At 38.1% G+C, this 144,179-nt stretch overlaps 7 protein-coding genes and 1 long non-coding RNA gene across 24 annotated transcripts in view; 4 read left to right on the top strand and 4 right to left on the bottom strand.

The window, feature by feature from the left end:
• Window positions 1-18,821, bottom strand: part of LOC121861044 (5-hydroxytryptamine receptor 6-like) — a 78,086-nt gene extending 59,265 nt beyond the window's left edge. The window contains exon 1 of the mRNA XM_042358532.1: window positions 18,633-18,821. The gene's annotated coding sequence lies outside the window, so the exon portion shown is untranslated. The remainder of the gene's footprint in view (window positions 1-18,632) is intronic.
• A 6,609-nt stretch (window positions 18,822-25,430) lies between these two features.
• LOC121861045 lies at window positions 25,431-33,526 on the bottom strand. Of its 3 annotated transcripts, none has more exons than XM_042358534.1 (5): window positions 33,346-33,526; window positions 30,841-30,906; window positions 30,101-30,169; window positions 28,967-29,205; window positions 25,431-28,203 (listed from the first exon to the last, which is right to left on the bottom strand). In XM_042358534.1, exons 1-5 carry the CDS (start codon window positions 33,434-33,436, stop codon window positions 27,319-27,321), a joined length of 1,350 nt encoding a protein of 449 aa, XP_042214468.1. In that variant the 5' UTR covers window positions 33,437-33,526; the 3' UTR covers window positions 25,431-27,318. The 3 variants fall into 3 exon arrangements, with proteins under 3 accessions (XP_042214468.1, XP_042214467.1, XP_042214469.1); XM_042358533.1 differs by having other exon boundaries at window positions 30,841-30,912; XM_042358535.1 differs by lacking the exon at window positions 30,101-30,169 and having other exon boundaries at window positions 30,841-30,912.
• A 4,274-nt stretch (window positions 33,527-37,800) lies between these two features.
• On the top strand, window positions 37,801-53,300 carry LOC121861046 (probable methylthioribulose-1-phosphate dehydratase). Of its 5 annotated transcripts, none has more exons than XM_042358538.1 (8): window positions 37,801-37,920; window positions 40,087-40,398; window positions 45,233-45,398; window positions 45,875-46,035; window positions 47,185-47,291; window positions 47,586-47,696; window positions 47,966-48,057; window positions 48,659-53,300. In XM_042358538.1, the coding sequence occupies exons 2-8, from the start codon at window positions 40,098-40,100 to the stop codon at window positions 48,768-48,770; spliced, it is 1,050 nt and encodes a 349-aa protein (XP_042214472.1). In that variant the 5' UTR covers window positions 37,801-37,920; window positions 40,087-40,097; the 3' UTR covers window positions 48,771-53,300. The 5 variants fall into 5 exon arrangements, with proteins under 5 accessions (XP_042214472.1, XP_042214471.1, XP_042214475.1 ...); XM_042358537.1 differs by lacking the exon at window positions 37,801-37,920 and adding an exon at window positions 38,185-38,286; XM_042358541.1 differs by lacking the exon at window positions 37,801-37,920 and adding an exon at window positions 38,185-38,286 and having other exon boundaries at window positions 40,087-40,266.
• Window positions 53,301-57,199: 3,899 nt separating this feature from the next.
• On the bottom strand, window positions 57,200-69,212 carry LOC121861048 (fukutin-like). Of its 6 annotated transcripts, none has more exons than XM_042358545.1 (8): window positions 69,180-69,212; window positions 65,742-66,074; window positions 62,976-63,114; window positions 61,671-61,782; window positions 61,293-61,460; window positions 60,976-61,070; window positions 60,474-60,732; window positions 57,200-59,975 (listed from the first exon to the last, which is right to left on the bottom strand). In XM_042358545.1, exons 1-8 carry the CDS (start codon window positions 69,195-69,197, stop codon window positions 59,756-59,758), a joined length of 1,344 nt encoding a protein of 447 aa, XP_042214479.1. In that variant the 5' UTR covers window positions 69,198-69,212; the 3' UTR covers window positions 57,200-59,755. The 6 variants fall into 6 exon arrangements, with proteins under 6 accessions (XP_042214479.1, XP_042214481.1, XP_042214484.1 ...); XM_042358547.1 differs by lacking the exon at window positions 69,180-69,212 and adding an exon at window positions 68,687-68,798; XM_042358550.1 differs by lacking the exon at window positions 69,180-69,212 and adding an exon at window positions 68,698-68,797.
• A 419-nt stretch (window positions 69,213-69,631) lies between these two features.
• On the top strand, window positions 69,632-99,148 carry LOC121861047 (nuclear factor related to kappa-B-binding protein-like). Of its 3 annotated transcripts, none has more exons than XM_042358543.1 (26): window positions 69,632-69,818; window positions 72,048-72,197; window positions 72,846-73,039; window positions 73,318-73,444; window positions 74,073-74,202; window positions 74,662-74,885; window positions 75,400-75,722; window positions 76,304-76,510; window positions 78,371-78,603; window positions 79,379-79,508; window positions 79,945-80,139; window positions 81,510-81,640; window positions 83,008-83,247; window positions 83,437-83,582; window positions 84,101-84,229; window positions 84,692-84,847; window positions 86,679-86,850; window positions 86,999-87,153; window positions 87,349-87,490; window positions 88,493-88,587; window positions 89,022-89,148; window positions 89,591-89,757; window positions 91,781-92,035; window positions 94,044-94,238; window positions 95,031-95,253; window positions 97,443-99,148. In XM_042358543.1, exons 2-26 carry the CDS (start codon window positions 72,060-72,062, stop codon window positions 97,550-97,552), a joined length of 4,344 nt encoding a protein of 1,447 aa, XP_042214477.1. In that variant the 5' UTR covers window positions 69,632-69,818; window positions 72,048-72,059; the 3' UTR covers window positions 97,553-99,148. The 3 variants fall into 3 exon arrangements, with proteins under 3 accessions (XP_042214477.1, XP_042214476.1, XP_042214478.1); XM_042358542.1 differs by having other exon boundaries at window positions 69,633-69,818; window positions 86,990-87,153; window positions 97,443-99,146; XM_042358544.1 differs by lacking the exon at window positions 91,781-92,035 and having other exon boundaries at window positions 69,633-69,818; window positions 86,990-87,153; window positions 97,443-99,147.
• Window positions 99,149-101,305: 2,157 nt separating this feature from the next.
• Window positions 101,306-133,685, bottom strand: LOC121861049 (tubulin-specific chaperone cofactor E-like protein). Of its 4 annotated transcripts, none has more exons than XM_042358554.1 (9): window positions 133,454-133,685; window positions 114,854-114,987; window positions 113,873-114,119; window positions 112,934-113,115; window positions 112,163-112,280; window positions 110,257-110,478; window positions 108,746-108,900; window positions 106,675-106,843; window positions 101,306-105,967 (listed from the first exon to the last, which is right to left on the bottom strand). In XM_042358554.1, the coding sequence occupies exons 3-9, from the start codon at window positions 114,113-114,115 to the stop codon at window positions 105,791-105,793; spliced, it is 1,266 nt and encodes a 421-aa protein (XP_042214488.1). In that variant the 5' UTR covers window positions 114,116-114,119; window positions 114,854-114,987; window positions 133,454-133,685; the 3' UTR covers window positions 101,306-105,790. The 4 variants fall into 4 exon arrangements, with proteins under 4 accessions (XP_042214488.1, XP_042214486.1, XP_042214487.1 ...); XM_042358552.1 differs by lacking the exon at window positions 133,454-133,685 and adding an exon at window positions 117,031-117,157; XM_042358553.1 differs by lacking the exon at window positions 133,454-133,685 and adding an exon at window positions 116,989-117,085.
• LOC121861051 lies at window positions 107,795-112,983 on the top strand. Its single transcript, XR_006087972.1, has 3 exons — window positions 107,795-108,105; window positions 109,059-109,213; window positions 112,891-112,983. It is a non-coding gene; the product is annotated as an uncharacterized LOC121861051 (long non-coding RNA).
• LOC121861050 (persulfide dioxygenase ETHE1, mitochondrial-like) lies at window positions 117,227-143,346 on the top strand. The gene is made up of 8 exons (XM_042358557.1): window positions 117,227-117,345; window positions 117,721-118,016; window positions 139,129-139,273; window positions 139,627-139,712; window positions 141,138-141,237; window positions 141,370-141,552; window positions 142,305-142,421; window positions 142,669-143,346. The coding sequence occupies exons 2-8, from the start codon at window positions 117,846-117,848 to the stop codon at window positions 142,746-142,748; spliced, it is 882 nt and encodes a 293-aa protein (XP_042214491.1). The 5' UTR covers window positions 117,227-117,345; window positions 117,721-117,845; the 3' UTR covers window positions 142,749-143,346.
• The last annotated feature ends 833 nt before the right edge of the window (window positions 143,347-144,179 follow it).

Below are 144,179 nucleotides of genomic sequence, written 5' to 3' on the forward strand. Positions count from 1 at the left end.
GCTAACGAGGGGAGATGGTCTGTACGAGGGGAAGAGAGGGGAGTACCTGGGGGAGGGGAGGGGAGGGAGGGAAGGAAGGAAGGTTAGCAAGGGAGGGAGGGTCAGGAAAGAAAGGAAGGAGGGTCAAGAAGGGACGGAAGCAAGGATCAGGAGGAAAGGACTGTACATTAAAACAAGAAAAAGGAACAAAAAAGAAAGACAGAAGAAAGACACAGACAGACACCACCAACAGCAAGATGATATATATATATATATAACTAAAAACAATGCGAGGGCTAAAGTTGTTATGATACTCTGGGATAAAGTCATCACTCCAATGGTCGTAAAGCCTCGCCTGGTCTGGTCTGGTCTGGTCTGGTCCCTCCTCCTCCTCCTCCTCCTCCTCCTCCTCTTCTTCTTCTTCCTCCTCTTCTTCCCTAGTCCTGTGTCATAATATATTTGGCTTGTGTATAGAGGGGGAGCTTGGCCAGGGGATTGGATGATAGTAGTTGTGTGTGTGTGTGTGTGTGTGTGTGTGTGTTAGTAAATAAAGGAGACGCCTGTGTTTGGAGCGGGGGTATAGGCGATATTGTTTTGTTTATACCTGCACCAGCTGTTGGGGGTGTGTGTGTGTGTGTGTGTGTGTGTGTGTGTGTGTGTGTGTGTGCTGTGAGTGTCAGTTTATCTTGAGGTTAATGGCAAACCCACCCTAATATCCATACATCCATCCAAACACCTCCACAAACCTTCATAAACACACACACACACAGACACACCTATCCGGTCTGGCTGCCATGCAATATTCACTAATAGTAGATAAATTACACTGTAGTAATCCCTCGTGACCCACATACGCGTACACACACACACACACACACACACACACACACACACTGCCCGAGGTTCACTCTGTCTCACAATACAGCCCGGCCTACCCACACTCTCGGTATGTGTGGGTGGTGTGGTAGTGTGGATGCGGTGTGGTGTGGTGCGGTGTGGGTAGTGTGGTGGTGGTATGGTGTGGGTAGTGTGTCGGTGGCGTGTTAGTGTGGGTAGTGTGGTATGGTGTGGGTAGTGTGGGAGTGGTGTGGTGCGGGTGGTGTGGTACTGTGTGGGTAGTGTTGTGTGGCGCGTAAAAAAATAAATATCCGATTAAACAAGAGTCACAAATCTGTAAAAAAAAATCCAATTTAACGAATTATTTTGGCAACAGATAACCAATTTATTTTAACTAAATTATCCGGAATAAAGTTGTATATATTTTTTTATTATGCCTTTCATTAAACTCTTGACTTATTTACTGAGTTTTATAAGATGTACAAATACCAAGGGTTAACGTGACTATCTGGCAACACTGTACAAATACCAAGGGTTAACGTGACTATCTGGCAACACTGTACCTAAGATGACCTGATTGGGAAAGTTAATTGACTGATGGATTAACTGATAAGAGGTAAATAATAGGTGGCGATAGGGAGCAATCAAGTCTGGAGGATGTGTGTTGATAGATAGAGATAGTGGAGGGGAGGGATGGAGGGGCGTGATAGGGAGAGAAGGGATAGGGAGGGATGGGTGTGTGTGTGTGTGTGTGTGTGTGTGTGTGTGTGTGTGTGTGTGTGTGTGTGTGTGTGTGTGTGTGTGTGTGTGTCTAACAAATCTGCTAACGTTTTTTAGGAAAGTCTTCGAGGTAGTAGATAATGACGAAAATTACGATGTTATTTACTTTGACTTTAGCAAAGCATTTGACAGAGTACCGCATCAGAGGCTTCTGAGAAAAATTAAGGCTCATGGTATCGAGGGGAAAGTTTTAAATTGGATAAAATCATGGCTCACCGATAGAACGCAGAGGGTCAGCGTAGATGGTGTTTAAATCTGAGTGGGGCTGTGTAACTAGTGGGGTTCCCCAGGGGTCAGTACTAGGCCCACTCTTGTTCATAATTTACATAAACGATCTAGATACTGGGATCAGCAGTGACATAAGCAAGTTTGCGGATGACACCAAAATAGGGCGGCAAATTAATTCAGGGCAGGATGCAAATGCATTACAGGAGGATCTAAATAAACTGCAGGGGTGGTCTGAAAAATGGCAAATTAAATTCAACACCAGCAAGTGCAGCGTACTTAATATTGGAAGAACAAATACTGACAATGTATTCAGCCTTAACAACATCAACCTAGAGAAGTCGACTTGTGAAAGAGACCTAGGGGTACTTGTAAGCCCGGACCTACGGCCGAGAAAACATTGCGTTAATGTTCGAAATAAGGCAAACAGAGTATTGGGTTTTATATCTATAAGTGTAAGTAATAAGAGTGCAGAGGTCTTATTACAACTATATCTTGCGCTAGTCACGCCGCACCTCGATTATGCGGTTCAGTTCTGGTGCCCTTATTATAGAATGGATATAAATTCACTGGAGTCGGTGCAGCGAAGAATGACGAAAATGATTCCGGGACTTAGAAACCTTCCATATCAGGATAAGTTAAAGAAACTAAACTTGCATTCCCCAGAAAGACGAAGAGTGCGGGGAGATATAATAGAAGTATTTAAGTGGGTGAAAGGAATCAATAAAGGGGATATAGGTAAAGTTCTTATAATATCCGAGCAGGATAGGACTCGAAGCAACGGATTTAAGTTGGATAAGTTTAGGTTTAGGAGGGAGATAGGAAGGAACTGGTTCACAAATAGGGTGGTGGGCGAGTGAAACAAGCTCAGCAACTTTGTAGTAAGTGCTGGAACGCTGGAAAGTTTCAAAAGGAGGCTGGATAGATTCATGGATGATAGAGAGTGGTAGTAACTCTCGACAGGAGCTGCCATGCACAGGCCAACCGGCCTATTGGAGACTTCTTATTTTCTTATGTTCTTATTTTTTTTTTTTTTTACGGGAATTAGCCCACCCGGGCACAGGTCAAACGACCCACAACGGAGCCTGGGGGGCAAAAAAAAGACCGGAAAGAAATTGAAAATATAGAAAAAAAGGTTATACTGTATTAATCTACACCAAGTAGTGTAATATCTCTCTCTCTCTCTCTCTCTCTCTCTCTCTCTCTCTCTCTCTCTCACATCCTAATTAATATCTCAAGTGTCCACACACCTTATCAAGTTATGTACACACACAAAATGCGTACACACATGATTTATACACACACACACAAGATACACACACTCACTAGATATGTACACACAAGTTACTTACACAAGATTCATACACACACAAGATACACACACTCACTAGATGCATACACACAAGATACGTAAACACACAAAATACATACACACGCACACACCCTGTAGTTTCCTCCGTGAAAGCTCCTGAGGTAATGAAAGAAGTTGTGTACACTTCCTGTTTCACATTGGACCAAAGTTTGACCCTTTGAGGATTACAGTCTGAGATTGTCGGCCTTAAAGAGATAATATAGAATTAGGATGCCGACGTACACACACAGATGTGTACACAGACGTACACACACACACACACACGCGTAAACACACACATAGATGTATACACAGACATATACACAGAGATGTACACACACACACTAACGTACACACACAAACTCACAAACACACACACTGACGTAAATACCACAAGAAAAAAAATAATCCTAACTGATAACCTTAGTGATATATAAACAAAACAGTATTACCAACTCAATCCCTCAAAAGTGTGTAAACGACCATAGTAACATAGAAGTGCTACTGTGGGGTGGGCGGGGCCAGTGCTACACGTAATAAATATGGCTACTGTCCAAATACCTGGGACGGTCCTTGACAATAGTGAGTGTTTGAGAATTGGTGGCTGGCTCTCTTGCACCTGTGAGGCCGTGTGGGTGTGTGTGTGGGTAGGTGGGTGGGTGGGTGAGGTGTTGGTGGGTGGGTGTGGAGGTGTTGGTGGTGAGTGTGGAGGTGTTGGTGGGTGGGTGGGTGAGGTGTTGGTGGGTGGGTGTGGGAGGTGTTGGTGGGTGAGTGTTTTTGTGGGTGAGTGGGGGCCTAGAAACACCCTGGAAGATTCATACTAATTAAGGTGTAGGCGTTATTAATTAGGGTGTAAATGGTACTAATTAAGGTGTAGATGATACTATTTATGGTCTTGATATACATTACCTGAGAAATTCTCTCGTTTTAGCCTAACATTATCTACCTGAGTTACCATGGCAACATCTCCCCTGCCCCCCCCCCCCTTTCATAACTCAATTTACTGTATATATTTATCACTAAATCACAAAATGGCGGTGAAATCTCCCTAAGACTCGAATGTACAGTAAATAGATGCAATTTCTTATTTAAAGGTAAAATTTCACATCGGCTTGTATAAATTCTCGTGAGTGTTTAGTTCGTCTTGGGATAAAAACTTGGTTCCTATCCTATAAAGTATAACATTTCTTTGTACGTCCTAGGTATAAAAAACTAACCTAATCTATGATGTTTGAGATATCTTAGGACGTCCTGGGGGAAAAATAGATACATCGTCCTGGGAAACAAAAATAATTCAATTAACACCACCTCTATGATGTTTCAGATTTCCTAGTTCGTCCTGAGGGGAAAAATGGGATACAATTAACGCCGCCTGTGTGAAGTTTGAGAAAGTTACAAAGACGCGTTAAACTAGTTGAGAAAGTTAGTGGAGGTCTTCTATACTGTGAACAAGGGGAGAAGTTTGCATATAGATGTGAATACAGTAGTAGAAATATATGGGGGGGTGTTGGGGAGGGGGTGTCGGGGAGGGGGTGTCGGGGAAGGAGGGAGATTGTGTCTGTTGGGGTGAAAACGTCTGTCTGTCTCTCATTTACCTAAGCACTTAAAAGGTTCATGGATATACCAAAAGAAACACTAATATTCTTGTTTATATATTTACACTATACATACCCACAGGTGTATACAATCCCATTGATATTATTAAGCGATTATTCATGAACTCCCATCGTATACATACCAGGTGTATTTTTAAACGTATAATCGTGAGTATGCGTGGTATATATGCTTGGATATACTCTTACATGACCAGAAGGGTCTTACCTACTCCTGCGTGACAGAATGGTTTAGTGAGAGAGAAGGCGACTCGTTCATAGGATTAGTTACGGTAATGGTGATAGCTTCTCGTGTGGGGGCCATACCTGGAAGATGGCCAGTGTGTGTGTGTGTGGTAGAGAGACACACACACAGATCTATTGTGTGCATTGAAAGTATAATAATGAGGCTTAGGTTTGTATCCATTCATTTTTCCGTCTATCCTTCCAGGGTGCCTTGTGCCTTTCCGTCCTACCGTCCGTCTTTCCGTCCTACCGTCCGTCTTTCCTTCCTTCCCTCCTTCCCTCACCCTCCTTGGCAATCCACACGACGTTGCCTTCTCTTGCTCCCCACCTCTTAACACACACACACACACTAGACCTCCGGCAGCTTTAAGTCTCCGTCACCGCCTTCGTCGTGTTGTTAGTGACAGGTCTTGTCAAGATGTCCATCACCGCCCACCTATACCTCTTCTCCCTCTCCTCCATCACTCCCTCATTATCCTCCACCACTCCCTCCTCCTCCTCCTTCACCGCTACTCCATTCTCCCCCTCCAGGTCACAGGTCACGTCGTCACTCTCTACAGGTCGTCGGGCCACCCCATTCTCTCCGATATTCAGGTCACACAATTGAATCACCTCGTGCTGAGTACAAGAGTGTGTTGGTGATTACGACAGATGGCGCTGCAGGGAAGGGGGGTGGGTGTAGGATAAAAGCCGGTGTTTGTGAGAGACAGAGAGACATGAACAGAGAGAGAGAGAAAGAGACGCTGCCCTAGAATAACACAGAGAGAGAGAGTCCCATACTACAGTGAGATAATAACAATTAACAGGGGTCATATTTCAGGATTACAGGATTAACCAGGTAATCGCATTTGCTGTTGTGGATTGCTGAAGCACTCACCTACCTAACCCCTATCATAGATTAAAGGGGGGATGGGTAGGTCGATCGAGTAAGAGGGAGGAATGGGAGGGAGGGAGAAGGAATATAAAAAGGAGAGAGGGAAGGAATGAGAGAAGCAGGCAGGGAGGGAAGGAGGGTGATAAGAAGTGAAAAAAAGGAGGGAGAGAGAAGAGAGGGTGAGAAGAAGGGAGGGAAGGTGAGAGGGAGAGTCAACAGGTAACAGATTAACATGATAATTAAAGTCCTATAATTCTCCCCATTTTTTTTATGGTTATTCAACAAGATTTTAACACCTCGTGAAAGACTTGACTAATTGCCTCTAGTAATCATCAACCATCTCACTTTTAACATAATTAGAAAGTGGATCTCAGACAACACACTTAAGTCCATCGGTACATTAACTCAAGTGTATTCGGGAACTGCGCTCCACCACTTTTACTTCCCCATTTGTAAGGTTGGGTTAGGTTAGGTGGAATTTATATCTAGGGGGGGGAGGTAGATATCTGGAAGTGCCCCCTCCCCTGGGATCGAACCAGTGACCCGCGGGATAGGGGGTGAGCGGTGTATCCACTCTGCCACCCGTGTCTCACTATAATAAGGGGTGTTAAGGGGTGTGTTAGTGGGTGTGTGTGTTCGTTTAGTTGAAAGGTGTTTGTAATGAGTGTTGATAGGAGTACTCAGGGTGGTCTTCTTCCTCCCCGTCCTCCTTCCACCCTCTTCCTCCTCCTCCTCCTCCTCCTCCTCCTCCTTCTCCTTCCACCCTCCTCCCCTTCCTCCTCCCTCCCTCTCCCTCCCTCCCTCCCTCCTCCTCCCTCCTTCTCCTCCCTCTTCCTTCTCCTCCCTCTTCCTCCTCCTCCGTTGACCCTGAGTGTACAGTAATTCGCCAGGAGGAGGAAAAGGTTGACGGTCATCGTTCACACTCCATCACGTTTTGGCTCCTTTCACCACACACACACACACACACCTGACCAATTCCCGTTACATATTTTTTAGCTACGCCCTACCACACTACACCTCCTATGAGAGAGAGAGAGAGAGAGAGAGAGAGAATAGGACCTCGCAAACAATGTAGGACTCCATATTGACAGGACGGGAGAGAGAGATCGAGTAAGGAGTCTCGGGTCTTCTCAGGCGTCCCCCACAATGAATACGAGATGGGATAGAGACGCATGATGGCAGGAAGTGGTGAGGGCAAGGGAGGGGTGGGTGAAGAGTAAGGAAGGGGTGGTGAGGGAGAGGTGGTGAGGGTAAACGAGGGGTGGTGGCTGGAGGTAATGGTGGTGGTAGTAGTATTGGTGGCCGGGGAGACACACCAACATAGTTAAGGTGGATTGTGTAGTGTTGCCCCGGGGACCACGACACTTTAAAAACATGACAACATTAAGCCCTCTCAGCTGACACAGGGAGGGGCTCCTTCACTCTCGCACCTGATCTATCTTCATTTCTTTCCTTTAGTCTGAGACCCTACCGTAACTAGATGCGTTTTCTGAGTCCCGGATTAAAGTCGAAAATATATATATATATATGTGTGTGTGTGTGTGTGTGTGTGTGCGTGTGTGTGCGTGTGAGTGTGAATTCTGAAACAAACGAAAAAAAATGAACAATAATCATCGACTTTACATATTCTTAATACCAATTCATTTCTCGTAATACAATCAAAAGTCTCCCCCAACCCTCCTCCCTCTATCCCCCACCCCTCCCTCTATCCCCCATCCCCCACCGTTGCAACTGACCAATCTGCAATAATCCACCCACTTTTCGGCATCACCTTTGCAACAATTACATTTCGCTGCAATAGATAGATTTGCTGAGTGAATCGTATCCATTTTTTTTTCACTATTCAATATATATAATTACTTAAAAAATATATAGCTTTGGTTCTGTCTGGTTCTGTTTGGTACTGTCTAGGCCTCGCGTGGTTCTGTCTAGCGTCGCGTGGTTCTGTCTAGCGTCGCGTGGTTCTGTCTAGGCCTCGCGTGGTTCTGTCTAGGCCTCTCGCGTGGTTCTGTCTAGCGTCGCGCGTGGTTCTGTCTAGGCCTCGCGTGGTTCTGTCTAGCGTCGCGTGGTTCTGTCTAGCGTCGCGTGGTTCTGTCTAGGCCTCGCGTGGTTCTGTCTAGCGTCGCGTGGTTCTGTCTAGCGTCGCGTGGTTCTGTCTAGGCCTCGCGTGGTTCTGTCTAGCGTCGCGTAGTTCTGTCTATTTGTTGCTTGGTTCTGTATTTAGCAACGCGGTTCACTTAACGACTAATTAATTGCCACGGTATATAATTGCTTCAATGGGCTGACCTTGAAAGGCTGCCGGAACTAAGTCATTGATTTAATTTTGATAATAATGTTTTTTTTCCCTCCTGGCATTAAGGCGTATTAAAAAAGGTAAAGGAGATTATTATTAACAAAAACTCTATTTAATTTTCTATCCGTATTGAGCGAGGATTAACTGGTTTTGGGGGGGGGAGAGTAGTCGGTTAGGTAGATTGAATTTTGTGAGTAGTTTACATGTAGGGCTTTTGAGTTTATACGTTCAATCAGTTTACCGAAGATCTGAGTCAGTTTACCGAAGATCTGAGTCAGTTTACCGAAGATCTGAGTCAGTTTACCGATCATCTGAGTCAGCTTACAGTGTACAAATTTACATTTCAGGAATTTTAACCCTCGGTATTGGGAGGTTGAACCCCCCCCCCCTCCCTCCCTATCATACATCTACATATAAAGTGGTGATCTGTCGAGATGTCCAGGGCAACGCGGCAACGCGGCTTCCTAGTACACGGGTTCGATGATCCAGCCCTTGAGGGGGGGGGGTGTAGGATGATGAGGGGAGGTGGTGTGGTAGGAAGGAAGGAGGAGGAGGAGGAAAAGTGACAAATAATACTGCTGGCAGCACAGGTGGTGGCAGAACAGGTAGTGGAACACACGTAGAGGAAATCATCAGCCTTATTATTGAACGTCGTTGGTGGCCCTGTGTGTGTGGAATTAAATAAACACACATTATATGACCACAACACATACACACAAACACCTTCTTGATACTACAATTGCCAGGTAACACAAGAATAACCACTACCAATACCATACATCCCCGCAATCATGTATTAACTCTTAATTACAATAACACAGGTGTCAAAGCCGCGCCTCACCCACCTGTGTAGTGAGGATCGTCTGTGCTGACTGGTTGTCGTTAGTACTGAATGATATAACGACCTTGGTGATTACTGTTACGTTACCTGGTCTAGTTATTTGTGTGTGTGTGTGTGTGTGTGTGTGTGTGTGTTTTAACTGGGGTTTTTTTAATACTGATTTTTTAATGTTATAGTACTCAAGGTGTTAAATCATCGTACTCAAAGGACTAGCGTACTCAAGGGGTCACAGAGAAGGCGAAAAAAGAGGAGAGAGAGATAGAGAAGGAAAGAAAGAAAGAAAGAGGAGAACAAAGAGGAAAAAGAGAAAAACCACAAGAAAAAAAAATATTGACGACAAAAAACGTAAACAGCAACAGCAACAAAAAATTAAAAACAAAAATACTTTAATTGACGTCACCAGTTTCACGTCACCAGTTTCACGTCACCAGTTTTACGTCACCAGTTTTACGTCACAATTTACGTCCTCACTAATAAAATAAAACCATACAAAACCCAAGATTATCCTTCTATTAGCTCCTATTGGTCGGGCAAATGAGATCCAACAGCGTGTATGGGTGAAAATACGACTCTCCTTATCCCCGTATAGACCCGTAAAACCTCAGAACCTTATAACAAGAGAGCATCACTATATAGGATTCAATACGACACGAGAAGGATTCAATCACATATCTAGACTACGGGATCCAACTCGACCTCTTTTCATCATATGAGAATTAATTTATTCTGGACGTTATACCTGTGACGTCACTGATATAATACTGTAGCGTTGCGGATTATATAGATTATAGTTAATACGATTAGAGGGAATTAGATGACTGGAGATAATACGGAGCCGAGTTATAACTAAGTGGGTCGCGTTCCGAGTTATAGAGATCATACCAGCACCATATAGGAACACATAAACACGTCTAAAATGGCGTCAGAATTACATAGAGACTTTACTGCATTTACATGGATTTGCAACTGGGTTTAAGGTATCACTTTTAATATTCCTGTAACTGTAATATTATGCTGTATTTTGACCCCTGTAGGGATGTAAATGAGTTGTTTGTTTGTTTATGTTTAACTACCGAGTTTTAGGGCTGTTTGTTTGTTTGTTTGTTTGGTTAAGCGAGCTGACAGTGTTGTTTGAGGTTGACTGTGATAGTGAGGCGTTTGCTTGTTTAGCTTACTTGTTTTTACTTGTTTTAGCTTGTTTTTTTTAAGGTGGCAGGGTTGGTTTATTCCGGTGATGGCTGAGTGGCTGTGGTCGAGTGCTGGCTCTCGGGTATAGTCCTGTTGACACGGGTTCGATAGTTTGAGTGGGATGTTGTGTGTTGTTTACCGACCGACGAGGAGGACGATGTTGAAGGGATTACCACGGCGTTGCCATCTCTCTCTCTCTCTCTCTCTCTCTCTCTCTCTCTCTCTGACCATTTTCTGTACGTTATTATTGTCAAAACTATTCTTGACTTCCGGTACATGGTGGAACTGGTCCGGTACATGGTGGAACTGGTCCGGTACATGGTGGAACTGGTGACCGTAATCAATAAACAGTTTGGTTTACTTCCACACTCCTGTTTAGTGGGGTGAGGTGGATGGGATGGGTGTGGGTGAGGTGGATGGGTGTGGGGTGGGTGAGGTGGGGTGTGGTGGGATGGGGTAGGGTAGGGTAAGGATCCCACCTTACCCTACCCCACAACTAAAGAGATGGAAAGTGTCAGTAAAATGTTAGAAAGTATCCCTAAAGTGTCTGGAAGTATCAGGAGAGTGTCTGGGTGAGGCAGGATAGTGTCTGGGTGAGGCAGGAGAGGTCTGGGTGAGGCAGGATAGTGTTCCGGTGAGGCAGGATAGTGTCTGTGAGGCAGGAGAGTGTCTGGGTGAGGCAGGATACATCTGGGCAGTAAATGGACTTCCGGAAGCGTTTAGAAGCAACTGTAACTCTCACGAAAGTACTAACAAGGTGGTGAAAGCAACTGTATGGGAAGTGAAAGCGCGAGATGGAGCCGTGTTAGACCTCGAAAAAGACAGACACAGGTAGGGGAATTATTGATTGTAGCCTTCCCTCTCTCTCCTCCATATATTATTCATGTTATCTACGGTGTTTTGTGTCCATTGTGGCGGAGGGAGGAAGAGGGGGGGGGGAGTTAGGAGAGGAAGGGGGTGGGATAGGGAAGGGGAAGACTGGGAGGAGGAGAAAGCTGGGAAAGGAGAAGAAATGGGGGAGAGGTGAGAAGGCGGAGATAGGGAAATTGAGGAAATATTGTGATAGTAGGGTAAATAGGGAAAGGAAAGGGGGGGGGGGAGGAGGTGAGTGAGAGATGGAGGGAGGGAAATGGGGAGGGTAGAGGAGAAAGAGAGATAAAGGAGGTAGACGAATGGGGGAGAGAGAGAGAGAGAGAGGGGGGGGGGGAAGGGAGGAAAGCGACAGAAGAGGAGAGTACTACATAAAACAGACCAATCTTTATATACAGTATTTGATCATTACGAAATATTAAAATAAAAACAACAAACTCCTGTACTACTTGTCTTATTCCCTTTGAATTCCCCCCACCCAGACCGTAGACTTCCGTGGGGGAGGGGGGCGAATGGATTACCTTTCAAACTATACAATAATAAGTAAGACGATATTTATAGTTGACAAATCGAGCGCAGGTTCTGGGCGGTGGGGGGGTGTGGGGGTGGAGGGTGGGGCAAAGATGGGGTACGGTTCTCTCCTCATAATTAAACCGTGTGGGGATAGGAAACCAAACGAGTTCATTAGCTTTCACAGACTAATTAGTACGAGTTGTTATTGCAGTTCGTATTTGTCGTCAACTTCCATGGTGATGTTATCGTATATAGCTGTCAGGGGAAGTCAACGCGTATACGAGAGATAATATGTCGTTCGTGTTCATTTAAGTATCGTTCGGTTAGGTTTAAGTTAGGTTTAGGTAAGGTTAGGTTAGATTAGGCTTAGGTTAGGTTTAGGTTAGGTTAGGTTAGGTTTAGGTTAGGTTAGGTTTAGGTTAGGTTAGGTTAGGTTTAGGCTTAGGTTAGGTTTAGGTTAGGTTAGGTTTAGGTTAGGTTTAGGTTAGGTTAGGTTAAGGTCATTTACTCATTAGCCCAGAGCATCTATATTTCTCTTTGATCTTAATGTCTATTGGGTGTGTGTGTGTGTGTGTGTGTGTGTGTGTGTGTGTGTCACGGGGCATCAAACAATGAAAACTATTGATTAAACTATTGGTCTGTGGTGCAAGGTTGTGTGGTGATGAGCAGAGGTGATTAGTCTTATGTGTGGAAGTCTGTGTTCGGTACACACATACAAGCACCTCCTCCCATACACATTCTCAAGTACTCCTTCCACTCAATTCACATTCAAGACTCTCTCTCTCTCTCTCTCTCTCTCTCTCTCTCTCTCTCTCTCTCACGACACTCAGGAACAATGGCAGTCATACGCCCTCTTGTAAGACAATCAGGTGTGAGTAAGTGGAGGTGTGTGTGTGTGATGAAGCCTTTCTCTCACACCTAACCGATGCTTCCACCCTCCAGCTGTTACTCCCTCTCATCCATATATCATTTAACCTAACCTAACCTAACCTAACCCAACCCAACCCAACCTAACCCAACCCAACCCAACCTAACCCAACCCAACCCAACCCAACCCAACCCAACCTAACTCTAACCCTAACTTAACTCCAACCCCCCCTCCCCAGAGATAGGTTTAGGGTGTTCAATCATCAGGTGATATAAGCTGCGGGGGTTAATATTCAGGTAATCTATTTATTATTTCCTTCTATCTGTAAACTTATAAAAGTAACTAAGTTAATCTAGTAGCGGAAATGATATTGAAAGTTATTTGAGGTGGTAATCAACAGAGACACCCCCACATGGTACAGAGACACACCCCACATGGTACAGACACACCCCCCCCACATGTACAGACACACCCCCACATGGTACAGACACACCCCCCACATGGTAGAGACACACACCCCCCACATGGTACAGTAATTGCTGCAAACAAATTAACCTGGGAATCTTCATTGCTTTTACGAGCCTTGGTGTGTCTCCTGAAACTGACACTAGCCTACTAGGTAACGTTTCCTCCTCCTCCAACCTTATTGCATTCTTGCATGATCTTGTGCAACACGACTAGCTGAACCCACCCCCTCCCCTCGCTCCTCCTGCGCTGGTCACTTCCTTGTTGTGTATGAATGTATGATAGTAGCCCCCCCATCCTCGTCCTCACCCCCTTTGCGTATACCGTCAAATAAAACATTGTTATGGATTCACCGTCCCTCTGGTTCACACGAGAGGGGGGAGGAGGGGGGGTCTATTCTTCCCTTCTTCCTTAGTCTTATTCTGTGTGTGGGGGGGGGGGTGCATTAGTGGGTGACGGAGGCTCGAAGGAAAGGAGGAAGTAAGAGAGAGAGTGATGATAGGAACTGGAGAGAGACGAAGATTAACTTGATTCGAATTTTATCCCAACTTTATTTTGTTTTACTTCGTCTCTCTCTCTCTCTCTCTCTTCTGGGTAAACTACGGGATGAAGAAACGTAAGAGAGAGAGATAGAGAGAGAGGCGATAATACCCTAACACCAAGCATCAACCACTGTGTTAATTTCTTCTTCAACTTGTGTGTGAAGACCATCAACCAGACGCTAAGTTTATTTCTCGCTTATTTTACGATCGCCGATAAACTTTTAACATTGTGTCGTAGTGTATGTTACGTGATGTAGTGTGTTAAGTCACTTTAGGTGTGTTATGTGTGAGGTAGTGGTGTGTTATGTTACGTGAAGTGGTGTGTTATGTTACGTGAAGTGGTGTGTTATGTGAAAGGTGTGTTATGTTACGTGAAGTGGTGTGTTATGTTACGTGAAGTGGTGTGTTATGTTACGCGAAGTGGTGTGTTATGTTACGTGAGGTAATGTGCTATGTTACTTGGGGTGTTACGTGAAAGGTGTGTTATATTACGTAAGATACTTTGTTACATTAAATCATCCGTTACGTTACATCATCATCCTCATCACATTACGTCAGTTACATCACGTTACATAATTCACTGTTGGCCTGACACAAGTCTTCAGGTCACGGGCAGTCAGTTAAAACAAGGGCGAGATAACTTAAAGGTGACAAGCCCTTATAAACACATACACTTAGTACATTATCGACTATAAACCTCAATTAATATATTTTCCATCTATTTTTTATATAATTATAATAAGTAATAATTAAAAAAAAGGTTTATAATTACGTTTGTGAAGAGAATCTCAAGTGTAACCCAGAATTATTGAGTCGTTAGATTAGTTTAGTTTACGTTAGGTTGATGCTCCGTTTTCTATGATAAAATTATAGACTACAATTTTGTGGTTGTTATTAAGAATTCTGGTGGTTGATATTCGGTATATGGACAGTTAGGTTGACAGGAGAGTTAGATTGACAGGAGAGTTAGATTGACAGGAGAGTTAGATTGACAGGAGAGTTAGGTTGACAGGAGAAAGTTAGGTTGACAGGAGAAAGTTAGGTTGACAGGAGAAAGTTAGGTTGACAGGAGAAAGTTAGGTTGACAGGAGAGAGTTAGATTGACAGAGACATTTCCAAGCATCAGACAGAGTGAAGTTTCTACCAACTGTTTAATTTCCGTCACCTCAGGCCTACACCCCCCCCCCCTCTACCTCCTGTCTCTCCTTTGCCCCCGACTATCCATTATCCTCTTGTCCCTCCCTTACATCCCTGTCTCTCCCTTACCCCCCTGCCTTTCCCTTATCTATCCCCTTGTCTCTCCCTTACCCTCTGTTTCTCCCTCACCCCCATTGTTTCTCCCTTACCCCCCCTGTCTCCCTTCCTACCTCCTGCCATCATCATCAGGTACAGTAATTGTGTTACCTCGTACTGATAGATAGATAGATAGATAGATAGATAGATAGATAGATAGGAAAACGTATGACCTTACAATCATTATACTCAAGAGGTAAATGCCATCGTACTCAAAGATTTAATTGATATATTCACAATAATCCGTTCGCCATATTGTTAATCGAAACTAAACACTTCCCGTCTGAATCATTATTATTTTTTTCAACGCCAATTATACATTCTCTCAAACCTCGATGACGAAAACATAAGGAAAAAAAATATTCGTATTTTGTTTTTAATTCTAACCTTAAGTTCATTATTCTAAGTGAAAAAATAGAACGTTTCCATTATATTAAGTGAAAAAACGTTCCTCCGGCCGCAAAAAAAAAATCCTTCCCCCTGCCACAAAAGCTCTCCCTCTCTCAGTGTTTACTTGTTATTACGAGCTCTTAATTGTGTTTGCAGACTCTCATTTGGGCTTCAGAAAATATAAGTTTATGATTAATACATTTTGTGTCAACTGTGTGTGTGTGTGAAAGAGAGTAAGTAAGTGTTTGTGTATATCAGTGTGTATGAAAGTGTGGGAGTGTCAATAAGTACGTAAGTGCAAGTGTGTGTGTAAGTGCAAGTGTGTGAGTGTGTAAGTTACTGAGTGAGTGGGAGAGAGGGAGGTAATTTCACCCGTCTGTCTCACTAACTCTCACAACAACAGCCAAACTTTGCACACTTGTATTCTCAAACCTCTGAGGTGACATTAACTTTCGGGAGAGATATGACCCAGAAATATAATGGCTAGGAGGTCAAGGTCAGGTCAAGGAGGTAAAGGTTACAATAGGAGGTCAAGGCCACAACAGAGGGTCAGGGTCACGAAGGAGGAGGGTCAAGGTCACGAAGGAGGAGGGTCAAGGTCACGAAGGAGGAAGGTCATATCACGTCAGAAGGTCAAAACTGCATAGATAAGATCATCTTAACTTGACTATTTTATCAAGTGACAAAAAATTATTTAATAAGAGTGAAAAAGTGACCATCCTATGAGACGCACCCATGTTATATATTTGTTTTACGAGTTTTATTATTAAAAAGAAGGGGGGGAGATGGAGGGTGGTGGGGGGACACGGTGGCCTAAAGCTGCGTTAGTGAGGCGTGAGTCAGAAAGGAAAAAAAAATTTCTCATTGGATACATCAGTTAGTTAAATACCTTATAGAACTGGTATTCATAAAAGCTGACTGACGCAAGTTATGAATGTGTTCTTGGGGGGGGACACAAGACTTCATCCAGGATCTTGATTAATACTGATGTCAGATTATTAAGGTAAATAAGGGTGGATTTACTTCACTGGTAAACTTGTAGTTGTTGATACGGGATTTCATTGTATTATGAGATGTGAATGGTTTGTTTACTCAGCATTAAGCGGGGTATGGGGGTAGGGTGGTGGGGGGTAGTGGGGTGGGGGAGGGGGATGGTAAAAGGGGGAGGAAAGGGTTCTACATAACCCCTGGTTCTTTCATCGTCTTGTTAGCCTTCAGTACACAAGGAGACAGCGAGGCCTACACTGCACTCGACCGCCTTTCACTTCCTCAACTGTAAAATCAGGCAACTATTCTCCAGCAACATCGATTTAGATCACCAATCGTAGGGATTCGAACGGTGATTTTTTATGGGGGGGGTCTGAAGATGAGTACTACAACCACACAGCCACCACACCACCTAACGAGTAACGTATTGTAATTATGTGGGAGAGGAGGATTTACCTGTGGCTAGTATAAAAAAAAAAGGTAGGTTGAGAATGGTGGTTATGGCGTGACGACGGGGTAAAAACACTTCAGTAATTCAGTACCTCGCTCACTGGGTCACTCATCACTCGCTGGGTCACTCATTACTCGCTGGGTCACTCATCACTCGCTGGGTCACTCATTAGAGGGGTATCACGGGGAGCTTCCTACCTCGTCCTCACACCTCGCCTCAAGCACCCAGTTTAGATACCTCCCTCCCTCACTAGTCTGTAAATGCTAATACTGGATGGCTGAATCTCTCTCTCTTGCCCACTATCTCACTTGTCCACACTCCCCCACCCCCCCCCTCCCAGTGTCTTTCATCAGCGTGTCAATACTTCAGAAATGCTTGAAAGTATTAAAAAACAAAAAACTCTTTTAAAGTAGTTTTTTGTTGATCATATTTTTCCCGGGAGAATGAGACGTTACTTTAATCTCCATTTGTAACTCCCTGGTGATGAAGCTGAGAGAGACAGTTACCCCTGATGTTGTATTTAACCTGAGTATTTAAAAAAAAATTAGCATATGACGAAGGGTGAAATACGACCATTATGGCAAGGAAAATTTACTCGGAACACTCTGTGTGTGTATTATTATTGTGTGTCCTCTTTTATTATGGTTTTCCCTATGAAATATTTCCACCGCGACTAATGTAAAAACGGAAAAAAAAACATTTTTTATGATTTTTTGTAGATTTGTCTAATAATAATGATAATAATAAAAATAATAATAATAATATTAACAATAATGATAATAATAATAATAATGATAATAATAGAACACAAATTACGTAGTTTCTCATAGGCTTACAAACAATCAGGTGAACGAATGACGCACCAAAAATAACAGGTGGACGAGTGACGTAACAAAGGTAACGTTAAAAATATAAAGATGTGAGAGAAGAAATTGACAAGTGAGAGTGAAAGAAAAAAGAATGTAGGTTAGTCTCTCTCTCTCTCTCTCTCAGGTCAACCATGTCCAAGTAACCTCCTCCCCCATCCTCCCTCAATGGTGTCGGGAGATAATAGGAATTTTACAGACAAAAGAGGAGGGGGAGGGGAAGGGGGAAGGGGGGAGGGGGGAGGGGGGAGGGGCAAGTAGCTGTCGGCACTATTCCAAGCCTCACCTGGACGTGGCACTATTAGTAATCTTTCTTTCCTCTTCTTCCTCTACTCTTCTTTTCTCCTCCTCTTTCTCTTATATAACCCCCCCCTCCTTGTGAATGGGTACCTGCCTTTACCGTTGCCAAAGTGAAAGCAGTCGAGTACAGTGCCACCCATATGCCTCTCCTTTGTACTGATAAAAGACTTGAGACTAAAGTGTGCTGGACTGTGGGATATCTCTCTCTCTCTCTCTCTCTCTCTCTCTCTCTCTCTCTCTTCTTACACACTATTCCTTACCCTCTTCCTTCATGGTACCATCTCCTCTTCTTTCTTTCTTCCTTCCTCGCTTTCATTTCTACTACTCTTCCTTATCCTCTTCCCTCTTCCTTTCTTCCACTTCCTCTGTTTAACCCCGTTTCCCCTTCTATAACTCCTCTCCTCTTTCCCTCCTACTCCACCTTCCCCTCAACTAGTGTTTCACTTTGACACAGGTGCTCTACACAGGTACACTACACAGGTACACTACACAGGTACTCTACACAGGTACACTTGATGCATACTCGCCACGCTATACACAGGTACACCTTGTTATGCCACACACAGCCCACGGTACTGCTGTAGTGTGTGTGTCTGTCAACTAGTGTCGTGAGGCCGGGTTTACACATCTCGATAATCTCTATGATCAGTGACATATTTCTGTCCTCGTTTTTCAAGTTAATTTCCGCCTCATCTGACTTGACTAATGATGAGTTTGTCGCGTGAGAAAGACTTTGAGTTTTTCTTAATGCAACCAGTGGCCAGTTGTTTAATCTGGTGTCTGTAGTAAAAGTTTTCATTATATAATATGGTAAAAAATTTCCTGTGAGGTCTTAACATGTTTGGGACAACTAACCTAGAGTAACAGGGTATTTAACTTACATTATACACGTTTAAATGACTCCCCGTAGTGTGAGGGCCCTCGGGTCTGGTGCCCGGGGCATGATGAACACGACGCCCCCGGGAACACCCCCCCGCTGTAGGAGGTGCAGGATGTAGGTAACAAGATAAAATCCTAGGATTGTGTTGGGGGCGGCGCGCGTCCGGTGCGGCCGTCACCCGACTCTCACCACGACCAAACCCCAACTGAGGCGAAGACAACACCTCCACCCGCGCCCCGCCGCCCTCTGCTGCCAGTTAGTCATATAGTACTCTCCCACACCGTCGCCTTTCGTCGTTCTGGTTCTGTTAGCGACAATTTTTTACCTCTGTTTGCTATCACGTCGCTAAAAGTACTCGTAAGGTGTTAGGCAAGATGGAGGAGTGTGACTGTTGCTCCCCGGCCAGTGTTTGTGTTGTTCTTATCTTGTGTGTTTGTTTTGAGAAGTTTCGCGCCATTTAGCATATTAGGTAAACACAACAGGTGTATAGCTCTGATTCTATTCCTGTGCGCGTGGCTGTGTAAAGGTGTGTTTGTCGTGTGTGTGTGTGTGTGTGTGTGTGTGTGTGTTTTTTTTTATCGTAGTTGTTTTCGTGTTTTGTTTGTTTTTCATTTGCGTTTTTCGTGTGTATGTGTTCCCTCCCTCCCTCAGTCAGTCAGTCAGTCCAGAAGTTTATTTCCGGAACAGAATTCACTAAATAATAAATAAATAATTTCAGAAATATCACAATATAAGTTCTTGTCTGGCTGTTCGTGTGACTATATCCTGTTGTTTATTTCTCTGTCTGTGGATGTATCAGTGTTTTTTTTTCATGTGTTTGTATTTGTGATCACTCAAGACGTGGCATTGAGGATGATGACTTAACAAGCATGACGGTATGACAGCATGACCGTTTCAGTGAATATAGATAAGATAAACACAGTAACTCAAGATAATTACGGTGTTATTACCTGTCTGGGCCTGACGTCACTCATTACGTGGAGTAAACTGATCTGACCTGACCCGACCTGACCTGACCCACTTCCGGCGAACTTGTTGTCGTCTGTAGACATAGTTCTCCCCCTCATCCTCCCGAGTCTTATCCCTCCATCCCTCCCCTATTTACTTTTCTATCCCCTTTCCCTCCCCAAATCCCCCTCCTTCCCTCCTCTCCTTCTTCATCCCCTCCACACCCCTCCTTATCCCCTTCCCTTTCCGTCCTCCCCCCCTTCAATCCCCTCCCCTTTCTCTCCCCCCTTCAATCCCTCCCTTCTCTCCTCCTCCCCATCCCATCCCCTTTCCCTCCCTCCCTCCCTTCACTATTTCCATTTCCCTTCACCCTACATACTGTCACTCAGCCCAACATGTAGCCAGCCGAACGTCTGCTAATTATTCATGACTCATCTATCCGGTGTCCTGATTATCGAGGTTCGTGCAGTAGTGTTTTAGTGTTTGGCTGACGGGAATGTGATTGTCTGTATTTCAGATTGATGTACCCCCCCCCGAATCCATTGTCCGGATGAGTGAGATACCCATTCCGAATTAGTTTGGTGATTCCCCCAGATGTCCGGATTAGCGAGATGATCCCCACACATCCGAATTTGAGAGATGTCTTCCCTCCATTGCCATTGTCCGAATTAGCAAGATGTCCATTATTCGGATTAGCGAGATGCCAACTCCCCCCCCCCCCTCCTTATCCGGATTAGCGAGGTGTCCCCATTATCAGGTCACCATCGTAACACATAAGAGTCAGGAAACTCGGCCTTGTTTATCCGGTGTCCTGGTTATTTGTGTGTGTGTGTGTGTGTGTGTGTGTGTGTGTGTATCACCACCCACAAACACTTGGTGCAAGTCAACAGGTTACACGCACAGTTAAGTAGGTTAGTTAATAATGAGAACGTGGTAATCTTAACCGAACCTAATCTAACCAAACGCAGGTGGCAGTGTTGGGTGGCTGGGCGGTGTAGCTTGAGCTGGTGAGTGTTAGCTGCTTTAATGTTCCAGCTATTTTTGGACCTCGTGTTTGGGATTTAGCTGCAGTCAACCAGTTAGCAGTTTATTCTTATATTTTCACCTACTAGGGTTATTATTGTTGTTGTTGTAATAATCGTCTCTAAAGAAATAGATTTTTTCTGATTATTTTCCACAGCCTACGATCGATAAACCTTACAATTATAGGAATATAAATAAAATAGTAATATAATGATGTATAATAATGGTGTATAAACTTTAATTTAGTAAGCCAACGTAAACAGTGTTGGATGTATTTATTTTTCACCCTACTCTGTGTAATAACCCACCGCACGGGGGAAACAGTTGGCCTCTGCATGCACAAGAAACGACGCTATTAAAATGTGCAAGTAACGAGTATGCCCCGAGCAGGCGAGGTCACCCGAGTGGAAAAGGGGAAGAGTAAAGAGGAGTAAGAGGGAGAAGAAGAGGAAATAAAAGTAGGAAGGGAAATAAAGAATAGGAATTGTTTCGAGTTAAAGGAAAGGGAGGTGAAAACTAGCAACGGTGAGGGGAGGTGTGATCAAAGCCGCTAGATATTGGATACTGTATCAGATTAACCCCGGAAGGAGGCTATTGGGCACCCGTCTCTTGTATCCTATGCAAGGCGAAGCGCATAAGTGTTTACAGCGCCCAACAGGGAAGTTTGTGGTGTTCATGCTTGCGTTCTTGATTCATGCGTTTAAGGGCGTAAGTACCTGAGAGACGTGATAAATCCCTAGTAAGTAAGTATTTGGCCAGGAGGAAGGGGTGTTGGTGACGGCTGGAGACTGTGCTGTGGTAGGAGGGAGGCACATATGCATTGACACATTATTAAGGGACAAGCTATTTAGTGTGAGTGTGATGACGTGTGTGTGTGTGTGCAGCGACGAGGAGAAGGTCGAGAGGGTGACAGGGTGACGTCCTTCCTGATGGAGATATGAAGTCAACGTTACGTTCTCGTCACTCGCATTTTATTTAACTCCAGCTGATCCAAATATTATTTTTTTCGTGGATCCCTTCAACTTGTGCAGTCTCAACACATAAAACAGAACAGTACAAGAGAAGTTAATGACAATTGCCGCCTCGACCCTACACAGCAGAGGGCGGTCTCACTGTGTAGGGTGGTGCAGCATTAAGGCTCGGGTGGGCTGTTTAATTTTTTTTTACTAAGGATGTTGATGGGGGGGACTCTGAGACGACCTACTCAAGGGGTTAAGGAGTTCCAAGTTTGTGTCTGTACCCTCACCCGTACCAGCCACTCCTCCTCACCCGTACCAGCCACACCTCACCCCGATAACACCTTACCCTTGGCATGTATATTTCAAAAGCATACCCAGCCTGAATACCAGTAAATATTAAGTTTATGTCGGGGTTTATTTAGCCATTTGTAGAAAGAATACTTGTATGATTCACTATATACCGTAGGAGGTATGGTCTTATCGGGCGTTTTTTGTTGTTGTAGTACTGTACCCAGGTGTTGCCGTTTTCTGTATTCTGGAGGGGATGGGGTACTGTACCAAAAGAAGGGCTGTTGCTAACCGGCCCGTTCACCCCTCATGGACGTGTGTGTGTGTGTGTTTCGCCACCACCAGCGATTTGAGACTTCTTATAGTTCTTGTTCTGTCATTTATAGTCTCACACACACACACACACAGTAAGAAAATGTTTGCAAAATGAAATTCAAGATGGAAATCCCAGCAGTGTAAGAATATGTTTTTCCTGAAGTGGTTGGGAGGAGGATTAAGGAGATCTATGGGATGGCAGCGAAGGCCAGAGGTAAAACAGGCGGACGACACAACACTTCCCAGATCATAACAACGACTGTGTTTGTGATGGTTGGAGATGCATTCAGCTGTCGTTTGTCGGAGGTTCTGTGTTCTCTTAGGGAAATTTATCATGTTTATAAAGACCAGAAATCACATAGTATCGGGTTATTGTTATTATTCACAAATCACATAAATAACATGGGATTCAACCATTGTTAATTATCATAACTGTGAAGGTGGTTCTCAGGGTTGGGTCAGAGGAGGAGGAGGTGTTGTCATATTATCGGTGTGTCATGTTATCGGTGTGTGTCATGTTATCGGTGTGTGTCATGTTATCGGTGTGTCATGTTATCGGTGTGTAATATTTGGTGTCATATTATCAGTGTGTCAGATGTGTCATATTATCGGTGTGTCATGTTCAAGGCCTCCTCCATACTACACCCATTCATGACCCATTCATCTGAATACCACCTAACCCACTGGTACACCTGCTGCAGCACCTGTACAGCTCTGAGTGGAGGGGGGATGAACGAGAGGGAAAGAGAGCAAAAGAAGGAACGATTCAAAACGAGGGAAAGGAAGGAAGGGAGGGAGAGACAATGGTAAGCGGGAGAGAGAGAGAGGGAAAGGAGGGAAAAAGAATGGAAGTGTAGGGTAGGAAGGGTACAAGGCAAGAAGGGACTGAGAGAAAAGAAGAGAAGGAAGGAAAAATGATAAGAGTGGAGGGAATGAAGAAGAGAGGGGGGGGAGCCCATAGAGACATAAACCATATCAGACATGTATAAGGGATGGATTATGCATGCTGGTACCTGAGGTGTTGCTGCCCTAGTGTTGAAGTTTAGATTGTAGCTATGATGGTGTGTGTGTGTGTGTGGGAGGTGGGGGGGGTGACTCATGTTATATGTGTGAGAGAGAGAGAGACGTTTTGTGTTTTTTCATCTACCTCCTGATATATGACTGGTAGACTTTGAATATAACAAAACTGTATCAGTAAAATAAGGAATAAAAAAAAAAATTCAAAAGTCAATTTCGCCCTACACAAATTATCTTAATATATCTAGTTATTTTTTCCCCCAAAATTAGACCAAACTTTTCTTAACCTAAGCTAACAACATGTAATGAAACTTACTTGAAGCTAATTCAACGTATCTGAACATAATGTGACTAAACTTAACCTTGGACTACAGAATGGTTATAGAATCCCTAGAAATCATTCAGAGGAGGATGACAAGGCTATTAATCCCAGGCATTAGGAACCTTTAAATAAGAAAACAGATTAAAGATCCTTTGAGAGACGAAAAGTGAGGGGCGATATGATGGAGGTGTATAAGTGGAAGTCAGGGTTAAGTAAAGGTGATATAACAAAGGTACTGTACTTAAACTGTCCAACCAGGAGTGAACTCATAGCAATGCGTTTAAAATTAGACAAATATAAATTTAGGCGCGAGAGAGGTAAACGCTGGTTACAAAATGAGTTGTGGATGAGTGGAACAAATTACCAACCACCATCATTAACTCGAACTTGCTGGGAAACTTACAATATAGGTTGGACTGATAAATAAATGATGAAGGTTGGCGATAATGTCATTACTGCGCTTCAACAACGAAGGTCTTTAAGCGCGTAGCAAGGTTAGTAATGCATTAGTCCAACAATGATGAAAAATTATGAGATAGAACTCTCTATGTAGGATGTAAATGGGGCTGCCTAGTATGGACCAATAGGATTATAGGCCGACTGTAGTTTCCTCCATTCTGTTGTTCTTATTTAAACTTGTGAGTGAGGGTGTGGCTGTATGTATGTATTTTTCCTGTGTGTGTATCTATTCATTCAAAGTCAGTGTTTCTCTAGTCGTCTCTTGTAGTCCAGGTAAATTATGGAAAAAGAACTAAAAAACTACAAGATATATTAGTGCTCTTGTTTTGACCTCACCCACTTTTACCTATAAATGTCCTTTTTTCAGTAGATATAGTCAATACAAGTTCATAACAATCTCTCTACTCATCCCTCCTCCACCAGTCCCTCAGTACACTGCCTAAATATTGCTTCAGTTCTCAACTATGATCTCTACCATTTCATACTTACATACTACAACTACAACTTCAATTAACATTTGATATTTTTACAACTTCATCATAATGCAGCTCCTCTCAGGGACATTTTCAGCCACTCTTCCTCCTCAACAGTAGTTCAAGTCACATTTTCCTACATCAACATTTGATAAGCAACTCATGCTCCTCTCAGTCTTTCTGCCCTGCCCCTATTCTCCCTAGATTGGGTCTCAACTACTGCCTGTATACTGTACATCATTCATTTACTCATCTTGTATTCCTTACACTTCCAACATTGAAATTCTTTTATTTACATACACTGGTAACTGTCAATTTAAAACATCTATCATCATAATAATAAGAGTTGCTAGGTCAGCTGGGCAGGAATGCATGCAAAGTAAATTGCCAACTGCACCACTGTGTCACTGCTGTACTGTCATGAGCATTCCACTTTGTTAGTGTCTAGGCCGAAGAAGCATCAGTGGTGAAAGATGATTGTTAGCATGCAAGTTCCTGTAACAAGCTGACTTACATTAAACATATATCAAAGGTCACATAACCTTTTAATTTAATGACTAAATCACTATTGACAGCTGACTGAACTTTCTCCAAGAAGATTAACTTTACCTAATTTAGTCTACACTTTCTGTCTTCATTAACTGGTATAGTGTTCAGAGTTGGGTCACTGGGATTCTAATTTTAATTGTACAGGTAGAAGCTGTAGCTTTTCTTCTCAGATTCTATAACCACTGTGGTTTAAATAATTGTCTCTTCTGGTTTATCTGAGTCACCCTCACTCTTTCTGATTTAACCACATGATCAAAGTTACCCTTTGTTGACTCAATAACAGGATGATGGCGATGATGATGGTGGTGGCAATGATTATGATGGTGGTGGTGGTGACAGTGATTATGATGGTGGTGGCAAAAATAGTGGCAGTGGTGATGGTGGTGGTGGGGGTGAAGATGAGTTAGACATACTGAGGCTCTTTCAAACACACACACACACATATCTCTTGATCTACATTTTTATTATTTTTTCAAACATTTAGTCATTTGCATTTCTTTACACTTCCTAATAGATGAGCTGGTCTGTTGGAGGAAGAACCACAATATTTAATTATTGCCTCAACAAACTGAAGGGATGAAACAGCCAACACACATTTATAAAAGTGATATCTGCGGTATGGATTCAAACACTAAAAATATGCTTGTTACAAACTTTTGAAACAGGGGTGTGGGATGATAACAATGAGATCTATGGGTAAAAGGAACATTGTTTATATATCTTAAAAAAAAATTAGTTGGTTTATACGAAAATAATGACATATTCAGAGCTTAGGATTTTCTTCATTGTCTTGTAAACCAACAGTAACTTACATACACTACAGTACTTCACTCATGTATACCTTGCTTGAGTGAAGGTACAGTTACAGAGAAAAGTCCCATCACTTCTCCGTCCCATCTGTGAACCCCGAGTCATGAACCTGTGAATCCAAGACATCACACATTGTTGGGCCCATAGATGAGGCACTATTTGATGTCTCAGATTCACGGGTTTACGAGTCTCGGATTCACAGGTTTACGACTCTCAGGATTCGTGGATGATGGGACGGAAGACTGACTACCGGGTGTACAGTATGGACTTAGGGAAAAATGCAGCTGCTGGTCTCACTGTTAACAAATACATTCCCTTGAACATTTTTAACTTAATCTTTGGTTAACTTGGTGTTGGTCTTGCAGCCAAAATGTCAACATGAATGAGGCAAGAACTAACACAGGTTAGCTGCTCCCTTCACATTAATAAAGGTGTGTGTGTGTGTGCCTATATGTGTATGTGTGTGTGTATATACTATATGTGTGTCTGTGTGTAGTATATACAAACATACACACACCCAACAATGTACATTTCTCAGTTAGTAAACATAAATTATTAAAATCAAGACAGTTCATGCCAGTTGGTTTATGACAATTAAATACTTAATGGATGGATAATGGCAAACAAACATCACTGTCCAGTTACACTACTATATACAGTCATGGGATTCTGGGGACAATATGAGATTTGTTTGCCTCAAAGTCATAAATACATTAAATTTACATTTATAAAAAAATGGTAAACTATGTCTAAAATATCCACAAATAAAAAAAATTACATTGTCTCACAAGCCAATTTAATGTTTATTGTAACATTTTGTACCATAATCAGAGGTTTAAAGCTTCTCACGCACTCCTTGGCATACAACAGTCCTGATATTAAAAAAACAAAACAAGCCTCATATAATTTCCTCTCGAGTCAAAATAAAACTAAATGCACTCAACTGTAAAGCAGAGTTTAGTCACTACCAAGTACTGGTAAGGTATATCATGCAAATTGTGGGAAAACATAATATTTCACCAGTGATTCACCTGAAAGTAAGCTATTTATTCGTGATACTTGTTTCATAATTTAGTACGGTAATTATTTTTTGTTCCATAATAATGATAAACTTTCATTAACAAATATTAATAACTGAAAACAATATACGTACAGTATTCTTGAGTGTCCTTACAGTGAAATAAGTACAGCACAGTGCTTATATAGAAATTTAGAAGTACAATTTGATTTTTGCTCATCATTTGCATGATTACCTGTTTAAAGAGGCTACACTGCAGATAGTCTACACATGCAGCAACCAAAAATACTGTACATGTTACAGCTTTAATGTATCTCTCACACAACTTTTAGCTTCTCACATACATGATCATATCCATTTCCTAAATTGGAAAAAAAAAGCAGCACCAGATATGACCTATGCAAGAGCTTGTTGAAAATCAACATCATTTCTGTTTTAGGTGAGGAGCCAGGCTCAGGTTTAGCATACCTAGATAAGCTAAAAACTTGTAATATTTTGTTGATTTTTTAAGCACTGGCTTTATTTTGAAGCATAATTGTTACCATACTTTCTACAGCTCGCTTAAGCCCAAGAATATTCTCATTTAAAGTGTGTCCCATCGACAAAATGTTTGAGTTCAAAGTTTTAAGATGAACATTCATTTCTCTTTGAACTGACAATATATCATCTGGGTCCTCAGTGTGACACGAGTAAACATCAGATTTATCTTCCTTCCACTTTCTCTTCTTAGCATCATGTAGTGAATTCCTGTTATTTATATCATTCTTTACTATGCCTACACTTAGTGCATCAGGCTGGTGGGATGGATCTATTGGTTTAGAGTATGCAGTATTCTGAATGTGTGATCCATAGCCATTAGACAGAGAGGGGGAAGTCATATTGGGAGGTTGCATGAAGGAGGATGAATGTGTTGTAATGGCTGGCAGGTTTGTGATGTTGGAAGATTGGTTCTGAGGGGAATGTAAAGGCCAGGATGCTGTAGATACAATTTGGTTCTTAATGGCAAACGAGGGGTGAGTCTGGGATGAAGTGTCTGACACAAAGTGAGCAGGGGAGGAATTTTGAGCCTCTGTAGATGATAAGGAGGAAGTGGAATTATTCATCATGTGATTAGATCTTGGTACATTTGAAGATAACAGTGTTGACACATTAAAGGCTGGAGAAGATGTGTTGCCCCCTTCAACTGAGGGCGGTGAGGAGGAGGAGTGAGAGGTTGTGATGATTAACTCTGGGGATGGAGGGCAAGGCAAGAAATCTGGAGACACTGATATGGTCTCTGGTGTAGGTGAGACAATTTGATCAGGGTATGCTCTCCTAGACTTGGCTAGTGCTTGAAGGTTGCCCGGAGCTGGTAGTGCTGGAGTGCTGTTCTTGATTATCTCATCCATGTCCTGTAATTTAAGAAAAGATTACAAAATTGCTTACTGTAATGTTCATGATTTATATTAGAAAATATATAGTATTCTGAAAATATTATTCTAACTTAATATGTTGTATGCTGAGTATAGTGCCTTGAAAGGGGGACAGATCTCTTTACAGTACAGTAAAGAAAAGCTTAACTAAGAAAATTAAAATAAGAAAATATGAAATTGTGGTACAGATGGTTTGTGTACATTTTGTCACCAGCCTGTTCAACACTGTGTTATATTTACTAAATTTAGATAATAATATTTGTATTTTGGAGACAAAGCCAGAGTTAGGTTATATCAGGTTAGGTGTATACTGAACCATTGACAAATCGTCTAGAACTGGTATGGGTATAGGCTTACGGCTAGTGCTTTTATGGAAATGGATACAGTTTGAGTAGTAAATAAATAACTAGATTTAACTGTTTAACACACAAATTATCTGTTATTTAAAAGGAAATGAACAACAATATGCTATGGTTCGACATATATATACAAATTGGTTTAGTATCTTTGTGCCTGCTGTGGATGGGTGATGCTAGGTAGTGAGATGTGACATTGGGGTATTGTTGTGGAAGACGAACAAAACAATAAAACATATAGAATGAATGGTAGAGTATGAAGGAAGAGAAAATATATAACATCACCACCATTTTACAGCCATTTGCCACACTAGATTCCTACCATCATGAACCTTAGTAGGAGGACCTTGTAAGAATGCGAAATTCTTAAAAATCAAACACTGTACCTCGAAGAATTCCCAGCATATCTTTTCCTCTCCCTTGTGGATGGCTCGATCTAAAACATTTTTGTACGTTTTAATTAGGTTATGCCACTTCTTCTCGACAGTGTATGGCGTGACGTCATATCCCTTTTGGTTCATTTTCTCTGAGATGTGTAAGAAAGCCTCTCTCTTCTTGGTCATGACGCTTCTCACACTGCGGTACTCGGTGATGAAGAAACGTGTCATGTCCGCATCCCAAGGAGCTGGAAAAAATGAAGTTAGAACGAATTAACTTATATGGGAGATTATACAAAAGAAATGGCTACAGTAATTACATATACAGTATTCATGGATAACATTGAACCTTCAAAGCTGATTAGTGCTACCTGCTCCATTCCACACCTTGTTCTGCTCAAAATTTACTACACATATTCCTGCAAATTATTTTATATCTGTCTCCATTTCAGCCAAATCCAGTGAAGCAGTGATTTATATAGGGCTAGTATCTCTCAGTAAATAACACTGCTAACACGAACAGATGACAATGCATTCAGCAGCACGACATCTCAAAATATCCCCAAACATTCATTCCATCACATACTGAACTTAATTCTGGATACATTAAGGCATTGGGAAATTTCTGTTGGATACCTGAAGATAATTGAGTAAGCTGAAACTTCAACTCAAATTCTCTCTCACTACTTTATTCCTATCTTTTGATTTGTCCTTCGCTCATGTTTACTTTAGATCCTCCTCTGTACTCTAACATTTATTTTCTGTACAGTACATATGTTTTTCACATAGCTTACAAAACTATCCTTTTAATATTCTACAACCACACCCCAGGTCACAGACTCATAGAAACTTAACATGAATTTCTCCTCATAAAAATGTTGTGGCCTCCTTGGTAAGCTTCCTTTATTCCTGACACTCAGTATTAGTACTTCAAACTGGTTCAGAAACATTATAAATCCTGGTACAGACCAGTATTGCTATTAACACTCTTTTGGTCTTCATCTGCACATACAGTATGGGTGAACTTTATACACATATGTACAATGGAAACCCTAAGAGTGTTCATACAGTACAGTATATTTCTTCACTGGATATTGATATAAAAAAAAATGGTTGACTATTTGACGATATAAAACTGCTCACCTTTAGATGGCTTACGGGGTCGATCAAACGCCCCTTCTGTACACTGTCTGGCATCTTCCCCTGGTGGCTCTGTAAAAGCATTTTTGTTATTTTTAATTACAAATTACATTACTGTATTATAACTAGAGAAAAACTAAAATACAGGGTTCCACATAAATTGCTTTACTGAAAATTAACATTAAGATGAGAATTATTGGTATAACAGCTTATGCACCACCTTGAGTATAAATCTCTTATGCATAAACCAGCAACATATAAGTCACTTGGCTTACAACTGATGAGCTTCACTATACAGTATTGTACCTCAAATTTTATGTTTTCTATACTGTATCAGAAGAATCATCTTGCCCTCCACAATCAAATGGCTATGCTCTTAGTTTTGGCGGGGTCATCAGTCATACTCCGAGTGCCTCATATATAAAGGAAACGTTTTAGGTGAAGTTTATGGTCCTCGTTGTGAGTCCACAAGCTATCTGAATAATAAGCTGTATACTGTACTGTATGCACCAAGAGTAGCAACATTTCTATTTTATTCAGGTCAAATGGTCTCCTTACAAAAAATTAAACACTGAAAACATCACAATGGTCATTTTCTAAGTACAGGAATGGATGTGTGAGAGCTGTAAGTGAATGCTCTGTTACCGGTAAATATACATTAAATATTTTAATGTACTGTACTGTACATAAACATTAATGTGTGAAAAAGTTTAAATATTCAAAACAGTACTGTATTAACTTACGTAAATTATCTTCTTCTGTCGAGCCATCATTATGTGCATGCTTATCAAAAACATGTTGGCAGTATGCTGCATCTGAAAACCATAAAATATCAATAAACATTTAAGAAGACTGTAACTATTACGTGCTACAGAGGGGTGTTAGAAAAAATAACGCGCTTCCATCTGCAACAGTAAGTTCAGTTAAAACTATAAGCCATAAAGAGCTTTAAAACCAGAAGATCTTTATATATATACTATACAGTGTTCCTCTAAACATTGGAGTAAGATTGCCCAGACAGGTACAGGTGAATCTGAATTAATGATAAACTGCTTTCCTGAAAACCTTATCATAAACTTAATACTGTACTGTAATTGTAAATCAAAATATTATTGATCCATCAATTACCATTATAAACTGGGAGATTTCTTCTAAAGAATATTTCTCCTAATCGTAATAAAATGTCACTTTGCAACGAGTTAAATATTTCCAAATATACAGTTTTCTTTAATGCATGTAGTTCCCAGAGTCAAATGAGTGTCCTAAAACTTTGCCAGTGGATGTTATATTTTTATGTCTCAATACACCTATCACCTCCAACTAAACACCTAAAGTGATGGCTCTGTAGGGTCTCTTACCACTTGGGGTTTGCTGCTGCTCAGTTTGCTTGTTAGTGACTTTACTGACATCTGTAAATACAGTAAATAACTTGAAATATACAAGAAATTGCTGGAAGTTCTGTGGAAGCGTGGAGCTGGATTCGAAAGATTCCATTGGCTTGTAAACGATTTTGTTATAAAATGCTGTAGGCTGTCACACTGTTTTCAACATATGTAATGTTCATTTTCTATAGATAAACTATAATGGATAATTATATTAAAGGTGTAAATTATTTACTATTGAAAATTGTCAATTAAGGTGTACAGTATTTGAAGAAGAAGGTTTGATACAAAGCTAACCTTTAAAAGTAGGAGCTACCTGGCTAGTACAGTACCTCATGCTACTGCTATGGGCAACCATATTCAAAATTAAGACCAGTCCAATATTTTGCTTCATTCCCCATCTGACATTCAGAAAATGGTCACAACTGGTTCACTCTCCCTTGCTCTACTTGACTGTGCAGCTGAGTGTCTGCCACATCTTTACATGTCTGGAATAAAGTTATAGTTTTGGGTGAAACAGTAAAATCCAGTTTCTTTCAGTGCAATTCACTTCAAAACAACAAAAGACCACAGTACATTAAACCCTTTCTAACTCATTATCATCAGGACTCGGGGTTGATCTAGCTTGTCTGAAATATAAAATTATTCAAACGTATCAAAATTACCTCGCTAAAAGATTGCCCACCTGAGCATCTAGGAGGCAGCTACCATTAAGAAGTACTATATTTAATTTTTGGTCATTACTGTATATGTGCCTTATAATACAGTTCAGTAAAGTAAATAATGATGTAGTGCTAAACATTTTTGCTCCACTTGTACTGGCTACTTGTCAGAAAAACAGAAGAATGAACTGTTATAAGTAAAGCTTGCTAAATGACTAGGAATGTAGGCAGAAACCATTATAATTGACTGAATTGGATTTTGTTCTTATTCTAAAAATGTAACACTGGAAAATCATGGTAATAAATAAAGTCTGTTGGCAGGGTATCCCAGAGTAACTATGACAGATAATGACCTATACTGAGTGATATTACGGTATTTTGGTTGGAGCAAAAACTAAATCAGGTTGCCAATATCCCAGAGCTAAAGAGGTCTCATCCGCCTCAAAATGTATGAATAAATGTATAAAAATAAAAATCATTATTATTCACTTCAAGATAAACTAGCTTAACTTAGTTTAGGATCTGTGGAACTATTATGTATCACACACTAGTACAATACTTTGTCTGGCTGAACTAACATCATTATAAGTCACAAGGACCACATTGTTGGTACTTTATTACGAATACTTTGTGTTATCTTCTGTAAATGTTTTTATCTGTATGCATAAACTATATGAATCTTTGCTAAATATATTGAAATCAAATGTTTCGTTACAGTATAACATATCAATATGCATGAGGTACTGTACTGTATAATACATGTAGATATTGAGAGCCCATAGAATTGTAGCCTGTCCAGTCAGGGTTTCAGGAAAACACACTGCTTTGGTCACTAGAGCATCAAGAAATATGAAACATGGATACTAAATGACTGTGGAATCGTAATAAGTGATAAAGTTCACCCCAAAATGGTATATTTATCTGGTCTCCGTAATAGAGCTATGGGTGGGATCCGTCTACGTGTATGGGGGCAGTTATGGCCAGCTATAATGGTGCGTCATTATGTGTCTTGGCTTATAAGCATCATGGAGTTTCACTGTTCTTAGTAAGATATACGTTATAAAATGATACTCATTTCATTAAGTCAGTAACTTGGCCATAGATGTCAAAAGGACGGAACCAAAATGCTACGTTTCATTGTGCTAATACTGGCATTTCAAATAAAAATATTTGAATATTTATCACATCTTCGGCTACAACATACCTGTCTGAATCCGTTCAATTTCCTTTTCCGGGAGATCCACTACAACATCAGTTAGTCCATCCGAGAGAACAGTTCGTCGTGTATAGTTCATCTTGGCAGTTTGTTTATCTCCCGCCTCTGGTGTGTTGTGAGGGACGTTCCTCACCCTCTCTCACCAAGCGAGACAACTCCTCAGTGCGCCGTAGCTGCCACCGCTCGCCACCGCACATATCATCACGCAAATACAGTAAAAAAACCATCGCAAATGATATTGGGACTCAAATTAGTAACGAGTTTAGAGGTATATATTCGTTTTGATAAAATTATAAGTTGCTGAAAAATAAATAGTGTCATTTATGATCTTGGTGCTTTTCTCATCTTTCACTCCCCCCTCTGTCTCCCCCCCTCCAACATCCGTTTCTCCCCAATCATTGCAGCTGCTCCATTAATCTGTGCAGTTGCCACTAGACAGGCTATCAGTTATCAGAAAGGAATTTAAAAAATTACATAATGCAGTACATACTAATTTTACATGGATGCGTCTATATATGTATGTAAACTGACGTCAGACCGATGTGGAGAAATAGAATTAAAATAACTGTGTGGGCACTGTGAGGTCTCTCTTCCCCTGCTCCCTCTCCACTCCCCTCTTCATATTCCTCTGCTTTTGGGGACAAAGAGGTACGAGGGGTGTCCCTTCACTCCGAGAAAAAATAAAGAGGGAGAACAGCGAGGGTAAATGTCGCGCCGTTTTAAGGTTTATTGTTTGATTCGTATATATAATAATTCATCTTTCTTATTCTCTCTCTCTCTCCCTCACACACACTCTCTCTCCACTTCCTCCTCCCTCTTCCTGCCCCTCCCTCTTCCTCCTCCCTTTCCTTCCCCCTCCTCATCCCTCATCCCACCCCTCCTCCTTCCTCCTATTACTCTTCCAAGCCCTTTCTTCTCTTCCCTTTCCCTCTCGTTTTCCTTCCCTCTGCCTCTCCTCTCCGTTCCCTTTCCTGCTTCACCCTCAGCTCCTTTCTCCCTCTCCCTCTATTGGTGATTTTTTCTCCCCTAAAGTTGCAATGCGAGATGCAGTGAATATCAATGGTAGGAGGAGTGACGCAATTGACGCTACTCTAAGCTAGAATAGAATTTGCTATGACATTTGTGTGAAAGTGAATATTATATAATTTTAGATGCTAATTAAGTTTCTATGTAAAAAAAAAGGACAGTTTCAAATTAATGAGTGGAAGGAAGAAATAGATCGAGCCTGTATGCACGACCGCCAAGTGTTCTGAAGCGTAGTCGAATCGATGTGGGATGGTGGAATTCATTTTTGGATGCTGTTATTACGTATACTGTATTGAGTGTATGTTTATATTTTGAGGATATATGAACAGATGCAGTTTTATATACATGTGAATACTAATAATATACATTGGTTCATCTTTAGTTCTAATTTCTTGTTCCTGACCATACTAGGCTTGCATCACTTGCTATCATCATCAACCACCTCCTTCCCTATCTTTTGAGGTTCTTGTGCCCCCATGAAGTTGGCCATGGCCCCACCCAACACAAGTGAGGAATACTGATACCAAATAAATGATGAGATTGGAGATGACACGAGTTAGTTGTATTGTGAGGTCAAAAGAATGAAATGTGAGGAGGAAGGAGGAGGATGAGAAAGGGAAGGAGAGAGGAAGAAGGGGGGGAGGGGGAAGGGTAGATATTGTGAGGTCCAAAGAATGAAATGTGTGGAGGAAGGAGGAGAAAGAGATGTGTGAGGAGGAAGGGAGGGGAGTGAGGAGGAAAGGGGAAGAAAGAAGAAAGAGGAGAGAGAAGCTAGGCTATGTCTTTGTTCTGTGTGTCAGGAGGGAGGTATAAGGACGGAAGAGTGGAGAAGCAGTGACCTGTATTCTGAGATTTAATTCACTAAAAACTCACTTGAATTTCATTAGAAGCCTTGATGATATGTTAATGATTTGTCGTCATAGTCTCTTGTCCTCAATGGCTATCCTCACTGATTTTCCTCATTGTCCTCTTTGATTTTCCTCACTGGTTGTCCTCATTTGGGTACCCTTATTCATTGTCATCATTGGGTACTCTTATTCATTGTCCTCACTGATTGACCGCATTGATTTTCCTCATTGTCCTCAGTGATTTGTCAGACTCTTTAAGTAGGAAGGACTGTTTGCCCTAATAGATAGATAGATAGATAGATAGATAGATAGATAGATAGATAGATCTAACGTCCCCTTGCAGTTCAATCAAAACCAACACCAGAAAACAGTTATTACGAAACCTCCATATAATCCGTTAGCTGTTTTTTTTTAAATCGAATAATCCCTCGATATAACGGACTGAAAAAAGAGCATTAGCGATGACGAACACAACACTGGGTTCATGGGATCACCTGAAGAATACATCTGATTCAACACCCTAATGCTACCAGTGGGAAGGGGTAGGTTAGTGTTGTGGTATTGAATCGTCAGTTAAAATAAGCCACCCGGGACCTGGGTGTTAAGTTAAATTAGGTTAATATAGGTTAGGTTAGGTTATTGAATGCTTAATTATCAGGTTATCCCTATATTGGACTTAGCCTACTGTAATATAAGACAGTCACAAAATTGTATGGTAATATTGTCAATAAAAGTGTTAAATTAAACCAACGAGAGGTCTGGTGGCCCTTTAAAGTAGTGGTAGGGTAAGGTATGGGAGGACATTGAGGGCTATAAAAGCTGGATTATTGATATGGTGTGTGTGTGTGCGTGCGTGTGACTGCGTGTGGTGTGTGTGGGTGGGGGAGGTGGTGTTCTGGCTTTACCCAACATTTTGTCCACGAGTGATTAGGATTGGTGTTAAGCGTATTTCATTTTGTAGTAGGTTAATGAAGGATTTCAAGGTTAAGATTAAATTTATGAAGAATAATAAGAAAAAAATAGAGGAAATAAGAAGCCGAAAGTCAATTTTTATTTAGGGTCCTCATTCGTTTTCGTAAGTATCACTAGATAAATATCCCCAGTGATTGTGTGATGCCTCATTGGGACATTAATATGATTCTGGCCAGGATGTCATTACTCTTTGACTGATCCACAGTATACTACCGCCAGAGTGACAGGAGTTGGGCTTTAACTGGAGACATTTCAGAGTGGGTGTCGGGGCTCTTTAATTCTCCCAAAGAAAAAGAGTAAATTTAACGGGACCGGTTGCGAGTAAACAGGTTTGGCCTAATCATCCTATTCCAATGTTACTTCTGAAAATCATGGTTTAACTTTTCATTAAGATGCAGCAGCACGGTACCAAATTGCAGGTGAATCCTTATTTTTAAATGGCTGAAGCAACGAACATAATTATTAAATAATCCATTTTTCTTCGTCAAACGAACAAACTTCTCATATCCTAATCAAAACTAATCTTAAATAATCTTAAATCAGCTTTTAATTATATATTTGGTATTGTTAGTTTGTTATCTACCTCCAAGAAAAAAAATGATTTAGCAGTCCAGTTTGTGGTTTTCCAACATTTTCCATTTCTGCCAGATTTCCGCGAGGTTGAAAAGAAAGAGAAAAAGTTTACTCCATGATTTCCATCGTTTTTCTTTGCTCATTAATATCCGTCTGAGACTTCGTGTAAAAACTCTCTAATAACAGACATTAACAAATGTTTCAAACTTGTTTGTAAAGTTATTGTTTATCTGTGTCAGTACCTTTGTGGTGAATTGTTTTGTGGACGAGGGCTAACACTCAAGACTGAGAAACGATATACTGTACAGTATGTATGTTGCGTTGTCAGTATTAAGAGAAACAATTGAGACCCTGCAATTGTGTATAAATGTGGCAGAAAGTCAGATCAGTAACCTGAGACTTAATTGGTCACAATTTTTGTGATGCCATACGGCAGCAGGGTCTACCATTAGACAATACATTATGCTTCAATATCTTCCCAGGCGGTAGTACCTCCCTGGTGATGAAGCCTAGGTGTTTCCGATGGTTTTTGATGTGTTTTATTCGATTTTTATATTGATTTACGTCGGAAATTACTCATTTTTATATACCCCCAACCAAAACGGGTGATTTCCGACGAAAATCAATATAAAAATCGAATAAAACACAAAAAAACCCACTGGAAACAGCTAGGCTTCATCTCCAGAATGGTTTTGAGACCTAACCTAACCTAACCTACCTTAAGCCGTGACGTCACGGTCGACACGCTAACGTAGACGACAAGGGACCCGCGTACACCGGTAACATGAAAAATAACTTAAATTTTAAAGATAAACACACGCCCTTATTCGGTTATTATTTATTTGCGACGGAATTGCCTTATATGAAATATCGTTTAATTTGACGAATTAGATCTAAAAACACCTCAAAATAATAGTAGCTAATTTTGTTCCGAAACTAAACTAATAATATATAAAAGTAGAGAAACCAAAAGCGGGAAAGAGCGAGGGTTGAGTTGCTTAATTAAGCGGGTATAGAAGGTTGGGTTGGCAAGCCTGTTAGAAGTCAACAGTGAAGGCATCTAGGTCTTGATTCTTCTGAAATACGAAAATAAATTTAACGAAAGCAAACAACAGGAACAGAGCTTCAGTCAACCTCAGTACAGGTATTCATGTTTTGAGGAGACTTTTTTATTTATTAAGTTGGAAGCATTGTATTAAAAATTTATATTTCGATTGTGGATATGTGAAAATTAAAGAATTCACTGCAGTTATGAACCACAACTTTATGTGTTCTTATTTTTAGTTTTAAGACTTTACACTAGAAATATGTAATTTTAATGAGATACTTCAAATAGCGTACAAGAGTGAAATATATATCTTGAAATATGAATGTTGTTAACAATTTAAAACCATACCCTGATACTTTAGTGCTCTTAGTCTGTTTTCGTAGATTAGTTTGATCACTAGATTGAAGAGTTCATGTAGCCGGAGTTAGGTGTCGTCTACTGCCCTCTTATCTCTCAATAAAGGTATGACATCTCCTCAAACAGATTTCAGGAGTAATGTGTAGAACTTATGGACGGTTTAGCTTTAAAATCGATAGTTAAAGGAGAGACTTGTAGCGTGTTAGTTATATTTTCGCTCCAGGACATAACACAGTGCTTGTCTAGGGTATGTTTAGGTCTGGTCTAAAATATCTGCTCTATATATGTTGAAGGAGAGAGTATTCATATACTGGCGTATGTATCCCAGAAAATGTTTAATGTTTATCGTATATGTTCCTTGTGCTACATTATTATTTATCATTAACAAATAGCTAAGACTAAATCCATAGAAAGTATCATCACTTGAGATTGGTTCACGGGATACACCCCATTTCGTCACCAATCCGGTTCGTCACCAAAATCCCATTTCGTCACCAATGTCAAACCGTTTCTATCCCAAGCAGCAGTTATTTTCCTGTATATATTGATGGGAATGAACTCGGTGACAAAATGGGTACCGGGTAAAGCAGTGGTGACGAAATGGGCATACCCCGGTTCACGCAGTTTTCTAAGATAATTGTTACATTTATACTTTCATTGGCCCATTTTATCTCTCAGAATTTCACAATATCTTGGGTAATTTATGAGGACACTGCTACCACCAGAAAACGTTTATGGATTTCCTTTGTTTTTTACTTTTTGTTTTCGCCTTTATTTTTTTTTTCGTTTTCCTATATATCACTTGTGATTGGATAGGTCTTGAAAGAAGAGGAAAATTACAGTACTTGGTAAAAACACATAAAAAAACTGATAAATTTTCATTATTTTCAAGCCTTTACTACTTATATACACAAAGAAAAATTTGTGGTATTTTTCTATAGTTTACTCCCCACAGTAGTTATAAATTTATTTTATATGTAATCGACAGCTTAGATAATTCCAAGAAACTTTTCTTGTATATCTTTTTCCTTGCAAACTAAATATCACAAAGTTATTTAAGTTCTACGAAAATAAACAAATATTTGTATCTACAAGCACCTGTCTCCTCAACGATTACCTGGTACTTAAATTGTGTGTTTTCGTTTGTTTGCGGTTGTCAGGCTCTGGGGTATGAGGGTGCAGCCCCCATCTGGGCACCACGAGGGGGTCCGGAGGTGGAGTCCCCAGCTGTGGGTTAGGTAATGTTTGATAGGTTAGGATGTAGACCTTAAAATTTCGTTTTTCCGATTTTTTCTTCAAAAAGTAGGTAAAGATTTGTTGTAGGTCAAGCATGGAATTTCAAATTTCTATTTATATAGGTAGAAAGAGCAAAAAAAAAAAAGAAAGAAAAACTACTTTATTATTTTCCCCAATTACCAGCAATATTTGTTCCTCAAAGTGGCCAGGGTTTTAAAGTAAAGGGAAAATGGGGGTAAAATACTTAATCAACCTTATCTAACCTTTCCTACCCTTTAAAAAGGTTAAAAATCACTTTCGAGTTCAGGATCTCTTCCTCATTTGAACACCGAAAACTACACCAACACATAAACATAAATAAGGTAAGCGTTTTATAGTTTTAGGATTTTTATAGGTTAGGTCAGGTTTTCAAAGGTTTGGTTGACGTTCTTTTTAGTATTTTACCCAACATTTTCTCTCTACGTACTTGAAAGCTCTGTCTACTTCGAACAATTAAAATGGCATGCAATACTGTCCAAACCAACTAAACAAACAATTTATATCCTAAGATATAATGCGAAGTGAATAAGTTGCTTGAAAGAGTTTTTACTTGATTGCAGTCCTACTTTATGTAAAGGAAATATTTAATAACTTAAGATAAATTTATATTGAAGTGATTTCTATTTTCAGGTGTTGGAAGGATGTCTGAGGAAGATAACTCGGAGGTGTCCCGGTACAAAGAAGATGAGGAAGAGGAGGAGGAGGAAGTGATTACTCCCAAAAGAAGAAGAGGACGACCCAGGAAGCGCTCGGCCAATACTGAAGAGACGGGTTCTGAAGCACCAGACACTGATTCAACACCGCTTAGAAGTAAGAGGGAACGAAAGAAAAAAACAATTTCCTTTGGCAATGATTCTGGTAGTGATGATGAAGTAATTTATCACCTTCCAGAAAAAAGACGGAAGAAACCTGGTCGACAGAAGGGACACACGCTAACTAGTGGTAGGTTTTAATAAGAGGAATACGAGATGTGAGGTATAATAGTAAGTGATGATAGTTTGTTATTTTCCATGGTAATGAAAATTGGTAAAGAGGATACCCAAAATTATTTTGTAATTTTCTAACACTCTCAGTATAAATTTCTGGAAAAGAGTGGCTAGTATACTGTCTTAAAAATGTCAGTACTGTACTATATTTGTAAGTTCTACTCAGTAATGTGAAACTCTTCAGCCTCTCGGTATATAGTACAGCAGTACCTTCTCCAGCATGATTTGGGAAAAAAATGCTGTACCCTGTACAGGTATTTCTAATACTGTACATTAAAGGTACACTCGCTACAAAAAGCATCTGGAAGGTGGGGTCCAATGGATGTCAAAATTAAAACACTGTGACTCCTGTTGTCTCTTTATTGTTGTCAAAATCCTTCATCCATTGTGTCATATTGTCTAGCTAAAAATTTTGCAGATACTTTTTGTAGCGAATGTAGACCACATAAAACACTTGAAAATATGGAAGTTTAAGTCAGTCGCTGAAAATGGTGCACATAATGAAGTAACTCTGAGATTGATGAAAACAAAATATACTGCTGATGGATCACTAGGTAACTCAAGATCCCAGCCCATAAGACAGGTTCATCCCTGTGGTCAGGTTGGGTTGATGGGAATTCATTCTGCTGTAGTGTGCTGCCCATCATTCCCATCACTGCCCTGAGTTAAACTAAGTTTCGTCACCCTATGAAGTAGTGTAAAGGAGGTTAGCTCTGCTATTTTCATTAGAAATTTGCATGCTAGTTTGTCATAGAACTCCACGCTAGTGTGTAAATCATCTATAGTGCAGCAAAGACTTGTATTCAGTTGCCATTTCGTGTTTTTGGAGTGTTTAGTATGGACACCTTAGCACAATGAGTAATGATCAAAACAATAACAGCTGAGAGAGTACGGGTACTAACACATTGAATTTGATTTTACCCTCATTTTAAGAAAACTATGACTAAAGGAAAAAAATACACTCAAAAGTTTTTCCTAAATGTTCCTTTCTGAAATACGAGTCTTATTAGCTTACTAGCCATTCGGGTGGTTGATGTATCCAGTTTTAGTACAGAAGGAAACCGGACGCCAGGAAACCTGTGTCCAGGCTCGAACCCTTGACATATTGGTGAGAATTACATAAGTTACTGCTGTACTATCAATGCTTGTACATCTTTTATACTGTAAAATAGGGTATATTTAATTGCACTTTATGTTTAGTGACACTTATATTTAATATGCACTTAAATCTAACTGATGTCATAAAAAGTACTCCACTTCAACCCTAACCCCTCACAGATAACATTCATGGAGACCTCAGCATCAATTCTGTCTCATATCTTCAGTTTCTCTTCAACTGGTAGAGTTCTGGGCACCATTCCTTTTCTCCCAGTCATCCTCAATGGTGTTGTTTTACTATTTTTACTTGCTTTAAAAGCACTAGATAAGAGAAATGATAGTGTGTGGTGGAGCAATGGTCACCTCAACAGACATGAAGTAACTGACTCCTCTCCTAACTGCTACCCCATGCAACCCCTTAAGCCAAAGCTCTTCCGACTTATAGGGATTTCCGACTTACAGAAGTTCAACTTAGCAGGGTCTTACTACAGTACTGTACGGGGTATATACTCTTTATATCTCATTAGTCCAGTGAGGTATTGTTTGCAAAATGAAGTCTGCGTGCTATGTGGACTAATGAGATATATATGTAGCCTCGTGTTTCCTAGCTGGATTCGGAAAAGTGCTACTCCGATCACATAGTTGACACGGGCAATCCCCAAAGGAGGTTCACGGCACTTAACAAGCACGTTGACCAGGCTTTGTGTGGAATAAAACAATGCCTAGGACTGCTTTTGCTGTCCTTGTGGAGCGGTAGTAGCGATCCCTGTTCACATGCAGAGGTCCAGGGTTCGATTTGCGACTAATGAGGTTTTGTTAGTACAGTATACTCTTTATTCATTGGAGGTAATTTTATCTTCTGGACCAAAATTACATGAGTGCTGTTTGAGCCCATAATACAGTAAATAACTTTGGGGATGTTTGGACGGGTGCTCTGTTTGTGTGTTTAATGTCACAGTTACAGTATAAGATTTTTTGCTCATGTAGTTTTTGACATTCAGTGTAATAGGAATTTCGATTACATGTTTCTTATGTATGGTAGGTGTTTGAAGTGATGTGTATAGACATTATCTGATAAATTGTGGGTTCCATTTTTTAGAGTATACAGAGTGAAATCATTAGTAACTCCTTGAACTGGGGGAATGGTCATACTGCACCAGCATATAATTATTATTGGAGACACATTTTTACACCAACTTCCTGGAGTAGTTCTATATTATAAACCCTATCCCTCACATTGATTACATTTTCAAACTTTGTGCTATAGCCAATAGGTTGCAAGGTGGGTGGAATTAAAAGCAAATGCAAACACAGTTCATTTGTTGTCATTTGCTTTATCTAACGGCTCTAAGAGATGTGATCTGCTATGATTTTTCCTTGCCAGAACGACGACCAAGGCATCCAACAAGTTTATCCCTGTTGACTTACACAGCTTATCATCAATATCATGTTTGTCTTCAGAACCACTTACCACCATGATTTCCAGTTCACCCACACACAAATGCTCTAACTTCTTGCATCCTTGTCCTCCTTCCCTCCACCCATATATTGCCTCCCTTTATTCATCCTTTCATATTCTTCTTGGTCTTTCTCTCTCACCTAATTAAATATTTATGTTTTCTGATATTTAAGCATTTTAGAAGCAGCAGTTGAATATGTCTATACTGTACTTTCTGATTTATGTTCATCAAACTTTCCTAGTATTAATGCCATTTTATATCATGTATAGTGTATCGTAATATTAAATTAATTGTGTATGGCTGGATATAGCCAGACAGGTCTTTGTACTGAGCAGCAAGATGTAGGTGAGCATAATCTTTACGTGCTATAAATACAGGTCGAGGGTCCTTTATCCATAATTCAGAAAACCGAAAAGATCTAAAAACCAAAAGTTTTATGGAATAAAACCAACTGTACAGTATATGAGTATGAAGGCATATAGTTCTAGGTATTGTGGATGGAAGGATGAAGATGCTCAAGTAAACTTTACATCAATATAATTTAGGATTATGAAAAGTTGTATGTGTAAGTACAGGTTCAACATGCAAAATATACGTTTTCACTGCGTTTCTATGTTGTGTGATCACGCAATGGGCCTGAGCTAGATCCCCAGTAAATTAAATCCACAACTATAACAAAGGCAGCAATTAAACACACAACAGATGAAATAAGCTCCATTAGCACAGGTAAATACAGGTCAGGTTTGCACAGCAGCTGTTTGGGCCAGTCAACTGAGTTTTTTGTGACAATATTAAAAAATACCAAAGGAAAATTATTTTTACTGTAGAAATGTTCATAAGTATATAAACACAACTTAACAAACATTAACTGCATGTGGGGAAAAGTTGCAGTGTTAGTGAGGGTGAGAATGTAATTGTTGAAATTTACTCTTATGCTTTATGCTATGATGGTGGATCGCACTAAACATCACCATAGTCTAAGTACTGTATTGAGGAATATGTAACCAATATAATACATACCCGGTACAGGTACTTTAAAATTATCTTATATGCAAGAGGTAGTGTAAGTATAGTACTGTACTGTATAATAATTGAATTTGTCAAAATTGAGGTCTGGATTCTGGCCTGTATAGGGTAGCCAAGGCTATTGTATTACCTGTATAGGTACTGGTAGGCATAGGCCTCCAAAATCCAAAAATACTGTATCTGAAAACAAATGCAATTGGCCTCGAGGTTTTCAGATAAAGACTCCTCAACCTGTATTTCATAGTTGAATAATCAGTCAAAATTAGTTTGACTCATTTAAAGCATTAACAAATAGAACATAGTGTATTTGTATTCTTCAACTAAGAGTTAAGGGAGTATAGCAGTGATGCACATCCGATTGTGGCAAAATTGGATCTTGGTCTTTAGTTTTCCTAAGCCTCCCTATATTTATTTCAGTTATTGTATAATGTTAAAATGTGTCATGCCATTGAATTGTGCAGAAATAATTAAGCAGTTTGTTATTAATTGATTTCAATTTAGTCACTTTCATATTTTTGTGTGGGGGCATGAAGCCATGTAAAGGACTACTGTACCATGAACTGGGCCCACTCTTAACCAGAAATAATTATAGAGGTTTATGTTTTATTCAGATGACCAGCATGGAGAAAATCGGACGAACTGGTGCAGTCATGGACTGTAAAAGTTAAATACAGCTAACTCAATAATCATTGTGCTAATCATGTGCAGGTACTGTACTGTACTGTACTGTACTGTACTGTACTGTACTGTACACTCTTTTCTCCTTAATTTAAACATCACTCTTGTGGGATATAACAATGAATTGAAAATACTGAAGCTCAATACATTATTAGTTCTGGGCAGTTCTTTGGCACATGTGTGTACAACTGTAGATCTGGCCCAGGTAAACAAATGTACATCAAAGTTTTCAAAGTTAAACAATGACACGAGATACTGCATGACAATGTAAATTATATACGCTGTACTTGCACACATAATATTTAAATCAATAAAATATGTCCATGTTACATTGTGGGTAATAAGTATTGTGCACAACATGGACATTCATGCATTTATCCTAATATGTAGGTGTTACTGTATGTAACAAAATATACACTTGTCTCCAGTTGTGAGAGGAATGTCAGAAGGGGGTGTCGGGTTTTGTTTATTTATTAATTATTTTATTTTTATGTTTTTCATTTTGATAAGTAACTATTTGTATCATAGGGACCTGGGTTGCCAAAAAACCTCTGGGCCGCCCTAAGTTATCTTATTATGAGAGCAGTCGAAGAAGTAAGAAGAGCCCAAGTGAGTTAATCTGTGAGCTGGGACAGGTGTTCTACAACTTGGGCTGGGTTTCTGGCACTGGTGGAGGAATCAGCATCAAAGACGGGTTAGTCATGAAGTGATGACTATATTCAGTTACTTTTTTATTACTGTATAATGTATAATTTTTTTTCCAAAAAATTTCAGTGCTTTAAATCTAATTAGCATTCACCATTAGTATCTATCTTTGCTGGATGATGGTTCTCACTGTATATTCTCAAAATCCTCTATCATAAGCTTTTCCTTCAGACTTCCAAACTTCATCGGTAAATCTAGTAGTCCTTGTTTTCCCGGGTCTTTTCTTTTTTCATTTAATCTGATTGAGGATTTCCTTGGCTTACTGTTGGTCTAACAATATTGAACTCTTAAAATTATGATGAAAATGTATAACTGTTAGTCACTGCTGTTGGCCATTTATAAAACAGTCACAACAACAGTGCCAGACAGTACTTTGTTAAAACAGGAACAAAGACTTACACTTTGATCAATTAGGATCATGTGTGTACAGCTAATTTTAATTTTTTTTATAAATTCTGTTTGCAGAGATCATATATATGTTGCTCCATCTGGTGTCCAAAAGGAACGTTTGAAGCCAGAGGACATGTTTGTCCTTAACATGGATGGGGAAGAACTTGACTCTCCACACCCTGAAAGAAATTTGAAAAAGTCACAGTGCACTCCACTCTTCATGTTAGCCTACAAGAGTAAGTTGCATGACTTTCATCAGAATATTCTATCATGAATACAATGCACAGTAGCAAGCAAAAGTCCTTTCACCTCTTCTGCTGCTCCATGAACTTCTGCTGTTCATGAGTCTGAATCCTGGAGCTCATGGAGGAGAAGAAGAGGTGACAGGATTATTTTTTGCAGCTGTACAGTAACTAAAATGACTGTACAGCTTACAATACTGAAGGTTAGGTTATATCTGCCATTTAAATGATCATATGGCTAACCTACATAAGCATGGAAAATGACCATAAAATGTTAGTGATTATATTGTAGTTACATTACACCATCCATTAAAAGAACCTTATTACAGGTACTATGGTGGACAAAAGTTCCTTCATCCTCCATCCTCCCTCTCTTTCCCCCTCTGTCCCCCAACCCCCATTTGTCCCCATCCCCGCCCCCCTCATACGCACACGCACAGTGCACCATCTGTTGGATGATTACAGCACTTCCCTCAGTTGCTTCGTTATTCAAACCACAGGTGATTCAGTCATATTGTGGCTGGCTGAGGGAAGGGACTTTTGTCCACCACAGTACATGACTCGCTATCACCTCTTTTATCTCCCCTCATATAACTCATATAATTTTACCTATTGATATTTGTCTAAACTATTTTCTGATGAATATTTCTGCACAGAATCCAGGTAAAGAGATTTGTTTATTTATAACTGCTGTTGATGGGTGATGCAAGGTTGTATCGAGAGAAGAGTAATGCTAGGATAAACTAAATAGATATTTGGGGCCTTGTTTTGGAAGTGTAATATTATGTCCAAATACTGGGAGGCAAAATCTACATTGGCTGTCTGGTTCATAGTTGAAAAAGATGTGGAAAGATGGTTAGGCGTGTGGGTCAGATGACAATATATAAAGTGATTCATTAATTTGAAGGAAGATTTTTTGAGGAATATAAAGTTTAACAGATTTTTTGGGTTGGATTATTATACTTAAATGTGTTTTGTTTGAATATCAGACATTAAGGATGCCCTTCTTGTGTGTTTATCCAGATCAACATTACTTGTTCTCTGTTGTCTTTAGTTAAGAGTGAATAATGATTAGTAACCAAAACATTGTTTGCTGTTTTTGACAACGTTTTTATCATGTCAACTCTCTATCCTGAATTTCAGTACGTGGAGCAGGAGCTGTGATTCACAGTCATTCCAAAGCTGCTGTGTTAGCAACTTTGGCATTTCCAGGGTCAGAATTTAAGGTTACCCAATTGGAAATGATCAAGGTGAGATAATTCAGTTTCCATTCTTTGTTTTAGGAAGTGGAAAATAGAATGAAAAGTGGTATCATAAATGGAGATGAATTTATATGCACACCTATACAGTACAGAGTTAGGTTTTCATATTGAGTTAAATCCATTTAATCAGCCATCAAGTTTGATATATCAGGCATTAATTTACTTGTTCATAATATGCAGATATTTGTGAAGAAATTTGTGATCTTGATAACTAGTCTTGACTTTTAGTAACATAAGGTAGATGTTGATAATAAAACAATTTAGGGAATCTTGGTGTTCTAGGGTATCAAAAATGCATCGGAAGACCGCCAGTTACGCTATGATGAAGAGCTGGTTGTACCCATCATTGAGAACACTCCATATGAAGCAGACTTAGCTGACACGATGTCTCAGGTGAGAGCTTTATTTCATTTTCTTTCTCATTATACATTAAGAATGAAAGGAGAGTCTACATGTGCTCTTGATGCTGACCGGTCTATATTATAGTGGGGAAAATATATACGTGTATGTACTACTGTAATAGGTATATTTTCTGGAACATATTTAAAAAAAAGTATACTGTAGTAGGACAAGGTAGTGAATGATTCTGTGGTATTTCAGCTCTCCCTCTCTCTCTCTCTCTTTTTGCTAATACAATTAAATCACCTGCAAAACTCTTTCAGGCTTTAGAACATTACCCTGACACCAATGCAGTTCTAGTGAGAAGACATGGGGTGTATGTTTGGGGCGATACATGGGAAAAAGCCAAGACTATGTAAGTACCAGGGATAAGTATGCATTTGGTATTTCTTCAGTAAAACCACTAGTGTTAACATCAGGTTGATAATATTATATAGCAAATTTTCTAAATGTAGCTTATTTAATTAATGTACTGTATCCTTCTAGTATTTTTACGTGATATAAGTTTAACCTTCATGATCATTGGGTGGAGGTCAATTGGGTCTTAGTCATACTTGTTTGGTCCCCAGCATATCTTAATAATTAGAATTGGAGTTCAGTCCTAATAGGCCAGACCCTAATTGTTAAGTTGGAGCCTGGTAGGACTATGGCTTATTATTCTTTTCACTTCAGAAACAATACTTTTAATACAGTATATTCTTCAGCTCAGAAGAGACCCCAGACACAAGGGGTTAAGGTTGTGGCCCATTTATCCACTCACACCTTTCATAAACATGTGGTTTCTTAGTTCAGCATTTCCAGTCACATATACTTGGTTGCTATTCCTTGGGTCATTTTTTGCCTTCTTTTCCCCCCTCATCATTCATCCCAAACATAAGTAACACTGCCTCATTCATTTTAAATTCTCCTCAATGTATATATACTGTATCATGAACCTTTAATCTTCTTTTGACCAGGGCCGAGTCCTATGACTATTTGTTTGACGTAGCGGTACAGATGACAAAGTTCGGGTTAGATCCTTCCAAACCTGCAGAGGAAGTGAAGATGGCGCAGGTTAATGGCAAATGAGTGGTATAAGACAAAGGTAATTTCAAGAAACTTTTATTAACAGGAGTACAATATGGGAAAATAATTACGTCTAATATTAAGAGCTTTGTATTATTATTATTATTATTATTATTATTATTATTATTATTATTATTACAATAGTAGAATTCCAGTTATCCGGCCAGTTGGAAGAGTCAATTAATCGTCACCAACATTAAATAATAATGTATTTTCGAAAAATTTTATGGTTTCATTACATGTAACAATTAACGTGGCACCCTGGCTGGTGCGTCAACAATGTAGTTATAGCTCACCACACACACGCTCACTCACCACACATACATACACATGCTCTTAATTTTTCTTATTTTATAATTTATATTATATTTTCTTTATTTCTAAGCCACATTGTTTATATAAAATGGCATAAGTGTTAAAGAAGTCCGTTTTTCTGAGACACAAATTTACAAGGTCAACCTGGAGCACTGTGCATTATAGGATTTATTGGGGGAGCCTAAGAGTTAGTTTCAACTAAGCGGAAAAGCTCTTTATCTGGCACCTCTCAATCCTGTAAGTGCTGGATAACTGGGATTCTACTGTATAATTATTATTATTATTATTATTATTATTATTATTATTATTATTATTATTATTATTATTATTATTATTATTATTATTATTATTTAGACAAGATTTCCAATGTCTTCATTAGACAGCAAGTCAGGGAATTATTATTGTGTGTGAAATAGTTTTATCACATTTCATTTACTCCAATTGAAATGTCTTTCTCTTTAATGTACTTCTGTTTTCCATACATATGTTGAATTTAAATTTTACATTGTGTCATAATAGTTTTTGTGCAGTTACTATATAGATTCTGTGGGTCTGTCTGAAACAATACCATATCAATAACTTAGTGTTCATTTCCTTGACTGTTTTGTTAAACTAAACCATAACTTAGTAACTTCCCTGATGATCATTCTATATAAACATGTTAAGTTATGGAAGGATGTACAGTATGCTAAATTAGATACAGTGTTGTTCCAAATAACAAAACTCTTTGCTTTATAGATTGTTTGTAGTTTATTTTTGGTGACAAGATTGTACAGTGTATTAATTTTCCAAGTAACGTGACTGATCCGGGTAACTCGTCATGAGAAGTTTAGTTATAGTTTATATCTTTGAAAGGTATGTTAATGAAATAAGTTTCTTCTGGTATTTATTTCAGTGTGATATGTTTTAAGGTTCCCCTGTTAGACATGGTCAAAAAGATAAGGTTGGTTTTTAAAGTGGTAGTAGGAGTAAAAGATAACACTTGCTTGTGAGTAGTACCCTGGTGACCTGAAGTTTGGAAAGGTTTAATATTAGGGACAGAGGATTTAAGGTAAAGCATTAAAGGTCTATCAAAGAAATGGTGATATGCAAGATGGTATTCATTTTTTCTTCTTAAATTGGGTCTATTAATAATATAGCTATTGAAATGCCAGTAAAACACGCACAGGGTAAAAGAGTCGAGTGAGTCAGATGAGATATGAGGAAGATGGATAGAAGTTCTAAACCAATTGGGCTGCAATATAACCTAACCCAACCAAACCACAAGGAGAAGGGTTTCTTGGGATTGGGGCCCTCTCAGGACTAGGGACCATTTGGTCTGTGGCCCAGAATGCTTGGGCTCCAATTCTATTGGTCAGGTTGAGGTTTATTTGACATTTTGCTAAAATGAAGCTTAATGTTTGAACAATGGACCAGCACAGAGGAACACATCGACTTCATTTGTTCTTTGGAGGCATATGTGATAAACTGCCTTAATATGAATACAAGGAACAAGATACACATGTCAAGATTATACTCTTGACCAATTAATGTGGATTGGTCATCAACTTGGCTCCATCTCCTATTGGGCCCCAGCCTGACCTAACATAATCAGTAGGTTGAGGGACCGTTTGTAGTGGTTTGATCAAGTTACGGTTAGTAGGGACTAGGAGCCATTACCCCAGTCACCTTAATTTATTATTTACATTAAAAGGATGAAAGTAATGAAATGCAGGATATTTTATATGGTATTATTTTATAAAAAAATTGGTTTTAGCTTAAATATAAATTATGGGAATGAATGGTTATATGAATATGCAGCTTTTACATTTAGGAGAGTTAAATATATGTTGGGAAAGAAATACATGCAAGATTAAGCTGCTGTAATGGTAGTACAGCATACAAAACTTTATAAATAAATTATTCCGAGAAGATAGATGCTTCAAGGAGAATCGTTTAAAGGTTCTTGCTTGTCTGTTTTTTTGTTTGTTTTGTTTTGTGTGTAATGGAAATATTATTATACTGCAGGAAATATAATATAATAATAGTTATGTTTTTGGGTTAGTAATTGATGTACAGGTATATGAGAAATAATAATGTTTGGCACTCAACATTTAACAGGGAATGTCTTTCTTTGAATATTTCCTCGCTTGCTTTAGTGCCATTTTAACCAAACTAGTATTGATGTTTTGGAAATAAACTGGATTAATCACAAAGTACAAACTTTAATAAAAAATGGTACATTGCATAGGAAGAGCTTAGTTTACCTGTACTGTACTGTATTGTCTTTCTAGCTTTGGGTAAAATTAAGTATTGCTCTAAGTATGTTTTATAGTTTGCTTATTGCAATATTTTTTTTTTTTCATTTTAACTTAATGTGGTTGACTAATGTAAAGAAAGTCAAAAACATTATTTAAGTGATTACCATACTATCTAATTGGTTGTCACACTTATCTTATTGGCTGTCAGACTAGTTTAATTGGTTACTGTTACACTGCCAATTAGGGTTCTGGTACAGTACTGTAGTTGAAGCATTGGATTACTCGTAGGTTATTGATTATCTTAAAATAGGTGAAGCATCAATTTGGGCAGTTAATTACGCAACAGACAGGCAGCTCAAGCTAAAATGTGTTGCATGCACCTAGTTTATTAAGGTTTAAGTAGTACAGGTACATTGTTATATTTTTATATTGTACCCATGATCGTTTGGGTGTTAAGTAAATTCTTTTACATTTGTCCAGGTTTTAAAAATGTGACTATACTGTACTTTTAGTTAGTAGAATTAACTTAAAAATTTGTCACAGTTGAAGTACAATAGACTCCCAATATGCTCCCAGGCAAGCCGTGAATGAGTGAATCTGCAAGTACTCTATTGATGTTTAGTAATTTGCAGAAAATAAGTTGCATTCATATCTAGCCAATTAGAAGAAAGTATTCACTAACCATTTGTGTACAGTATAGGGATCTCCCTGTGCTGAATAAAATCATCTTGCATTGGTCATATTAAAAGTGGTGTCCCCATAGTGAATGGGTTAATAACATAACTTGCTAGGGTGGAGGAGGAGGAAAAAGCATTGCTAGGTGATTCCCTTATGGCTTTTTTGAAAATGGTGAAATATGAGAGGTTGATAATGAGGGTGTAGATTTGGCAGACATCCTGAAAAAGGTGATACATAACTGCTGTTTTAGTAGTCTTATTCCTCTCTTCATGGAGGTTGGTGTAGATCCTGAAGCCTCATGTTCCAAATATGAAAGTTCATCTTAAATCATCATCAATGTTTCATGGTCATTTTTCACACTGGCATGGAATTACCTGATAGTAGCTCTCCATATTGTGTGGTCTCTTGCAGCTTCTCTTGTTAGTTTTGTAACATTTCGTGAATGATGTAGGTGACATCATTCTAGGCCTACCCCTAGCTCTCCTCCATTCACATTTAGACTCGTGCTTCTCATGACCAGCTTGATATTCTTCATTCTCTTTCTACATGTACAAGCCATCTCAGCCTACCTCTACGCAAAATTTCACCATTAATCTTATTACCCAGCTGCCATCAGCTCACTCAGGCTTGCATATGTCACCCTCTTTAACACCCTATGTTTCACTGCCATACATCGCAATTCTCATACCAATTGCATGCATCTTTCCATTCTTGCTTAAGAGAAACATTTCTTAACTCTTCCTCTGTCAGGTTTAAGTTTTTGTAAGGAATCAGCTCCTTAAGATGGGATTCAAGGAAGTTGTTGAGATTTTCCTCAGTCATGGCCTTGCCCATGCTCTGCACCAACTTAAGAATGTCCCTCAATTCTGTGCCTTCATCAGAAAAACCTGTGAAGGGTAAGGCAGGGGGATGGTGATGGTGTCATATCCAAAAATACTGTAGTGAATTGTTGGTCCTCACTTTTTTTTTACCACAAGCAATTGATCCTCACAAATATTGGGAGTCTACTGTGTAATGTCTCTTCAGTACAGTACTATTATAGTGATTTCTCTCATGTGTAGTCTTACATTTTGCTCACATAATTCATTGTTGTCACAGGATTTTATGGCTAACATGATGTGCTTCTATCAGAATATAACCCATGGCTGATTAAAGATTAGCTGTAATAAAATGAAGAACACTGCTTTACAGATTTCAGAAAGAAACTTGCCAATAGATTATTGCACAATAGTTGCACATTTGAAATCGTCCACTGAAGCTAGTGTGTCTTTTGTGATTAATAAAGACTTAAGACCAAAAATGTTCTTGTTTATTCAGCCCTGACCTTAAAATTCTTACTGGATTATTTCATATTTTATGTATTAAAACTACAGGTACATTGAAAGAAAGATTTTACAATATCACGACAATTTTACAGACATTCTCTAAGTTGTACATAATAATGGTTGCCCCTTATGTAATGAGGTTGGCCGCCCCAAGGGCCACCTGGGCGTGAATTTGTTTTAGGTGTAGAAGCTGTCGCCAACACAACCACACCTTGAGTTAACGAGCTACATGACCCATTGTTCAGAAATAGTCCAAGAAGACCGAACAAGTCGCCAACTGCACTGGCTAACCATTACCCCGGAATACAATCCGCAAATCAATTGACATCCAGGTTCCACTGCTGGGAAGACAGAGGTCAATGGCGTAAAGAAACTTGCCCATAGTTTCACCCTACCCTGGTCCGCTCGCTTGTGAGGCAAGCATGCTGACTATTACACCACAGGTACACCAAAGTTGTATATAAAGTACAGCTGAAGGGAATACCAGTGGAAATTTAAATATTGTTATTTCTCTTTTCTTTATAAGTTTGAATTCTAAAATTGACACTGTTATAGCAACCCCTTCCAAGTTTTCTACATACACGACATTTATCTCATTCAGATTTCAAATGGATGAGATACATGAATGCTTGTACACAGTTTTTGGGAGCAAACACCATTAGAATAATAGTTGCACGATAACTATATAGTGTACTGTACAGTAATTAGATTTCATAGCTACTTTATACTGAAATTTACAACATCAGCACTGAAGAAACTTAGTTGCAGTTATATAGCTAATAATTTTCACACGTTCTTGTTATTAAACTTTAGCACTTCGGAATTTCACATTATTAACAATTAACTATGAATATACATTACTGTATATGACCCTCCAATGCTTTCCACTTCATAGTACAGTAGATGAACTTCCTGTAAATTTGTTTAGTGGTGTTTCATTACAACTAATATACACAGCAGTAAATTGACTTGAAGCTTATTGTATTTAGCTTTTAATTTTCTTCATCATTTTCTATTTGAGTTTACAGTTTAGAAAATACTACATAATTTCATAGCATGGTATAACTTCCTGTACAGAATGCCTGGTAAACCTAGACAAATACTTGTATATGAACCTGACCAAGTTGTTCATTCTATGTTTGTTGAACATTGTTATTTTTGTCTTGTGTTAATTGGGAAGTGAGAACATTCATATACTGTCTATTTGTACACCTGGATAAAAGCTTCCAACTACAATATTTTCATCATATTGAGTTCAAATTTGATGTGGAAAGTCATCCCATAATTCCTCAAAACTGATTGGCATATGGACAGGGTGTGATGATTTTCTCTTTCCCATACTCCTGATTATGAAAAATGAGTTTAACCATTAATTTATGAACCACTTCCATTTTGTCTTCAAATTTGATATGGATACTTTTTAAGTGGTTTCTCATTATTGATCAACATGTGGAGGCTGTCTGAAGATGTTCCACCTCTTTCTTGTCATTGAAAGGTTGCAGTGGGGGACAAAGGGAAGGCTCTGACTGCATGCCTTCAAAAATGTGGACAGTTATTAAGAAATTTAGATGTTTATGAAGTTAAAAACCATTAGTGTTATGTACTTTGGAGATTATTTTTTCAAAGTACAGTACTGTACTGTAATTTTACAAATTTAAGTAAACTGTGTTAGAGTGAGTTCATTATTTGTTTGTTTTGATTTATGACTCACTTGTAAATACTGTACAGCACATGTACAGTATTTGTTAAGTGTCTTAAAGCAGTCGTGAATTATATACGTATAGTGTATACTTGTACACAGTAGCTTACTTCAGTTGCATACAACATTAAGTTTTATTACAACCCATTTATTCACTGTAGTTTCCTCCAGATGACTCAATTCTGTGTTGATAAGAAGCAGTGCAGAGGCTGAGGACTCACAACAGTGATGTTGAGAATATGAGGAAGTAAGTCTGGATATTTTCTTGTTATTCAGTCCTTTTTTTTATATTGTAAACTTGTGGTTCACCACTTTTCCTTATTTTTTTCTGCTTTTATGAAGTATCTTTACATTACACATTTGATCCATGTCACACAGAAGCAGAAAAGTGGTACAGTAAACTCAAAAATGTTTCATTCTAGTGTGTACTGTAGGTGTCTTGCTCATACCTGATTGGAATGGAGAAAATCCCTCCCCAAAACTCCAAATGATCAACTCAGTGTTATCAGATCACAGAAAAAGTAAGATTACAGAGGGAATTAAGTATATGAATGGTCCATAAAGTTATAAACAGCACCAGATATGTATTTTCAAATAATTTACAAAATGAGGTCACAATATGCAAGTCTGAAATTGACTACCAAATCCTGAACTTGTTGTAGAGATAAAGGAGCCATACACATTTCTAAATGAGGAAACCTGATTTTTCTCATACTTTTTGATACTGTGCTATGTTAATGTTAGTCATGCTGATTGTTGTCTTTGAAAAATGTGCTTCGTTTTTATTTTATTTTTAATTTTAACAGAAAACTGTCTTTTAATATCTGCAATGAGAGGAGAGGATTCCATTTCTGTTTACAGTATTATGATTTTAATGGGGAGGGGGGGGGAGGGGCGGGGCAGTTAAGAGTTTGTCCTTAACCCTTAAACTGTGGCCAGCCTCCATTGACATTGATGTAGGTGACTGGCCAACATTAATAGGCACACATTTCCTGTGAAGACATTTAAATATGTAGGGTGTTCCCATGTTTTGTTTTAGGTCTAAGTGAGTGGACATGTGAGCAGCATCCTCAGTAGATCTTTATCAGGCATGGAGAGTGGATGGAACCTCTATTTCTTACAGTTCAGGGGATGATAAGAGGGAGAGAAGTGGTTCCTTGACCATTATTGTATGTTATTAGAATGGAATTGGACGCCGAGAAAAACATCCACAAGACAATTATTATGGTAAGTACTGTAAAGATTATTCCATTATTCTGTTATTGTTCATGCTTGTTTGTGATTTCATGAGAAAATTTACCTATTATTTGTGCATACACAGATCACCCAAATTTTCCATGGTTACAGTTTATGAATTAATTCCTTAGAATCTGTTAGTCATTAGTTAGTTGCTTGGTTAAAATATACTGATAAGGATAAGGACTTTATAGCATGATGCATAATAGGTTAATGAAGACTTGTGCAATTGATGGTGCAGAAACAGACATGTGGTGATTCAAACACTTAAGAAAACCCCCTTCAATGTTAAGTAATAATTAGAGATTAAGCTCTAAACTTGGGGCTATTATCAGTTTACCAGTAGAGTGACTATACAGATTTACACAGTGGAGGCAGATTAAGTGATTGTTCCAACACATAACTAATTTTATAAAAGATTAGATAATTCAAGGCTTAACACTCCTGACCAGATCTATTTAGAGCTCAGCTGACTTCTAAGCACTGGATCAGGTAATTCTCTCATGCTTATAAAGTCCCTTTTTAACTTAACTAATAACTCTATAGCCAACTCTTCCCCTGATAAAGCCAATCTCTTTGGCACCTTATTCTCCTCTAACTCTACCTTAGACGATTTCAACTTTATCCAAACTACTACCGGTACTCCTACTGTACTTGTGCTATTCCCTGTCACAAAAAAGGCTCAGAGATTTAGCAACCAATCAGGTATTCTTAGTTGTCATGGTTGGTATGAATGTCAAAATGGATTGTTTTAAGCCAAGTAATTTATATCCAACAAGAGGGATTGGGTCTACAGCCATTACAGTATAGCTTTAAGGATGATGTGAATCATTTTTGGAAGGAATTTCAGAGTTAAGAAGGACAAATATGGAAATTTAAGTATTGTATATTAACAATGTCTGGCCTTACCACTACTGTCAGGATAAATTAAACCAATAATGAAAATTCAAAATGTGTTTTATAGGTTTATAAGCTGCCATTTATTGGATAGTATGGCTTAATACTGCAATTTATGCTTCTTAATGTAACAATATTTTATCAAAATTCTTAACCCTTGGCATACGATGACTAACAAGTAGTATTCCCTTCACTATGACGATAATGTACTTGGGGGGGTACATCACTGTATAAAAGGAGTTAATAGTACATTTTTTCTTATCTTTTTCTAACAAAAAAAGTTACTTCTATTAACATGGAATAGCAATTCAGTTTTTATCAAATCTGCAAAATTTAAATCAAATTATTAAATTTATTTCCAAGTCTTTCAAATTTTTATAAAGAGAATTATTTAGTTTCTAATTATACAATTATTTAATTTTCAAGTTACTCAAACCTGAAATGAAAGCAACTTGGGACACTTGATAATTATAATTAATACAACAAAATCATTTTAAAGTGACTCAATAAGTGTTTTGAGTGATGGTGTTCACTGTCCAGGTACAGAGTGAATAATTTGGTTGGAGATCAAATGAACATCAAGCCCTAATAATCCCTAACCTATCTTAACCTAACACCGTACTATATACTGTACTGTAACTATATGAGTATCAGGGCTCAAGAGGGCGAGGTTCCAGTTTTAAATTGTTGGGTGCAGTTACATTGGAACCTATTAGGACAGGCACCTATTTGACAAATCACTGAACATTCTAAGATGAGTCTTTGTAAACCGTTATTTTAGATATGGGTAATTCTTCAGTACAAACAGCAGGAGGGGTGTCACAGTATACCTAAGTATGTTTGAGCTCCGTACATTTGAAATGCCAAATTCATCCTAACAACCATGCAGAGTTGGAGGAGAAATGTCATTTATGCTTTATGCAGAACTGATCACAGTACAGTAATGCCAACAGTCCTTCACATGGTAATACGGTAGTTACATCAAGTCACAGTCACTTAAAAAAATTCCCTATACTAGTTACTCACATCTAGAGTCCTAAGGAAAATTATTCCCTCACCCCCAAAAAAGCTGTATGATGTAACATGATTATAGTTCCTTTATGTGATACAAAAAAGGGAATGTATGCTTTAGAAAATTTGAGTGTAGTGAATCACAGGAAATGACTCGTAAAAAAGGGAATAAACAATGCAAAACATTTACACCATTTCCTTCAGTCCTTTGGATGGCTACTTCATGTGAAAGAAATAGTTTATATATTTAACTCAAGGTATTAATGAGGCCGAGTGGCCTGATCAGCACACACGACACCATTAACCTTGCCTGGCCATGGAGTTAAACCTGTCTCATGGGTTGACAGTCCAAAATGCTACTAACTGAGCTATGGAGTCCTTATATATCAGTATCTATCCTTGAAGAGTAGATTCAATATCTGGGAGAACTAACATGATTAAAAGGAAGGATATTAAATCATTTCACTGGAGTAGAAAAGGCCTCTATGATCCATAAATAAAGAACTCCTTAAAAAGGCACCAAACTACTGCAACGTGTTTACTAAAAAAATATTAGATGTTGATATCAATGAAACATTTAATTTATGATGATGATGTCACTCTCAAATGATACTTCATGATAGAGTTTAACAGTGCTTGCCTCTCTGTTTCCTTGTGTACTAAAGGCTTGGAATTCAATGTGCTATAGTTCCCAGTACAGTATTTGCATTGCCAACAAGCCTATTGGACCCATTTTGTCAATATTATCAGGGCACTTTTCATAATTGGTTGGTGATAAACATAAATACCTGTACTATGATCAACATTACATTATAACAACTAATTAATTCTTAACAAAGATGAAATACTTGAGATCCATAAAAAAATTATGATGTAAATATGATCATTTATATAACCGATGCTGTCCTGTACTATTATTCACTAAACAAGTGTGTTTTTAACACAAAAGATGCAAAAAAATATCAATATTTTAATCAAGATATAGTACCCATGAAGTGATGTTCTTTTATTTTACCTGTAAATTTTTACAAATACTTGGGGTATCTATAATTAACTTCAGGAGCATAGAACTTTAGGGTAGAACAACTCTCGTATGAGTAGAGTTTCACGTTATTCGGTTTTCTAAGTGAGATAAAAAATGGTGAATACTCTCCAATCTGTCCAAGCCAGCTTGCTGGCTATACATGCCATATATACAGTACATTGAAATGAGTAAGATGTTACTGAAATATGAGTGATTAACAAAATGTAGACATAACACTAATGACTTTATGCAAGCAAGCTTAAACTAATACACCACATTGTTTGTGTTCAGAAAAATATTTTAATTCTTTACATAATCAATATTTACAAATTATATTGAACACTTTATGTAGCATTAGTTAATCAATGAGACACTTGAAGGAAACTGATGTGAAGTGAATCAGTTTCCAGTACAGTATATATATATACAGTATATGGGAAGTGAAGATACAGTACTGTACAGTGCAAGCATTCCTTACATGTTCTTATATTTTAAAGTTCAATATTCACTATGATGTAGAGTATGTGTGTATCACCATTAACTTTGTGACATAAAAAAGAGTTCTAGGTTTCATTCACCACTATGACTTCTGACCATTCAGATTCTGGCCACTCGCCATTTTCTCGTACGTTAGCTGGACTAGCCTTCCAGTCCCATTGTTTCACAGGAGTAAACCATGACAATCCATAATTTGCCTTGATATATTCTTCAGTCTGACATGGAATTCGAACTTTAATATCGAGGAAGTCTGTCCAGCACATGGTAAAAGCTGGAAAGACATACCTGGAAAAAATAAAAAATCTCATTAGTTTATAGGTCTGAAATCCTGTCTTAGATTATGGTACTTACCCCAAATTTCAAATCAGACCACTTAGGACTAGAAATGTTAGGTAACTCCAATAAGAAACTCATATTTAATGGTATACTTCACTGAAGACTATTACACTGCCAGTCAGTTTCTATATTCTAAAATACAGGTTCTTCATATGCAGTCCTACAGCAGTAATTCTCTATAATGTACTGTAGTTCTTAGCAAAAATCTTTGAATGCAACTTGAACACTACCTTGGTCTTTACACCCCATCTACAGTACATCCACCAACAAGGAATGGACCTAATGTCCGACATATACAAGTGACTCACTCATTCATTTACTAATTAGGTAGAATTTACTTTTCTTTTGAATACTGTACTCTCTCCCATCATGAAAAGTAAATAACACCTGAAATTCAGTAAAGGAATAAAATATTATTGCAAGGGGCCATAAATATACTGTACTTACTTGAACTTTTTTCCTGTTTTTGCCTGAGTTCCTCCATTCCACATGGTGGCACCTTCAGTGTAGAAGAAAAATATGTCTAATTTTATGTCCTCTTCCTTGAAAGAAAGTTCCAAACTATCATACACTTTTCCAAACTTATGTGTGAGTCTTAATCCTTTTTTTTCAAACTCCTTTATTAGATTTGGTCTGTAGTCTTCAATGGCAATACCAATGTCAACATCCATAGACCAAGGTATGATGTCACATTGACGGTAAAAACCTGAAAAATAAAAATAAATATTGTACTAGAGCACCAAGCAGTACAAAGTTTTTCCGGTTATCGTAATTTCCAGGATATGTTAAGTTTAAATTAAATAGCATACAGTATAGTCGAAATACTGTAGCCATGTTAAAATTGTTGGTCAATGATCATAAGTAATGTAATCGTAAGTCATTGTTACTGTAAGTGCTTCACCAACTGAAACATCATTACAACATAAATCTTCAGTTATACCAATCTTACCTAGAAGTGTTCCACTGCTGAGCCAAAAGGGAATTTTCAGTTTATCCAGAAGGGTTTTAACTTTAGCTAACAACTTCCAAGCCTTGTGCTTAAATCTGGAGGAAAAAAAAGTATATTCAGTGTGATTTTTATATACTGTATATTTTTTTTAAATACCAATTTGGACTAACAACCCTTAATCATCATTTAAAGTGCATGGTTGATAGTGTCCCTATCAATTGAGTACTGTACTGTACTGTATGGAAGAAAATCTTTTCAGAGAAAGGTTGTTCCATGGTCAGTTTCACTTCAATTGTATGTAAAAAAAATAGCCTCACCTTACTTCATTTGGTGTTTCATCCTTTAGATACTTTAGGTTGTAGTATGCTGCTCTGGACTCATTACAAGGAATGAAGTGGGAATTTTTGTGGTCAACAATGAAGATATCAATGTTACTGGGGATGGTCAGCTCCACATCATCTATTCTGGCTTCTACAGTGCTGAAACTGTTTATATTGAAAGAAAAGTATTAGGAACATAATGGTGCTACAGAGGAAATGTGTGTTTATTTTCAGACTAGTACTGTATAGGGAAAACCTATTGATTTGAATTAATTGATTTCTTAACTATACAGAAGTCAGAGTCATTTAGTAGCCATTGTGTTTAAGGTTCTTTTGTAATACCCGGTATGTTAGGTACATGTAGGGTGCACATACCGCTCATAAGCACGATCAAACTTCATCTGGTTCCAAGCATCTTTTGTTATGTACTGTTTAACTTGGGCCACATTATGGGGAGGCCCTTGCAAAGTATACTGTCTTAAGAAACCTGAAAAAAAAAACAATACACGTACATTTGTGTCATTGTAGTACAAATATAAAGGAAAAAATCTTTCTAGACAGTACAGTATATCTATATTCAATTAATGATAATACTGTATAGGGGTGGTCCTATATACTGTAGTTGCATCGAGAACTATATTTATATTGGCTGCCAGTCAAATAAACCCAAATTAAACCTAAATCTAACCTTTAGGACTTTGATCCATTCCTAATGGTAGTTAGGTTTATACCTATTTGGGCTGAGGCTCATTTAACAAGTTGCCTTCTTTTTGCACAAATTCCAGACACATCTGTCATTTACATTAACTAAGTAATGTACCATAAAATAATTAAATGTTTTTTTCAATATTTAAAACATAAGACAAAAAGTCTATGATTAACAATAACTTTGAAGTTAAGATACTCTTTGGCATAGTATACACTACCCTTATGAGGACTGTGATTACAACACTTCCACTAACCAATGAATTTACAGTACTGTACTCCCCAAACACTTGTTCAACAGAGATCATCAATAAGCAACCCTGTTTACTCCTTATCACCAATGACAAGGATTAGGAGCAATGTTGACAAAAATAAAATTTTAAAATACAGGGACAAGAAAATGATAACTCATCTCTACAAATCTCCTGTACATTCCCACTTAGACTATTCTACAGTACAGTACACAAGCATGGAGGCCCTATTTATATAAAGATATAACATCCATGAAAAAGTTCATTGAAGGGTTATTTAAATAATACTACAAATACACATTTCAGAGACATTCAAAATTCTGAACATAAATATGTAAAATGTTATACAAACAAGAAGCCATAGCTCTAAGCTCGCTAAGCAAACATACAGAATGGACATGAAAAAGTTATTTCATACAACTACTACAGGGCATTTTTTCTCAGCTGAGAAAAGATGCCCTGCCCCCTCCCCAAGAGTTACAGCTGATTGGCTGTTGCAAACCTGTCCGATTTTGTCCTGAAGTAATGATGTACACTATTTCTAAATGAGTTTATTCATAATCGTTGGGATGACCGTTTCTGACAAGAAAAATATTTAGAAATACATCATTACTTCAGGACAAAATCGGACAGGTTTGCAACAGCCAATCAGCTGTAAATTTTGAGGAGGGGGCGGGGCATCTTTTCTCAGCTGGGAAAAACGCACTTTAATGAGTGAACTCACCAGAAGAATGTGGATGAAGCACAACCAGATGTAACGGAGACCCCTGTCTCATTAAGAACACGTGTGAACGTAGTCCTTCGGGAGTCTCAAAGAGTGTGATGGTGAAGCCCAGTTGGGCAAGTCGTGAAAGGAATGCTGGCTGAAATGTTAAATGTTTTATTTTTCCATTCTTGAGACTGCATCTAAATGTAATCCATGCAGTAGTTAATCATTCATTCCCAAATTTAATGTAATCTTAAAAGGGCAATTATTCTAATACTGTATTTCTTTTGCTACCATATTTCTTCTGTCTCTCTTTTCTCATTTATCTTCTAAACTAATATTTATTCTCATATCATCCTTTACTGTACAGTACTTGTTTTCATTCACTGCAACTGTTTCATGATGAAATATCTAAACTAACATAAAAACATCCCTAGACAAATATTGTAATAACTGACACCAAAACTTTTATTAAATCGTTTACAGTGAAAACCATAAGGGGAATAGTGACACTTCTTAATTAAAAATATCTGTCAACCCACACTGACCTGGGTCTATGAGATGTACTGTACTCTACCCTGTATGAAAATTTCCCATGTGTTATAGCCAAACAGTTAAAGGTTTCAATTCATTTTGGTGTTTACTGATAAAGTATTCTATAATTTTCGCATAACATCCCATCTACAGTACATATTATAATAAGCTCAAGACAAATTTGCGCCAATTGAGAATTTTTTTTTACTCAAACTTCATTAACAGTGTGCAATAAATGATGCTTAGTATTCAAATGAGTGATGATTGATAGTTCACCTCTCATCTTACTTCAAATCAAAGAAACAGCTTATCATTTATAGAGTACAGTATAGTCTGCATTTACGCGGTTTTTGTTTACGCGTTTGGTCATTTATGCAGTGCCTTGCCAGAAAGAAAATGCTTTAATTACGCGGTAAATTTGGTCATTTATGCGGCGAGCGGCTGGAGAGGTCCAGACCGCCGCGCCATTTTTTACCCACGCGGTCCATTCTTGACCATACGCGGGAAGCGGCGCGGTGAGTGGTGCTCATTAGGCCGCTCTTACATTATCGCTGACGTCATATGACGTTTCGGACTGTGATTGGGCCACGCATCCTTACCACCCACGCATTCCCTCCGCCGCTAGCTGTGATTGGTCTAATGTAACATGACGTGCCCTGCCACCAGAGGGTAGAAATCGCTGTAGCAGGGCCTGTCTCATTGTTCTCAGTCCGCGTATACAGTTCTCTCTTGTGCCCGCTATTCCCCTCACAACTCACAATGGCTTCTGCGGGACCCCCACCACCAGAGAAAAACATTGAATTACCTGGACCAAGCCATGATAATGTGTAGGAAATCATCGAGTTGGGGGAGAAACTTGAGCTCATCCTTGACAACGACCCAGACAAGCATCGGTATGAAGCGTCTAATAACCATCTGACGAAAGTTATGGAGCCGTATATCCAGATCTATCTCGACAACATCAATGCTAGTCGTCAACGTAGTATTGAGGACTTCCTCGCCTGCAACCCACCTCAACCACAGCCAGCCCATGTCAGTGAGGATATGGATTTTGAGAGGTTCGTCTGGGAGGCCCTGCATACCTCTGTGAGTAGTGAAAGTGATTCACCGGAGGGCAACTAATCTGCCCTCTGCCTCGGAACCAGCCGCCATCCACGTGTGCCGACCCAGCTTTTCTACTAACGTAAGTGTTAAAAAACCTAACATTATTGATATTTCTCTTAATTATTAATTGTGTGTACATACCATCATAAAATTAATATGTTATTTTTACTACAACGTACGTATTGTGTCGGAAAAAGTGGAGTTTGGGGGTCGGCCCAGTCTCTATTTCAATTAATCCCATATGTTCTGTTATTTTATTTACGCGTTTCTCGTTTTACGCGGACCTCCATGGGTTCAATTGACCGCGTAAATGCAGACTATACTGTACAGTACAATAACTGACGGTTATATAAAAACACTTGTATAGTACATTCCGATGAATCTTGCAATTTGGCAAACCCAACTTTTGTGTGGGATAAACAATTGTGTTTCCCTTTCGTAAGATTTTTCAAGCATTCATACAAGATGACTAGTAACGTACACAATAAATGTTACACTGAATTCAAATAATACTTGTCAGCTCCTTTGCTAGATATGCAATATGGAGTAGTGATGGAGAATAAAAGATGATTTTCCAAGCAGATCATTTCTTGCAACATATATATACAGTATATATACAGCTCCTCCCCGACTTATGACCACCAGGACATACGACCGCCTCAGTTGTACCAAAATTTTGTCAAATTACGTATTTTCGAGTCTCAACGTCAGTGATTGTGCTGTGTACTAAAAAAAATTTCGTTTTTAATTCACTTTAAAATGGCTGGCAAGCTTAAATGTGAGAGTTTTGTGGTGCTGAGAAGAAAAAGAGACACCCATTTTAGATTTTCTATGTATTAATTAAGCATTTTCGACTTATGACTACTGTATTTCGACTTACGACCTGGATTTGGGTCCCTAACCCTGTCGTAAGTCGGGGAGGAGCTGTATGTATGTGTGTGTGTATATATATATATATATATATATATATATATATATATATATATATATATATATATATATATATATATATATATATATATATATATATATATATATATATATATATATATATATATATATATATATATATATATATAAAGTTTCTACCCTATACATAATATAGCTATAAGTACTAACAAATTTATGGCTACGCAAAAAAAATACCTTATCCCTCAGCTGAGCAGCAGTGATTGCAAAAGTGAGAGGGCCTATGACATGGCACAGAAAGATACATGCACCTGACACAGCCACATGAGAATTACTGCTCCAGGCATGAAGAATGACAGGATCAAAGAGAATTGTTGTGATAGCTGCATCCTCCCCAGCACGGAGCAATTGCCGCACATCATCTACATGCAGTGATCGTTGGAATGGGGTGTTTGGTGTAGACTGCCAGATGTGAAGATAGATCTGATCTAAGAGCATAATGCCCACCACGATGCCTATGACTAGAAATATCTTCTTTCTCAAATTTCTTATGCCCCACATCCTGTATACCTGGAATGTCAGAAACATAAGATACAATACTATACGATACATTATAAGCTGTATAGAGTTCAAAAGTTGATGAAATGTTTATTTATCCAGTCATGAACCTTTATATTCTTCTGTTATTTGTCTGGCATTCGTTCTGATTGGTCAAGGTTGATTTTTACCTTACCTTTATCTTATTTATTTAATGTCCACCCACTAAAGGTGGCCATGATGCCAATGGCTTGTGCTGGATCCTTCCATTTTTCTTGGTAATTTTGTCAAGGGTTATTTTGAAGCCCAGTACTGTTATTGATTCCACAGCTTGGGCTGATAGACCAATCCATAGGTCTACCCCTCTATATGAAAAAAATATTTTTCCTTATATTCGTTTGGTATGATAACTTGGCGTGTTTTTAGTTTAGTCCTCTCGAGTTGGTGGTATGTGACATGACAAAGAAATGGCCCAGGTTTATGTTTTCCATCCCTTTCAGGATTTCGAATGTTTCAATGAGATCTGCCCTATTGTGCCTTGTCTAAAGGGTTGTTAGTCCTAAGGCCCTCGGTCTGCTTGGACAATCGAGATGACATACAATCGTTCCAGAATCATCTCAGTTGCTCTGTGTTGCACCTTTCCGAGGGTTGTTAGATCTTTCAGGAAGAAGGGTTTCCATGCCTGTATACAGTAATCCAGACTAAGATATACTTGAGGTTTGTACAGTTGAAGGAGCATTTTCCTATCTTTGTATCCAAAAGTACGCTTTATAATTCCTAAATCTGGATATGCTTTTCTCGTTGCTGCCCCCACACTTGTTGCGTGCCTTCAGTGAATGAACTATCACAACCCCTAGATCTTTCTCCTTGTTAACAGTATCCAGGAAAGTGTTGTTAACAGAATACCGTAGTTGTGATTGCTGACATTGATGTCGTCATTATGCGTTCAAGATTATTGGTTTCTGTTACTTGCAAACATTGTGGATGCAGATGTTTTGCGCATACTGTAGGTGATACTGTTACATCCTTTGAGGAAGTTAAAAGTGCATTGTAAATATATGAATGATCTTAGTTTATGATTTTTTGTAAGAAAGATCCCAAAACAATGGTTGGGCTAAGTTAGGATAGAATAATTTAGGCTTGGTTACAAGTCATTTCGTAAAAGGTGCCAGACTAATAGCCAAACTCATTTGTGAACTGGTAAAATAGCCATCTGTCATCTGCTGGAAATACTGGAACGATGTCAGCAGCCTCGACCAATCAGAATGAATTCCAGACAAATAGCAGAAGCATACATGCCTATTATCTTAAATGTCTGGACTGTGGCTACTTTCCCTTGAACCAGCTATAAAATCTTATACAGTAATATACTATTTTGTCATGAAGTTCTTATAAAAGCAAACAAATCAGATACTGGATAAACATTTATTCAGGAAAGTCATAACAGTACACAGGCTCAGTGGTTAGGTTAGGGTAATTATTCGTTTTAGCACCGCCTCGTATTGTTTCACGAGGTGTTTGATGTGTTTTGTTTAGATCTGATCTTTGTTTCTATGGGAAATGCATCATTAAAAAATAATGCAAGTCATCCTTGATCAAAAATGGCTATTTTCCATCAAAAACGAAGGTGAGATCTAAACAAAATACATCAAAAACCAAACATCTAGACCCCTATCTTCTACTAAATTAACATACCTTAACCTAACCAAACCTAACCCCTGCAGAGAGAAGAGGCAGTCAGTGTGACACACCTCACGGCTACAGACAACTCTCGGTGGGACAAGAAATGGCTGGTGGAAATTTATTTATGTAATTCCTTAAGACGTTCCCATGCTATTGTTCTGAAAGAAACACGTTTCCAAGAGGCTCCAATGGTTGAGGAATGAATGTATGAGGTACAAATTGCCTAAAAGTAAATGCTTCTATGCGATTTGAAGATGTGCTAAACCGAATAATAACCTAGGTTAGGTTAGGTTACATTGGAGAAGCAGTGTTGTGATCGAATTTTACCCGTTAGGTTAGGTTCCAAATAGGTGGATGACCGAAACGATAATTTTACCAGACTGTCAAAGTGAATTTTTTTGGACTGCTGTTCTGTAAGAGTTCTAACCTTTTGGAACAATCTGCCAGAAAGTATTGTCACAGAGTCGAGTGTGAGCTCATATTAGACCAGATTTGACTTACACTGGTATAGGTTCAGGTACCGTACATTCTGGAGCCAGTGTATGCCCAGTATTTCCTAAAGTGTAACCGAAACAAAACCGACTACCAAGAATCAGTAAGATGACTCGAGTAAGAACAACCCAAGAAAGACGTCAAAAGCTTATTTCCACTGTGGCACTGAGCTTTGGTGGGTTGGTTTTATTTCTTAAACTTCACAGCTAAATAGTGTACTTGTACTAATATCAGAGTGTATCGTGTGTTACAAGAGTACTAGTACATGGTAAATTATCCCCCCAGGATATATTTTTAGCTGGAGTTTTAAGTAAACCACAACAGCATTAAAAGCCCATCTAACCCCTGTCATACCTCTGCCATGGAAGACAGACATATGAACATATATCCTTGAATTAACTGCATGCAATATCACACATAAATCATCTCATATCAGAGTTAAAAACATGAGGTATCTTATTACTACTTAAATTTACTGTACGTGTTGTGACAGCTAGCAGGCGACTCAGTGTCTATCACATAACAAATAACAAGTCTGGTAACAAGGTCAACAATACGAGGCAATATAACATAACAAACTGGCAACTTTTTTGTCCCTGGTGTTTGACGGATGAACTACTATTCCACTATTGTGATAAATAAAAATAATAAGTAGTTTGACGGAATAATAATATCTTTGTATAATTAACATATTACATCCTCAAAAAATTCAGAATTATTTAAACAAATCATGTTCACTTCTCAGGAAAGGAGTATTATCGTGGAGTCATGGGGTATTTGAGAAGATGAAGGTCGGGGTTTGGATGTAAGAGGAATATTTGTGGCAAGGAAAATATATGAACTGGAATGTAAAGGGAAGGTGTATTGGGGTGAAGAGAATGCTTGGGGATAAGGGGAGGGGGTACTGTAGTAGAGGTGAAAGTGACCGAGCACTAAAGGGTGAAAAGGTGGTTTATAACTCACTACAGCTTCAATATTCATCGCCCATTTATCACTGTTTTCACTTAATTTACCCTTTAAAGGCAAAGTAATGGCGTATAAGTAAAGTGCAATTGGATTCCCATGAGTCAATTGAATGATTTTTTTTGCAGATGTTTGGATTTGTATTGACTATTGTGTTTTATTAATTTACCTGAATGTAGCTGATACTAAGTAGTGTAAGAAATAAGTTGAATTTAATTGTATTTGACAAAATTGAACACACTGCTAAAGGTGAGTGAAGGAATTGAGACAAGTGAATAATTCCCAAAACAAACTAGCTTGTATGATTTATATTACGTAGAAAGTATTCAATTTATAAAAGTAATAATACTATATTTTAGATACATGTTAATAATGAAATAATATTTAATTTGGAAGTTAAAATTGAAAAAATAAATTGCAATGTTTACTTTAATTTATTAGTTGTGGATAAGTTTGCTCGCAGACGCTTAAAATGGCTGACAGCTCGGAAGCCGCTCATTGGCTGGATTTTCCTCGCAATGGACTAGCGGAAGGTGGATTGTGGCGACACCCAACGGAATGATTGTGCCAGACAAGCTGCTACCCCGAAAACGTGATCTCTGCGTGGATTAAGTGATATTACCCCCGGGGCTGTATGGTGTAAGTACTGTAACATCTGAAGAATAGTCTGAAATGAAAGCAATGTTGCCACATGTGTGTAAATCAAGGTTCTTTGGAAGTTTTCACCTAAATTTTCCCTTTCTGGGTGCCAGGATCAAACGAGGAAGATAAGGAGGTAATTGCTTGCTTCTGGCGAGAGAAAATGGGTATTTAGAGGGTGAAAGGTGTTGTTATGATGTATGGTGTTAACATTGACCGAGTATGTGACAGAAAACTTGATTGTGAGGGAGAAAACTTGACCGTGAGGGTAACTGTCTTATACCAAGTCTAGAGTGTCACCCTTAATGTTACATAAATTCCACGAATGGGACAAAAAAATGTAAATTTAATGACTTGAACTAACCTAAATACCTCGACTGGGTTGGGAAGACCATACACTTTTAATAAAGCTGGTGACCTGATCTAATAATCCTTGGCAACTTTCGGCTGGGTTGATGAATAAATTTGTACTCCAACTTCACATTGGTTCATCCTGTACATAAATAGTGTAGGTATATAGAAGCTGTAATAACAATCAATAAATTAACTTATCAAGGATGACCTAAGTAAGGGCTAGTCTACTTTCCACTAGGGGTGAAAATATACAGTACTTTGTTGAGGAAAATCCCTAGGGCGACACTGGACTTAATGTATATAAATATTTTATGGGATTTTCCTATAAACAGGTTTTAATGCATACAGAACAAATCTAGAGAGGAGGTAGGAAAAAGTAACATTGCATAAATTTGCTTTTAGGTGTAGACTGCTGCCTCAGCCTTTGGTGAATTGACAGACAAACAATTGGTGAATCATTACAGAAGACTTTGGTGCCTAAAGTATACTGTAGTGATATTTTCTCACTTTAGGTCTGTGTATTTCCATGTGGAGATGACATATTTTATTGGAGTGAAACTAAAAACAAAAAATAGTCCACTGCCCTTTGAAAAATTTATTTGAACATACCTTTACTTTGATTACATCCCACTTGAATAATCATCTGTGTTATGCTATTTAATTTAACCTAACTTAACCTGATCTTGTAAGCAAAAAGTGTATAAAACAGATGATTGTCCAAGTGGGATGTTACCCTTTGCTTTATCACTTGTCAACTTGGTAGCCTGAGGCAAGTAAGCCATGACTCTTGTATCTTTTGACAAATAAAAAAACAATTACTAAACTAAATCTGATCTTATGATTTTGTGGGATAGAAGAAAATGGGCAGTTCTTGGTGTTTAGACTTAGTTCAGCAACCATTATTGATCTGTACAGGTATCTGGTTTCCTTTGGAATGAACCACTGAGTGTTGCCAAGCATGATCATATGCAGTATTGCTGTAGTTCATTACTGTTAATATCATAATTAGGTAGATGATGTACAGTCAGCCAAAGATGCACCGACCCCACCCTGTCCTCCGCCCTCATCATGGCTAGTGGTGTTATTTATGTCTTTTTAAATATTTGGTAATACTGGAGCAGATGGCTAGCACCGGAAGGAATTGTTTGATTTCATTATTTCTACAGATGTTATTTGGATGGTAATAAGTATTGAAAATTATACGACAAATTTTTCTTTTAATTATAAGTATTTATTTTAAATTTTAGTCCTTCCGTATCTACCTATGATCATAAATCACCTCCAGTGGGCAAGGTATAAAGGATGGGGGATATTGTGGGGTAAAACACAGTGAAAACTGATCATACGACACTAAAATTGTGCTTTGTACACGGAGAAATAAATTACGTATTTACCATAAATATTCAGCTGAAAAATCTGCCGTGTTGGCACGTGTTGTCTGTTCACATCCACAAAAAACGTAACATTGCACCACGTCACTTAAAGAAAGTTGCTTTGATTGGTACCAGTTATCAAAGATTTATGCTGTATTCAGTTGCCATTTTGTATTTTTTGGAGTGCTTAGTATGGATATCTTAGTACAACAAGTGACAATCATAACAATAACATCTGAGAGAGTAGAGGTACTAACACTTAAAATTTACCCTCATTTTAAGAAAACTATGGTTACATGAGAAAATTTAACGTTTTCCTAAATTATCTGTATTTAAAAATGAGTGCCTTACTTATATGGCCTTGCATCTTATAAGCTGTAAAATACTGTACTGAAGATACTTAAAGTATTGGGTTATATTGGGGTACTAGTACAGTAGTATACAATATATAAATACTGTTTCTTCAGGATATACTGAAATTAAATATTCTTTATATCTACAGATTTGGGCAGCCATGGAGACGATAGTATATTCTGGGGTGACTTTAGAAATTCCATCTGAAATCTGCCAGGACATATCATTGCTGTTTGAAATTATATCCCCTGACACTTGGAACAACCATCTTACTGATGAACATCGAGAAATGTTAATGGTTTGTATATATATTTTCTCACACAGTACATAATAATGGTGTGGCTTTGACCATTCATGTGTACATTTTAAGCTTAAAGGGTGAAGCATATGATGTACTGTATTCCACTTTCTGTTCCAGTATTCAGTACATTTGTGTGTGTTAGTGTTTTCATTTCAGTTTTTGCAAATATTTCGAGAAGATAATCAAGTCTTTGTGTACAGTTCAACAAGGGGAATAATTAAAAGGCAGTTTTAGAAGAGGTTGTGATGTACAATAATTTGGGGGAAAAGTTTTAGAAGGGCTTGTATTATTAGGAGTATTATGTAAATGATGGAAAGACTTAGTAATTTTATGAGCTACAACAAAGGATTTCTATTTGATAGTTGTGGTGTTACTGTGGTAAGCAAAGACTAATTTATTGACCAGTCCTACGCTGTAGTTACGTAATGTATGTTTGTATTACTGTCTTGTGTAGAGTAATTAAGTTTTCAGGAAGTACTTTTTTGTTACTCACAAGGTTTAAAGCTTTCATATATACTGTACAGGTCTAGGTAAAGTAGACCATTCATTACATTTATCTATTCCCAACCTACTGTGTGAAAACTAACAGAAGTGTATATATATATATTTTTATTTTATTAATGTACGGTATTTCCTCTGTTTCAGGGATTTTTGCCCGAGTTTCCCCATAATGACTTGGAGGAGAAGACACGTACTTTAGAAATGTTTTTCATGGACGAGAACTTCAGGTATGGAACACCGCTCAGAATATTCCACGAGCAACTCTGCAAGGGTTTCTTCAATCCTGAAATATCCAAGATGAGAGCCATTCATAAAAAAATAATGTACAGAGAATACAGGTAATATTTCTTCACATTCAAGCAGTGTTTTTAAGTAGAGAGTCATTATCATTTTGTGCTTAATGCTGTATCATGCTCTTGGAAATATGAAGTCGTAGTCATAAGTTCAAATTTGTGAACTGTATAACCAAAAGTATTTAATAAAGATCATGTTTTATGGTTTACTGTACATAAATAACACTTGTGTACCTCTTCCACAATCATAGTAATGGATGTGCTGTAGTATTTAGTATATTCTTGTTAAGGAATAACTCGGTGATTGAGTACTTTTTTCACAGATATCGACAGAAGCAATATTTTCACCATACCTTGGAAGAGGTTCTTGTAAGAAGAAAAAGGGTGTTGGATATTGTGAGCAACATGCCACCTGATGACATTCCCAAGATCCCTCGGCTCCCTCCTCTGGTAAATATAATCTTGAGTTGTTACTTCATAATATATACAGTATCTTGCATTCCCTGTTTCATTCCAAAGGATTTGTTCGAGACATCTCAAGTTCTCCACAACCAGTTTTCTAGGAAGTAGAAATTAAAGTTGTAACTCCATAACTTCCATGTTTTATTCCTTATGTAAATCCAGTTCTTCTCGATGATGAGGACATTATACAGGGTTGAACTTGAAACATAATAAGGCATCATTGTGAGGTAAGTTAGTGAGAGTATTGGTGATGTGTATGGGCTTTATCCTGACTGTGACAATAATGAGTTGGAAATAGCAATAAAACATTTAATAAGTTGATAGTATAATTGCAAGAGATGTGGAAGATTTACTTGATATGGTCTTCCAGTTACGAGTTCTGATTTGGATTTATTAACTTTTTTAATACAGTATTTATCAAATTTGCATTTTATAACAGACAGGAAAACATCTTGAAGTAGGTATGGTTGTTTAGGAATACTACTTAATATATTTCACTGTTATAACTAAAGAAAGGGTTTTACATTCATTTATTATGAAGAATAGTATCTTTTTGCTTTAAATATTATTCTGGTTCATATAGATGAGATGTTGAATAAATTTTATGTATTTGCAGCATAATAAAAAGAAGAGTTCTCGTACATCGATTGAATATTGCACAAAAAAACGCTACTTTCGCGAGTTGGCCGCTATCCGCGCAGAAGTGGGTGACACCAGTGACATGTCAGAAGATGAAATATATCCAGGTATGGGATATGATATGATACAGGTAAACCCAGAGTTACTCAAGGGGAAATATGAGTGTTTTATGGCATTCATATCTTTGTAAATTTTCACCCAACATTTGAATGTGTGCTGTGATTATTGTGACACCATTTCTAGCTGGAAATTGTGATCGGGTACATGTGGTTATTCTTTGTTGGTATAGTAGTACAATACAGTACAGTAAAAAAAAAAAATTTTTGACTGGCATATAATATTAAAGTTTTGCAGTTAAGAAGCAGTTCCTCCCCCTCTACACAATCTAGCTGTGCTCTTTTGTTATTAGATTTTGCACTCTTATTTTGGTTTACAATGCAATATGTTTGATATGAATCTGGGCATTTTTTTTTATTGTTTGTTATTTGAAGAAATGTGTGTAGAAGGAAAAGTTACAAAAATTACCATAGTTCAAATTGTTAAAAATTATGATCTGACTTTTGCAGAAGGGCCTGGGGCATCACTCAATAAAAAGCAGCGTCGGCAATTAGGTGGGCTAGAAGGGTCACTTCCCCCAGATCTATTACCAGTGAGAGCAACACACAGTAGTGGTTCTCTTGCGCTAGACCTGGAACTAAAAATAACACCCACTAGTAACCCATTAGATCTTACCGATGATCACTTCAGAGCTATGCTGGCAGCACACAGACTCCGAAGAAATAAAAGAGAGGTACAGTGTATAATTTATTTCTATTTATTTGCCAATACCCAAAAATAGGGTGATACATGAAAAATTTTGTGGGGAAATGCATTTAGGCAAAAAGGCCCTTAGAAACACCCATATACAATATTAAAATTTATTGAAATGGTATAGGCATGTAAAATGTATGTGGTGTGATTAATTGTTGAAGAAGGTACAAGATAGTGGGTCGCAGGACAGTCAGTCGAGTGTAAGATTATACCAGTAGAGTTCGTCATAGGTGTGACAAGGAACAGTATGCAGATGAACTGAAGTATCTGTGAAAATGAAAGAGTGAATATCAAGGGAACTCTTGGAAATATTGACTGAGTGAGCTAAATGAATATCTGTGAATTTGTAAAGTATTTGTTGAAGTCATTACATTTCTGAACTTGCCAGATGTGCCCAAAAACTTAGGTTTTCATTTCTGTGTTTGTACTTCTCTCTTTTTTAATTACTTCATACAAATTTTATCTCAATATCCTTTTATTATTTTTTATTTCAGACATCTGTTGACCTTGACACTCGAGGCATAACGCTACCAGACGTTGTATCTCGAGCTCAGTTACAGATGAAGCGGCCTCCGCAAAGAGCCATTATGTCGCCCTTAACACTTGACAAACCAAAGAAAAAAATTAAAGTAAAGAAAGAACCTTCGTCCATGCTAGTCTCTCCAAATCACTTAGATCTTCCAGTGACCATAAAAACCGAAATCATCAGTGACTCAGAATCGTCTTCTTCTTCCTCGTCATCATCGTCAGTCAGTGATTCAGAGGAGATTGATATCAAGAAAGAAGTGCCAGTTACCCCTCACTCTGTTAAGAAGAGGTAATGTAAATACTCATATGTTGCTGTTACTATTACAACCATAGTCATAATGTACTGCATATCACTCCCTAGTGTGTTTTTTCGCTATGGTAAGTCCAGGTCTAAATACTGTATTATCTTATGAATACCAGTAGGTACTCTATGCCTATTCAGAAATATTTCAAGTGATTGTGATAGGGGAATTTTCACAGAATTTTGACTCCTAGATATCTCATTACCCAGAAAGTTATTTTTCACGGGGTGCATATCTTACTATTTCCTCCTGTACAGAATTCTTGATTTATTATCCATGTATACAGTCTCTCCTCGACTTATGACGGGGTTCCGTCCCGACGACCAGATCGTAAGTTGAAAAGGCGAAAATAATACATAGAAATTCTAAAGTGGGTGTCTCTTTTTCTTCTCAGCACCATGAGAACTCTCACTTTTACGTAATGTGAAAAATATTTCATACGACCATGGCCATCGTATGTCCGGGTTGTCGTAAGTCGAATATGTCTAAGTCGAGGAGAGACTGTATTTCCTTTATAGAAAAAGATTGTTACTTTTTCCATTAGTGATATGTGACTTGGTTTGTACAGGGTGGGTGCTAAAGGCATCAAAATCAAATTAGAACCAGTTGACTCCTCAACACCCAGTGAAGATATAGATATAGGCACCCTTGGAGTGGAACCTTTCATGAAGGAGGAGCAACTGAAACTAGAGGTCAAGGAGGAACCTTTAGAAGACCAAGTAACAGCTGCAATTGAAACGTCATCAGAGTTGACAGCAGCGCTTGAAAGTATTGGGTAGGTTACCTTTCTTGTACTTGTTTTTATATTCTGAACTACTATGTGATGAACTGTTGGTGTTTTTATTGGCTAATAGATATATAGACTATGTCACAATGATAAGACATCAATCTGTTAAATCAAACTCAGTAATGAGTTACTAGTCCAAATGTATGGTCATGATTCATGTATAGAACTTAATCCTGAAAAATGTTAAGCACATTTATTTGAGCGGTGGGAGAAATAGGCAGTAAGGCAAGAAGGGGAACACTGAAAAGGTATTTTGGTAAGAAAATTATAGTTTTATGTTAGTATGTATCGAGTTCTCAATATTTTTTTGTACATTGTTGTTAAAAGATCTCTCAGGACAAGGCTTTACATTAACTCTTTCATTTACTCAGCCAGCTTGGTTAGTGAATTTAAAGCGTACTTATCCAAAACCTTTCATATACTGTAAATCTATGAAGTATTTTCATTGATGTTGTAAAAGATACAATCACATTTTGAGGACTCCCTCCAGCTCCATAGATGGGGGATGAAAACCAAGTGTGCAGCAGGCATTCCCCTTCAGAACCACTGTGCTGAGATACTGGACAAGTAACTGGATACTCTGGAGTCTCTTGTTATTTTTATATGTCTGGAGCCCAACTCATTCAGGATCTCAAAGCATTGGTGCCCCAGGCTCCCAGGGTCTGACCCTATTAGGACAAAGCAATGTTTGTGGCTCAGGGTCCTGTTCTTTGCTTCCTCCTGGTTTTCCCTTAAGCTTGCTACCCTCTCTGCTTCAGCCACACTCAGAGATTGTGTAAGTAGGTACCAGTATCAATGTATGAAGTAGAAAAACAGCAAAGAAAGGCAGTTTTAGGTTTTAAAGTCTTATGTTAACTTTTAAGAATAACTTGCTGGATTAGAGCAAAGTAAAGAAATATATAATTTTTGTTTAGAAGACAACATTATCATAAAGGTTATTCTTGTTATAAGCACCACATACAGCAACATAGTAGCATTTTCTATATACATGTACAGTATCAGATTAGATTATCTTTCAAAGTATATAGTACAGTACTGTAATAATGTGCTGTGCAATTAATTTTCACACAGCTATGAAATTCTATAGTGTCAGCTATGATAAAGCAATCATTCAGAGCAAGAACTGCGTATGAATTTATTATACCTGTATACTGAATAAACTTTGTGTTTTTCTAAGAACATATAATGTGTATTTAAATTATAGTATACCTCAAAGTATTGGAGGTGACTGTGACTGAGTTTTACCTTCCAGATTGCCTCTCTATATCTAGAATATTCTGATTCACCTTTGTATAATATTTTTTTAGTTCTTTTGGACCCATGCAAGTGTGGGAAATAGCCTTAAAACAATGATGATGACATAATTTAATTCTGCTATCCTGATTTATATTTTTTCATCACCAGTTGTGTACAGTAGTGTTTAAAAGGAAAGTAGATTGATTTTGTTGCCTCTGTCTAATTGTCCGTCATACCAGGGTCTTCTCGTCACCATGTATATAAAACAGTCATCAAGCGAACCAGTGATTTCGTTCATAGCCTTGATTCTTTTGGATGAGTACAAGACAGTACAGTACTTGTACTGGAAATCTTACTGTTTGCTAATTATTTCCATTTATGATAGTACGTATTTAAAAAAAAATATATATATATATTTTAGGGTACTAATAGATATTGAAACTAATTCGCTTCCATTCATGCAAGTACAGTAGTGTAAATTTTTATTTGTTTGAACTAAGGTCTATAGTCATCTCGGATAGGTTGGCTGAGCTTTGTGTAAAGTCCAGTTATATCATTTATTTATATGTACCATATTGCATGTATCATAAAAATTTTCTTGTTATTCCCCAGTGCATGTATTGCTCCAGAGCTGACTCAGGAGACACACATCTGCTTTTTTAGCCTTATCCGGGACATAATATGTTCTACCGGGGAGCAGAGGATGACCAGAGCCCAATTAGAATCAAGTATCAGAGTATGGCAGGAGTCTGCTATCTCTCCGCTCAATGAATGGTATTCTCTTGTCCCCTCCTGGGTCAATATTCTCGCCTCTGCAATAAATTTTCTTTGTGGACATTTTGCAGGTATGAAATAATTGAAATTTATATTTGTGTGTGTTTTTGGTAACTTTATGAGGACTGAGATAGTTTGAATGGAAAGTTGAAAATTAAGTGTATACAATATTAAATACAGTAATAGAAATAGTCCAGGGTAATGAAATATTGATCCAAACACTGTACAGTACTAATTATAAGGTGATATTCAAAGTTGGAGTTCTCATGAAATGTTAATTGAAATTTTTTGGAACAGAGAAAGGGCAGGTTGAAAATATGATGGTTAGAGCTGTGAAATGGTTATGATACAAAGAGAGGCTAGGATAGAAAATGTTGATGAAGTTTATGCAAAGAAAGTATTTGAGGAAGGAAAATTGTTAACTGTGCTGGGTGGAATGGTTGAATGAAGGAATGTATGAATGAGAGTTAAAGAATTCTTGAATGAGTTAAATAATGTATGAATTGGAGAGATGTATGTATTAGGTTTGAAAGCAGAAGAGACAGCACACTTCATCAAGGTGGATATTAATGGTTAAAAAAAAAAAAACATTGTTGACCTTGACATTGGCAGCTGTAGCAGTGGCTTGTCTGTCAGTAGGGAATATGTAGGTGGAGTAGATTTCATGCTCCATATACTGTACTAACCTATTTCATATTTAAGGTTGTCTAAAGAAATTATATCACATTCAAATGGGTATATGTGAGAAGAATAGGTGTAAGGTAGGAGTATAACCAGATCACGTCAGAAAGAAAGCAGCCTCCTTCAGTCTAATTTTATTGATTTTTTTTTTATCTCCCACCCCAGATGTTCAGCCTGCAGACTTCGTACCTTATATAGAATACAAAAGTATGTTGAGAGTGTATCAGTGGATCGGTGCTGGCCGGGACAGTGATGGTCATTTAGAACCTCTTGCTCAATTTTGGCTTGCTAATAAGTGAGTACAATACTGTAAATAACAAGTAGTTTTGTGGAATGGATGTGTAGGTATTTTGAAGCAATTTTGTCAGCTGTTTACAGATATTACCCCATGTAGAAGCATTAATTTTGGGATAATTGAATTTAAAGCATGTCAGCACTAATATCTTCAGGTACAGTACTAGTTAATTTGCTTCATAAGCAGCAGACTTAGAATCCCATCCAGAATCATTGAGAATATTTTCAGAGTATATTAGTATTTTAAAAGGACAGATTACAGTGGAGGAATAATCTGTTTATGAGCACCTCCCTGGTAATAGATATTTGCTGTTATGAATCATTGTTTGCTGATGCTACTCTGACTAAGATAATTGTTTGATTATTTTACTTTTCTTGCAAGAATTCTCATCCAGACAAGATTACAACATTGTTAATGGTGCTTTATTTACTTTCAGATCATCTATGAGTAGTGAATGGATAGAAGACGATATTTTAGGATCTAGGCTAGAAACTGAGGAAAGTGACATCATTCCCCCACCTCGGTGCTATACCACGTGGACAGTCCAACCCGCCACTGATCCTGAGAAGGACATGTATCGTGCACAGGAGAAGCTCAGATATGAGAAGCCACATAAAGCATACACATTCAGGTGAGTATAGTGCAGCTATGAACCAACATTTAATACAGGGTAATTTTTTAGTTTTTATTTGAGAACCCCAAATGAATACTATATTTTAGTAAGTGTAATAAACAGGAACCTAAAAATCATTAGGAAAAAAGTCTGATTATAACAAAGATTTTTAAGTTCCAGTTTATTGTACATCCTAAAATATAGTACAGTACAGTAATAACTTAGGGTTCTAGAATGAAAAAAATGACCATGTACTGTATATAGTTATTTTATGATGAAAGATAAATGAATATCATCACAGCTGAAATATCTTGTTATCCAATAAGAGTTCCATTGCTTCAGTACAGTCAGTTCCCCTATAACACGGTAGTTGTGTTCCTGAAGAACATTGCATTATAGAAAACTCATGTTGTAGTAACTATTGATTCAATGGGAATTATGGGGCTAGGGGAGAGTTGGTTTGAGGACATCAACATGACTGACAAGTTTCCTTTGCAATTTGTTGTATTCTTGTGAACTTTTATGTGTTCTTTTATAATTACTGTGTTTAGTTTGATACTGTACTCAGAATAATACCATGAAAAGGGGGAAAATGCTTGTTATAGTGTTAGTGTATGGTGCTAGGCTATGGAAGACGTAGCCATGAGGGAGGGTGGAGAATGGGTATGATGAAATAGTAAGTAGTGGACTGTGGCTGTCTTAAATGATTTTAATGATAAAACCTTTTACAAAATAAATACAAATAACCATAAGAAAAGTAAATAAACTTATATAAAAAAATTCCTCGCCACAAGAAGAGATGATGTTGGCTGCTTGAGACGAGTGGTGGAGGAGGAGGTGCAGTGAGTCTGATGACAAAGTTTTGTTCGAGAGTTGTAGCTTTGCTTTTTTTTTCACTTCACTTTCACTACCAGAATGCTTCACACCCTTGCCACTCATTATAATTAATAACAATAAAGTTGATACTAAGGTAAAGCACAGTCCACGATAACACGTGTGATGCATATGGAAGGTAAACAAAGACTGAAGTGCATGGACAGCATCCTGCCTTGTGTAATGTTATGCCGAGGCAGCCGTGTAACCAGTTATTCTTACATAGTTACGTTTAGTCTATCACGTTATATCCAATTTGCATTTGCATTGCAAAAGATCTGTTTCCTAATTCATTCATCGTGTTATGGAAACGCACGTTATAGGAGAACCGACTGTAAAAAATATGTAAAAATTCATGTAAATTTGAAGAACTTTCATAATATATCTGAAATGAAGTCTCATGATTTTTATTATTGAAGGAATTTGAAAATTTCTTTAGTTGATTTATTGAATCTGTATATTTTATTTGATATTGAGAAGTATCAAATCAAGTAAGTTTCATTCTCTCTCATCAGGATGCATGGCTATGAGAGTGTAGTGGGTCCAGTCAAGGGGATTTATACCCAACAGACTGGGCTGAACAAAGCCAGAGGCCATTCTTTGTTAGTTCCTGACAGACCTGCATATGTTACAATTCTGTCTCTTGGTAGGTATTCTTTTATTCTTGTTGTCTATTTTTTTATGTCCCAGAAATGAATGTTGAGAGGTTTGTATTAGAATGTTGAGAGGGCTGTATTAGAATGTTGAGAGGGTTGTATTAGAATGTTGAGAGGGCTGTATTAGAATGTTGAGAGGACTGCATTAGAATGTTGAGAGGGCTGTATTAGAATGTTGAGAGGCTGCATTAGAATGTTGAGAGGGCTGTATTAGAATGCACTGTTCCATCAGTTTGTCTGGCACACAGTAGAGTCAGTAGGTTTTTTAATTAAATTTTCCTTCATTAACTTCAAATTGTCATGAAAATTAGAAGCTCTTTCTCTCATAAACTAAAGTTTCATTGTTAGTAATACAGTAACATTCTTGACTAGTGCACTAGATATTCATTGTACTTTATTTAAAAAAAATTCTCTCATGCTTGAATTTTGAGTACTCGTAAAATCCTTGTTTACATGATTTAACTTAGGTTGAGAAATTTTTTTTTTAATTTTTGTTGTTGTTTATGAAGTATGTAAATGGTAGGAAGGAGGATGTTACTGCAGTTTGCTGGAGACCTTGTGCAGCAATAGGTATGAATGTTTCTAGTGCTGACTTCCATCTCTGAAATATACAAATCTACATCCTGCATAGGTTTAGAGGAGAGAGAATAGGGAGAATCAGTGAGGAAAATGTTGATAATGGTGAGAATAGGGAGGAATGTGATAGATCTAAATTTGGTAAGAAAGAACATTATTGGAGAGGTATAGCACAGTTGGTGATTGACGTCACACAGTTGTGGGTGGATCTTCTGGGCGACCACGTGGTAGTGGTGCGGAGGACAAACAAATTGCTGTTTACCTGCTTATGCTGGTGTGCATAAGGCAGCCAAAACATGGGAAAGTGAATAAGAATACCTGACTTAGCCTGATTTAATCTAATCTAAATAGTGGGAGAAAAAAGTGAGAACCTTAAAGAATGAAAGAGTGAGAAATGCATTCCAAGGGAAGTTAAAGAAAAAAGTTAATATTGTTGATGTGACTTGAGAGTTAATTTTAAATATTTTGGAGTTACTGTACATACAGAAGCATTAGTGTAAGCAGCCACAGAGATAAGTGAAAGTGTTAGAGCAGGAGATGGAAGAAAAAGCTCAGCATGGAGGAATGAAGATATAAGAAAAATGACTGAAGTGGATCATAGTATGGATGAAATAGTTGAGTGCACTGTTGAAAAGTGAGGATTGGAAATTAGAAACTAAAGATTTTAAGATTATAGATAAAGGGGCAGGAACAAGATGGTTTTACATGAATAATAGAAAATTAAATAGTTTAAAGGTGCAGTATTACTTTGAATTTTATGTTGTCGTTATGTGCTTTTTAGTGCGAGATGCTGTTGCCCGTCTGCCTAATGGGGAAGGCACTCGGTCAGATATATGTGAGCTGCTTAAAGAGTCTCAGTATCTGGCCCCCCTTACCAGCTCAACTGCAGAAAACAATCTAAATAGTGTTGTGTCTGGTGCACTGGACAGACTTCACTATGAAAATGATCCGTGTGTGAAGTATGACACTCCGCGGAAGCTCTGGATTTACTTACACCGCAACCGAAATGAAGAGGAATTTGGTAAAGGATACCGAGTTTTGTTCTTCATATTTCATGTATTTTAGCAGGTTCACTTTTAAGTTCTTTTGATATATATTGATAGAATTAATATTAAAAGAGGGTTTGTGTTGAGTAAAATATCCAAGATCATTGATATTTTTATTAAGTCTTTGTGAGTAGTGCAGTACAGTATTTAACTTTTTTCTGCAGAGCGGATGCATCATTTGAATGGACCTGGTGGCAGTAAAATAAAGAAGCCAGCTCCTAGAAGGCAAAGTAGAGCCAAAGCCAAGGACCCTCTGACCATTAAGGGCCCTCCAAATGTTGCTTTGGAACCTGTTGCCTCTCCCATTAAGGTATTTTATTGGAGTTACTTATCTCTTGTCACTTGTCAGCCAGTCCTCAATTGTACACTTGGCAGTTACTGGGCATGTACAGCCTCTTTAGTGTACCTAAACATGTTCCTGTGATAAACAAGCTTGGGGAAGATAGCTTTGACAGCTGCATCTGCTGATAACTTTTTTAATTTGAGGTTGTGACCTTTAGTAAAACAGCCATCAGGTAATTTCAGAGGAGTTCATTTTTTTATTCAAATTATAGTAATCTGAGATGTTCTAAATGGGTATGGTAAATATTGAGTGTAGCAGCCACCATATTTCTTGTTATTATGTTCTAGGATCTTCACCAATATTTTATTTTAATGCACAAAATATGTGTGATGGGAGCAAGGAAAGATGTATGTGTATACCTTGTATGCAGCAAACCACATGAACACGTGTCTGCTCTTGCTTGTAGTAATCCAGTGATTTAGTGATAAGTGATGACAAGTACTGTATTTGTTTTTTGTCATCTGTTGACTCATCTTTTCTTTCAGGTTGAAGGAACTCAGGTGAAACTTAAGCCTGAGGATGTTGCAGCTTTGACCAAAGCAAAACCAGACAGCCCAGTGAAATTAGACCAACTAAGTTCTTCAGCTGTTGGGAAGACCGTAACATCTGTAAGAGTGAGTCCTTTCCTCCTTACTACTGTATTTAAAAGTAAATTAATTAATGGGCATCAATCATATATGAAAATTAAATGAACCATACATAATACTTTGAAAAACAAATTTCTTTTGTGGGAAGTAATATTCTATGTGCATGATTTATTTAATTTTTTTTGCAAATTGTTGGTATTGAAAATACACTACAGGTACTGTATTATCCTGCATGTATCCTTCATCCTCGTCGACAGTTACCATATTTCCATTTTTCATATATATTTCAAATTGCTAGTTTTTTAAAAGGACTTGAACTATAAATGCTATTTACAGCCTTGGGGAATTTTTTTTCTGAATCTGAATAATCAATTGAGTGATTCTCTTCCACATTATCCTCTGTGTCTTATTATCAAGATGGGCTGGACTATTGTGTAGAGATGTATTTTAGGTAAACTGAAGAGAATTGTAATATTTTGTGTGTTACAGGTTGGTGGTGTAAGAGGTGCAGTAGGTGCAAGTAGTGTTCAGACAATTCAGGTGTCTACTGCAGGTGGTGTTCAGACCATCAAAGTGGCTCTACCACCAGGAGCCCAGACCATCACCAAGGTCACACCAAAAGTGCCATCATCCACAATTACCAAGGTGAGAGGAAGATTAAGCTGGTGAACTTCTTTATCATTAGGATGTCTTTTTATTTCCAATTTGTTTGATTATATGATTGTACACTACATAGCTCTTATAATACACATTATGAAGCGTTATTTGTATTGACAGTCACATGTTATGAAAAAACAAGTGATAGACAATTGACAACAAACATAGCTACAGTAAAGCCTCGAATTATGGCGGTAATGTGTCATCCAATATTTTTTAAGGCGAATTATTGTATCGTGAATCATTACTTACCATTAAAATAAAGCAATAAAAATGAGATGCGTTCCTTAGTGTGAACTTTTCACATATTTGGCGTGGCTTTTTATCTGCTTTCCCCCCCAAACCGTAAACTTAATGGAAAATAAAAACTATATACCGTACTTTGATTAATGTTTATTAATCCAAATTAGGCAATAGGTACAGGTTATTCATTATGTATTAGTGATAAAGAACTCGACTGTGGGTGGCGTCCAAGAGTATGAATGAATATGAAATCATATCATACCTTTTCTTCTTAAGAATTATTACCAAGTGTCTATATATGATTGAATTAACGTTTATGTATGCTAAATGAATTTTTACAATTCACTGGCAATATGTATTCAATTAAAACACACAAGAGATGGGACGCTATTGTTGTTGTTCAGTGTTTACACGCACGATGATGGTTCTCCATCTGAAACTGAAGAAGATAAGACCTTGGCTGTAGCTGTAGTGAAATTAATGTTGAAAGAAATGCACATTTTTATAAATGTTATTTTATATAAACAGAAGAAGAGAAGTAACCAATAGTGGTATAGAAGAAAATCGTGAGATGGACGGCAGAAAGCCAACATATGTACATACACACACACATGCAAACATAGCGTCATTTCTCTACACAAGAATATGAAAGCAACTCTTATTACTGTACATATGTGTTTCAATTAATATTTATGAATGTAAAACGAAAATTCTACTCGCCAATGGTGGTAAAACTGAAAACTTAAGGACACAGCCGATGGTTTAGTCCGAGTTTTGATTCAGATGACAACGAAGTGCCTAAATCGTCAGGTTCTCTCCTAGCTTTTGAACCAACACTGCCATCACTTGCCCCTCTCTTGCTTATGTTGAATAGGAACACAAAAATTCCGTAAGATACCTGAGAAAGTTTTTTTATCCTGATCTGGTTCAGACATGTGGAAACAAAAAGCCCGCCAAGCAGCGACTGTTTATGTTAGTGATGTCACCAACCCGGCAACTCGGAAAGGTCCGTGCGAAATTTTTTGTACATTACTGTACAGTACAGTATTAGTTATTACTTATGTGGAAATTTATTTTTATTTTTTTTCTTCTATTTTCATCGTAAATACAAATAGAATAACGATGTAAATTGAATCGGGTCCTAAATTAACTAGGGTTTTAAATATGATTCGCCATGAGTTGTATCGTCATAATTCGAGGCTTACTGTATTGCAATAATACTTTAAGTACAGGTTCTATTTTATCTTTACTGTTAACAAAATTCTGGCATATGTTAGTTGTAAAAAGAGACCCAATAATTGTACAGTATACAGCCCATTTATATAATACTGTACTTGAAAGAACTTTTGGCACAGCAAGTTAGCCTGAATATTGAAAGTTTGTAAATTAATATTAAAGTTAAGGGTTTGATTTTAAATATTTTAATTTTTTAGGGTAATTCCTTTGATCCATTTGTAATTTATTCCTGAATCATCATTTACACTAATTGTTCCCTGAATACAGTAATCATGTATAAAGATAGTTACTCTAAGGAAAATATTGTTATTTATATGTCATATTTAATGCATTTGAACAGGTGGGAGGCCAGACTATCAATAGAACATCTGCTCAGGCCCTTAGTAAACCTGGAAGTGCAGGCATTAAAGGGGTAAATTTACAGCAGTCGGTGCTTCAGTCAGCTGTGTCTGGATCAACTTTAGGGCCAGAATCTATATTAAGCTCACAACAAATCACAAGTTTGCCTTCAGGTGAGAAACTCAGTTGTGGTATGTGATAAAATATAATGTATCTAGTTTCTTTTGTTAGATGAATTGTGTCATCATCAGAGATGAATATGAGTATGGAGTTGTACACAAGATATGTGCTTCACACTTGTATTTATTCTAGGGAATGTAGGTCAGGGCAAGACACGAGCCCCAGTAGTAACACTAACAACGAGAGAAGCCGCAAGACTACCGGCTCCGTCTGTGTCACAGGCAAGATCCAGTTCCTCAGCCAGCACTACACCAGCAAATCAGCAACATGCGACACAAACAGTACTCGCCTCACAAGTATGTTACTTTTTCTTTATTCTGAATGGAAGGTTTATATCATATTGTGTGTTGTCCTAATTTATTGAACACCAAATGTGTTTTTTATAATGATATTGTCCTGCACTAATTTTAGTGATTTAAGTATGAAGATTTGTTTTTTTGCTGTTTTCAGGTAAAAATTGAGGGAATAAAATTATTTCATCATTTTCACAGGTTACATCACCGGGTGTTGCAGCAGGAAAGCTTTCTAATACAGCCACTGTGGTCAACATGAATGCCGCTGCAGCACAGAAATCCAATTTGTTTTCTCTGGGTGGTATTAAGTTGCTTCAAGCATCTCCCCAGCAAATTGCAGGTAATTACTGAAGATCATTTTCAAGTAAACTGGTTATCTTGGTCATCATTTTATAAATTTTGGTAACTGAGTTGGGTGTGCTGCTGGTGAGTGATGGATGGTGTTAGGTGCCAAAGGAATACATCAGATGGATATTATGAGTCTTGTTCTAGAAGGAGAACACCATAGCAGGTAGATAGAACATACATTAGCTAATAGAGGGAGAGTCTGTGATGCTTCTGATCCTATCTATCATGTCATTTCTTTTCCTGTAACTGTCAAGGGATGGATTCTGAATGAACTGCATACTCGCCATAAGTTTGAGCTATTGGTGGACAAGATATAAGAAACTTACTTGACTTCTGAGCTAAAAAAAAATAAGTGTGGAACCTCTTCTATGTGCTAGTGTTGACACAGGAGCTTTAGTAGTGCCAAGAGGGGAATGCAGGGAGAAATTAAAAAAAAAAATTCATACCAGATGTGTTTAGGTGAAAATCTGTATGAAACGGACCTTTTAAGAAGTGTGAGTACTAATGTATTTGGATGCAGAGGAAATTTTTGAGGATATTTTTATATAGTTTTCAAATGGCCAGGTAATTTTTCAGAGTTGGCACTGTGCTGTTTTTGGAGCCTCAGTGTGTGTGTGTTTGCATGCATTCATGCATGCAAAAGAGAGAAAAGAAGGCATTTATAGTTGTGAATATGAGCCCCAAAATCATTACTCTGCCATCTTTGAAAAAATAATTATCCATAAGCTTGAAAAAAATAATAATTTAGATGGGACAAATAAAGTCCTTATATTCCCATACCAACTGATTTTTTTTTTTTTATAGTAATTGAGTTTGAAAATTTAGGATTAGTAGCACCATGGCCCCTTTGGACTAGGTGGTATGCATTAAGGCCCAAGTTAATGACCTGCTGCCATTATGAGTTAGATCATGTTCATCATTATCATTGTTTTATTACAATTTTCCTCACTTGGTTTGGATATCACACTTTTTCACGATGCACTTTTTTTTCCAGGAAAGGGTGGCTCAAATTCTCAAGCAGTTGTAAATTCTATAACCAAGTTACAAACTTTAATGGTTGATGGAAAAGTCTTGATGCAAGGAGGAAAGGTGAGAACAATTTACAATTTGTTGCTTAACTTGTTGAATATTATATAATTTTTTGGCAGATAATACAGTATGTGTGTTTGGGTTAGAATTCCACAGGAACTCCTATATTTTTTTTTTTTTTTTAATATTATATACTGCAATAGATTTATAACTAGGTACAGTATGTTGCTTAATATCTTTTGTGTAAGAGTATCATCGTTGTGTTGATTTGTGCCTTCACTTATGAAGAAAGTTGGTTAGGACCTGTAAGATCTATTGTAAATGTATCATTTATTAGCCACGTCTGCACACTCACTCTTAATGGCTTATCAATATAACTATTTTTTCAGAATGGCACACTAAGTTTTGGTAACTTAGGAATAAAGCAACATTGATTTGTGATTGTTATTTACAGTTAATTAGAATGATAACTAATGAGCATGTGGTTCTTGCAGATGGGACAAGCTATTACAGGTAATGTAAACATGGCGGGGAAGCAGGTCATCACAGGTGTCTTTCCTGGCCAGCATATTGCCACTGTGGAGAGTCTTCTGAGTCAAGCAGACAAGGCTACTCTACAAGGTGATTGGACTTTGACTCTTATTAAGTGTAATGAATCAGTCTTTCTCCTAACTTTCCTGTGTATATTTCTGAGCTTAACTGTTATAATAATCAAACAACCAGTGAATGTTAGTTTATTGAATGGAGTTATTAGTTAATAGATTTAAAAAATGATAATGATGGGAATGATTTTACCTAGCCATTATGTACAGTGTTCAGAAGAGGAATGGCAGTGAGTAGCTATTCAAATTGAAAGGTTTTTTTTTTAGATTTTCCATTGTTATGTTAATCCTTTCTTATCATTGTCTGCACTCTTCTTGCACCACTGCCCCTGTATGTTTTAATGCATTTCCTAATGTTTTTGTACCTTGTGATCCAGCCAGTCAGACATAGGGAGAGAGATAGATATAATACATTTTAAGTAGCAGTACAGTAAACACATAAAAAAGGTGTTTTCATGCAGGTGGAGTAATAACAACGATGGCAGGGAACAAGTTGGCAGGTGGGAATGTGATCCATCTGGCCGGGGGTGCTGGGGGTGTACAGAGACTGACGCTGGTGTCCCCACAAGGTTCCCACGTTCCTCTCAGTGCCACAAGTCAGAGACTAGTCCTTGCCACTGGCTCACAGGTATATCATGTTTACCCTTCTTGTTTACTTATCAGCCACCACACGTAGTAATGTACTGACCTTTTAGGAGGAAATAAGTCCCTAGCTTGTTAAGGATCCCTTCAGTTTGTGGGATAGAGGTTTATATAATTATGTATTAAGGAGAATTCTTTAAATTTTTCTGTAAGAATATTATGTGGTTTTGCAAAGAAAGTAGGAGCAAAGTTTTGAACAAATAATAGAATTTTGTTTGTACCTCTACATATACAGTATAGTGATGTCCTCAGACTTCTTATATTTTTATGATGTCACAGCATATCGGCAAAATTTAGTTCATTTGTAACTCCAGTTACAAGAATTACTTGGTCATTTGAGTAATATGGGGGTCCTCATTATCCGAGCTTAATTGGGACCAGAAAAAGGACTTGGACAGTGATTCCACAGATAAAGGAGAATTAATTCCCATAAGAAGTAATAGGAATAGGGACTAATTGATACCATTACATTGTAAATGATACTCAGAAAGTTTAATTTTATATCTTTTGACATCTTTATACCTTAGAAATATTGTTAAACATTTGATTACACATTATTTTTAAAAATTATTTTACTTTATAACTTATTTAAGATACTTTAAAGTCGTTTGGGATCAGTGTGTTGATGTGACGCAGGCTACCTTACCACGAGGTTTGCTAACTGCGCACACACGCACTATCACACTCATTTCAGTTAAAGTGAAAGTGGTTCATTGAGATACATTATTAAAATAAAAATAAAATGAAATACTGTAGTGTAAATATAAATAAAAAAAAATTTAACAGGGAATAATATTCGTGGAAATGGCACGTAATTATGTAGCCGAGTCGCCACCCAGTAGCATTGAGAGCGGGTAAGACCAAGCTGTGACCTATGTTAATGTTCAATTTGTAATTTTGGGTAGATAATGTAATTTTATTCATTTTCTTTTACTCTGTTACATGCACACACAGTCATTCATACAGACGTGCAAAATTTTTCTTATAAGGTAAAAAATATAAAAGTAATAAACATTTCTTACATGCTCGGCAGTTAACCCACAGAGCAGGGGAAGGGGAGCAGCATGGGGGATCTCTTCGCTGTTCTCTGTTTCATGTCCCGTGAAATAATTGCCAAATGACAATGCAGTATTTTTTCTTTTATTTATTATTATATTTATTTATTATTGTTTTTGTTTATTATTATTATTATTATTTGTATTTATTCCTCACATTTACTGGTACAGTATACACGCAGCACATTTCATCCGGGCAGTCACCATGCTGACTCAAGAGATGTGTGTGGCTGCTGCCTGTATGCTGTGACAACACATAGGGGGGAGGGAGAGTGCGGCTGGCTACAGTTACAGCTCTCTGCCTCGATACATAAGCTCATTTCCCACACATACACATCCAGGGATACCCATACACCACTTTACTTAGGTTTGGAACTAATGGCTAAAAAAATTCCACCAATTTCACCAAAGGCACAACAAAGTAACAAAAAATCCTCAGAGTACTTCTAAAGCAAGGCTTTGCAACGTGGGTGACTTACTATGCATGTATGGCACAGGCAAGGAGGATGAACTTTGAGAGAATGGGAGGCGGGCTGGAATTTCAAATGCTTATTCTCTTGACCTACGGATTTTATCCGTGGAATCCTCATAAATTCAGGGAATATTTACGTGTAGTTCTACAATAATTTGGGCTCTTGAATGTGGATCCACGAATAATGAATACAGTACTCGGATAACAAGGACCCCTGTAGTAGACATTTAGCATTTGTACTTAGTCTTGTAATGGATGATAATAACAGTAATAATTATTTTTTAAATAATGTACAGTTGCACTCATAAACCTAAGATTTAAAAACAAAATATTGTACTGTACATATAAAAAAGATAAGGATGTCTGCTCCTTTGTTGTTTTTCTGTATACAGTAATTTCATGGTAGAGGTGTTGAGGTACTATATGTTTGAAATGTATTAAGTCAAAACTCTTGCCATAAATCTACTCATGGTGTACCTCAGGCTGGAAAATTAGATGGGTCTGGGAGCAAGGCTCAGGTTGTTCAGACCATCCAGACGTTGCAGCCAGGCAGTCATGTTGTGCAGACGTGCCATGGGACAATCACCACCACCACCATTAGTACCACCACTACACCCTCTATCACCAGTACCACCACTCAGGTCATCACCACCCCTGTAGCCTCAACACCCACTGCTGTTACCACCTCACAAGCAAGATTTTTCTCTGTAGGCCAACAGCAAAAAGCAATTGTCCAGGTATGCAGTAATTTTTCATCTTTGTTTTCTGAATGGAGAAATTTAGTTGAAGTCTGTGGATTAATTGTTCTTTAGTGGCCACAGAAGTACTGCCATGTGATAGGTGAAAGGATAAATATTTTTCCCTTTGATTGCTGTAGTGCGTGGTCATACTTTCACTACTGTCTATGGCATAGATAGTATATTTGTTATTTTTTAATTATTCTCTTGCACAGCTTGATACTAACTTCTTTTTGCCTTTCACTTGTTTTCACTTTGGATGCCTGATTACTGAAACTGGCTACCCTCCTCTTCATGAGGTTAGATGGTTGCAGTTGTAGTAATCAGGTCTATGTGACATCTGAGATGATATCCAATTCTGTTTAATTGCCTTTGTTCCAACTTTTTGTTGATGGTCTGTTCATTGCATTGTACAGTCAACAAAAAATGTTTATGCACCTTTATGGTGTTATACAATATGATACACCGGATCAAGAATTCTGAACAACACTCATTTACGTGGGTGATTCCTGTTAGTTTCTCTGTATTAACTATATATGATATAAAAAATACACCATACTGATTGTACAATGCATCACACAACCTGAAATACCAACCTTACCAAATTAACATGGCCTCAGTTAGTGATCGTTGCAGAGGCCATCAGACCAAGGAGTGCAGAATATTTTTTTGCTGACTTTACATCAGCTTGGTCAGCATAAGTTTTTACAGAGCTTACTGCCAGATTAATTCATGCTCTTCATCACACTTAACCTCTTATGCAGGCTGCAGTTGCAAGTGGAATTACATGAGTGAATTCAGTAACTTGCAACATGTTTTTGGATATCTTTACTCTTTAGTGGGAAACAGAAAGTGTCCTTCTATATGTTGTTGCTTTTACATTACATCCTGTGCTGTGATGATTCACATTATGGTAGATATCAAAATAAGATATTTAACTGAGGAACAAGATACTATATACCATACCAATAAATGTGAGGAATAAATGAATATAATACCAATAAATAGAATTAAAAAATACTGCATTGCCATTTGGTTGCTGGATGATAAAGTATTTGTCAATTACTTCACTACACGGGACTTGTGCATGAAGAAATGTTTAATCCCTTTGTTTTTGACTATATATATATATATATATATATATATATATATATATATATATATATATATATATATATATATATATATATATATATATATATATATATATATATATATATATATATATATATATATATATTGAAGTTGCTATAGAATCCTGCTTGTTGCTTGTCAGTACTTAAGGTATGTAAGAGTTATGCATATCACACAGGCAGTTCCTATTTTGCTAAGCTTCAGTACAGTTATTTATGTATGTACTGTACCTACAATTAATGACTCGGAAGTGTAGGCCTCAATTTTTTTTTGAATTGTCAAGGTTTTCAAGTGACTGATGTTTGGATTTTAGAAGTGCAACCCATAGTATGCTTGTTTATTTCACTAACTTATCTAATTATTTTCAAGCGCTCGGAAAGTATTTAAGTCAACAAATAAGTTTTCAGTGTCATCATACTGTTCCCTTTGTTCTAATCTCATCTGGTTTCTCGTAAGTATAAATATAAAGCTAGTATTGTACTGTACTGCACTGCACTACATGTACTGTACAGTACAGGTATTTCACTTATGAGGTTAATGTGGGTTTTTTATTATTGTGCACCCCCCCCCCCTTTGTTTTGTTTTTTTTCCTTAGGTATCCTCGCATTTCTAGTAGGAGTCTCTGGATAAATTACTTAAATTTACTAAACATACATTTATGAAAGGGTTTCAGGAACGTAGCCGTTTTGTAAATCAGGGAATACCTGTACCTGCACTTTTTCTTTTATAGGCAAGAGTAAATAGGTATTATACAATGTGTCCTTTTGCCAATGCAGTATATAAAGCTTCAATAAGCACTTGACATTATATTTATACTGTACTAAAGTATAGTGTATGTATATATATATATATATATATATTTTTTTTCTTTCAGGGTTTAAATATGGCTGGTAAACCTTCAGTGCTCTCCAGTGGAGGAATTCGTCTAGTCCAACCAGGTGCGGGTGGAGCTGGGGGAGGGGCTGTAATGGCAGGTGGATCAACAGCAACTGGCAACCTTATAACAATTGGTGGCAAACAGGTGTTGCTTACAAGCAAGCCATTTGCACAACAAGGACAGTTGCAACAGGTGTGTTTTTAACTTCATTTTTCAGCACCTGCTCTGTACCTGACTTATGATTCTGATTTTATATTGTAATAGAAATTTGGGGTGAATATTATAATATTCTTAAACACTGTTTATAATGTTCTTTCTTAGAAATGGCTTCACTTTGTCCCAGCAAGTTTTGTTTTTTACAATCCAGTCACCATCCTTAGAGTTACTTATCAAGACTTCAGTTAATTAATTTTCCTCCACTTCTTTGGTTCACCCTTACTATGGCAAGGACTGACTGGAATCAAAAGCAATATTGACACCCTTATTAACTCATTTATTCTCTTTTACTGCCTTACCAGATACTGGTATTTTTTGCCAAATGAAAAAAAGATGTGTATACTGTACAATATGCTTAACTGAAGAAGAAATAAGAATTACAATACACCTATAGTGCAAGTCTAAATATACATTTGTTTAAATTTTCCCATGGTCTCTATATGTCTTGGAGTTTAGGTAAGATCAAAGAAACTCTACCACAGTACAGATAATACATAAAGAATTATGTACCTAATTATTCTTGTTTTGAGTACAGATGTACTGTATTCATTTGTTTAAACTCCTTTTCATACCCCACTGAGTTTTTGGTGGGGCAATATTGATTTGGTAATAAGTATTTTACAAACTTTTCATCCAGGCACTGTCGATTTCATAGATGTTGGAGTTATATATAGATTGATTAAAACAGAACCAATCATTTTTTTACTTTACAAATTTTGAAATTATTGTGATAGAATAAGTATTAATTAGTACCTCATTACTGTACAGGTGATGTTGACCAGTGGTAGCATAAAAGGTGGGATTCAAGGTACCCAGGGAACTCAAACTGCAGCGAGCCAAGGAGCAGTAGTAGTAGCCAGTGGGGCAGGAGGACAGCAGATAGTTCTTCCAGCATCTGCTCTCCAGGGTTCCCATTTAAACTTGAAAGGACTCCAGGCCTTCCACACTCTCAAAGTAATTCCTGCATCCCAAGTCACACAGCAACAGAGAGGTTTGTACTCCTGTGTAATAATGATCATTAATGCCACAACTCCGTGTTTTCTGTGTCCATAATATTTTGTTTTATTTGTAAATCATACAAGCCTCTTCCTGACATGACGCAGGGTGACCACAGGCGCTAGTCACTTGAAGCTTTAATTCAGCAGCAAGTGTGTTACTCGTACCTTCTTAGTAGGTTGCTTCTCCACACAAAGGTTGTTCTTCCATTGACAATTTCTCCTGACAGTGTATTCATTTATTGCCGAGCGAACAAGGAGGGAATCCAATCATTTTGCTCAAAATTTTCAGAGCCAGGTGCAATTATACCGTACTAAATAACCTCTTGAAGGCTTGAACTTGTTGATATGTATCATCTCATTTTCCTGTGTGGCACAGTGAGAGATACCCTGGAAATGTTGTCCAGCTTACATGTGTCTGTCTTCTTAGGCTGTAAATTAGCATTCTGGAGGACATTTTTTTTAATGCAATGTACAGTCATGGTCAAAAGTAGTCATTCACTCTACCACCTACTCCTTGCGCCTGGTCAGGTCATTTCTCCGCGGCAAGTCACGAGGAATGGAGAGGGTGAATGGTCGATTTGGGGGGAGTGGTGTGGGAGGGTGGTATGGTATGCAAATTGCTCATCAAGAGGGTCGGGGGTTGAAGAAAATTTTTAAATTCATGAAAGAAGGAAGAGAAGGATGAATGAAAGTTCTTCACTATACAAGCATGAAAGAGTAATAGATGAGGACCCTTATTTTATTATCATTATTACCTGTATAATGTGCATCCATTTCCTTCTTTATCATTTTTTTGGTTGTGGTTCAATTTTTAAATTAAATATTTATAATAACGTTGATATGAGGAGAAATATTGAATACAAGGGTGGAAATCACATTTACTTTTAATATTTACCAACACAGGTTATACTGAATCTCAATAGCTCATCCAAATGCTTTCCTTTTCAATAACCTCCTGCAGTGTTTTCTTGGGACCGAGGACACAAGGGTGGTCAAGTCAACTTACATTCTATCCAAGGGAGTGATCAAATAACATCCTAGTTTAGTGATACTGGTGGTGAGCAAGGTTGAATGCAAAGCCGTGTCCCTACTCTTTTAGGCTGTCATATCAGGGGCTTTCCCTCATGGAAGCCAGATGCCTTATCAACCCTAATAGCACATTACCTGCCAAAAGTCCATATGACACCTCCCTGGACTTCTGCCCTCCTGGTTGGTTGGTTGTTTAGGCGTTAGGCCTATCAATTACCAGGGTCATTAAGGCCATCAATGTCAGGCTACATCCACCAACCTTAAGGATAAATCTAAAACCACATAGATTAGATTCGATTGCCCCCGAGGGGGCTAGTTTATTGGGCACCCCCCTTACATCCTGTGCAAGGTGAAGTGCAGAAGCGTTTACAGCGCCCCATCTGGGAAGCATGCGTAGTTCATGTTTGCCTTTATGACTCATGCATTAAGGGCGTAAAAGCCTGAAGGGCCATGGGTTTTGTCAGCAAGTTACATAAAGTGACAGAATGACTAGTGTGTGGGGGGAAAAATTCCTGGTACACTATCTGTTTATGGCAAAGCGTGGCAGGTCCCTAATAATGTCAAGTGCCAGGCCATAGGCATTGACAATATTGAGGGACATACCTTTTAGTGTGATTGTGATGGCGTGTACGTCGGCAGTGTTGGGGGACGTCCTTTTTGGCGTAGATACGTAGGTCACTAGCATATCCTCATGGTGGAGAACTGGAGTGGATGGACCCCCAGGTGCCGGCATGCCAGTAGGGGATGGTGAGCCGGGGGTGGTGTACACTCTCACTAATTATGTGGCCCGTGACTTATGCCCTCCTACCCTACTTGGGTCCATCACCCCACACACACACACCCCCCTATCGATACCTGCATTACCCTCTTGTGACTCGTTTTGTAGAAAGGCTTCGAGCTCACCGTAGGAGAGATGGACGATTACTTTTGACTGCGACTATATGTTTTGGCATTGTCTGGAAACTTTAATTAGCCAATTGGTTGTTACATTTGTGTTGGTAAGTACTAAGTTATTTTTAAGAATATTAATGTGTTTGATATTAATACTGTAGCATAAGGACTTTTGAGCAGTGTCATGTACCATATATACAGTAATAATATAGAAATATGTTGAGCACACTTTCAGCTATTCATATTTTATTCTTATTCGCAGGCAAACCAGTTTTGGCACGGATAGTGTCCCCTGCGTCTGTGAGAGGAACAGTTCCAACAACTTCTGTCACCAACACTTTGCCCTCTGGACATGATTCTTCAAAATCTTAGGATCAGTTATTTGTACAGTTTTTTATAAAATCACTTCTGTTATGAAATAGACCATTATACCTGTATCAGTGGGTTTACAGTCAACTCCTAAGCCTTCACATCCCAATAATTATTTTGAATGAGAAAACTTATTCAGTTAATTATGCAGCTGCATAGTACAGTATTTCGTAAATGGTAACTGATTCTTTGTTTGATTGTCTTCCATCTCTGTCTAATATACACAACAAAACTTTAATTTATTTGGTTATTTATCATTGACAAAAAACAAGTTTTCAGTATACAGTATATATTTTATTTACATCCTTAGTCCAAAGAGTTGATATTTCAAGTTTGAAGTGATGAGAACTGTCTATTGTAGGAATATGACAGTTCTCTCCTCTCATAATGTCACCTACATTAAGATGTTTGGAGTAACTGCTGCTTAGAATTCATTATGAGAATTCTACCAGTGCTAAGAAAAGAACGTTGGAAGTTTGGGTGTTAGTATTTTATTCCTGTAAATTAACAAACTCACTTAGTTTTATGTTGCCAAAACATAGAATAAACATTACCGTTACTCTGTGTAACTATGAATTATTATATACAGTGAAGTTCACATAAGTCAGCAGGAAAAATGTTTATTATTTACTTGGGAAATATCAAGATTTTCTGTGATAGTCATATTGACATATTTTGTGGATATTTGAAGATCATTCAATATTTTGCACGGTTGAATGAATGTTATATATGTGTCACGAGGTTCATGTATGTGAGATTGATATTATAAATATATTGCTGTAAAAAATTATGTATGTTTTATATCCTGACTCGCCCACATGGACTCGATTCATCACATCTTCTGGAATTTGTGCAGGGCCGGCTTGAGGCATAGGCAGACTAGGCCTCCAGCCCATAAGGGGGACCCCTGATGCCTCCTTCGGGAATTTAGTTCAAAATCTCTGAGGCTGGCCGAGTGTGAATTTTTAAAGTTATCTGCTGAGTTAGGAACCCTCCTATTAAAAATTTGAACCTTAAAAAGTATTACAATACTTTACATGTTGTGCATTACCAAACTAAACAAGTAAGGGAGGCTGTGCTGGATATGAGGAACAAAGTCACAGACCCTGTGACAAGGATAGAGGCCCAGTCACTGGCGGAAGAAGTTGGGTCTTACTATTTTTTTATATGCACCGTGATACGGTAAGACATTCTGCAACAAATAAAAGTGAGCAAAAACTTGCAGTCTACTACCCTGCAGCTTGATGTGGCTTTGAGCTTACTCAAGAAAACTAAAGCCTCCCTGGTGAGCTACCGTGAGAATGGATTTGTCTCGGCACAAGCATCAGCTAAGGACGTGCGAGGAATGAAGGTGAAGGCTGCGTTAAAGGAAAAGAGACTTGGAATGATGAAGAGACACTTTGGATATGAAGCTCCAGATGAGCCAGTTTCTGATGCTTCGAGAGGATTAGAAGTGTATTTTATCATTATGGTGGTAGACTGTCATCACATCACTCAATGATAGGTGCCAGAGCCTGGGAGATGTTAAGAGACAAATTTGGAGTTTGGAGTTCTTTTTCACTTTCTAGATCCTAGGTTTTAGAAATATTAATGATATGTAAATTACTGAAGTAACAATAAATTGCAACAACAAATTGTTAGTACTGATTTGCTTTCCCTTTGAGGAGGGGAGGCCAGGATGGGAACGTTTTTCCATAAGATAAGAGGGGGGCCCTAAAAGCCAAGAGCTGGCTCTGAATTTGTGTCATATATTTGTGGAAAATAACTGATGCTTTGAAATTGTTTATGGACAGGGATTTATTTTTCAAGTGCCTGATGTCGAAATGCTTTAAGCTGAGGATGTCTTACAAGTTCAGCCATGTTTGTTTGTTTTAGGCTGGGTTATATTTATTTCAAAGTGAGCTATCTCTGTTTTAAGCTGAACCATTTACATCTCAAGCATAGCCATCTCGTTTAAGCTGGGTCATCTGTTTTTCAAGCTGGACAATTTATTTTAGTTGAACCATGTGATAAGCTGAACTGTGTACAAACCAAGTCATCAATACGTTTTAGCTGAATCATCCAAATTCATTCCAAGTCATATTTTTCAAGCTGAACCACCTGTCTTTCAGGCTGATCCATCTTCTGTATTTTTCAAGTTAACCATCTTGTTTTGAAGCTGAGCCATCTATTTTTCAAGCTGAGCCATTCATTTTTGAAGCTGAATCATCTAGTTGTCAAGGTTGGCCATTTTTTTTTTTTTCAAATTTAACCATGTTTTTTCAAGCTGTTCTATTTATTTTTCAAGCCGAGCCATTTTTTCAAGCTAAACTATTGAATTCTCAAGTTGTGCTATTTAATTTCAAGCTGAACTATTGATTTTCAAGTTCTGTTTATTTTTCAAGCTGAGCCATCTATTTGTCAAACTTGGCTATCTATTTTTCAAGCTGAACCATCCATTTGTCCAGTTATATGAAAAGAAAAAATGGTACTGTCGATTTCCCTGCAGTAAAAGAACAGTAATTTCCGGGTCTCATATAAAGACTCAACAGGACAGTCTTCTCAAATTAGCAAAGTTATGACAATTACAGTACTGTATATGTTACAGTGTAGTTGGCTCATGGTAGTCTGTCTTGTGATAAGTAAAATTCATAGCTTTTTACTTACAGCATTTTAGCTTTTATTAATAAAAGTAAGTCCTGAGGTGACATTTTAACAACTTTCCCACGACTGGAAGAAGAGTGTTGTAGACCGCAGCTATGGAACAAGAAGGTTGGCAAGCTACTAACCATATGCATCTTGAGTGAGTACAGAATTTCAGATCAGTTTTGTCATTGTAGTGACTTAGGGATCTTAACAAGTTGTACTGTATAGTTTTAGTGCAATTTTTTTTTTTCGGTGGAATCATAAGAGAACTAGAAATACCTTCTCATAATTAATACTGTAGTGGTGGTAGATCTAGCATATGGTAGTATAGTAATAGAAATAGTGATATCTCCATTAGCCGGAATAATGGGTGCAGAGCAATTCCTGAATAAAGAGATTTCCGAATATGGATATGGAGACGAATTTTCGATGCGGGGATGCTTGCTGGTTAGCTAACTTAGGCTGTAGTCTTGCACGCTGGGATTAGCTCATACTATCATGTGAATGTATGGGATGCCTGTAAATGGCGGATGCATTTCCCAGCTCATCCCCTTCAACCCTAGCATCACGTTGCGCTTAATTCATAGTCCGCTGCCACTGTACAAAGTTATTTCCTCGCTTGCTGTTTTTGTGTACAATCTGTGTTGTGCAGTACTGTACTGTACCAGGACACAATTGGCTAAGAATACAGTTATGATGTAAACGATGATTTCAGTGTATTTTTACTGTAAATTAACATTTAAGTGTGAGCATTGTACTTTTGGTACTGTGCAGGCCATCCTGTATCATCATATCACCATTTGGCTTGCCTGCATCACAAACTCAAGATGACAGGATCTGCTGGTTGAGTACAGTACAATAGTAGTACATAATACCATACATTATTTTCTTTTTTGAATTAATGGGGTCCAACTATTAGATGGAAAGATAACTGCAATATGAAGTAATCTTACTGCTTTAATCTATTAAATAAAATTACTATCTTGACATGTAAAGCTGTTAATATACCACACCATTTGTGTAGAAGCACGTGTCACAAAGGGGATTTTATACTTTGTCTTTTGCCTCTCATGTGGGATGGAATAGTATGTGCAGCTATTGACACCTGTAAGGATAATGACAATTACTGTATTTTATATATATATTTTTATTTGATCAAGTTTTGAGTGTGATTATGAGGAAAGCTGCAGACTTCTGAAATCTAGTACGTATTTGGAATATAGTATTTTGTGTAAATAAAAACATAGAATGTGAACCTCCAGGCTATGGATATCTCATAATAAACTAATTAGGTTTAAATACTGTATTTCATGGAAATCATATTTTCATTTATTGTTTGATATTCACAATAGGGATTTCAAAACGTAATTTTTACTGCAATGCAGGAGAAAGATGGACATTAACTCATTCAATGTACATACCACATAGGTACAGTCTGCCTCTGGCAGAAACCCTTTGTCAAAAGTGCCACCAATCTCACTGAATGGGTTAATATTCAAAATCTTGGTATCATTTATTTCACTGCTAAACTTTGTAGGAGAAAGGAAGAGCCATGGAAATATGGTGCTAGGTGTACTGGAAGCATGAGATTATTCATTCAGACTTTACAAGTGTTGCTTTGAATTCAATTCTCAGTCAATGTTCAATCCACATTTGTTCTTAAATATACATTTCAAGAACAAGCTCTGTCTCATGAGGTTACAGGAAGAAGTATAGCCAATGCAAAAGACAAGCACTTGCCAAAGTTTTTCGGCAATCTGTCTCAACAAGTGAGGAAATGTTTAAAATTCCGACTTGTACAGTAATGGCTTTTAATACAGCCGAGACTGTCGAGCCCCGAAAAACTCATTTTCCAAGTTGACAGGTCATTATTTCTCTTTACAAGTAAAAAAAAAAAAACTCCAGTGTTACACTGATAAGTAAAGAGTGGCCTTCTAGAAAGGGACATGGGACCAACAGAACTGCAGTAACCACCAAGTTGGTGCATTACTCAGCCTGCTTAGTGGTCTTAAATCACTTGAATCTGCATGTATATTGATTCAAGGCCATATCATTCATATAACTCAGTTTACATTATAAGACACTGCAACTGACTAATTCTTTGAACTAGGATGCCCTAGCTAAGCATGGAGTACATACAGATATTTTGAATGTCGGTCAATGTCATGAGGATCTCTGCACTTATTTAAAACTAAATTTCTAACCCATACTGTTGGGTGCTGTAAGAGCATCTTGCTTCACAATTGCTCTGGGGGATGAAACAATGTATTGATGCAGAAAATACATTGGAATTTTCCTTCGGCAGACAATAAAAGGATTTTTCCTTTTCCAGTTTTTGGCTTTAAAATATGAAGATTTATGGGTGCTACTGCCTAAGGTAGCATATCATTTTTATAAAGGTGCATACAAATCCATGCAATTGTTAGGGATAATCAGTGTGGTGTTAGGCTCTTCCCACTAGTTTCAGGCACTTAGTGCTATGACATCATTTTTTCTCTTAGTGTGTACAAAAGCATCATAATGACCAGTATGACCTGCACATGGAAAGCATATAAAAATCTTGCACAAGGTCACTCTTCCTAGAAATATAAGCTCACAGCATTGATACGAGCTGATAAATTAGATCAAAGGTGCCTTAGTCTGATTTATAGTATAATGAATGCAGCTAAGTGGATAATGTAATGCACATATCAAAGCTAGAGGAGTAAGGTTTGAGTTTCCAAGACCTCTGTGTTCCCTGTATTACTCTATAGATAAGAACTAAGATTTAAATGCTTACTCGAGGAAACCAACACTTATTTAAATGCAGCTACTGGAACAGGAGACTGCTTGGTAAGACCAAAAACTTATCTGCCAGAGCTATAGCAACAGCTCTGGTGTTACTGGCATAATTCATCTAAGGTGATGATGCGTGTTTTGTGAGAAAAAAAAATCATGTTGAAAGGGCAAAAGGCTCGATTATAAGTTATTTGTCGTAACATGTCAATCAGCCACAAACATAGATACTGTACTTGGAATGTAAGGCGTTATGCCTGAAGGCTCATTAAGTGTGAAACTGAGAATTGAAGTTGACAGGAGTACTCTAATAAAATAGCATGCAAAATGCTTCCAGACTTGGCATGAACTAGTACATGATACCTTATGGTGAATTTTCTTTTTTACAGTCCTGTAAATGTAGTACAAAATAATGATTTATATTTACATTTATGTTCGCTAAACTTTCAATATACTTTTCATCATTCATTCATTTCTATCAAGGATAAAATTTTGCATTTGATGCTGAATTATAGTTTAATGGCTATATTTTAGGTACAGTATCTTATTTTGTAATTCATCCATAGCCAATGGGTTTATTGTAACATAAATTTTTAGTCAGTCACACACACACACACACACACAGTGAGGACTTGTCAATGATACTCTCACAAACATTTATCAAAGACCTTTACCATAACACTTCAAAAGAATCTCACTATACACAAAAGTAAAAATATTAGTTAATTCAAATATAGTAAACTACTGTGCTTAAAAACACTGAGATGAAACCTGGTCTAGAAAACATCTAAAACAATGAAACCAGACAATACATACACAAAATAAAATAAAATCTATGTACAAAAAATTAAAAAAATCTGAAACAAGCACACAAGTTATATTTCACATTTCCAGAATCACAAAATACCATTGGCACTCATAGGTAAAACATACTGTTTGGGAGAGTGGGAACTTAAGTTAATAAACAAGAACACACTCTTCATTTTGACTATTCTGGATGCTTTCAATTCAATATGATCTATCATGCTAAAAAACTTAGCACACAGGTAATTTTATAAAAATAAGAAAGGTAATTACAAAGATATCCCAGTCACAAATGAAGTTGGTTCATGTTATTTTCTCAACAAAATCTATATAATTACATAACTGGTCATTTCCTGTAACACAATCAAGTCATTATTTCACATAAAAGAAAATTATGACAATTGTAGCTCCATAAAAAAAGTACATTTTTGAAGCATAAAAAATGAAGACAAAATTGAGATCAACTAAAAACAGCAGCGTCAGAAGTCTTAAGAACAGTCAAAGGCTTTAACACTCTTAGATGGTGATGATGCAAGTTAGGACTACCACACGTTGAAGTTTTATTAATGATTATCACACTACAGTATATCCTTTACCATTTGGTCACTGATATTAGTAAATTAGTTTACACAAAGTACAGTACTACATAACTGATACAGTACCTTTGTAAATGCCATTAATGAAATTTTATTTGGAAATTTTTTTTATTTCTCCTGTCTGAACAGTATGATGAAAGTAAATACATAAATGATGTGAATGCAGGAATTTCCATGAATTATTTGTGTGTGATAATTATAGTACAACTCCATTGTACAAGCATTACTAACAAATGAATATATTAAACCTAATTCCTTCACTTCACTTGCCCAAGCTGGCACCTACAAAACCTCACTACATGTCTAACATCACATGTGTGTACAAACCATAAAATATATGTAAAAAATGAATTGTACATTCATATAGGCCTAAAAATAAATACATTTTTTAGATATCTATACACAATGCAGTATTTTTTTTTATATATGAACAACTAATATTGTGAAAATATCAAATACAGATTTAATATTTTCCTTCACCGTTGATACAGGCTTACTAATAATTTCTTCAAAGCCAATATACGGATCAGCTAGCTAGGACTTGCCAGCAGGTATTATTAATCCCTGATAAAATTTTGACAATATGTCATTATTGGTTTTCAGACCATGGATCACACAAGTAGTTAGATGTGTGATGAAGAACTCGTATAAACAGTTACAGAATTATACTGTAATATGGTTCAGTAAGTTCTTTGAACACACCACCAGAAGAAAAAGACCAGTAATGATGTTGATAATATAATGATTACACCTAAAGTAAATTACTGTACTGTATGTGCTATATAAAAAAAAATCATTTCCATAATCACTGTCTAATAACTTAGTTCAATGAGTGTTTACTTTACATTAATGTACTGTACAGTACTTGATAAAAACATAATTGTAAAATTTTAGAAACAAAATAAAAGGGTAAAAGGTGGGTGAACTCTCAGTATATACTGTACTGTATATTAAAACATTCTTCTACTGTGGACACAGGAGTCACACAAATGCCTAACAAGGCGCAATCCTTCAAAAGTCGAGGCATTACTGATGAGTAAGTTGCGTAGGCACATGGACACATAATGTTCAATGTAGTAACAATAGAATCATATAATTATTAGTTTACAAGGAGGCATTCCACCATAGGGGAATTTGGCAAGCTGCCTGCAACACACATTTACTTCACCAATCTGTGACTTAATTAAAACTTTCCAATTACTGTACAGAAGATGTTATTCTCACAGATTTAAAATAAGCACACAATTAATGTACAGGATATATTTACAACATTATGTCAAGTAACATTAAAAACATGCAAGATCAGTTGAAGTCTTAGTGTAGTAAATTTACTTGAAATATGAAATATCCAGAAGCAAACTTCTACAGTACTTAGACACTTCATTGACAAATGCATGTATGATTTCTCAGATTAAAACTTAAAAAAAAGAAACAAAATCTTTCAAGCTACTTCTCCTGGCTTTACCTTAAGCTCAACAATGAATTCATCCCCAGAGTGAACATTAATCGTGTACAGCTGCTTGCTGTTAATCTTGAGTTCTTCAGGTGCATAAGCCACACCATAATCAACACCTTTATCATGATAAAAGATGCGCATCTTGTTAGGTGGCAGCCCAAACTGTAATACAAACCAATTACCAGTTAATAAATATTTGTTTGCCTGAAAACATACAATACAGTAAACCCTCGATAACTCGGCATTTGATAACTCAGAATTTCATAAACCTCGGCATGGATATGGTCTCGGAATGTAATACCGTACAGTAGTATAACTCGGGAAATGCCGAGATATATAAAATTATCTGGGAAAATCTCGGCATATCTGGCCACCTGCATCACCTACCATACCTCTGTGTCACCTACCATGCCTTTGTGTAGGAGGGGGGAAGTGCCGCGATAAGTCGGAATTGGGATAACTCGGCAAGGTCAGAGCCCCATATGTGCCAAGTTATCAAGGGTTTATTGTACATAAATCCAAGAAAGCACAATTTCTTTTAAAATTTTTGGAAAAAAGATATACTGTACTGTACTACAATTGAATTCTCATGATGAAACTTTAAACCCAGACAACATTGATGATATCTATGAAAGGAAAGGAAAGGAAGAATTAGCACGTGAAATTGAGTTTAAAAAAAAAATTATTTATCAATTGTGCTACTTCAAGCAACATTTGTATATTATTTAGATGAAAAATGTAGCTAAAACCATGAAGGACAAGCAAAATGAAAAGTTTACCACAACCACCATTTGCATAGACCCATCTTAATTTATGGTATGTCTTATACAGTATCACCATCTTACAAACAGAGTGTTCAACCAACATACCTCAGGTTCAAGTTCCTTCTTTAAATCCAGGACTCTAGCATAAACGCTTATAACCTTCTGAATGGTCACTTCTCCAAACCGTATAGTCACATGAACTTCTTTTTCTGGTTGAAGACTGACTTCTACCAAGGGATCCAACTCTCCATGATGGTGTACCAGTTCATCATATCTGCAATTGTGTAGGGAATCACATACAGACACCTCTCAATTTATGCATACAGTATTTGGTTGATGCCATGTTAGAATAACACGCATGCTCCATTTACACTTCTTTAATTAAATTTGTGGGCCTATGTTTGGAATAACATGACCATCGACAAACTTCATCACTGGGTTGGCAGCGCATGGGCGTCACATTGCCAGCACTATACAAGAAGGACATGTGGTATGGGTATGCAGCCTTGCAGTCCTTGGTGCGTGGATACAGTACTTTGTGTTGCAGTATACTGTATATTGCACGTGTTTTGCCCCTTGCATCATGCCACCAAGGCATCCTTTATGTTATCTCGGTACTAGTGGTCTTACTAAGAAGCATAAGGCCATCACCACTGAGATTAAGCTGCCTCTCAAAAGTTGGTAATGCTGTACAGATGCCATAGCTACTTCACTCCTGAGCAGCTGCTTCAAGTATATAAGGGATTCGTTCATCATAACTTGGAGTACTGCTCTCACATCTGGGGTGGCTCTTCTTCTATCCAACTGTTAGATAGGGTGGAATCAAAGGCATTTCGTCTTATTAACTCTCCTCCTTCAGTTGACAATCTTTCTTCCCTTTCTCTTCGCCGCAATGTTACTTCACTCTCTCTCTTTTGCAGGTACTTTAACGGGCATTGTTCGGTGGATTTGGCATCCTGTGTACTGCCGGCAAGGCCGTAGGCTCGTAACACACGTCTTGGCAGCGGTGCCCACCGTTTCTCTGTGGATGTTGGTCACACTAGAATAACCTGTTATAGTGCACCCTTCTTTCCTCACACAGCCAAACTGTGGAATGCTCTGCCTTCTTCTGTGTTAAAATACTCATACAATCTGTCTCAATTTAAAAAGCTGGTTTTCAAGCATCTTCGTGGTGTAGATTAATACAGTACAGCATAACCTTTTTCTTTTCTATTTTTAATTTCTTTGTTCTTATTTTTTGCCCCCCGCCCCGCTGTAGGTCGTTTGACCTGTGCCCGGGTGGGCTAATTCCTGTAAAAAGAAAAAAAAGAGAAAAAAGAAAAAGAATAGCTACTATTACACATGCCCTTAAACTTTGTGAATTTACTTTACAGACTATTTGTGATAGTGCAGAGAAGATCAAGGAGAGTGCCAAGAATGGAACGTTAATCAGTGCATCTAAGACCTCATATTCCTGAAGTTTGATTACGGAAAGAATGTTGAGCACATGGATCAAACACCAAACTCATGAAAATGTTCCCATCAGCAAAGGTCCTGGTATGTGTATACAGTACTGTACTGTATTTTTTCAGAGGTATAATATTGGGCACTGTCTTATTAATAGCGAAACCTCCAAATCTTCACTATTTTCATTGTTTGATTTACGCAATTTCCAAGAAAGTAATTAACACAAAAATCGAGAGGTTTCTGTATTTACTTGGGAGCATATACATTTCACTTATAATTATCGTGCCTGAACCTTTAAAGCAATTAGAAAAGAGTAAAAATGGATGGTACTGAAAATCATTTGATACTAAAAATTCATTTGAATGATTAAGCTGGCTATTGTAACAATCACTCACATTTTGAAGCATACAGTACATATGTTTTTCTAGATTTTCTCAAAAACCAGTCGCCATTCTCATAACTAAGATCATATACAATATTTGAAATTATTCCGTAAATAGAAACTGACATGAGAATGATTTTTTTTTAAAGTGTTTATTGGTAAAAACATAATATTTTATCTTGATGTAAAAATATAAATTAAACTAAAATGTGCAAACAGTGTACAATATTTGTTCACAAGAAAAAGTTTGAAAATGGTAAAAGAATTTAAATTTAGCTAAATATGGATGGGACTTGTCAAAGTGAAGATCAACAACAACAAAAATAATGCAGTTAAAGTTGTCTTTACCTTTGTGGCCGGATTTCTTCGTTCATGTAGTATCTAATAAATGCCCGCTCAGCATTCTCTCTCTCTTCTGGAGTAATTAATCCTCCACCATTTAATCTCTGGATTCGCCAAAGTCTGGCTATTGTTAGTTGTCGTCTCTCTTCATCTTTATAATTCTGTATATAAAACAATATAATTAACTGATGATTAATTTATAACAAGTTAATGTGAGAATTATAGAATATATTTGACACAAAATGAAGTTTAACTTTACGGAAAAGGTAGGATAACATATAATAATTTAATAATACAGTATAATTTTTGTGGTTTACAGGTAAAGGAAACTTTGTCATTTAACAATTTGATGATGAAATTTTGATGGCAAGGCTTCTCAAAATCTAAATCTTACTCTGATGGTTTAGTCTGGCAGAGGCAAGACATGGAGATATACTATGAAGGTGAAGCCTGCAGTGGAAAGTCTGGGATGAGGTGAGTATTTGTTGCATAGGCATACTGGGTGAACCTCTTTAACTCAGCAACACTGGGTCCTGACAAGAGCCAGTCATAGAATTTTCTGGTTTATCAGAGTTTACATTTAAGCTATATGGTAAAAATTACTTAATAGAACTTTTAGCTGTCACATGGAACAAGATGGCCACCCAGGATGTGCAGAGACAATAATACTCTTCTGTACCTGTACAATGTTCATCTCTTTCAATGTACAGTATTTATTTTTTACAATTATTTTTACAGGACACAGAGTGGTGAACTTTGTGTGACCCCCGCCCCCCAGTAGACTGATATTTTCCTTCCCTAGAACAAACCCCAAATAATACACAAGGTCTATCATTTGATATAAAGGTTTTTCACTTAACGTACATCGGGCATACCTGTAATATTTTAAATACTGCACTGCCAAACTAAATCACACATTAGAACAACTGAGTACAGTAATTAATATTGCTAAAAGGAAATACAAGTAACTCTTATCCGAGGCATGTTGAATACTGTATTGACATACTGTATACAGGGGGTCCGGGTCCCTGGGTTACAAACAGGTTCCATTCCCGAGGACGTTCTTAGGTCAAAACACATCCTATGTGCAAACCTTACTTACAAAACAATGTTTAAAATCCCATTATATCATAGCCTAAGTCCTTATATACATCTAAAATCACTTAATTTAAGAGAAAAGAAGAGATAGAATGACAAACTACAGTAAATGAAAGTAAAAAAAAAAAAGGCATCAGGTAAATAAAATACTGTAAATTGAAAGTTTAACCTCGTTCGTATCGGCGAGCATTTGTAAGTCAGGGACTCCCTGTATACACATAAAAGTGCCTTTTTATTACATCTCAGTATTCTTCACTTATGCAAAATATATAAAATAATTTTCAAACTATTAATGAGAAAACAGTATAGTACCAGCAAATAATAAACTGTTGAGAGAAGTGAGTTACACATACTGCTTCCATGCACCTTGATTACTGTAATTAAATATTCACCTACTGATAATGAATACCTCAACTTACCTCGTACAATGGACACTGCTGGAGTCTTAATTCTAACAGCTTAGGAAACATGTTGACTACATCTACTGAATCCCATGTACAAATTTTTGTGCTGTTGAGGGAAAGGTATTTGAGATTGGGAAAATTTTCATGGTACTGCCCGTCTCCGGTCAGGGTACTCAGTGGACACTCGGCCAGGATCAACACCTCCAGGAATGGGAACATCTGGCCGAGAGATTCAATCTGAAATCATTTGTAAGGTCATGTGGCAAAACATTTGAAGGACCATAAATTATATATGTATAATGCTTTCCTTAAGCTAATCTAAATCATTTTATTACTCCTTATCATAATATATATATAAATACAGGTATATACTGTATATATATATATATATATATATATATATATATATATATATATATATATATATATATATATATATATATATTGCTTAATACCTTGATAAACAATGCCATCCCTCTAAATTTAATTATCCCAAGATTATGATGACTTAACCCCTCAAATAAAGCATCTTATCTTTGAATATGATGTCCTATTGCTTTGAATACTATGATTATACTGTACAGTACTGTACTCAGGGGTTAAGTTGTCATATTCAAGTTGTTAATGGGTGTTTTCTTCTTTCCATTAACCCCCAGGCTTCAGTGCCTGTCATATGACATTGTAATTTTGCATTATTGCTTGAAACACCAAATGGGCCTGGCTAGATTATGCCTACCAAAGCCTGGGAGTGAAGTATAAATACTGTACAGTATGGTATACAAACATCCAGTATATAATAAGCCAGTCCTCCCTCAAAAATTGTTCTCATGCTTAACAGTACTGTATTTACAATAAGAGAATAAAAATAGGAATATCTTAATGTACTAGCTACATAGATATACTTGAGATTCCTCATGAGAAGGTAATTTTACATTCATGGGGATAAGGTGTTTGGCTCCTTCAGCCTCTCTTCCGTGCTTATCACTGTATTACTAACTACTGTACACATAAAAGTTCATATATTAGCACATGTATCGCAAACTATATTCAACTGGCTCTGTTTAATTGTCATAGAATGAGCTGTGACCTTGACTTTTGACCTGAGGACTACCAAAATTAATAGCCTTCCTGTTCTACCAATAAAGGTTATTTTAGAAATATTTTGAAATGCCCAAGGTTAAACTGAAGTTGAGTCTATGAATGGACAGTATAAGAGGGGGGAGGAACAGTTTAGCACCATCAGCATAATACACAAAACTTCAATAAAAAATTATGTGGTTTCCTGTTGCTAAGACCCTCAAAAATCCCATATGCAGACTATGTGGTCCTTAAGATATATGGATTTCTAGGTTTATTTACCTTTGGGAGGGATCAAGTAGAAAACAAAGGCATGTGCCATTACAATGCTCCTCTATCCTGTGGTGCTTAAGAAACTACAATGACTAGACAAATCAAGAGTCTCTCCACATTAAATACCAGATAGAGAGATACTGGGGGTGGGAATAGATTGTAAGTGGCAGGGAAAAAAGGACAAGCAAAGCCTAAAATTTATGAAATACTTGTATTAAATTTATGAAATACTTGTATATCAGAAAATGGCTCGGTTACACATCGCTTAATAAAAGGCAAAGAACAGCTTCTAGGCTCTAAGCATAGCCTTTCTATAAACCACAATACCTTCTGAACTACACTATTGTAAACATCTACAGTAGTTCAATCTCAGCAACTCAACTCTTTCTTGCCTTGAGCTCATCAATTGTATTCTTTACAGTGTCTTTGGCTTCACATCACATGCAACACACTCTAAAATGGAATATATCTCTACCTTGTGTTTCTCATAAGATAAAAGTGTTAACATCATCCTCCATTATAGCTGATAATAATTATACCTGTACAAGTATTAGCACATGCATTAAAATACCTCTCTCCACTCTGTGCTGGGGTTGTTGTTAAAGTGTACACGACTAACAGTGGAATATTTCTTAGGGGTTGTCTCCACTTTCTTGTACCCATTTTTACATAGATGCAATTCTTCTACCCTGAAAAATAAAGACAGAAATTAATAAGAATTATGTAAAATACAAAGGGAAACCAAAGTAATTTCTGATACTAGTCAAAGATTAAAAGGAGATGTTCCAGTATTTCTCTCAATGAAAAGGTAAAGAGGCAAGCCCTGAACGATATATATTTTGAATAGAAAATTGCTTTCCGAGAGAGACTGAGAGGAAATGAACAAGTATGGTATGGAATGAACAAAATGAATACTACTGTATACACTTTATAAATAAATGTGTGCAAGTCTTATAAAGGAGCATACAGTATGTGTAACACAGAATCTGTGTAACCAGGGATTTCATGTAATCTATAATATGTTCAGGTTAATTGTTAGGGTAGGGTAGGTTACAAGTTTTATGAAGAAATATGAGAAAGTCGAATAAAAGAATAGGTGGAAATTTAATGAAATGGGTGCAATTTTCATATAGTAACATATGCAAGTTTGGTAAAGAAACATATCTGTAAGTAAATTAAAAAGACAGATAGTATGTTTAATTTACACAAATGGAATGAAAAATTTTACAAGTTTGTCAGTCCTTGAGTATCTATTAGAAAAATCAGGGGACATGAATATCACTTAAGCACCTTTTGCAGTACTGAGGATGAAGGGGTACCTGAAGATATAAACTCATACTACCTTGGAGCATTTTCAAGAAGAATATGGATGTCCTTCCAAGGCAGCGAGGTTCCATTGAGTACAAGGCGCGTCAAATTTGTGAGGCTTACGACATCAGAAGGATCTGTGATGGGGGCTTCAAATGAATTGTAACTCAGATTGAGAAACCCCAGACCAGGTAAGTGTCGTAGAATCTTGAATACCTGAAGATGAGAAATACAACATAAAGTAGCTGAATGTAGATCTGGATCCATATTCTTAAGATTTGAATATAAATTTCCCCCCTACCTTTTGATGATAGAATACTTTAAATGTTGATTGGTAGAATGCAATACAAATGGATAGGTTTGACATAATTGAGACCCATTAGACCTACAACCTGCCCAACCACCTCACTTAATGCTACACCACTATTTTTCCTTTAATAATTACTACTGTCCTGGTGTAAAAATGTGTATAATGTATCTGGTTCACCCGTTGCTTCATAAGCCTGCAACTAACATTAGCTGCATCTCCTCTAAAAATCACTCAAAGCCATGCAATTCACTTCTTCAAGGGCACGGCTACTTCCTGAATGTCTATTCCCTATCACTTCCAATGTATCCTTCACTCAATCCTTGCATCTCCTTGATCTCCTTTTCATCCTGCTATTCGCCTCTGACTTACCCACTTCCTCCAATCTCTCAGTATGATCACACCACTTACTTCCCCCTTACTTCATACTGTCTTTCCTTCATCATATTTACTCCACATAATGGTCCCAAGCACATAATCTTTACTGGTTCTAATAAGCCTCTTTCTAATGCACTCAAAAGTCCACCAAATCTTAAAAAAAAATAATAAAAAAAAAAAAATAAATAAATAAAAAATTTCAAAGATAATCAGAAATTTATGTATATTTTAAAATATATAGAACATTATGTTAAACACACAGTTTACATAAACAATTAAAAAATTTACCTCCTTCCATTCTTTGAGTTTATTCCTTGATAGGTCCAGCTCCCGCACACCCTCACACTTTCTCTCGACCTCCTCCTCATCTCCAGCTTTCTCTATGTCACACTCAGAGAGGATGAGGACTGAAGGAAGCCGCTGTCGACCAGAGCGCTTAAGGGTAAGTGCCACACAAGCAGTTTCCGTTACTTGTGCATCTGGACATTCATCACCGTACTTTAAGTCTACTGCTTCTGGTAAGCTTGGCATTGTGCTGTATAAATAAATAAATTTGTATATTACCATAACAATAATATACAGTACTACTTAAAAAATCACTGTGCAAATTATACATTGGTTTCAGTAAGAATACTTTTTAACAAAAACAAGTGAATAAGACATGCAAAATAACATAATACAAACAACTGGTCATGTGCCTAATCAATACAGTGTCTCTCACAATTCAGAAAGTTTTGACTTAGAAGAATACAGTTAAATAAGTAGAGTAAATAAAAAAATTGTCTTCAGACTTCACTGGTTTTTTTCGTATATATATATATATATATGCGTACCCTGTAATTAAATTCCACTTTCACGGGGCCACTGTGGTGCCTGCTAAAACCAGGGGGCTTTACATATTCTAACAGCAGGCTAGATCATCCTGTAGGATTGATATAAATTACTGCCGAGCAACTTCTCAACCAGCAAATCAAGACTTTATGACTGGTGACTAATTTGAGTCACCCTTTGTAAACTTCACCATCTGCTTGAACATGTCAAGCCTTTTACTTTTATCCTCTTCGCTACTGATCGGCTCGTTAGCCACTTGGGCTGTAGTAGGTTCCCCAGCAGGTGCTCAAAAGTCAGGAGATGCCTCACTGGTTATGGCACTTACTAATGATACACAAGCAACCAATTATCTAGTTTAGGTTACTCTACATTTAGTTAAGGCCCAACTAAAATGTAGTACAAAACAGTTGTATACTGTACCATTATGTATTTTCTTACCTTACATGGATGGATAGGTAGTATGCAGTAGTATGCAATATTTCTTAAACCATATGTCAAATCTTTTGGGTTTCTTAAATCTTCAACAAGTGGTGGGTCAGCAGTAGGTACTGGATGTTTGATGTCAGTCACACCTAAAGGAAAGATTTTCTTTAAGCAGTCTTTTAAAAAGTAGTTTAAATAGTTTAAATGCAGACAGACAATTTGCACATGATTCATCCTACTGTGCACTGTCAATATTTGCAGATATGAAATGCAGTTTATATAAAAATACTGTACCGTATTGGAAATACAGTACATACTGTAATGTTTACCAAACAAGGGCGTAGCTAGGTACGTATACACAAGTGCGTATAGTTTTTCCTGGGCTCATCTTGCATGGGCCATTGCCCCTATTTTGTACTGCCTATAGGGCCCATTTGTATGTTAATACTATCTGAGTGCATGTATGTAAGAGAAATTTGGGGGGGGGGTCAATGTGGGGCAAGTGAAGTTTAACATGATTCAGGTTGGGCCTGTTATTCTGGGGAATAGCCTAATTTGAACACCTGGGCTGCCTAGCTCACCTCAATATGTCATTGTCAATAAGGATCAAGTAAGCAAGCCAATCTTCTGGAAAATGTCCCCCAAATTGGTTAGATTTAAAAAATATAAATAAATAAAATACTGGGAGGGGGAGGGAGGCTTATAGTAAATTTTTCAGTCTGTTAAAGAAAGCCCATTAGAATATTTTGTTTTAAAACAAACTCTCTCTCAAGGGTTAATATTGACGACTGACCCATAGACGGGTTATTTGTTTTGTTATCTGACTCTATTTTCATCAGCGAGTTCTGATATGATTATCGTTTCTTGTGCAAATGCTTAATTTGGTAGATAATTAGGCGCACAATACATTTCCGCCGGTAATGTACTGGATGAAAATCATCTTATAATTAGACGTCTTATTCGAATATGATAATAGATTAGTTGTAGGAATGAACGGTGTGTAAATAAAATAATACCATAGAAACACTGTGTAATATCGGGGCCACCCACGATGACCATGGGGGGGGGGGTTATATAATTTTGAGGCTACCAACATGCCCAATGCACCCATGCTCTCACCATTTCCAGTGACCCTGTGTGTGTGATTGTTTATGGTACACTTCAAGCCCAACCGATCCCAGAGTTTTGGGAATGTAGGCCTTACCGTGAATATATACAGTATGTATGTTGGTCCCCACGGTAAATAGCAAAGATTGAAATAAATTCGGTTAAAACTGACTCGCCCCTTTATATTTCCCTAACTTATGTCATAAACAAATATTACTGTAACCAATGTTTCCATTTGAGAGTAACTTAAATATTTCCCAACTTAATTTAATCTACAACAAATTAATAATTTTCTGACAATACTATCTGGGTAATGGTGTACCACTATCTGTTAACACATACATTTCCTGCCCACCTGACACTAGTCCATCAACTCAAAGCTCTTTTGTCATCAGATAATTACTAAGTGCAACATAAAATACTTTCCCACGCTGGCTTTCTTTAGTTTATTCAGTATAAATTAAAACAATACAAGTGTCTGCCAGTCATTATAACATAACAGACAAAAGATTTCCAATTATTGATCTTGTCACTTCAATGTTAGCAGCACACTTCAATAATTAAACCAATTAATTTAATATTTTTTTTGAAAAGTTATTGGTTAAACTGAATTAACACAACTACCTGTCGGTTATCTCTCACTCACTCTAACCTGCCATTCAAAAGAAACTCGATACCCATAAACTGTACTGTACCTCTCAGCATGACACGACAAAGATAAACAATTCCTTTGTTGCAACGACTCTCGATGTGGTATGCATCGTTATAATGGTTGTTTTCATTTACAGAAGTGTTAATTGTCAACAATATACCATACCTTGGCAAGTAACGTTAGGTAATATCCTGATAAATCTTGAAATGAACTTGCTGCTGCAGAATGAGTCGCGGACAACCTGCGACCTTCCTGCGACCCTTCTCAACCACCAACCCATATTTTGGAGGGGTTATTTTTACCACATTAGTGAGACTCATGCCACATTGTAGTAGGGGTTATCCATTGCAAACTTCTTAATGAGCATTGTCGATCATTTAATCTAACTTACCACAATTCATATAGGAGCTAGGTGAAATCTTACGCTACTCACGTATCAACGGTGTGAGCCTGCGTAGTTATTCTGTCTTACCAACGCAACGCCGAGGATCAGCTGGCCATTATGTCATAGGCCACCACGCTCGAGTTCCTTATGCTCAAAATAATTATCCAGGCATCGAACAAATCTAATGGCTTACTGAAACACGTTGTTAAATTAATATTAAGAGAATAGGTATAAATTAAAATGTCATCACATACGTCATCCATACTGAGCAATGATAAACATTATTCCAGAAAACTCTCCCGTAGTGGCCTTAGTCTCTGTTTACAAATACGGCTGTTTGTTTCTCCACTCCTACCCACCAAGGTACGTTGCAAGGCTTTTAACATTATCTCCTGAGATGTTCGCCATTTTTTACTATTAATTTTATCAAAGTAAGTATATCTGTAAAGGTTATACAGAGATAAAAGGCAAGATGTGTACTTGATGTGAATATCAAGGAAAATTAAAGCAATTGAAGCAGGGGTGAAGGTAACAGCTGCAGACGAATTCCTCTTTATCATATAAGCCAATGAAAACTCGTATACAAGAAAATTTCTTTCTAATTGGTGACCTTTTTGTAAAGAAATCGTCAACAATATCGCTGTATCGAACAAACACCGTTACTAAAGAATTACACATTTATTGGAATGCTTGGAAATGTTGCCACCACAATTCTATTAATATATTATTTGCTTTCAGGTTCTGAATCTGAGAATCAAAAGAGCACAGAAGCATAAGGATCCTCGCCCAAGCGACACGTTGCATTGCTTTACCTAAGTGCCATATTTCACTGGCTGAAAGAGGGAAAAATTTTCCCAGTATTAATGGCGCTGAGAACCATGGTGCTACCGTGGGTTCGAGTAGCGAGTCAATGGACCAGTCTGAAGAACTGGAGGTACACCTGTCGACGAGTGCCGGGTAACATTCTTACACCTACATTCCTGAACATAAGGACGATGAACTCACAAATTGGGGACAACATGATCTTCAGACAAGTAAGATTATATATTAGTTGTAATGTATTGTTATGGATCATACGTGCCTTTTGAGAACAAAATACAACAGTACATAAGGTGTGGCAGTAGATACTGATATGCATACAAAGTAGTGTAAACCTACGCATTTACCACAATTTTTACTAATAAAGTGTAATATTACTTTTTGATAATTGCACTCTAAAAAGTGGGTTGTTATCACGGGCAGCATTCATTGGCAGACTCGATATATAGCTTATTCTTTTTACTTTTATCCTCTTCACCACTGATCGGCTCGTTAGCCGCTTGGGCGATCGGTTACGTCTCTGATTACTTTTCCTTTTCTTTTACCCTCTTCACCCAACTCTCACTCCGAAAAAGTTTGCCCTCACAGTTTTCTGGACTTGCGGGCGGCTTCTTCAATCTTGAGCTGTGACCCCTTGTGGGGCGAGCGTCCGCCAGCTCCAAGTATTGACTCTTCAGGCTTCTACGCCCTTAAACTCATGAGACATAAAGGCAAGCATGAACTTAGCATGCTTCCCTGTTGGGCGCTGTAAACGCTTCTGCGCTTCACCTTACACAAGGATGTAGGGGGGTGCCCAATAAATAATAATAATAAAAAATGACACTCGACTGAGTAGTGCCCCTTGTGATGCTTATACACCTCAATTAGGTCACCCTTTGCCCGTCTGTAGTATAAGCCAGGCAAGTTCAGGCGCTTCAATCTCTCAGGGTAGCTGAGGTGCCGAAGGGCAGGTACTAGTCTGGTGGCCCTCCTTTGAACATTTTCAACCAACTGATAGATTCCAGTGTTAATCTGGAATTTTAACTGACACTTGACAACTGGCAGCCGTTAATGATCACATTTTTGGACAATTCCCACTTGGACGATCGTCAGTTTTATGCTTATTAACCTAACCTAACCTATTAATTTAACTAATGTGGTAAATATCGCTTGCATAAAATAAATGATCGTCCAAGTGGGATGACACCGACGTAATTTGTCTTCGGTCAAACCAAGATACTGCATTTTATAATAGCGATAAGAACACTGGTGCTACTTTGTTTCCATAAATTGTCCTTGAAATTGTAAAATATAATCAGACCTAATGAAAACAATTCACACACTTCCGTTGCAGTGGCGAAGAGAAAAGGAGTAAAGTAAATGCAGGTAGCGGTCGTTCTCAGAGAGTCCCCGTGACCTGTGTATATAATGCGCAGGCGCAAACGTTAAGATTATTTTGTCAACACGGTTAGCTCCTGAAAAAAAAATGGAATTGAACCAAACTTTGTGGAGGCGAATACTGTATTATGAACCTGAACACGAAAATGGAAGCGAGGATACACAGAACCTGACCTAACCTCACCAAACTTCTATTTTTCGTGTTCATTGCCTATTTTTTCGTTAACGTTTAAATCCTCTGAAGGTGCCACGTCATGTGTTGTGTTCAAAGTTGCCACGATAATGTAACAGAAACCTGTGTATGGAGTAACGAAGACGTTTATGATGTCTGGATGGAAAAAAAAAAAAATATATATATATATATATATATATATATATATATATATATATATATATATATATATATATATATATATATATATATATATATATATATATATATATATATATATATATATACTGTACAGCGGGCATGCCAACATACAATTTGAAACGCTGGGACAAAATGCTTATACACATGTATAAAATATCATGGAGAATAAAACTTAAATTAATGGTCATTCTTAAATTCTGGCAGTAGTACGAAAGTGTTACCAGATAATTTGATACATTTACAGTACGCAGTAGATCATGTGTATACCATTCCCTGTGGTCGACTGCACTAACCACTACTATTTGACTGCTCACTAAACCATACACCATAATCTACCCCATGGGGTAACGAGGTGCATGCCCAGTACTTGCCAACAGTGAGTAACAGGGACGTGACCGATCGCCCAAGCAGCTAACGAGCCGAACAGTGATGAAGAGGATAAAAGTAAAAGTAAAGTAAAGATACTACTATTTTTGGGACTGTACATTATATGTACAGTACGTATGTGTGCCCAATTGATGTGTATTTTACAATTGTGTTATACATGCTTGTGTGTATGAGAATACGTGTTGCACACGTTTTCATATACGCTCACGAGTATGTGTGCTCATTCGCAAATACAGCAGGTGACATGGGAGGGTTTTCCTACTGGCTTGCTTGTTTATGCTTGCGTGCTTGTTTATGTAAGTGCGTGTATGCTAGCGGTGTTGGTAGGTGCGTCTCTGAGTCCTACGTAGGCTGTGACCTTCGAGCCACCGTCGCTAATAATAGAACGTCCACTGTTGTTTCACTGTCCACTAGTTTTTGGTGTGTATCTGGCGTACTGACAGGCTAAGATAGGGTGAGCGTGATAATACCTCAGTGTGGTGAACCTGGCGGCGCTGTAGGGTATATAGGCGAGAAGACCCACTAGATTTTATTTTCAGAGAGAGATCGCAAGTTGCAGTAGTCAAGGTTCTTATTTAAGCTTATTGGGAGTGAGTGTATAAAGCTTTGTTTTGGTATAACTAGTTAGCTATGCTAGTGAGGGTTGTGTGTATTGGTGGGCATTGTGTGCGTTGTAGGTGGGGCGTTGGAAGGTTGTGATGGCGGCTGCATGACGACCCTGACTCGCCCATTCGATATGCGGATTTAATTTCAATTCTTATTAAAAATATATACATAGGTGCATGTATTGATATATAGTTACACTAATATTAAGTTCTCAACACATGGATGTATTTCATTCTAAAACCACAATGAAAATAAGTCTTCCGACCTTTTGTGTTAACCTTGGAGTTCTGTTATAAGATTTTGCTAGGTGTTTACTTGTATTGTAATTGTTGTTCACACCCGTACTACATGTTATTATGCATGGGTTGAATTCCCAATAGAATCAATAAAAAATGCAATAACTATTACAATTTAACACGACTAAAGAATTTCCCATTACATTGCACTATTTTTATACTTAAATCACTAGCGCCAGGAGTGTAATTCTGTCGTGTTAAAATTCCGATATACCTACCATTTGAGTAAAATTGACCCTCGGTGTGAAATATTTTGTCGATAACTGGACAGGAATGGGCCCATTGAGGCAGGAGGGATCCAGACTAAACTGGTTGCAGGTAAACGCCTATAAAGGTCAGACAAGACCCCCAGGCTCCTAAGTCTTACGTACCGCGTGAAGAAAACCCACGGTGAGAAAATAATTATTGCAATAGTATCACAGGTCAATATACCCACACCTTGGGTAATGTACACAATGCCGTGACATGACAAACAAACTTTGGTGAAATAATTACTTTTTCCGAGGTGGTTGAGGGTCTGATAGTATTACATAATCCTTGTGGTTAAAAGTTAAGCTATATCATTTTTGTGCCGTTGCCTAGGTGAGCTGCGTACTCACTTCAGTTAGGGAATACAAAAAAAAAAGATACCCTTTGAGACTCCCGACCTTAAGTTTTTCCTCCCTATTCTCAACCTCAACACTGGTGATTATTTTCACGGCCTTGAGGCTGTCACTCATCAGCTTGGGAGAGATATATAATGATAATATTCAAAGTTATGGAAGTGTCGGGTAGCAAGCAGAATTGAGCCCTGGACTTGGTTGAGGTGGGCCACACATCAGGGTCTATTCTTAGTAATGGCCGAGATAAACACTTCAACTCGCTTGGGTGAAGCAAAACAGGTCTTAGGACTATACACTGTATACATATCTTTATTAACGAAAGCATTTACCTTTCGTAACGAGATTATTTGACTTAATAATACTGTCCTTGTGGTGGCTATTAAGTTAATGTATTTACTATATAAAGGATAGTCTCGGCTACAATTACATTTATTTCTGTAAGTTCATACTTTAGTTTAAATCAACCAGTTAGGTACATTCATACGTCTTCATGTACAAGAGTATTCATCCTACGAACCTTTGGGAATCGGGGCTCAGGATTTCTTATGCCGTGATTATATTTCACGCTCTTGTCTCACCACTTTCTCAGATTATTATTATTTTTCTCCACAGGTCGTGGACAATCAAGGCTATTGTTTTTTTTAGTATTGCCATAAGTAAGGAAGCGGAGCGACAAAATAAACTGTTTGAAAATTTTTACGTCGTAAAGAATTCATGGGAGAACTCTTTTTTTTTTGTCGTCAGGTGCGTCAATATTGTGGTGACTGGTGAAATAGAAAATTTACACAGGTTGAAATAAAGCATTTGTAAAAATCTGAAGCTTTTGACTGTAATACCGTAATTAAAATCCCAACTTCTGTAAATTAAGTCAGGTTGTTTAGAACTGGGAAGAAATGTGTGAAATCCCCACGCTGTAGCCTGTCCCTGTAGTGAGACAATGTGGTGCTGGACGCGTGGGCTTCAACTTCAAGGTGGGGCCTCACAAAGGGTCCGGATCCTCAGGAATTCGGACGTTAGATTTTCCCCATAACGGGTGATCGTGTAACTGACTAGCCTAAACGACTGATCCAAAATGACGTCAGAGCTGCCCTGTAACTACCGTACCTCAACAAGATCGGTACGTTGCCTCATTTAAGGGATAAAAATTAACGTGTCGGAGAATTCATACACTGGCGTCCCACTCGAAATAATGAAAGTCGAAATAATTCAAATGAAATCGGAAACAATTAAAAAAAAAGTTCATGACAGCACAATGCATTAGCCCCTCCTAGCTTATTTCGCCTTAAGATTATAACCACCCTAATCTAACCAACCCCCTCCCCCCAAGTATAGTATTAGGGGTGTTTTTAATCATCGGGTGGAATAAGCGGAGAGGACGGGTCTAATCTTCACGTGATCCCTTATCGCTTCAAGGTTGGATTAGAACCTTTTACCTGAGTTAACGCAAGTACAAAAGTTCTTACCTAACCCAATTGTTTCTCTTGGGGGTAATAATAAAACTTCTTATTCTATATACTATTAACTTCCCTTCTTGATGATAATTGTATAATATATCAAACCGTAAAAAAAAAATCCTTTGAGATATATAGTAAATTCCTTATCCAACCTTAAAACCCTCATAAGATAAATACAAAATCCCAAATACAACCCTAAAATATTCATAAATTAAAACAAAAAACCACTGAAATCTTGAAACCCTTATCCAGCACTAAAATATATCGGTGTAATAAATAAATAAATAAATAAATAAAGATGTATTAAACCCCAAGACCAACTCAGGGTAGTACTACATAATACCTCATCTTTACCTCCGCCATGACCCCCTTAGCTGTTAAACATATGGAAGAGTTAGGAGCAAATTCATTACGGACACACACATACATTACAGCCTTGGCCTCCGTTATGCCTCACCACTTACACCCTTCCCTATTGTGTAAGTGGTGAGGGGGAGGAGAGGTGTAACATCTCAACCTATGGACCCTATCAGCTAATATATCTCTCTCTCTCTGGTTACCGAATATCAAATCTACATTGGCCAATTTGCGGATCACTTGAATATTAGACACCCCAGCATATTTCACATGAAGATTAACCCCACCTAACGCCCCCCCCGTAACGTTAAAGTGTGGGTTAATCTTAGGGTAAAATATTCTGGGGTGTCTAATCTTCAGGTTATCATCGACGCTATTGTTATCGAATTCACGACACTCCACAGTCAACGTCCAATCAGGGAGTGTGTCCGATGGGAGTGTATCTGGTGGGATTCTGTCCAGTGATTCTGTCCAAAGTGAGTGTATATTTTGTCCAGAGTGTCTGTGGATTTTGTCCATCTGGTGTAGAAGCCCCGGTTGACTTTCTCGCTTCACATGGCTGGCGTCATTACCTCGAACTCGCCCTACTTGTGCTCTATAGTTTATCTCGTATGTAGAGCGAGACGAGAGAGAGAGAGAGAGAGAGAGAGAGAGAGAGAGTGTGTGTGTGTGTGTGTGTGTGTGTGTGTGTGTGTGTGTGTGTGTGTGTGTGTGTGTGTGTGTGTGTGTGTGTGTGTGTTCATGCTATGTTCTGTACGTGTGTGACTGATGACTGATCGTTCATGTGTATATTTTATTGTGGTAAGGAGAAGGGTGGTGACTCACATGAGTTTATCAACAACATCCCACTTAAGAATCTCGGTCGCCACACTCGGGATCAACGCTACACCCACTTTAACATTCAACACACACTTTCCCTACACTTGAACGACCACCTGGATATTAGCAGCAACCACCCACTGCTTTTATCACCTGAAGATCAACCACCCTCAATCTAATGTTATCTTACCTCCCTCCCCCACAGGTAGCGCTTGGATGTTTTATCAGGTGGAAATAAACTTCGAGGGGTTAGTCTTCAGGGGATCTTATGAGAAATGTCATCTGTAAGTCTAGGCGTGAAGAATGTGGGCGACACGTGAACTGGAGAGGTGAGAAAGCTTCTTATTGGCTTGCTACGACACAAAGATGGTCGGTCAAAAAGTAGAAATTTTCATCCGTTCCCTCCTCAGTCACGGGATAGTTTTCGGAGCATTGTGGTTCCTGGGGGTTGGACACGTCTCATTACTATGATATAAGTTACGGTGTTGTGTGGACCTCTGGGGTAGTTGTCATTGTGAATTATTGTACTCGTCGTAGGTAATGCAAGCTCTACTCTCAGGCCGTATTCTTAGGCATTTCGAGATGCTTGGTGAAGTGAGGAAAGGTTGTATCGTACTGTGAGGCAGAAATCGAAGTTTAAGTGAGACAGATTGTGTAGTTTTCTGAGACATGTAGAGTCGTTATTTACGTCTCATATTCTGTGGTAATCTGAGGCAGGTTACGTGAGAGTATGAGTCATGCACTGTTGGCGGATGACGCGAGTGATAGGTAGGTCATGCATGCAGTTACCCGGGAGTCTTCATAGTCCTCTTCTAACGGTGTCGCTTCAACACGATTATATAGACTGACACTAGCATCTGCACCTTCAGGTTCTCTCAGTAACACACCACAACAACAAAGAACCTCCCTCCTGCCGAGCGTAACGTGAGGTGCCCGAGTTACTCACCCCCAACACACATGCTCACACGTACTCACACATGCTCATACATGCTCACATACACACGCATACTTACACGTACACACATACTCTTACACACACACACACACACACACACATACACACACATGCATACCTGGTCATCTAATCACACATACACATGCAATCCTTTCTCTTTCTCTACTAAATTATATTTAATGCTTATTTTACCAAACTGTATTAATTGGCTCATGTGATGTACAATTGCGTGTGTATGTATGTATGTATGTATGTATGTATGTATGTATGTATGTATGTATGTGTGTGTGTGTGTGTGTGTGTGTGTGTGTGTGTGTGTGTGTATGTGTGCACCCCCAGCACCTGCACGGGTAGTGGTAAGGTGTGTCTCGCGTGTGTTGGGGTTGTCAACAGGTGATCACTGTGCCAGGGGGAGATACGGTCCCTAAGTATTCCTGGCACACCACCAACACACCTGGCTGAGCGACCCCTACATTTACGGGTCCCTCACAGAACCCATTACAAACGTGTTTACCTTCCAAGATACAAACAGGATATATTATACTGTAAGTCTTATCACACATTTTTATGATCTAACATTTTCCCTTACCTTCAAAAATCAAAATAATACACTATTACAATATAAATAAGTATACATATTATATACAAGTTTTTGACGTGCAGTAAAACTTGAGTCCTTGTGTATGACGTGTCGAGAGGGAGAAGTAGCCACCTTTTGTGCAGTACAGCGACGCGAGGCAGAACATTATTCAAGGGTAGGTGGTAGAGTGTGTGTGGGCGTAGCATTAAGTGGATGTGTCGGTGTGGTGGGTAAGTGGAAAAAGAGCCCTGGGTGGAAGCTGAGGCGAGTGTGATAAAAGAAATGATCCGATAAGTTAAACTGGGGAGATTAAAGAAGTTTGGTGGATAACATAAACTTTGCATTCGATTGTACACTAAAATCGCATTCACACAGCGTTCGTAGTTAGTATTTTTGATATCAGTGCCATGTACAGTATGTTCAGGTGTTGCCGTGGTTCTTCCTTCCGTTCACTCCACAATTCACTCCTCGATTATTTACCTGCTGGAGTGGGTGAATTTTCTAGTTACACAGATACTACCAATAGCAGTAGCAGCCACATGCAAACACGGTCAAGGAATTCAGGGCTCCTACACTCACAAGTTTCATAAAATGTTAAACGTGTCTTGTCCTTAAAAATTGCACTTTAAACCCTGTCTAAACTATATGTTAGTGGACAGAGTTAACCCGGGTTTATATAGGCCAGATGGTGTATCAGATTGTGGCTTAAAACCGGTTCTCTGTTTCGTCTCACACCACGTATCAGTTTAACACCCAAACGGAATCCAGTAAACCTTGATGTGGTGTAGCTGTGGTGGTGGTCTGGGTGAAGGGCCGTTCTTTAAAAGCTTTTGAACCATTGCTACATAACGCGAGTCACGGTAGAAATGTTTAAAAAATAATAATAATAAACAAAAAAGTCGAGGTTTTCTCTAATGTTTTTGGTTAGAGAATTAAAATAATTCCATTAAACGAACACTGGACAGGCTGATGAGTTTTTAATTACTGGTGTCTTGTGTAATGCAACATTATGTAATATATAATAAAAAGAAAAGTTGTTATAGACTTGACACGTTAATAACTCAAGAAAAAAAACAGGTTAATCTTTGCACCTCATTATAGTGTCGAGCACTAGACACTAACCAAACAGGCTCCAATCTATAACTTAGCATTTAGGATTGGGTCGTCATAATAGGCCCCGGTTCAAAAGGGTCTCATTCCAATTTGGTAGAGTCAGATGGGGCTCTTTTTTGACTTGCAGCCAACACTACGGCGTCTGACTAGCCATGTACTTCAAAGGGGAGTAAAATGTACGTACAGTAGTCTTGTTTTGAGCAGTGCATTTGTCGCGATCAAATGGCTGTTGTGGACGCGCGGATTATATCGGTGGGTAAATTTTATTACATTAGTATCCATTTATTGGTCGCCGCTGGAGGTTACAATGGTGTTAAAGAGGCCAGTGGGTTGGTGTGTGGTGGTGTTGTCGGGAAGAAGCAGGTTGGGTGGTAAATAAAAAGGTTGCATGTTAGCATTCGTCACTTCACAGCTCGTGACTCCTGCCGGAACTTGCCGCTGATTTTGTCCCGGGCAGGTGGAGGTGAGGGTGGAGTACCCCAGCCCCAGGCACTGTCTGGGACTCTGTGGGGAACCATGGCTCGTACATCACCATTTGTCTGATACGTGAAAACTTCGGCTGTTTGTTTAATGCAAGAATTCTTTCAGTCATGGGTGAAGTTAGGAGCATGACTTTCCTTGGGCAGCAACTGTTGGTTGACCTGTGGTTCACGCCGTCAGCTATAACTCAGAACACCATATATCTTGATCGTCAGGTGTTTATTAACGAAGCGTCTATCATTATTACATATCACAGGTACAAAGTGATAATACCACCAGTCATCTTGCATCAGTAGAGTGTCGGTCCTCTATTAACGGATACACCCACAAACATCATTCTAAACACAGTCATTAAGTAAGTGACTGGACACACGAGGCGGACGAGCTCTTAATGTAAGACGGTCATGAGGGAGAGTCACGAAGGAGAATGGTTGCAGGTTTCTTAAACATGTGATGCGAATAACGTTTTACATCTTCAAATATTTCTGCAGTAAACGTGGCAGAGTACAACAATGAGTCTACACACAAACAGCTGATGTCAGAGGAGACGAGTGGGTTTTCTTGCTTCTTGATGGCAAGGAAATACATTATAAACTGGAACACACTCCATCAAGACTTTGATTCATAGCTTGGAAAATAAAGTACATACTGACTCAATATCAGCAGCTGTATTGTGATGTGCACCATGTGAAAGATGTGAAGGGCCTTTGTGGGTGTAGAGACAGGAGTGGACGGAGGCGGGCACCGCTACACCTCACACGGTGTATCATTATGCACCCCTCCCCCTCTCTCGCCCTCACTCCACCACCACCTCGACATGTACGGTACATTCCTACTGTGGACCTTCATCGTCGGCCAGAAGCATTGTACCTAGATGACTTACAGTGAAATATTATGATCGGTTAACAAATTCCTTTGTATATACCGAGCTTACTGTGATGTGTCCTGCTGCAGCTCACCATAGCCTGATGTGTGGAATGTTACGAGGAATTATGTATGTTATTATATTGGAAAAGGGGTGTGTGTGTGTGGAGGCAATGGTCCCTGGGGGTGGGTGAAGGGTCGACGAACCACCAGTCGGCGACGCACCTATCGCCACTCGACCTGAGGTGATGCCACGCCACACCACCCGGGTTGTCTATATACAGTACAGTGCTATGCTCGGCTCACCGATGGTCTCGTGTCACCTTCGACTTAAGAATTAAACATAAGTGTCCGTGTATTACGAGTAGTGATAGATCATATAATACCTTATTATCATTCGCAAAAACCTTCGTTTGTATACGGATCTGCTAAGCTGGAGAGATTAACCTGAACCTTGAAATCCTCTTACACCATTGGCCAACAGCAAAGTCATGAAGCCAATATAGGAGTCAAACAGGTCAGGGTGGTCATCAGCACAGACCAGTGATGTAAAATGACTCGTGAATCGCGGCGAGCTGGCTGTGAACAGAGATGGAAGGTGAGGGTGTGGAGCTTTGTCTGTAAAGGGAAGCAACTGTAGTTTTAGAAGCAACACGACAAAAATATTTAGCTTTTACTATCTGAAACTCGATTGCGTGTACAAGTGTTATTTAAGAGAATAAAATGTAAATTATGGGATACGTTTTATGACACTTCCGGGAGGAGGAGCGTGACAATGTTATTTTCCAGATTGTGTGACAGCATCTAGTCGCATGTAACTGCACGTGACCAACCCCTCTGTGTGTGTGTGTGTGTGTGACATTTTCTTCATACCCTTTACCCCGCTTTTCTCTCCCCCTCCTCCACGTCACTAGGTCCTCACATTGATGGCGTGACACCCTGGCGTGACCATCTGACTCCACCAGTCCAGATTGCTCAACCCTTCTGATTTCCCTCTTGAGACACAAGTTTTATTCTCCCCACTACATCATACTTTCTTTATTCTCCCTCATATCTCCTTTATTCTCCCTACTACGTCATGACTCCCTACTACGTTATGACTCTCCCTATGTACGTCACAGCTCTTCTCCCTTATCCTATATCTCATAGCTCCCTTAGTATTCCTGCCTGGTGACGTATTGTTACCTCTCTCTCTCGCTTATACAATTAAAATATCTCTTACTGCCATATCAAAAACGGAAATATTAACATCAAGTCTATCACCATTGTCCTGTCTGTCTGTCCCCCTTTTTTTCACTGCAGGGGAACGGTTTTACTCAACCTTTTGGTCATGGTCAGGAAACAGGTCTACTTGTACACTCCAGCTGACTACCGGGTGTGTGTGTGTGAGCGGAGAGGAGAGGGGGGAGCATGTCACTTTTATAGGCAATATCAACCTTGTGTACTGACTTCCTTAATATTGTAATGACTTGTAACGTGAAATATTCCCTCAAATGTGTTATATGATATTACCTTACAAATAATTACAACCTCAAATATAACACTGGTGAAATGTTAATAAGTTGCCAAGTTAGATATGCAGTCGAACAGTTAATTACATATCAGACTGGTACAATATTACAGTTAAGGGGAGGGTTGTATTGCATTAACAGTTAGTACAAGAAAGGGAAATGTTGTACTTGACCTAATTGTCGTGTTTCTGAACCGAGTAATGGTTAAAAAAATATACCTACATTATTTTGCCATGTTAGGGTTGACTCATGTAAATTAACAATGGTGTAAATCTCACAAAATCAACATCAGTGATTAAAACAAAGAACTTATAAATACCGTCCTGGTCGACCCTTATTGATCGTGCCGGACCTCCAGAGATGAGTCAGTCGGTCGGTGGCGTTGAAGGTCGCCTGACGAGATTTCCCCTAAATGCGATAAGTTAATGTGTTAATTCAGTCACGAAGAATAATCAACTGTATTTATACGTTTTGTTTGTTCGGATAATTGTTTCAAATGAGCATTTTCCGGTTAAACTGTTGATGGTGTGACGGTTGACAAGAACGTCTTTTTTTTTAATGTAGACAAAGGTGAGCGAAGGTTCAAATCTGGAAGTAAGCGGAGAGGTGTTACGAACATTAACCGCTGTCTGCTGGTGGTTTATGTCAAGGAAACATATTTTATCGGTGTAATAACAAACAAAATAACTGACAATAAAAACTGGTTGACGGCGTTCGTGAGTCAGAGTTAGGTAAGAACGTGTACTTATCATTACCGTGATGTTAAGCAGAGGGAAAAATAATTTGTAAGCATCATGTGTTCTGCCCTCGTGTGAAGGACTAACATGAGGTAATCAGTTGAAGGTTGAAGCGGGAAATCCGTAGTCGAGGAAGTCTGTGTGGCAACGAGATTTACAGAGGCTCAGAGGCCAGTCTTAACACGCGATATCTGTACAACTCTGAGGAAATTTGCGATGGATAGCTATCGTAAATTTTTGCTGGAAATTTCGTGAACGTAGAGAATCTTTTAAGCTTTACCTGATGTGTGGAAAGTTGACGTCAGTGGCTGGTCGTGGTAGGTTAGGAATAGGTTATTTTACCACAAATATACAGCTGTGATGCCTACTGTGTTGTAATACTGTACTTTTGTTTACTAATTTTGTGTTGAAGTTGTTTCTCTCTTATTACTACCTCTCCTCCCCCCCAACTCTTTTATCCTCTGCCCGGTGTTCTGATACTTGTGGGTAACGACTAATTGATATAGATATTCTAGGAATGTTGATAGATGTTCGTCGTACAAATATCAACACCGGCCTCCACTAATCTCTTTGTCACTGACTGGACGACACAAAAGACGGTCAATACTACTGGATACTGATGTCCCTTAACTGGACAGCAATAGTTAGTGGGCGGACCAATTTCCTAAACAATGTTACCAATTTCCTGAACAATGTATAAGTGGGAAAAAACGTTCAAATTCTCATATCCATTTTTGCTTTCGTTGTTTGCGCTGTTTACTATTGTTTAATCTTTACTGATCTTGTATTAATATATATACTGTATAAAATTCTTAAATCCTGTGCATTAAATAAACACACGACCCTGGAAACTGAAGGTGACAACAGAATACAGGAAGTCATAGTAATGTTCTTAAAGTTAAGGCCACTGCACTGGAACCTGGGTGGCGACGTGAGCAAAACTGTATGATTCCCTTACGTTATTTTAGGTTAAGTTAATAGGATATACTGTACACTTTTTATAGGTTAGCTTAATAGGGTACACTTTTTAGGTTAGCTTAATACTGTACACTTTTAGGTTAACTTATTAGGGGTACACTTTTTTGGGTTAGCTTAATAGGGTACACTTTACACTTTTTAGTTTAGCTTAACAGGATACACTGAACTTATAATGATGATAACTCCCTTAGCCAACCAAACCCAAGGAAACACCTCTGATCACAACGTACAGGAAGTAATATTGTTTATGTACTAAAAAAAAATAAGTGACACGAAATTAGCAACATGGTTTGGGTGCCGCATGACACATCAAGGTCTCATCATTTTTTTTTTTTATGGTATGTATGCTGGTGACAAACTGACAACTGTAGACAGGTTTCAAGATTTTTTTTTCAGTTGTAATTCGTTTGATGTACTGTCCAAGCACATTAGTTTTCCTCAGATCTGTACATCATGGTAGGGCTTGTGTACACCTAGGCCCGTACATTCCACCAAATATCAAAAGTGTAAATACTCCATCGCAGCATTGGTTAACTGACGAGCAAGGTTCACAAGTTCCTACTGACGAACGAGATTCACAAGTCCTACCATAACACAACACAGGAGAACGTGACTTAAGGTATCGGTCTATTGTAATTTAAGAGCTACCTTGGCCTTCAACTGAGTTAATTAAACGTAAATTTTGAACCTTAAGAGCCTGTGTTGGTGTTGTGGTTTTAGTACCGTATGTCAAGGTACACATGGTAGGGCGGTTATGGTAGGACGACTGTAATGAACGGTTACTACACCTTCGATAGCTGAGATGTTAGAGCGGTGGACTGAGGTGCTGAGTTACACAAACTTACCTGCACAGTGACGGCGATGTAGCTACAGTAGTGTCAGTAGCTTTCGTTTTCTGCGAAATTGACGAGCTTATAAATTTATAGTACCACTTTTCAAGGTAAACCTTTTTTTTTCAAGGGTGGAGGTACTTAACTACCACTACCTCTGTGACAGCTATCTGGACCCCCTTGGTGACACCCCTTATCTTGCAGCATCCTGTTATTTACAAAACTCGGAGAAAGTTTGTGGAAAGTGGCATGTAGGAGACAGAAACTTTTTTAGGACGCACCCTTATTATGAGACCAAATGCCTTATTGTTATGTAGCTTTGGTAGATGAGCATACGGAAGAAGAAAGGGGTCTTTGTTTGACAAAATAATGTGTGTGATGCAACGCAGCCATGAGCCCCGGAGTGAGACTGAGGTAACAAGGCACCTTCACCCCAGAGTTATTGTGGCGTGAAGACCATACACTAAACCACTCCATATAGCGAGTGTCACACTCCCTCTCCCTCTTAACAGCAGGTGTTGACTGGAGGAAAATTTATGAATCTAAATCACCAGTAGAAACTTTAATGTGTTGTTGACATAAAAATACATCTAATGTTGAGGTAAAGGGGTTTGTAACGGGGCAGGGGGGGGGGGGTGAAGTGCCAAACAGGCTACTGGGGCGGTGAAGGTCGCAGTATTCAATCTTTCCGGGTACTTAGGGTGGGTGGTGGGGTGTCCCTGACGTAACTAGCGCGGCGCCCCACTGCAACGAAACAACAGTGATCTCTGCGTCACTGTAGCGCGAACTGCTGAGTCTTGCTGATCACTATTAAATCCCTTCATGAATCATTGACGTCTCATCATGGCAACACGACACAGGAGATAGGTGTGTCAGTATAGTTGACATCGCATTATGAACTTATCAGATTCAATTCGTTTTCGAAACGTTATGTCCGGGAGTGGAAGAACGTCAGTGAGATGTGGAGAGAAAATGTAGGTTAAACGCACCACCGTGAGATTATGATGTCACCACCACGACTCCATTGTTTGGCTACCTACCGTACTGTCGTAACACCTCTGAAGTCTGGTAACCTTAGTCAAGGAAGGACAGTGAATGAAGCCAAATACGGTACTGAATATTTACCTAGAACCCGTTAGGTGGGTGGTGAGGTGAGGGAGGTGTCCTGCCCCTAGGACAACGGGGGGTGGGGATAACAGGGATACTCGTGCACTTCCTTGTTCTTGACGGCTTTTGTTCATCTTTGTTCACACACCACACATCAACAATGAACAACTAGTAGCGAAAATTTAAATTTCTGATAATTCACACAAGATGAACGTATCTCACTCACCTGTTTTGTAAGGGATGTTTCACCCTTAGGAGTCGTTACTGTGTCAGGCTTTTCCAGTTGAGTATGTGCGACTGTGAATCCTAGTTCTTTGCCATTACGGTAAAGTATCCAGCCGTGAGACACTACTCAGCCTGGGTTCGAAAGTAAGAGCGAGACGCGATGAGCAAGCCAACCACCAGCCAGCACGCGCCGCAGCCACTATCCACCACGCGTTACACTGTTGACACCCGCCGCCACACTGATTCGTCGTTGCTGCTGTTACCCCGCCCCGCGCCACCAGCTGATGATGCCAGGTGAACGGCTCGGGGCGGGCGGGGGTGTGTGTGAGGGGGGGGGGTGTTACAGAGTTAAGGGGCGACAGGATGAAGAGTCGCTGTTAGGTTAAGGGATGCAGTAAGGGGAATTAGGGGTGTGAGCTAGAGGGAAGGGAGAGGGCTATAGACAGGTGATGAAAATTAAGTGTAATGGTGATGTAGGTTTAGGTGAGTGGTCGGTGGTGTGATCGAGAGTGAGTTAACTGGGGTGGGGGAAAGGGTGGAGGTCGTGTGGCAGGAAGTGGGCAGACAGGTGACGTGACATACAACTTGCTGTAAAAGTCTTAATGTTAAATTATATGGACCCAGGGTCGCGTGGTAGCCCAGTGTTGTTGTCATTATTGCTCTTGTAATTACTAGACTGATTATAGTGTGTGTGTGTTTGTGTTTCCAGACTGGCATATCACGAGCTACGCAAAGTTCATCATAATTATCTAAAGTTATTATATAAGTTTACATTATAATGACAGTACATATTATCAGGTTCATACAAATTTGTTGTCACCTCAACTCTATCGTGGAATACAATAGAGTTTTCTGGCAAGTATTAGCAACTACCACAGTGATTCACCCTGTGGACTGTGGTTGGGGGGTCATTGTGGGCTAGGATCGCTTTGTTTGTGTCCTCCTGCATGAACACGATTGAGCAAGATGAGCGTAGTGTGTGGGTAGTAAGAGACCCGTCCTACCTCTCCTAGCTCCACTGCCGCCTCCCACTCACTTTCCTATACCTCCACCTCGAACATCATCCGCACCTCTGAGACTTGAAGTGCGAGGTCTATGGTTGTTGTCGGGAGAATACTGCATGTTATCCTGTGAAGTGACTGTGCTTGTATTGATGTAATTTAGGAAAGGTTCGCCAATATTATCAGTTAATATTTTCCGGATATGTGTGTGTGGTAGCCAGAGCTCACAGGAGATGAGTGTAGGTGTCCTTGGCTGAGTGGTTGTACAGTATCATGTCTTTGTTACCAGCTATACTCTCTCTCTCTCTCTCTCTCTCTCTCTCTCTCTCTCTCTCTCTCTCTCTCTCTCTCTCTCTCTCTCTCTCACATTGAGGGAGAGAGAGGATGGTGAGGAGTGTTTAGAAATTTCGGGGGAAGGCAGATTTCTTCCTCGAGATCTGTGTTAGGTCAGCCATACCTTTAGTTTGTACTAGGTCATACAAGGTCAAGGTGTTGCTGGGTATTTATATCGTGTTGTAGGATCAAGTCCCACGTAATGTAACGTAACCTAAACCAGCTCAACCCAATCTTAGCCTAACTAAACGTAGCTTAGCTTAGTGGGATTTGAAATGCTCTTTACAGTTTTACCTTGTGAGTGTGCAGGAGGTGGAGAGTTAGGAGTCACTGGTAAAGGTTCTTTTGTGAGGACAAGAACACTGACAGTCAACATGGCGTAGGAGAGGCACCGTGGGAGAAGGGGAGGTTTCGTGACAGAGACCGTGGGACAGGAAGGGTGGGAGGGAGGGAGGGAGGGAGGGAGGGAGTGTTAGCTGCCCTAGGACACACACACAATGATAATGACTGCTGGGAATCGATTAGGGTGTCCCAGGTCTCTATCCACACCTCGTCACCTTCCGGATTCCCAGTTTAGGTTTAAAGAATTTTGAATGAATCTCGTTGTTTGAGTCTTGGCGCAATTTTGACGCACTATTGACCTTCTAGTTGGTGATACAGTTCAGGGGAGTCTGGTGGGTTTCCCGGTATCCAGTTATGAAGGAATATTTTAGCGTGTGGATCTCAGTACCAGGGATCAGATAACGATCTCTGGGTTTTAATGACGTAATTACGAATGTGGGGGACACCAGCAGTAATAACGCCGTCAGTAATCAGTCTGTGTGTATGTATGTCTGTAGATAGTCTGGTGTATTAGATCAGGGTACTGTAGTAGTGAGGAATGAGGTATATCAGTTTGGTGGTGGGAGTCACGAGTTATGGCCGTCCCTCTGTGTACCGCCTCCATCACTCCTCTGCCTGCCCTGCCCTGCACCACCCCACCCACCCCAATACACCTCTGCCCTGTCCCACCCCACCCTACGCCGTACCTTTTTATTGACAGATTATTAACTTAACGAAGCTTAAATTAAAACTATAAATATAATACCAATTAAATACATGTAGTTAGTGTAGTCTTAGACAATGACGTATTTGTATATTCCTTTAGTAAGTAGAGGTAAAGATGGTGGATGATTCATAGTCATGTGGGTAATGTCTCAGAGTGCCTTCACTAGACCATGTACGATGTACCTCATGAAATTCTTAATAGTGAAGGAGAATGGATGACGTCTACAGTTAACGTTCATGGGACTGTTCAGCTGTCCGAGTTTATTAATTTTCCTCAAATAGTTTTAATAGATTTTTTTTATTAAGAAACCTTTCCGAATAGTTTATTATTAACTTTTCTACTGGATTAAATTACCCTTAAGTCATTAATTTGCTTTTTATCTTCGACTTATTTAAAACATGTCTACAGTGTATTGTGATAGCATTAGTGAGCTTTAGAATGTCTTTTGTGATAAAGCGAGTGAACTTTAAGATACAGTGGCGCCAAATATTGTTGGCTAAAACAGGAAATATGTCTTGAACACACCGTGGGGACACATTATTTACGTAAGTGGCGGTTAACCTCCGTTATCCTTATGAGGGCAGGAGTGTGAAGTCGCTCGCGACCTTGTGAGACGACCCAGCCAGACCATCAACATTCTCCACTCGCTACCACACTACACTGCATCAAAGACTACGAGGACTGCATGCACCTCACACCTCTTCTCTCTCTTGGATTCCTCTTTAAAGTAGTACCTCACATGTAGCATAAATTCGTAAAACTTTCATAAATCGTCCACATTAGCTTCATTAATTTTCATCTATACGAAGAAAAAAGCGAATTAACTGCAGACTTTAGATCAATACGAGTGAGGGTTGTGTATCAAGGTTGCTCCCCTCCCCTCCTCCCTGTCCGAGACGGACCACAACAATAACAAGAGCACGTGGTTCGCTGGCGGTGTGGTGTGCAATCACCTGTGACTCCCCACGCCCTTGCGATGGACGGCGTGGGGCACCTGCCGGAATTATCTTATATGGTAATTGTCAAGGCTCATGCTATTGTAATTTAGTGGTGTATTGGGGCCATATTAACATAGTAACAACGTGTTTTGGCAACCATTACGCACACTTCTATAAATTTGCTGTTAATAAACGGTGATATGTAATGTACTGTAGTCTTCCCACAACAAAAAAGAATTATATTTTATAATGTTATTTTTTGGTGTGTATTTAATTTAACAAAGTTATAAATGTTGGATATATTTGTTATTTGAATAGTTTCTGCGTAGTTATTAAATGACGTCGCTTGCCAGTAGGACGCCTCCCATCCTATGTAAATACAAAAGGCGCCTTAATGCTAAAAAAAAATCCGCTCCTCCCCTCTAAAAAGACAGACTTATTTAAAGATTATCGCCAGTGTGTTAATTCTTTAATCCCAGTGCGATAAAGCTAAATCTTTTTCCCCCCACAGCCACAAAAAGGGAAAACAGAGGTGTGTGGATAAGAGACCCATTCCCGTTACACCAAAAGTATCCTCTTAAGGAATCACAATACACACCCACAAGACAAAACAAAATAATCATAGTAATGCTGATAATTTTCCCCTGAGACCCCTCTTAACTGGGACACGGAGTCTGTATTGAATACTCTAATGGCTTCATAACATTTGCTCGACATCCTTGGCGTTTGTGTGGTATTTAATCCCTTGGTATATTGCATTAAATTGAGGAAAATGTAATATTAAATTACAGCTAATTGAATGGCTAGTGTTGGGTGTTGATTACTGAAAGGCATTATTACAAATCCTTAACCATGGCTTTGATTAGGTTCGGCCGTATGATATAAGAAGTTCCAGTAAAGACAACTTGTATGTACTTCATTAATTCCGGAGATATGCAAATAATCAAGTTGTATTTTACGTCATTTCGTTAAGATACTGATTATGAAAACATGACTTGTGTAAACGGCGCCGTGTATGTAACCGGTTGTCTGGAAGTGGATCCGTCCTCGTGGGGTCCATTCCTAACTAGCTTGTTGACTAGGTTAGGTTACAGTTAGATGAAGGGTTATTAGGAGATGAGGTCCATGTTACCTGGAACCTGAATCTACTATAGTACTGTACAACACTTAGAAGCTATTCAGTCCTTATAAAGTAGATACAACAGTGACGACAGAGTTGTAAAGGCTATAGCAGAGCTTTACTCATGTGATTTAATGAACTAATCGGCTCGTCTCGGTGCTGTATCGTTGATCTGAGTCTCAGTAACAGTAATTGAGGGGAGCAGGCGAATTTATGGGGTGTGGGTGAGGCAGAGCTTGGTGGTGCCCTGGGGGGTGGCACGTGACCACGTTGGGGGAGACGGGTGTTTGCGGGGGTTGGAGCGCGTCCCATGCCAATCTTTAAATCTCGCACCGTGACCACTGCCCACCCCACAGACAGAAAAAGTGTCATTATACTGAAGCGATTAGGGGAGAAAAAACTAGTGTATTATTGTTACTGTAAACTGTAGAATTTCAATTAGATCTGGGGTTTTGGACCGCACGAGCAAGTTCACGTACTATACAGTAGAAGCCTTATAAGAAATCTGGTCATGTAAAGGTCAATGAAAATGGAATTCCGATTGTTTGAAAACTCCGTGTAATACACTGTAAAAGTTACCCTTGGTAGATTTTACTTTTACATTACAAGTACTGCTGCCATATGGCATCAAAAAAATTATGACCAAGTCCCAGGTTGCTGGACAAACTTTCTGCCTCATTTCCACACAATTGTAGGTCTCAATAATATTGTTTCTCATTGACAATACACATACATTATCGTTTCTCACTCTTGGTCTTTTTTTTTCTCTCCCTCTTTTGTGTTCATTATTGTTATTAATATTATTACAGTATTATTATTTTTTTACTTATTTTTATTTTTCGCCCCCCATGCCCCAATGTGGGTCTGTGACCTGTGCCTGGGTGGGCTAATCTCCGTTTAAAAAAAAAAAAAAAATATATATATATATATATATATATATATATATATATATATATATATATATATATATATATATATATATATATATATATATATATATATATATATATATATATATATATATATATATATATATATATATATATATATATACTGTATACAGTATATAAATAATAATAATAAAATAACAGTTTCAGAACACCATTGCAATTTTTTGCTCCATTTGTGTTTTTGTAAATATAAATTTAAAAATTAACAATCTTTTTTTTTCTTTAGATCATTTTACAATGTACAATACAATAAATGAATATTGACTGGTAAACTTTATGTCCACAGCTGTTTGACCGTGAGAGCTGCACGTACACATACCTTCTGGCTGATGCCAACACAAAGGATGCTGTCCTTATTGACCCTGTCATTGAGCTGGCTGAGAGAGATGCACACTTAGTCAGTGACTTAGGATTAAACCTGAAATATGTCAGTGAGTTCACTTGTGTTAGTATTAACGTTATGGGCATGCCTTTATATTGTGATGCATCCCTTTGTATTGTGGTGCAATGATAATCACACGATGCACTGGGAATTTATATTTTCTGGTCTCAGCCTAGAAGCCCTACCACAGGAAAAATCACCACCAATCATCACAGGTTTCCCAGACTCTGGTTTTCTCATGTACTAACACTGGTTAGACCAGTCACCCAAATGGCTAGTAAACTGATTTGGTGAAAATTAAGAAAAATATATGCTAAAATGTTATCATGTAAACTTTGAATCCGTTATAAGACATTAATTACAGTATACTGTACAATACTAATTCTTTGTATCTCTTGACAGTGAACACTCATGTCCATGCTGATCACATCACTGGTACAGGCCTGCTAAAGAAACTTGTACCTGGCTGTCAGTCCCTCATAGCTAAGGTAATGAATAATCATAAGGGCACGTGGCAATGTATCATCTCAGTAGACTTTAACCCCTTGTGGATGTGGTAAGCCAAATAAAATATGAAAAGTGGCATCCCCATAGTGAAGGGGGTTAACTTCAGTTCTTTTATGTACAGTACTTAATCATAATTTAATGAAGATGGCTACCTTAATGTAACTGAAAGTAATGGATGAATGCATTAGTCTTAATCCCGAGAAAACCTGCAATGTTCAGTAGGGCCACATCGGACAATACCCATCTCACATCTGACTTGAATGGGAATCCGACGCAAGCTGCAGTAGTGAGACAAGCATTCTAATGCTATGCCACTGACGTCCCATATACAGTAATGTACAATTGACTGCTGTGTACAGTATATTAAACACTGAACTTATAAATTCATTTGAATTTATGGAGTTGGACTTTTTCTAACTCTTATAGTAGACTTCTACACATCTCCATGCTCAGATTCTTTACACACATTCTACTCTCTTGATATATGTAAATGTTTAGTGATGATTTATGTTTAAAGTAGGAAATAATACCTAGTTTGATTACATAGATGGCTTAAATGTTAAGACTTGCTTAGAAGAGAAAACAACATTAACCAAACTGATATATGATGGACAGCTGCACATAAATGATAGAAAGCTCTTCCATTTTGTTCAACTATACATTTCTTTGAGGGTATGAATAAATTTTATGTAAAGGCCATTTTAATGTAGTGTAGCGTACTGTATGTGGCCAGTTGTCAATTCTCTTTGGTTGTCTATTATCTCTTTGTATGGGCTCACAAACATACATACATGTAGATATCTCACACTCAGGAATGAGGTAGAATAGAAACTCACAATGCATTTTCTGTATATATATTGTTGTACAGTGCAGTGCTAAGGAGTTACTAGGTGATGAGTAGTTTGCTCAGAGGTCCTGTTGGGCGAGGAGCTTTCTGAGGGAGATGGTTGGTGAGGTGCTGTAGAGAGGTCTTGCTGGTCCAGTAGGTCAGAGTAGAATCGTCTCCCTGGCCAGCCACGCCCGTATTTATACAATTCTGCCAGCTCAGAACTCGAGGTGAGAGTAGCGCCAGAGCTAATCACGGAGGAGAACGCGAAAGGTGCCCGGTTCCGTGATCCTGGCATGTCGTGGGAAGCTATGGCCTCTCCTGGAGTTGCTACGTGTGCGTCCGCACTGGGGAGTAGGTCTACCGGCATCGCTGGCTGTACGCTGATTGGCTGGTAGGCGCGCGGCAGGAGCTCAGTCGTCAGTTGTAGGGGAGAGGATCCACTACAGTAGAAAATCTAATTGCAATATAAAAATAACTATTTAAACCCATTTTAAAGACAATTTACAAAAAACAGCCAATTTTGGTTTTATACTGTAGACTGTGGGAGGAATTAATGCTTATGTTGATGCTTCCACAGGTTTCAGGTGCTATAGCAGATGTTCATGTTGAACATGGGGAAACAGTTTCTTTTGGTGATCATGAAATAGAGGTTCGAAATACACCAGGTCACACAAATGGTGCGTAAAACTTTTGTTGATGTCTTAATTTGTTTTCATTTTCTGTTGCTTCATTCAGAGATACAATATTTGTTAAAAAGAATTTGAAATGAGATTAAAATTAATATATTTAAAAGTTTGGCTTTTCCCCAGGTTGTGTAACTTATGTGAGTCATGATAAGAAATTTGCGTTCACTGGTGATGCCTTGCTGATACGTGGGTGTGGAAGGACAGACTTCCAGGAAGGATCTTCAGACACCCTGTATGAGTCTGTGCACTCTCAGATCTTAAGTCTCCCTGATGACTATTTACTCTATCCAGCTCATGATTATAAAGGTAAACTTTTGATAGGTTTATATACTGTACAATGCATTTACAGTGTATTTGTGAAGATAAATATACTTGTTAATTTTTTTTTTTACTGGTGGGTACAGTGGATATCTTTCTTGGATTTCCCTCTGCAACTTGATGGAGAGATATGTATAAAACCTTCTCTTGATGTTTTAGTCATTGAATATATTTGGAAGTCACAGTTAAAATATTTGTTGAAATAAAATTTTTGCCCTTTGCAATGAGAAATGAGCCAATGGAAAAAACTGTACTTAGATTTTCTCCCTAGTGAAACATGAGAGAATTTCTCACTGGTTCACATAAGCTTCATTAAAATATGTACTGAAATGGTCTTAAAATCATATTTGACTCTACTGTACCTAGAAGTACTGTTTTCTCCTTTTCTTTAGTTAAAAAGATAAAAAATATGTATGTACACAAGTTTGAGAATTTAGATTCGGCTCTATATGTGAGATACCTTAGCCAATCATAGGCGTCTTATGTAGGCACATGAGAGTACATTAGTAGCTAATTACAACAGACGAGCACTCTGAGCCAGCGACCTAACTTCTCTATGCAGCTAGCCCACCCACATGCTGTACAGTACTCGGTATATAATGCAATCTCTCGGAAGTTCATTTGAATGCCTAGAACAGAAAGATGATTTTTGGAATTTCTCGGAATTTCATTTTTATTTTCCTGGTACTGTACTGAAATACAGGTACATGGACACTGTACGTATTCTAAATTTTTTGTAGGTCAGACTGTAACAACTGTAGCTGAAGAGAAAGAATTTAATCCAAGGCTGACTAAACCCAAAGAAGAATTTATTGAGATCATGAACAAGTTAGGTTTGCCGTACCCCAAGAAAATTGGTAAGTGCAAAAAATTGCATTTTGTAATTAAAATAAGTAAAAGTACAGTATTTGGTCTCTGTAAGTATTTTATCTACAGTACAGTACTGTCCTCAGTTCCAAAAATGAATCCTTGAAAGATTAAAAACTTTCCTTTATAATTTTCTTTTTAAAAATGCAATAAATTCTTACTTAACCCAATCTTAATACAGTATTTTGAATTTCTCCATCATGAAACATTATAATACCTAACATTTTCTGCCTTCAGATGTGTCCCTGCCAGCTAATAAGGTGTGTGGACTTTATAATTTACCCGATGACCTCGCTGCAAAGTTGCAAGATGAATAATTACAATGATGAGAATAACCTCATAGTTGGACATCAACATTTATGCATTGCATTCAGTTTGTGAAATGACCACTGTTTAAAAAAATTACCATGAAAATAATTGCAAAACCAGTTACATGTACTTGTACTGTACTGTACTGGTGTACAGTACAGTACAGCATATTAGCTAACACAAAACAACTAAATCCATCCTGACATAATCAGAATTACTCCAGGATTGTTTGCAGTTCTTTTTTTTTTTTTGGTATTTTACAAACATTGGTCATCAGGTACTCATCAGATGGAAATCTTTATAATAGATACCCAGTAATAAATAACATAGCACTATTTGTAACACATATAATATACTTAGCACACTCACAACAACTTGGCACTAATAAAACCCTTTGTATGGAGCTTCCAATTTTCAGAGGTGAACAAATACAGGTAAGCTATACAGTACAGTATACAGTACTGTAAGTGTGGTGGGAAAAATAATACTGTACTCTTAAATGAGCATGTGATAAAGTTTGCTTCTACAATCAATTGGAGATTATATTTTTATTTCTTTGGATCTAATTTTATAAGGGACATGATATAATAAACTTGTTAAATTGCATTTTGGCTTCTTGTTTACTGTACAGTACTCCTATATATGGTAGCAGTTTGATTATTTGTTAGCACATATGGGGCTCTGACCTTGCCGTGTTATCCCAATTCCGACTTATCGCGGCGCTTCTCCCCCTCCCCCAAAAATACAACAATAAAAAATTATCGACCCATATATGTGTACGTACAGTACATGTAAATGTACACATACAGTATATGTAAAAATTAACACTTACCAGCACTGCAGGCAAAGAATGAAGCATCATAGTAGGTGACACAAAGGCATGGTAGGTGACACAAAGGCATGGTAGGTGACAAAGAGACATGGTAGGTGACACAGATGCATGGTAGTGATGCAGGTGGCCAGATATGCCGAAATTTTCCCAGATAATTTTATATATCTCTGAATTTCCTGAGTTATATTAATACATTTTGAGACCATATCCATGCTGAGTTATGTGAAATTCTGAGTTATCAATTGCTGAGTTATCAAGGGTTTACTTTACTGTACTGTTTTCCTGTTAATGTAGCTTATTCTTAGCATTTACATATAACACCACATTTCAAAGGCCTCCAACCTTTCTGATGTCTACTGAAAACGTCCTCGCTTCTGACCCATACATCAGTCCTTGCCATATAAAGCCTTTCAGCAGCCCTTTTCTTAAATTGAAATTAATATTCCTTTTCATTAGGTCTTTTGGATTATTATACAGTATGTTGTTTGTCCTTGCCCTATTCTTGTTTTGATTTCTTCTGTACATCTACCATTACAGCTAATGTTACTTCCCAAAAACACAAAATGTTCCACTTGTTTCAGTTCTTTGTAGTATATACTAAAAAATA

Source organism: Homarus americanus, unplaced genomic scaffold, assembly GCF_018991925.1.
Source record: "Homarus americanus isolate GMGI-L3 unplaced genomic scaffold, GMGI_Hamer_2.0 scaffold52806, whole genome shotgun sequence".
NCBI lineage: Eukaryota > Metazoa > Arthropoda > Malacostraca > Decapoda > Nephropidae > Homarus > Homarus americanus.

Coding starts and splice junctions, on each gene's coding strand:
- LOC121861049 (XM_042358554.1), bottom strand. CDS start 114,115: ATGCCAAGCTTACCAGAAGCAGTAGACTTAAAGTACGGTGATGAATGT. Junction 113,116..113,872: donor AACTCAAAGAATGGAAGGAG/GTAAATTTTTTA, acceptor TCTCATCTTCAG/GTATTCAAGATTCTACGACA. Junction 112,281..112,933: donor CTTCTTGAAAATGCTCCAAG/GTAGTATGAGTT, acceptor TTTATTTTTCAG/GGTAGAAGAATTGCATCTAT.
- LOC121861050 (XM_042358557.1), top strand. CDS start 117,846: ATGGCGCTGAGAACCATGGTGCTACCGTGGGTTCGAGTAGCGAGTCAA. Junction 118,017..139,128: donor ACAACATGATCTTCAGACAA/GTAAGATTATAT, acceptor TTATGTCCACAG/CTGTTTGACCGTGAGAGCTG. Junction 141,238..141,369: donor TACACCAGGTCACACAAATG/GTGCGTAAAACT, acceptor GCTTTTCCCCAG/GTTGTGTAACTTATGTGAGT.
- LOC121861048 (XM_042358545.1), bottom strand. Junction 61,783..62,975: donor GCTTCATCCACATTCTTCTG/GTGAGTTCACTC, acceptor TTTTTTTTTCAG/GTTTCTTAAGACAGTATACT. Junction 60,733..60,975: donor CAGCAGTGGAACACTTCTAG/GTAAGATTGGTA, acceptor TTTATTTTTCAG/GTTTTTACCGTCAATGTGAC.
- LOC121861045 (XM_042358533.1), bottom strand. CDS start 33,436: ATGAACTATACACGACGAACTGTTCTCTCGGATGGACTAACTGATGTT. Junction 30,913..33,345: donor AATTGAACGGATTCAGACAG/GTATGTTGTAGC, acceptor TATGGTTTTCAG/ATGCAGCATACTGCCAACAT. Junction 29,206..30,100: donor ACCCCGTAAGCCATCTAAAG/GTGAGCAGTTTT, acceptor CATTTTTTCCAG/CTCCTTGGGATGCGGACATG.
- LOC121861047 (XM_042358542.1), top strand. CDS start 72,060: ATGGAGACGATAGTATATTCTGGGGTGACTTTAGAAATTCCATCTGAA. Junction 75,723..76,303: donor CCTCACTCTGTTAAGAAGAG/GTAATGTAAATA, acceptor TGGTTTGTACAG/GGTGGGTGCTAAAGGCATCA. Junction 88,588..89,021: donor TCTTGATGCAAGGAGGAAAG/GTGAGAACAATT, acceptor TGGTTCTTGCAG/ATGGGACAAGCTATTACAGG.
- LOC121861046 (XM_042358538.1), top strand. CDS start 40,098: ATGTCTGAGGAAGATAACTCGGAGGTGTCCCGGTACAAAGAAGATGAG. Junction 40,399..45,232: donor GGGACACACGCTAACTAGTG/GTAGGTTTTAAT, acceptor TTTGTATCATAG/GGACCTGGGTTGCCAAAAAA. Junction 47,697..47,965: donor TAGCTGACACGATGTCTCAG/GTGAGAGCTTTA, acceptor AAACTCTTTCAG/GCTTTAGAACATTACCCTGA.